The sequence below is a fragment of the Neodiprion lecontei genome, chromosome 1 (assembly GCF_021901455.1).
Source record: "Neodiprion lecontei isolate iyNeoLeco1 chromosome 1, iyNeoLeco1.1, whole genome shotgun sequence".
Taxonomy (NCBI): domain Eukaryota; kingdom Metazoa; phylum Arthropoda; class Insecta; order Hymenoptera; family Diprionidae; genus Neodiprion; species Neodiprion lecontei.
Window position 1 is genome coordinate 20,839,561 of NC_060260.1, and position 144,179 is coordinate 20,983,739.

General features: G+C 39.0%; 3 protein-coding genes across 8 annotated transcripts; 2 read left to right on the forward strand and 1 right to left on the reverse strand.

Moving 5' to 3' along the window:
* Nucleotides 1-42,028: 42,028 nt before the first annotated feature.
* LOC107228059 (nuclear envelope phosphatase-regulatory subunit 1) lies at nucleotides 42,029-66,315 on the reverse strand. The gene is made up of 4 exons (XM_015669408.2): nucleotides 65,856-66,315; nucleotides 65,443-65,514; nucleotides 49,768-49,902; nucleotides 42,029-46,094 (listed from the first exon to the last, which is right to left on the reverse strand). The coding sequence occupies exons 1-4, from the start codon at nucleotides 65,881-65,883 to the stop codon at nucleotides 45,937-45,939; spliced, it is 393 nt and encodes a 130-aa protein (XP_015524894.1). The 5' UTR covers nucleotides 65,884-66,315; the 3' UTR covers nucleotides 42,029-45,936.
* Nucleotides 66,316-72,358: 6,043 nt separating this feature from the next.
* LOC107227351 (heterogeneous nuclear ribonucleoprotein A1) lies at nucleotides 72,359-111,923 on the forward strand. 6 transcript variants are annotated; one of them, XM_046731682.1, is made up of 9 exons: nucleotides 72,359-72,557; nucleotides 72,700-72,864; nucleotides 75,138-75,399; nucleotides 77,119-77,324; nucleotides 77,424-78,019; nucleotides 96,257-96,343; nucleotides 96,449-96,648; nucleotides 108,358-108,768; nucleotides 110,643-111,923. In XM_046731682.1, exons 3-9 carry the CDS (start codon nucleotides 75,165-75,167, stop codon nucleotides 110,834-110,836), a joined length of 1,929 nt encoding a protein of 642 aa, XP_046587638.1. In that variant the 5' UTR covers nucleotides 72,359-72,557; nucleotides 72,700-72,864; nucleotides 75,138-75,164; the 3' UTR covers nucleotides 110,837-111,923. The 6 variants fall into 6 exon arrangements, with proteins under 6 accessions (XP_046587638.1, XP_046587621.1, XP_046587631.1 ...); XM_046731665.1 differs by having other exon boundaries at nucleotides 77,119-78,019; XM_046731675.1 differs by having other exon boundaries at nucleotides 77,119-78,019; nucleotides 110,646-111,923.
* LOC124292940 lies at nucleotides 100,550-105,441 on the forward strand. Its single transcript, XM_046731737.1, has 2 exons — nucleotides 100,550-102,422; nucleotides 102,780-105,441. Exon 1 carries the CDS (start codon nucleotides 100,583-100,585, stop codon nucleotides 102,419-102,421), a length of 1,839 nt encoding a protein of 612 aa, XP_046587693.1. The 5' UTR covers nucleotides 100,550-100,582; the 3' UTR covers nucleotide 102,422; nucleotides 102,780-105,441.
* Nucleotides 111,924-144,179: the final 32,256 nt, after the last annotated feature.

Here is a 144,179-nt window from a genome sequence, read left to right on the forward strand (position 1 = left end):
AGCTTCGTATGAAAGATGTTTCTAGTCTTAAAAAGAAACGGAGGAGTGAGACCGGTTTTCGACCTTCGAGGGCTCGACAGGTATATCCGGGTAAGACTTTTCCACCTAATTTCCCATTCTCGATTTCCGGCTTCTTACAGAACGGAGACTGGCTGGTGCGAATCGACCTTTCACAAGCATATTTTCACGTTCCAGGGGCGAAAGTCCACAAATGCCTCCTACGCCTTTTGTACGGTGGAGAACTTTTTCAGATGACATGCTTGCCCCTTGGCCTTTCATCTGCCCCTCAGACCTTCGCGGCGCTAACGAATTGGGTTGCGCAGCTCCTTCGGTTACGAGGAATGAGGGGAGTCGTCCACCCGGACGACTTTATGCTGGCCTCTCAAAACAGAGCCAGGCTATCGACTCAGGTTCTCGAAGCAGTTCAGTTCCTGGAATCCCTCGGTTGGCTGGTGAACCGAGAAAAGAGCATTTTGCAGCCATGCCAGGAAGTGGAATTTCTTGGGGTGCTGTGGAATACCTGAAAAACCGAGTGAGTCTGCCGCGAGAAAAAACCCTGGAACTTCAGAAGGCGATAAGAAAGATGTCGTCAGAAAAAAGCTGCACCCTGAGTCAACTTCAACGGCTTCTGGGCCTTCTTAATTTTGCAAACTTCGTCGTACACAGAGGTCGGCTATATTGCTAACGTTTACAAATCTTCCTGAGAAGCTTCAGGCAGGGCAGAGCGAGAGAGAGAAGGGAAATTCCCCTCTAGTCAAGAGGGACTTGCTCCAGTGGCTCGATGCCGCATCGTCAACGTTCTGTCGACACAAGAGCCAGGTAACAAACTTTTTAACAACGGATGGGGCGGAATCAGGTTGGGAAGTCCAACTGGACGGAGAATTCATGTCGGGAAAGTGGACAGAATCACAGAAACCTTGGCACTCGAACAAGAAAGAAATGTAAGATGTATTGGAGAGAGTGTTCAGAGCACACGGTTGTGCGTAGTCGTATGTGTGTGGTTGCGCATGCGTGATTGCAACTCTTGCTCTGTCCTTGTTGAGCACGAGGCTCCAATGATTAGTTCTAGAACACGGTCGCTCCCAAGCACATGTCTCTAAATATACGATATTTCAATAAACCTTTTTTTCTTATTGCAAACGCAAGCCGACGTTATTTCTTACCAAATATTCCTGATCCATAATAATTACGTCAATAGGTTATGGGCCCAGGTACCGTAACTGTGCGAAAGTAATTGGGGAATATTTTTTTGAGTAAGAAGTAAAAGTGGCAAAAGTCATGTATACACGTGAGCGGTGCGGTCAGCCATTTTGTGATAACGAAAATTGCAAACGCGAGTAGTAAGAAAATTTTGTTGTTGGTCGCGGAAAAATGCCGGACGAAATATCGGCAAGAAGTGTGATTAAATTCAACGGGAAAAATTTCCAGACATGGAAGTTTCAGATAGACGCGTTGTTAGTGTCATACGGAATAAAAGACGTGGTCGCCGGTAGGAGACAAATGCCGGTTGGCGATGGGCAGACAGCTGTAATAAATGTACTCTTGTGGTGTTTAATGTACTTCATTTACGGTGAATACTTCATAAATGTGGAGGACGCTTTGTCGTGCGTTAGGCCTACAGCCATCTTTCTTCGTGATTGGTCCCAGGCGTGACCGCTAGGTGGCGTATAAGCTCGATCGTGACATCTTCTCTTTTTTTTTTAAAGCAATATAAAATAATTTGAAGTATAAGAATACGGATACAATGTTTAAGTAATATAATCTTTAAGATAACCGGGTCGGGTAATTGCACGTCCACTACGAGTAGTTGCTCGAGGCGGTGGGGCGTGTTTTTTCGGTGCTTCGGGATTTGCTGCAATCTCAGTAGGAAGCTGTTGTTCTACTCCACGAGTTTCGCCGAAGGTGTTCTCGTTTTCGCGATTCGTCTCCTCATTGTGAGGGAGTTCGTCGAAATAGTCTGGAGCGTGTTTGACTCTAAAGTTTCCGTTTTGGTCTCGATTGAGTTACTTTCTGTTTCGCGTTAGGATTGTTCCAGACTCTTTCATAACTTCGTACGCGCGCGGTTTGTCGCTTTTATGAATGACTAATCGGGGTTCCCAAGTCTTGTCTTTGTTCTGTAGTCTTACAGTTTCGCCTGCCGATAGTTCTGAGAGATTTCGTGATTGTTTATCGTGTAAGTATTTTTGTGATGTTTGTTTTTCGACTAGCTTGGCTCTGATCGGTTCGTTTTCGGGACGTCGATGCTCTAAGAAATCAGGTAGCACTCCGCGTACATTTCTGTTAAACATTAATCTATTGGGAGACTCGATACAATTAGAGATCGGTGTGTTACGGAGCTCCAGCAACGCTAAATACGGATCCTTCCTATCCTCTATCGCTTTTTTCAGCATTTTTTTCACCGTTTGTACAAAACGTTCCGTGTTCCGTGTCTCGCGAACAGAGATTTTATCATTACTGTCGTCGTTTCACTCGATTCATTTGTCAGTAATCCTATCTCTACATACTTAGAATAATAATCGACCATTATTAGATACGGTTGTCCTTGCAAATAGAATAAGTCGATGGCTATTTTCTCCCAGACATTACTCGGTACTTCGCTCGAAATTAATGTTTCGTGCTGGTGACTTTTTTGGAATTTTTGTGTGTTGAATTTGTTTGTTCATTCCCGGCCAGAAAACGATATCGTGAGCTCTGCTCTTTGTCTTTTCGATGCCCATATGATTGTAGTGTAGCTTGCTGAGGACTTTTTTACGCATTCGACCAGGGACTACTACACAGTTATTCTTGAATATTAACTCATCTGACTCGAAAAGTTCTGGATGGTAAGTGTGGTACGGCTTGGCAATCTCAGGTACATCTTTGATTTCTTTCGGCCAAGTCGTTCGGATCAGTTTAATTACTGTTTGTAACTCGTTATCACTTTTAGTTTCAGCTACGAACTCTAGCTTTTTCTTGTCGCTCATGCTTTCGGACAACACGATATTCAAGATGTGCGTGTTTATATCATCGTCGTCGTTCGTCTTTGTCAAATGCACGCGCGAAAGGCTGTCTGCGATTAACAAATCTTTGCCGGGTTTGTAAGTGATCTCGGCATCGTACGGTTGTAACCGCAAACGCATTTTTTGGAGCCTCACAGGAATGTCTGCTGTCGGTTTTTTCGAGATGGGTACCAGAGGCTTATGATCGCTCGCTACAAATATAGGCTTTCCTATTATATATTGGCGAAATCGCTCACACCCATACACAATCGCGTACATTTCTTTTTCGATTTGTGCCCAGGCTTTTTGGCACGTCGTGAACGCTTTTGAAGCATAAGCTATCGGTAGGTTATTTTGCAAGAGGACTGCTCCTACTCCTGTTCCACTCGCGTCTACGCTCAGCTTGCAATCGGCATTTGTGTCATAATACTGAAACACGGGATTGCTTGTTAGTCTCTCTTTGATCTTTTTAAACGCGACTTTGTGTTCTTCTACCCAATGAAATTTCACTCTTTTTTTTTATCAGTTCTCTGAGTGGGGCTGTTACGTCGGATAAATTCGGGATGAATTTGGCTACGTATGTTATCATGCCTAACAATCTTTCGACCCCTTTTGTGTCAGTCGGTTTCTTCATTTCCGTGACGGCTTGAATTCTATTAGTACCTATTCTGATAACTTCGTTTGTGAAAGCGTGACCCAAAAACTTTACGCCACTTTTACCGATTTTACATTTCCCGAGATTGAACTTGACACCGTTTTCACGAGCTTTTGTGACAACTTGCTGCAAGATTTTGTTATGCTCTTGTTTGTTTTGTGCCCAGATTATAATGTCATCGATATAAACTTCGACATTCGGAACGTCACTAAAGATCTGTTTGTAAAGTCTGTGGAAGATCTCGGGAGCCGTTTTAATACCGTAAGGCATACGTAGGAAGCAATATCTGCCAAAAGGTGTTTGGAAAGTGATAAGTTTTGAACTCGCTTTCGATAACTCAACCTGCCAAAAAGCCTTGGACGCGTCTAGAACTGTAAAAATCTTCGCGTTTGTCATCTTTGAAGCTATTTCTTCGAAAGTCGGTAATTTGTAATGTTCTCTAAGCAGGCACGAGTTCAGGTACTGAGGGTCTAAGCAAACTCGAAGCGAATTATCCGGTTTTTTTACAGTACAACCGGATTCTCGAACTCTATTGGCTCGTCTATTCGCCTGATAATTTTGTTCCGTTCCATGCTCTCAAGTTCAGATCGATAAGCCTCTAATACTTTGAAAGGCACCTTCCTGCAAGGTTCGATGTTCCCTACATATCCTGGCTTCATTTTGAAATCGTAAACGTACCAGAGTTTGCCGATGCCTTCGAACAGGTCTTTATTTTCCTGAATTAAACGCTTTGTTCCCTGAGCCTTATTTAAGCTTATATTCGCTACTCGAGTTAACAGTTTCAACTTTACAATGCTCGGTACCTCCATGAGTGGTGTCGTTTTTTCGCAACAGCTACGTAGATTACAAGATTTTCTGTTTTACCTTTAACTTCGCACTCCAATTCTACTTTACCTACGACCGCGAGTTTAGATCCGTCGAAGTTTGACAATTTTTGGCCGGTAGCTTGGAACTGTTTTTTCGGACCAACTTTCCGAAACTCGTTTAATCCGATCACATTTGCTTCGGCACCCGTGTCTAATTTGAACGATATTGCTTTCCCGGTTTCAGCGAATACTATTTTCTCGTACCAATCCGAAGTTGCACGATCATTACCTGCTACATTTCCTAAGAAAATTGTATCTGAATCTTCGGTTACCGCATCTATCTTTTGACGGCTTCGACATACCTGCGCGAAGTGATTGTACCCATTGCACGCTTTGCATTGCTTATTGAAGGCTGGACATCTATTCGCTTGATGTCGATACCCGCATCGTTTACAGGACGATTGATTCTGCTGCTGCTGATTTGGCTGTCCGTTGTTCTGCTGCTGCGTATAGTTTTGTTGTCGTCTGGGTGGCTGGCCTTCGCTGTTACTCTGCTGTTGGTATTGCTGCTGTTGTCTCTACTGCCCTCTGCCTCTGTTGTCACGCGGCTGGTTGCGTCCTCTACAGGACGGTTGCTGTTTTTCTTTTTGTTTTGTTTGGACGACATCTATTTTCTCGGTCGTTTTTAATGTTTTAATTCGCTGATTGGCTAGCTCGGCTGCTCTACACAACTGCGTACACCTGTCGAAACTCAGGTTTTCTTCTCGGAGGAGTCGATCCTTTAGCTGTGTGTTTCTTATGCCACTGATGATGCGATCGTTGATCAGGCTATCTTTCAAGGCCCCAAACGAACAATCTTGACTCAACTTTCTCAGGTCCGTCAAGAAATCCTCGAACGATTCATCCCATTTTTGGTTTCGCTAGAAAAACACATGTCGGCACACACTTTCATTCTTCTTTGGCACACAAAAGTTTTCGAATGCTTCCACGACTTTGTCGTAGTTCTTCGCGTCCGCTACACTGAGATCGAACGTGTCGTATTTTTCCTGTGCCTCTTCTCCGATGGCGTGAAGCAAGATGGCTATTTTCACTTCAGCAGCTTTGTTATTCGATTCCGTGGCTAGCAGGTATATACCGAACTTTTTGAACCACTTCTTCCAGTTTTCTGCAATATTCCCACTAAATGAGAGAGGTTTTGGCGGCTTCAGGTTGAGCGAGTGCTGCGCCATATTTCCTTCGTCACTTTCTCTTCCAGCAAGTGCTTCGTCGACTGAGCGATTCTCGTCGTTCGTCGATTCTTCTAGGGTTACCGTGACGTCTGAGGTGTCTTCGAAATCACTAGTAGTGTCGAGTCCAGACTGCGCCATGTAGTAAATGTACTCTTGCGATGTTCAATGTACTTTATTTATGGTAAATGCTTTATAAATGTGGAGGACCCTTTGTCGTGCGTTAGGCCTGCAGCCATATTTTTTTGTCTGCTGCCAGGCGTGACCGCTAGGTGGCGTATAAGCTCGATCGTGACAACAGCGGCAAAGGAAGCATGGATCAAGGACGATGCACGAGCAAGATTTCTCTTGGCGTCCTCGATCGAAAGTGATCAAATAGATCCGGTGCTAGTGTGTAAAACTGCAAAGGACATGTGGGACAAACTGTCGCGCGTGCACGAGCAGAAAACGGCGGCAAACAATATGGTGCTCTGGCAACGGTTTCATGAGCATCGCATGTCACCGGGGGACTCTATAGTAAACAGCATCTCCAAAGTACAGAACATGGCGGCACAGCTCCAAGATATAGGCGAAAAGGTCTCGGACGTCATGATCATGTCAAAAGTGCTAGGTAGTCTGTCAACGAAATACTCAGCGTTTCAAACGGCTTGGGACAGTGTCGATCCAGCTTGTCAAACTATGGAAAATCTCCCAGAAAGACTGATAAGTGAAGAGATGCGTTTAACATCAAAAGACGAAACAACAAATGCATTCTCGGCAATCAAGAAAAGTGAAAAAAGTGGGGAGAAAAGTAACAAAAAGTTTGACAGAAAGTTCTCGCAGTGCTATAGGTGTCGAGAAAAAGGACATTTCGCACGTGACTGCAAAAAGAAGAAGCGCGAAAATAGGCTGGAATCACGTGATTCGGACGATGTCGCGTTCGTGGTCGAAGTGAAGCCGGAAAGAGCTAGTTGAGTCGGTGATGTAGGAGAGAAGCGTGCGACAGAACCACCTGTCAAACTCAGAAACTGGTTGCTCGCGGCAGATCAAAAAGAGATTTGGGTAACCGATAGCGGAGCCTCTCAACAGATGACGCCGCGTCGTGAGTGGTTCGCGGACTATCAAAGTTGTGAAAACGCGGGTAAAGTACTGCTCGATAATAATAAAGACTGTAAAGTACATGTCGAAGGAACAATACTGGGTCAAAGGACGATTAGAAAATGTACTTCACGTGCCCGAACTAAAAAAAAATTTATTCTCGGTTAGCACCTGCACGTCAAAAGGGCAAGGTGTACTTTTCGTAAAAGAAAAAGTAGTGATATCGATCGGAAGCAAGAATGTCGCGATGGGAATCAAAATGAAAAACGAAATATATCAAATGTATTTTCGTATGTGCGACGGTCAGTCACAAGAAGAAGCAAATGTGTCGGTAAGCGAAATTCAAAAATTGCACGAACGTCTCGGTCACGTGAATACTCGTGCACTTCGGAAACTAGTGGACGAAGGACTCGTGGATGGAATTAAACTGTCGAAAGACTCTAATTTCTCGTGCGACTCATGCAAAATGGGCAAGTCTCATCGGAAAACGTTCAAAAAAGAAAGGAAACGCGAGGAAACACTGCCAGGAGAAGTTTTCCACATCGATGTATGCGGTCCGATGCGAATTGACAGTCGAGGATGGGCAAGGACATTTGATAAAATGATCGAGAATAAGTTCGGAAAAAGCATGCGAGTGCTACGGTCCGATAACGGGCTGGAATTCAAGAACAAAAATATGAATTCGTATATGGAATCGCGTGGAATTATCAGAGAATTTACAGCTCCCTGTACACCCGAACAGAACGGGCGTGTAGAAACAGAAAATCGTACAATTGTGGAAAGTGCGAGAACGTTGCACGCCAAAGATTTACCTAAAAAACTGTGGGCCGAAGCTGCGAAAACTGCAGTGTATCTGCTGAATAGAGGAACAGTGTCAACGGCGCAAGGTAATAAATCTCCATATCAATTGTGGGTCGGACGGAAGCCAAATCTTGAGCATCTGAGGATCTTCGGATCAGAGAGCTTCGCAAACGTTCCAAAACAGCTAATTACGAAATTTGAACCCCGAGCAAAACAGGTGATTTTGGTGGGTTATGAAGGTGAGTCCTCTAATTATCAAGTCTACGATCCGAGTTCTAGAAAAACCACCGTGTCAAAAGATGTGAAGTTTAACGAAAAAATCGGAAAATCGCTTTGGACAGAAAAAGATGAAGATGGCAGTGTGCTGATACCGATGGAAAAATCTGAAATTCGGGAGATCAGCAACGACGAAGTCTTTCTGTCGGGTGAGGAGAGCGACGTAGAGGATGAAATCATCGAAAGCGAAAATTCCGACGGCGAACAACAGCGAGCAGAGACTTATGCGCTGCGAGATCGCACAGGTATTCGTCGACCAAGCAGGCATGAGTCGAATATTGTCGAATTTGGTGTGCCGTCATCGTACCAGGAGGCTGTGAAGAACAGTGATAAAAAGAATTGGAAAAAGGCCATAAAAAGTGAGCTTGAGGCTCACAATAAAAACGAAACTTGGACTCTAGTGAAAAGAAAGCCAGGAACAAAAACCATAGACTCCAAAGGGGTTTTTCATGTGGTGCGAGACACTGATGGAAATATACCACGATATAAAGCCCGCCTCTGCGCTAGGGGCTTTAAGCAACAGCAAGGAATCGACTACGAGGAAACCTTCTCGCCTGTAGTCAGGTACGATTCCTTGCGAGTCTTGTTGGCAGTAGCAGCAGTCGAAGATCTAGAGATATCTCAATTTGACGTGTAAAATGCGTTCCTACACGGTGAGCTGGACAAAAAAATCTACATTGAAGTACCCGACGGCATGAAGATTGAAGAAACCGGTGAAAGTTCGCGGAAAAGTGTTGTGTGCGCGCTAAAGAAGTCACTGTACGGGTTGAAGAAATCGCCACGTTGCTGCAACCGCAAATTTGTAGCGTTCTTGAAAAAATTTAGTTTTAAAGAAACAGAGAGCGATAAGTGCATTTTTGTGGGTGAAATTGACGGAAGTAAAGTGTATCTCGCACTATTCGTAGATGATGGACTTATCGCGACTCACTCAAAAAAATGCTTGCGTCAGTGATTAAACATCTCCAAAGTATGTTTGAAATAACTATTGGAGAGTTGAGCATGTACGTGGGTATGCAAATCGAGAGAATAAGGAGTGCGAGATCTATTTTTATACACCAGAGCGCGTATCTATCAAAAATCTTGGAAAGATTTGGTATGAGTGAGTCGAAAGCGGTGAGTGTGCCATTCGATCCTCATGTTATACTGCACCCAGTGAGTGAAGGAGAGAAAAACGTGGAGAATGTCCCATACCGCGAAGCGGTTGGTTCTCTAATGTTCTTGGCGATAGTGTCGCGTCTCGACATATCGTTTGCAGTAAATGCGTTAAGCAAATATTTGAACAAACACAGTGTCGAGTACTGGAATGCAGTCAAGCGTATATTTGCATACATTAAGGGAACCAGGAGCTTCGGAATCGCGTACAGTGGAGGTGGAAGCAAGTTCAATTTAATCGGATATTCGGATTCTGACTATGCGAGCGATATCGGAACAAGGCGTTCGACGTCCGGGTATGTGTTCGAGTTAGCGCATGGACCTGTCACGTGAGCCTCACAGAGGCAACGATTGGTAACTCTAAGTACAACCAAAGCTGAATACGTAGCAGCTTCAATGGCTGTAAAAGGAGCCATAAGGCTCAGAAAATTGTTACGTGACATCGGATGTCCATGTGCGGGTGCAACAAATCTTTTGATTGACAATCAAAGTGTTATAAAATTAGTCAAGAATGCAGAGTTTCATAAGCGCACTAAACACATCAACATCTGATATCACTTTATTCGGGAGAAATATGAAGCGGGTGAGATCAAAGTAGAATATATGTTTCGGCAAAGTATCGAATAGTTAAATGTGTGTCTCGCGACACTCAAAATCGTCCTCGCACATGTACGCACACTCGCGTGCAATGTTTACTTGCCGTCTCTGCGTCAAATCTCACCGCTTGCCCGTGTCGCGACTCAAAACCTATCAGCTGTATCTCATGTATTGTCTACTGTCTCGAAATCACGTATGTGTGTAATCTATGTGTTCTCTCGCTCTGTAGAATCATCACTCTCTGTAACGTTCTCTTGCGATACGGTCTGTATCGCCACATCGAAACCAAGAAAAGTCTCGTTTATCGGTAATCATTATCTCTCTCCACCTCAAAATCATTTTCGTTTCATTTACACTCGTCCTCATCACTAATTCGCGGATCCCACGTCGATGATCCTATATCCTTTTGCCATCTCTGTAAACAATATGTAAGTTCGGAAAATCAAAAGGCTGACATATTCACAAAAGCTCTTCCAAAAGAGCACTTCACCGTTTTGCGTGCAAGTATGGCTGTGTGTGAAAACCCGTATGTCGAAACGGTGGAAGTATTGGAGAGAGTGTTCAGAGCACACGGTTGTGCGTAGTCGTATGTGTGTGGTTGCGCATGCGTGATTGCAACTCTTGCTCTGTCCTTGTCGAGCACGAGGCTCCAATGGTTAGTTCTAGAATACGGTCGCTCCCAAGCACATGTCTCTAAATATATGATAATTCAATAAACCTTTTCTTCTTATTGCAAACGCAAGTGTTGCGTATCAAGCAGCATCTATACTAACAAACTATAGTTATCGTAATATCGTTTGTAATATCTTTCGATGATTTTTTCTTATATTTAAATTTTCACCCGATGGACGGTCAGATGCGAAAAAAGCTTTCGTACCTGACCGCCATAAACGAAGGCCATAAACGAAGGCTATAAACCCTTCATCTGACAAGCTGGCAAACTCTATCTCTCAACTTCTGCTTTTTTATTCTGCGTCCATACGGCAACCTTATGTTTTGCGTCTCTAATGCGAGACACTGCCAAATGGACAATTTTTGAATATTTTTAATTGTCCACGCTAACCGTCACGTTCGGATTTTATTCCTTAAACTCGGGAAGTTTCTAAGTCAACAAATTTCTCGAGTCTGCGTGCTAGCTGTCAGTAATATAATTTTATTATAGAGTGCATCTTCGTTTTAAGCCTACGCACATTTTTTATTTACTCAGTATTTTCGCCAGATTTTCCATCCGTCAATTTAAACTACAACTCTTCCGTGATTGGCGTCCTCTGGACCTCCTTCTTGGGTTTTCCGATCTGCTTGACCAATCATCTGTTTCTTAATATTCGAATAACGAAGTAAACGTCAACGCCTTTTTTTTGTAAGGAACTCGAAATTGTCAATCACGGAAGTCAGTCTAGCGACAACCATCAAACTATTAACGTCACATCCACTGTTTGACTGTTAGCTTCACGTCCACTTACTAACTTCTTAATTCCATACCTATAACTTGAAATCTTCCTTGTAACAAACGTATACTTGAATAAAGTGTTAAGTTTTCTTAAAATAAAAGCACGGCGCAAGATTAAGTTGGCGCGCGGGTTCCCGTATTTGCGTGACGTCCTTTTTACTCCACCAAAAGGGTGGTGAGATTTACAACCTCACCAGGTATCGTACCATCGACGCGAGGAGACGGGACAGCAAGCTGACGTTATTTCTTACCAAATATTCCTGATCCATAACAATTACGTCATTAAGATGTCTATGCCGCGCTACAGAAACAAGCTCACCGGCTTCAGAACACGCATATTCTGCTACAGACCGACAATCGATCTTTGGTAGCGTACCTTTGAAACGAGGGTGGCACGAGATCCTTGGATCTGAACAAGCTCGCATTTCAGATACTCCAGGTCGCAAACGAGCTCAATCTCACGCTCTCAGCGTTTTACATGCCGGGTAGATACAACGGCATAGCAGACAGCCGGTCCCAAAGAAAGTGCCTGCCAGAATGTTACCTCTTATCCAGTGTCACCGACGAGACATTCAGAGAATGGGACGTTTCAGAAATCGACCTGTTCGCTTTGCGAGAGTCGACAGTGCTCGGAAAATATGCGTCAAGGGATTGCAATCATCCTTACGCCTATTTTGTGGAAGCCTTCAGTCAGCTATGGAGTTATGGACTCGCCTGGATATTTCCTCTTCCCAATTTAATTAAGAGGGTGCTCACGCACCTGAATCGTTGCAGCGGAACGTTCTTGATAGTAGCACCCAGGTAGGAACGGACAATTTGGGCAGCAGACCTGGCCAACAGAACAAGAGACCCTCCTTTCGAGATCAAGAATCTGAAAGAGGGGCTGATCGAAACCTCGGTCGGAATCCCACTCCCGGAGATAGAGTGCCTGAATCTGCAGGTGTGGCGGGTTGGGGGTGGAACGACCTAACTAGAGTTTGGTCTCACCAGGAAAAAAATTTCTTGAAGGGGAGCTGGCGAGACTTAACACGGTTGACATATCAAGCGCCGATTAGGCGATGGGTTACCTGGTGTCACGGACACGGAGTCGATGCAAAATCACCCCGAGGCCAGGACGTAGCCAGATTTTTAGCTACTTTATTCCTCACACAGAAGCTGGCTTACAACACGGTCCTGCTACACAGAGCAGCGGTATCGACTTTTTGCGCAGGGGTTCCCAAGAACCAGTTGACGTCGAATTTCCTGGTGAAGCAGGTTTTGAAGGCAGTGGCTAACGCGAAACCGAAGAAAGTGAGACCATAGATTTGGGACGCACAGATCCTTCTCGACTGGCTGATAGCGGGCCCAAAGGACTTGTCGTTCTTTGAAGTATCGAGAAGAACAGCAGTTTTGCTTTTATAGGCCTCGGGACGTCGAGTACACAATCTTACTCTGTTAAAGATCTCACGGGATTTTCTAATCAATCTTGGTGACGAGATCATTTTGTGGCCGGCGTTCGGCTCTAAAACAGAACGAGCTCAATTCAGACAGTCGGGCTGGAGGCTGTTGAGGCACGAGAACATTCGCATGTGCCCTGTCACATGGATACGAGCTCTGATCAAGAGATCAGAGGAAAGAAGAAAAAAGGAGATCGAGATCAGCTGTTTATTACGGTTACGGGCCCTGTCAAAGCGGCTAATAAGACAATAATCGCAGGTTGGATCCGATCTGCCTTGAAAGATGCCGGCGTAGAGGCAATTCCGGGTAGCATCCGATCAGCAATTGCATCCCGTTACTGGATAGACGTGGTCTCGATAAAGGACATTCTGGTTAGAGGGAACTGGTGGTGCGCAGAAACCTTCAGTAAGCACCACTGCAGACAGATAGAAAGTGCAGGCTAAAGTTTGGGAGCTCTACTTTATAAAAATTTTCAACCGATATAAAAAGAAAAAAAAATAGATATTTAAGCCGGATGTTACAGCCTGTCATAAGTTTATATTGAGTAATATAATTATTCAAAATTGTGTTATGTTAACTAGTTTATATTTATGTTCTGAGACGCTCTATAAATGTTCCAAAGATAATTAAAGATTTATCTGTGTACATCACATTGCGTTTGTCTTAACGAATCTCACGAGTAGATAACAAACACGTCTCTCACCAGATGCCGTGTATCGGCCAAAGTAGCACAATGCTAGTGCTTCGCATGACAACAAAACACGGATTGTGTTCCGAAGCCGGTACACGGCATCCCAATAAGCTTTGACTGCGGATATATACTGTTACGGTTTCCCCCTTCGAATATGCATGTATTTATTTGATTAATCAAAATGAAGATCTGATGTTCTCAAACAACGATCGTCTCTTGAAATCAACGAGGATCTTTCTGGATTATTCCTTGAACGGACTTTAAACGCCACACTTCTCCTTGTACTTTCGTCCTAAATAAACCGCCCCAGTCTTTTGGAATTCTCCTGATTATTTATTTCGCCCCCTTACGTAACGTTGGTGTCAGAAGTAAAAAGGAAGAATAAGTGCTCAAAATTAAGGATTAAAAGTTATCAAAAAGTGACGTTTTGTGACGAATAATAGTGACGTTCGTGAATGTTTAAAAAATAATGTCACGAAGGATGCATAGTTGCAAAGATTTTTCAAAAAAGAATCCTAATCTTCAACCTGGACCTTTCGCCTCCGATTTTCGTCCTCATTCAACTGCAACAAGAGTTAATGGAACGAATCAACTCCATCAAGAAATATCGATGGAATTAGTCGAGATGAGGGTCAATCTTCGTAATGAAATTACAAACGACATCAGAGAGGCTTTTCGTGAGGATTTGGAGGGTCACCGTCGTACTGCCAGGGAGGAGCTTCATGCACTGCTGAGACCTTCACTTCACCCGGAAGTTTTACCTGAGTTTCCCACTCCCTCTTTAATACCTAATAACAATTTCAATTCTATTGTAACTAACGCTTCTGCTGACGCTTCGCAGAATCCTTCGAACATTGCTTTTACCAATACAGTTGAAGTGAAAAATTGTTACATTAAACCCGACACGTTTGACGGTTCTCAATCTTGGTCGCGCTATAAAAAAGATTTTGAAATTGCTTCGGAAGGCAACGGTTGGTCAAACGAAATAAAAGCAGCTCAACTTTTAACTCGTCTTCGCGGTGAAGCTAAAATAATTTTCGAAAAGCTTTCAGGAAATGATTTAAAAAATTATCAAAAAATCACGGACGCTTTAAATGAAAGATTCGATGATAAACATTTATCCCGAATGTATTTCAACGAATTACAAGCGAGAAAACAAACGAAAGATGAAGATTTCATTAAATTCGCTGAAGATATTGAACGTCTTGTCAGACTCGCGTATCTCGATCTTCCCGGAAAACATAAAGATCGAATCGCATGCCTTTCTTTTACTAATGGAATCGAGAACCCAAAAATCGAGTTTACTCTTCGTTCTGAACGTCTCGAATCTTTACAAGAAGCGATCGGAAGAGCTACTGAATTAAAATCGATCTCTTCTCTCTTAAATACTAAACGTTGTCAGTAGTCAGAACTCACAGTCTTTCAATAACCGTTTTCTCAACAATGGACGACAAAATTCACACAACATTCATCCCAAACCTCATCACTTCCATTCCAATCCTTACAATAGTCACACCACTTCAAACAACCGTTTCAACAAACAAAACAAATTTTCTAAAAGTGATGTACTATGCTTTAAATGCGAAACGATTGGACATTACGCTAATAAATGCAATGAATTTCATAGCAACAAACAACAAGCCCCTCACATGAATTCCTCGCAGAATTCTGGTCAACACGCAAGCACTTCTTTCCATTCCTATCGCAATTTTAATGGAAATCAACGTCCTAATTCTTTCAACAATGGGTTTTCAAAGAATAAAAATGGAAATTTCAACAAGAATCAACAAACTTCTAACAAGAATTCGGAAAACTAGATCGAGTCAATTCATTGGGGGATGAGTTGACTCGATCAGATTTCGATCAAATTCATTGTTGCCAAGTTTGTAAAAATGATCAACCTTTGCACTTAAAATTGAAAATTCGAGGCAGAATTAATGAACATTCTTATCTTATGAATATCGACATTGCTTCGGATATGACTCTCGTGTATCCTAGACTTTTTAACAATGATCTCAAAGGATTGAAAGATATCTTCAGATGATTCACAATTTTTACTGTTTCTGGTGAAAAATTTTCTTACGAAGCAATAAAAGAAATTTCAATTACAATCGGTAATATTTCTTTGACTTTAATCGCAGTTTTCGCCGACATTACAGATGACTGCATCCTGAGCTTAGATTTCCTTACCAAATCTGGTCTCTTGGAAGATTTTAAGTCAATAATTAACCGAAAATTCGACGTTAATGACCAAAATAAAATTATCTCCGAAACCAGATTTCTTTCAAAGAAATCTCCAAACTTCCTCTCGATATTCCAGAATTTTTGGTTGAACTTTTCAAAAAATCTGGCAAACTTTTAGATCCATCTCAACAACAAAAACTGAAACAATTCTTTGTAAAATTTCAAAATAATTTTGCAAAGAATTCACACGATTTAGGCAGATATCGAGGAAGTGAACATAGAATTATTCTAGAAACGTCTCACTCTGTTAAACAAAATCCTCGAAGAATCCCTTTTCATTGTCGAGATAAAGTTGCCACTTTATTAGAAGAAATGAAAACGTTAGGGGTTATTGAAACCAGTTGTAGCCCTTGGACTTTTCAAATCGTTTTGGCTAAGAAAAAGGATGATTGTCTTCGCTTTTGTGTTGATTATCGTCCCTTGAATAACATTACCAAGAAAGATTCGATGCCTCTTCCTCGCGATGACGAAATTTTTGACGCAAGTATCAACTCCATTTGGTTTTCGACCATCGATCTTAAAAGTGGATATTGGCAGATAGAATTGGAACCTGAGGATAAACAGAAAACAGCCTTTTAATTGGTGATGAGCTATGGAAATTTACTATTCTCCCTTTCGGTCTTCGCAATGCTCCAGCAACATTCGTTCGAATCATGAATGAAGTTCTCAAGGGATTAATAGGAAGGATTTGTCGTGTTTTCCTGGATGACATTATTGTCTTTGGTAAAAACTTCGACGAACATTCTCGTAATTTGGATCTGGTTTTCTCTCGTTTGACAAATGCAAACTTCAAAGTTAATACCAAAAAATGTGTTTTCTTTAAACACGAGGTTCGATTTTTGGGACTTATAATTTCCAGAGAAGGAATCAAATGCGATCCAGAAAAAATTTCTTCCATTCTAACTTGGCCTATTCCCAAAACTATACGGCAAATCAGAAGTTTTCTTGGTCTATGTGGATACTACAGGAAATATGTATTAGGTTTTGCCAACGTCTCGAAACCTTTATACACTCTAACTGAGGATCAAACTCCTTTCCGATGGTCTAAGGAAGCTCAATCTAGTTTCGATCAATTGAAACTTGCTCTCACTTCTCCACCTATCCTGACTGTCCCAATTCCCGATGGAAATTTCATTCTCGATACTGATGCTTCTTTAACTGCTATCGGTGCTACCCTTTCGCAGATTCAAAATGGCGAAGAAAAAGTAATAGCTTATTTCATTAAATGTTTAAATAAAGCTGAAATAAATTATTGTACAACGCGTAGAGAACTTTTGGCAGTTATCGAATTGGTACGAAATTTCAGTCACTATCTTTTGGGCAGGAAATTTTTGATTAGAACCGACCACGGAGCTCTGAAATGGCTTTTATCTTTCAAGAATATCGAGGGTCAAGTGGCTCGCTGGCTTGAATTTCTTTTTAGATTCGATTTCGACATTTCTCATAGGCCTGGTCATCTTCGCAACAACGCAGACGCCTTGTCTCGTCGCCCTTGTACTTGCAGGAAATGTAACAAAATTAATTCATTCGATGAAGAAAATGAAAGACAAGTCTATCGAACCATTTGCATAGTTGATGATAGTTTTGATTGGCGTGATCTTCAATCCAAAGATCTCACTCTCAATTCCCTGATCCAATTTAAACAACAAAATAGACGCCCTAAGTAGCAAGAAATTTGTCATTTAGGTCGCGATATTAAGACTCATTTGTTATATTGGAATTCTCTTGAATTGAAAAACGGAATCTTGTATCGTCGTAGGGAGTCTCCTAATCAATCGAAAACAATATTTCAAATAGTAGTTCCTACTTCAACTACTATGGAAATTCTAAATATCTCTCACTCTTCTCCAATTAGCGGTCATTTCAAAGTCAATAAAATGTTGGACAACATCCGTAAAAAATTTTATTGGGCTTCTTGCAAAGTAGATGTTGAAAAATGGTGCCAGAGACGTTCTATTTGTTTTAGTAGAGACGGTCCTAGCAAATTAACGAAAGGAAAATTGAGAATTTACAACGTAGGTTGTCCTTTTGAGAGAATCGCTATCGACATTTTAGGTCCATTACCCAAATTTTCCAACAACAATCGATTCATTCTTGTTGTTACTGATTATTTTTCGCGATGGCCTGAGGCTATACCACTTCCTAATCATCAAGCTCATACCATTGCTGAAGCTCTGATAATTAATGTTATCTCTCGTTTTGGAATTCCTCTTGAAATTCATTCTGATCAAGGTAGAGAATTTGGATCTCGAATTTTAAAAGAACTAATGAAAATTCCTGGAATTCATAAAACGAGAACTACATCTTTACATCCTCAATCCAATGGTTTAGTAGAGCGGTTAAATAGATCTATCTTCAGTTATGTCGCTAAATTCATTAATGATAACCAGAAGGATTGGGACAGATGGCTTCCCCTTGTCCTTCTTGCTTATCGTTCGTCTAGGCATGAAACTACAGAATTCACTCCGGCTATGATTATGTTTGGTAGAGAATTACGTCTTGCTTTGGACATCCGTCGTGGTTCTCCGCCAGTTGACAGGGTTTCCGATGACATTTGCCCGCTTAATTATGTTGATTCATTGCAAAAAAAGTTAATCGGTGTTCATGAACAAGTTCGGGAAACTTTAAATCTCAAAAGTGACAAAATGAAATCTCGATTCGACTTAAAGACCCATACGATCAACTTTGTACCTGGACAAAAGATTTGGCTCCTCTCTCCCACAAGAGTCGTAGGAAAATGCCCGAAAGTACAAAGTAAATGGTTAAAAGGATATGTTGTAAAATCAAAATTAAACCATGTAACATATCGAGTTCAGAAACTTCCTCGTGGAAAATTTAGAGTGGTGCACGTTGATCGTATGGCACCCTCTGAGGAGGAAAACCCTGAACCTTAATTCTTTGACTTATTTGAAATTGCGATATAGAAGCTAATTTTCTGTGATTCGTAATAAAATCTTTTTCGTAATTGTTTATTTCTTTTAGCCACCAATCACAAACTCGTATTAACAAATCGTTCTGCGGATTTAACAAAACTGCTTTTGATTGCGTTCGTGGATTTAACGAACTATTCTGTGGATTTAACGAAATCTAGCCAAAAAAAAATAATTATTCGTGGATTTAACGAATTGTTGTGTGGATTTAACAGAACTGGCTAGCAAAAAAAAAAATTATTCGTGGATTTAACGAATTGTTCTATGGATTTAACAGAACTGACTAAAAAAAATTATTTATTGTTCGCGGGTTCAACAAACTGTTCCGTGGATTTAACGGAATATAGCCTTTCTTTATCCGTGGATTTAACGGAGTCTAGCCATTTAAAAAGTATTCGTGGATATAACGAATCATTCTGTGGATTTAACAAAATGTACTTGGGTATAAAGGGAGCTGAGTTTATAAACATTTGTTTGAAACACAGTAGTTATCTTTGAAGTATTGTTTTGTTGTTGTTAACGCTTGATTTTGTTTAAACCAGAATAATAGTAAGTTTTGGAAATGCAATTGCCTTGTCGGAATTGTTGAATGTTTTCTGTTTCCTTTCTCTATTTCGAGGAATTTTTGTGTTTTATTGTTGCAGATTTTGTTCCCTAGCCAGAGGAAAATGTCCAATCAACATTTGTCTTTCATTGGAGTCACATCTCACAAACTCTATTGTTGATTTGTATGAATGGAGATTAACACTTGACTCAGTTTTTGTTTATTGAAACATTTTAAATCCCTGTATTACACGTTCCTTCTGAAATTGCTTATTTATATAGAATCAAACACGTGTGAATGTTCCGGGATTGTTCTTCAACGGTGATTTCTGGGAGGTTTTAGTTGAAGAACAAACTAGGGTCCTCCCTATGTGAGATCTTCCAATTTTCAAATTTCTCTTCTCTTTTAATAATTGTTATTTCATTTGCCATTATTGAGAATTTGAACGTTGCAATACCTCAAATAGTCCCTAGTCTGATTGCCGGGGCGGCAATCTTTTCACGGAGGGGAGTAGTGTTACGGTTTCTCACTTCGAATATGCATGTATTTATTTAATTAATGAAAATGAAGATCTGATATTCCTGGACAACGATCGTCTCTTGAAATCAACGAGGATCTTTCTGGATTATTCCTTGAACGGACTTTAAACGACACACGTCTCCTTGTACTTTCGTCCTAAATAAAGCGCCCCAGTCTTTTTCAATTCTCCTGATTATTTATTTCGCCCTTTTACGTAACAATACAATAAGGTATGGTTACTCGACGAGAATACCTATGAAGTGAGACACGTGCGACGATGCTTTAGAGCATACTGTACACTTGGGGACAATGAATCTGAGACGGATAATTTTTTACACTAGACAGTTATGTTGGCAACGCAGAAAAACCTACAGCGCCACAGGTTAGATTCGACGGTCGTGGGTTATGTTACGTTTATTGAGATTGAGTTTGTTTTGCGCTCGGCCGACTATAGCGCTGTACGTTTGCTATGCTGCCAACTTAATTATATAGTGTGAAAAATTAGCAGTCTCAGATTCATTGTCCACAAGTGTACATGCTCTAAGGACGATGCCTTCTCGCGAGATTCGAACGGAAAAGTTTGCCAACATATTGTCGGTAATTTTGGGATTCTAAGGGCGAAATCACAACAGCTTCTCTCACCAAATGCCGTGTATCGGCTTCGGAACACAATTCGTGTTTTGTTGGAGTCGTGGCTGTAATGCAAAACACTAGCAATAATAATAATCGACAAAACATACGAACGTTCCGGTCGGACGTACAGTATCAGCGTTGTGAATACAGGAATTGTGACATCCGACTTGTAACAAAATATTTTTTCTGTAACTTTACATTAATTATTTTCCGACAAAATCTAACCTAACCTAACAATTCGCTGCTGACACAATCTTGGCAAGGACAATTAATTTGTAATATATTTTTCATTGGAAGATGAAAATCGATTATAATAATTTTATTGATTAATTAATTAAATAAACAAAAATTGTACCAATGAATAATCAAATCACAAAGCATACTTGTATTTGCAATGATCATTTCAACGACACCTCGTTTAGGTACCGAGGTGGTAAACGGTATCTAACATAGACTGCTGAACCCACAATTTTTGCAGATAGCATCTAGAAGCACTATCTATTCTCACAACTATACTTCCACTTTTTTATTTTCATACATTTTCGTAACAGCTAAGGAAAGATTAGGCCACACAAGTATCACCTCGGCGAATTCGATCCTCGGAGGTGGAAGTAGCTCAGTGGAAGAAAATTGCAATATGACAGAGTTGATTATACCATAGAGAGGCAAAAATTACGAATATAACCACACTGGTCACACGGTTACGGAATACAGGTAATTTAACTGAACAGTTGGAATTAATTCTGATAGAATAATTTTCTGGCTTAAATATGGATTTATTTTAAAATGAAATCTATAACAGCAGTGCATGCAAATACCACAGCAGATATACTGATAAAATAACGGAGTTTGCTTTGACTTTATATTTTTATTCGACAAAGGCATATAATTATGTACAGTCAGTATTGCATTTACCGCATGAAGGTACTTTACATAATTGGATAAAAAACACATCTTGCGAAGCAGGCTATCTATCAAGTGTTTTTGAGTTTCTGCATAACAAAACTGAGAGAACAGAGTATTTAAGGGGGGAGCCTGCTTTAGAGGCTTCAAAAAATCTATTTTTTTTTTTTTGCATAAATGTCTTCCCAAACTATCCAAGAATGTGTCCCTAAAATTTCAGACGCAAATTCGAAATATTTTCGGAGTTACAGAAGAAATAGTGAGCAAGCGTCGAGCAGGTATACGAGCGGTTTTTTGAAGTTTTAAACCAGTTTTTTGAAGAGTCTGAAGGGTAACTCTATGGACCAGGAATCGCTGATTAGCATATTAATGCGGTAAATTCAAGAAAATTACGATTTCTTATATACGAAAACTTTGACGCACGATTTCTCGGTTTTTCATTTTTACGATTTTTCCTAATTGGCGGGAAAGATAGGGAAAAAACTAAACGTCCTATCGAAACGAGACAAATTGCATTGTACTCGGGATTAAATTCTCTTCTAGTTGAACCTAAAAAACCTTAACAAAGTTAAGATTAACCCACTTTTTAAACAATCTAAAGTGAATTTTTTAATCAAAAAAAATTGACACAGGCGGCCTTGTACTAAAATTCGAAAAACCGAGTACTTGCGAGATTTTTCCCCGACATTTTGGGACATCATTTTTGAGGTCCTAGGGGACCATTGAAAAAAAAATACTGATTTTTCGAAAACTCTACAGTGGCCCAACCCGTTAAGCACCTGGCTTTTTCATAGAAGGTTGGAGGTCAGCTCTAAGCAGTCACAGTGTTTTTTCCAGGAGATCTTCAGGTAACTTCCCAATACACATTCAGCTGAACGGCATCGAGATCCAGAACATGCACTAGATCAGTTTCTTCGGTATACACCTAGATAGGAACTTGTTATGGAAGACACACATTGATTTCAACAGGTTTAAGGGGGTATTCTAGTGTAGAGGCATGAATTTGAGGTGTTTTTTGAAGTGCTATAAACAAAAAACAAAAAATATTTTTACCATCCATTTTTTTATCAGGCGTTTATTATCATTTCACGATTACAAAAAAAAAAAAAACAAGTCAAAAAATACAAAATTGAAAGTGCTATGAGTTGTTGAAGTGGGGGGTACGAAAAAAATTGCGCGCCAATGTTGTCACGATTGCAAGCATTTTCAAAATCAGAAAAAAAAAAAAAAAAGATTATTAATCTACATAAATGCAGCTATCGTACTAACCAAAAAAAAGTCGAAAAAAAATTTTTTTTTGCCAAATTACGGCTGTCCGAAAAAATAATACGTTTTTTTTGACTTTTTTGGACGTTTCTGAATTTTTTAAAAATAGTAAAAATTATTATTTCGTTATAATAATAGTTCGTGCGATAGAGACATGTATTGAGAAGATTCTCACCAAATTTCAAGTAAATCGGTTCAATAGAACTTGAGAAATCATGTCAACCGTTTTGAAAAATGTAGTTTTGAGAAAAACGCGTTTAAAGTATTCGTTCCAGCCGAGCCAGTATTGAAGACGTGTCACTAAAATAGCTATATCTCTGAAAATAATTGAAATTTTGACTTGTCCTTTCAAGGACACATTCTTAAAAGGTTAAGCTTTGAAAATATAAAAAAAAAAAAAAATCGATTTTTTCAAATTTCTACACTAGAATACCCCCTTAAGGTATTACAGACGGTCTCTGTCCTCAAAGCCGTCTCGAGTCTGACATGGGGAGGATACACACTCAAAATGATACAGATTTATAACGGATACATCAGAGCAATCCTAGATTCGGGTTTTCAATTTTTCGGGGACGGTGCCAAGTCCCACCTATCAAGGTTAGATTCGGTTCAGGCCGTAGCAATCAAAATCTGCCTGGGGTTTCTGAAAACAACCTTAAACAACGTAGCACTGCAGAACTACGTTCTCACAGAAAGAACTACATTCTCAAAGTCTGCTTACACCAAGGAAATATGCTAATCTCCAAGCTCCAGCTCATGGAAATTCTGATAGACAGAAGAAGGCGAAACGATCACTCCCAAGGTTCTTTCATTTGCAAGGTATGGACCTCGATCCGCAGCCTAGCATCTTGGGTACCAGCCTCGAAGGTGCCCCCTGGTATAATTTAGAATATCCGGCAATATTCCACAAGCCCGATGTAAGCATTTCCTTTGGACAAAAAGTGAAAAGTTACCCTTCCGCCCCACTGTAATTCAAGACCCTTTGCGAAGCCAAATTCCCGAACTTCAGTCCCATTAATTTATATAAATTTATATGGATGGCTCTAAGGTTCCTTACCCACCAAGGGTTACAGGAGTGATTATCCCGCCAAATGAGAAGCAACCGGTTACTTATAGAGTGGACGACAACTTGACAATCTTGCCTGCGGAGGCATTAGGCATTTCCGAAGCCTTAGAGTTAGCTATAAACATGGGATATGTTTAGAGAGATGACAAAGAGATATGGATCATTGACATGGGATTCGCCAATTAGTGATGAATGACTATAGCGAGGAAGCGGGATGATTGGTGACGATAGATTATATTTGATACTAATTAGAGATTACTTTATTTCGAGGAAGGTACAGAGGTGATGCGATCTGTATCGCAAGAGAAGAGAACGATAACTGACGATTTACAGGCGAGAATGCACATTGATGATACACATACACGATTTTGAGACAGTAGACAATACATGAGATACAGCTGATTTGTTTCGAGTCGCGACACGGGCAAGCGGCGAGATTTGACGCAGAGACGGCAAGTAAACATTGCACGCGAGTGTGCGTCCATGCGTGAGGACAATTTTGAGGGTCGCGAGACACACATTTAACTAAACCGATACTTTGCCGAAACAGAGAGAAAACTAACCTTATCAGATTCATTGAGTGTTCTCACAGCACTAGAGTTCCCGCGAACAAACCACAAGATCAATCCTATTCTCATCAACATAAAACAAAAATTACTCAATCTGTATAATTACGGTGGACGGTGTTCCTTGGCCTGGTGTTGCCGACGTCGTCAGGGACTCTAATCAGGGAAAGGGGTATCTGAGGTTTAAATTTCGTGACTGTGTTTCTTGTATGATTAAATTCTCGTTGGTATTAACAGTCAATGATGACAAGATGCAATTCATGAAATGATGCTTTTATTTACGACGTTTCGGCAGGACCCCGCCTGCCATCATCAGGTTTCTTAAAGAATATTGTACAAAAAATTACAAAATTAGATAATTTAAATTAAACACATTTTACGATTGAACTTTCGATAAAAATTTTATACATAAATGCCATTATTTGTTATAGTTGTTATATTGTCATAAAATAATAAAATATTATACACTCACATTTTTTGACATTCCTTAGCTTAACAGTTGTTTCTTACATGGAGTTATAAAAGGAAGTGAACTATCTGTCTGTCAAATTGACCTGCTTAATGTTAGTTATCATAACAATGATATAATGTCATATGTTTATCTATGTAATTGTTATTATACTGGACACTTTGTTTACATGACCTCTTACACATATGTTTTTTCCGATATTATAAAATGTCTACGTAAAGGTGACTTAGATTTTCGATGTGTATTCTTTTGTTTACAGTATCATTTGTTGATATGTGTATCATTTCTTTTACAATTCTTTTGTGCCAGTTTTTCTCTTTATCTAATATTATTACATTTTCGAAGTTGAACTTGTGTCCTTCAACTAGTGCGTGATACGCTAATGCCGATTTTTCTGGATCATGTGTTTTTATGTCATATTTGTGATTTGCGATCCTTTTTTTTATAAATGTTGTAAAGATTGGCCTATGTAACATTTTTGGTAATCTGTGCAATTAATCTTATAGATGATATTAGTTTGTTCGAGCTTTGGTGTTTTAGATTTTAAACATGTGAATAAATTATTTAAAGAGTTGGTGATTTTATACAACACATTAATGTTTTCTTTACGCAGTGTAGTTTTTGTGTAAAATGTGAGTGTATAATATTTTATTATTTTATGACAACATAACAAATATAACAAATAATGGCATTTATGTATAAAATTTTGATCGAAAGTTCAAATCGTAAAATGTGTTTAATTTAAATTATCTAATTTTGTATTTTTCTGTATAATATTTTTTAAGAAACCTGATGATGGCAGGCGGGGTCCTGCCGAAACGTCGTAAATAAAAGCATCATTCCATGAATTGCATCTTGTCATCATTGACTGTTAATACCAACGAGAATTTAATCATGAAAGGGGTATCCTGGATATTGAAATGATTAAATCGAAAACATTGATTTCTGGCCAGAGGAATTTATTGATCTCATTTCCTTAATTACCCTAGTTCTTTGACAATCTCGATAATATATACGTGAATGTATCAATCGACCATTTCGTCAATCCGCGTCGCTTTATTTCGAGACCGACACACCATCAGTTTCCCTGAAACAAACCGTTTTCAGCACGTTCGACCTCAGGGAAGCTACCGACGATAATCTCCACTGACCGACCGAGGCGTGGGCTGAAGCGTGGTGTGACCTTGTATCGACCTCCACGCTTAGCCGCTATCTCGCGAGGACTGACATCCACCCTGGCCGCGGCTCCTTGTAAGCCTTCCCAGGGGGAAACCATCTCTTTGAGATGGCCAGCCTCGGAGACCCCTCGGCTCGGTTGACCGCCCACCGATCACGCGACGACGGACAAACTGCGATAATGCTTCTATTCTCGATTGCTGTTCGCCCAAACGTCCCAAACAGAGGTTCTCACCGAAAGGCACTCGCCTAATGCCCGTGCCCGCACGCCTTCGCTCTTTCTCCCTCGCATTTGCGTGCCCGTATACTCGTTAGTTTATGATCCCCGTGCAACGCGACAGACGACAGCCCTCCTCAATGCCTACCCTGTTGTTATTGTCGCTCGAAAACTCTGCCACTGTTCCGCCCAACTCTGACGACGCTCCGACTAGTGTTGCCAGTCCAAAATTTTATTTCGTATTGGACGGTGGCGAGAAAACGTACTAAAACGTAACGAACGAGAAGAGAGGGAAAGATGCACGAAATGTTTACGTATATATAGTTGTGAGTCGATAAGTTATCGGTAAACTTCATTTTTATCCACTCCCCCGAAGTATTAAATTGTTTTTGTAGCGATTGGTCTTATTTTCTGATGTTTATTTCTCTGACGGTGTTGCCAGACGGACACGGTCATCAGCCCCTAAACCCTAAACGTCTCTCGGTCACCCCTGAAAATCTTTCAAATACCACCCATTCTGCAAATCAAATAAAAAATACTTAAATACAGTTTTTCACAACGCAGTGTCGATATATCAAACAGCCCTGATAAGTCAGTACCATTTTCTACCATTGATCTTCCCAATGCGCTCGTGGCCGAATGGCGCAAGGCCTCGCTCACAACACGAAGGTTCAGTGTTCGAACCTCTCAATTAACTTTTTTTTTTTTATCCATGGATGAATATCAGTTGGTAATATGAGAAATGAGAACGGTTACAACTCTTTAATTGCTAAAAAAATAATAATTCATTTATATTCAGCATTGTATTTAAAAAAAAGGGGAAAACTCGGAAGCGACCACTGATTACTGAACTTTCGTTTTTGGAACCAGAAAAAAGTATATCACGTACATATTTATGATCATGCGGTTTGGCGATCAATTTTTTGACAGATAAATAACGAATATTAACAAAACGTGGTTTTTATTACTTTATTTTTTCACATACTTTATTGTCGATCAGTGTCTGTAATGGAAACGTAATGATTGATGAGACAGAACAGAGCTGGAAAGTTGAAAAACAAGTATTAATATGGAAGAGCTAAAAATGTTTCACCCCAAGTCATAGAAATAGAAACGGTGTTCAGTGCCTGAGCGTCGTTTTGTGCCCGTGTCATTGCGATCTCGAGTGCGAGCCGCGCTCGAACGATTCGTCTCCGCAGGGATGCCAAATCTCGCGTAGATGAGGAGGCGAGCGCGCATCACGCATTTTTTAAAACAGTCGAGTTACGTCGTCCGTCTAGTGACGATCGTGAGTGACGCCGTGCGTTCTCTCGTACCACGACCAAAAGACGAGAGGCCCAAATATACTCTCGTATACGTTCGCTCTACGGAGTAAGGTAGATGAGTACGGCCCGAGTGTCTCTCATTCTACGTAGATGAGTACGGCCCGAGTGTCTCTCATTCTACACGGGACCGAGTGCCCATACACGCATACCAAGGGTCTTGCACCCTTTCATCATACAACGAGCCCGAGCGCTCTTGGTGTACTACCAACACCAATCATACTCTCATACACGTTCGCTCCTCGGAGTAAGGCAAACGCAAACCATACGAAATTCGATCGAATCGAATAAAACAAAAATCGCAATACGAAACGCACTCGAGATCGCGGTGGCATGAGCCAAACGGGCTGTAACCGGCATATACCCATTCATATACACAATCGACACATGCTTTTATACGTTTACAAATACACGTTCATACTTCGTGGGTTTTTATGCCGCAAGGCTTTTCCCACATGAGCCAATAAACATTCATAATTCGATGGCTCAAACGCGAGAGTTTTTTATTCAAGAAAACCTCAACCTCTATCCTTCACACTAATAAAAAAGGTTCAATTCAAAACTACGAGGCAACTTCGCCTATGAAGAAGCTTCGACTATACAAACGGGAATAATTATTTTAATTTTGATATCAGTGAGGATTGAGGCTCCCACGTGTAACACAAATTATTGCTCAACGCCTCTTTAGCATCGAGAATGCTTTCGCACGTGCCGACATGAAGGCGATTTCGTATTTTACTCTTTATCAAGTTAAGTTGGGAAAAAACTCTTTCAGCTGCCGCCGAAGAATGTGGCAAACAGAGTATCCCCTTAACTAATGTTGTCAAGTTCGGGAACATTGGAATGTCCAATCGAGAGTTCAACTTGAAAATATCTGTCCAAAAATCTTCGATGGGAAGATTTTTTTGGGCTTCCATTTCTTCGAAGTCCGACAAAAGTCGCCACTCACTATTCAATTTTTCTATGTCATCCACGAGGTGTGGGAAAAACTTGAGTGCTTGTGTGGCAATACTGCTAATCTCTCCAGATAACACTATGCGCGGATTGAAATAGCTTAAAAAAGATAAAACCGGGTCATCCAAATTGAACCTTCGTTTGATCTGTTCCGCGAGCATCACATAAAACCCCAAAGCATGCACTCTGAAGTTGTGCAACTCGTTTCGATCGATATTTTCGTTTGACATTAATATTTCAGCTTTTGCTCCGAAATACATTTTTTCCAATGCAATGAAATTTCGTGGATCAGTGACTTCAATGTTTTTAATCGGAACACGATCCAGATATTCCTTTTTCGCGTAATTCCTCAAAATGTTTGGGAACAAATCGGAAACTATTTTCAAAAGAAGATGTAGTTGCGGTTTCTCCGCTTGAAACTCTCGATTCAATCGATTTACACTTTCGAGAATGTAAGAGAGAAAAGTATAATATACTTTGAAAATGGGATTTTTTAATTGATTCAAAATCGCTTGCGTTGCAGGCAAGTCATCTTCGAAGCACTCGTGCGTGAAAAAAACGATCAAAGCTTCCCAATTCTGTAACACCCGATCAACAGCAGCCTGGGTTGAAGAAAAAAATGCCAAGTTTGAGGTTGAGAAAGTACAGAAGTAAACAAATAAGCAGTCGAGACAATGCAAAATTACATGCACACTCCTGAACACAACCGATGTAACGCACTTACTTGAAGAGACAACCACCGCGTTGCACTCGGGTGCAACAGTTTGCGAGGTTTCAGTTCTACGAATATCTGAAACTCTTGTAATCTTCCAGATCGATTGCTGCTGTGCGAGAAGTAAGAATAGACTGCTCGTATCAAATCTTCTAAACTTCTTGGCAACTTTTTAGCTGCAGCTGAAGAGCACAGATGAAATGAATGACAAACGCATCCAAGGACGAACAGATGTGGTATTATTGCTTTGAAGCGGGCTTGTACTCCGTTGATATTTCCCATCATTACAGATGCGTTGTCAGCCGCCAAACCGATCATATTTGTCACCGAAATGTTCTTCTCTTTGGAAAAATTGCAGATTGCGGTAAAGATATCATTCGCAGTGCAGGATTGTACTTTTATCAGCCCCAAAAATCTATCCTTGCATTCGTCATTATCGTAAAATCTCACTACGATAGCAAGTGATTTTTCTGTGTTGATATCGGTAGTTTCGTCGATTATTATCGAAAAAACACAACTTTTTAACTTTTCCGAAATGACTGATATCTGTTCCTTGGCGATCACGTCTTTTGTTAAGTTCGTAGCTTTTGTTCGGCAGCATTTTATCGCATACAGACGCAACCAGCTTCGGCAAATGATCCATTAAGAGGAACGGCAAATTGTGTTCGTGCAAAAACATCGTGAGCTTCAATTCAGCCGATTTAACGAGTTTCTCCTTTTGTTTTTTTTCGTCGTTAAAATGCTCACTAATCTTGACCGTTCTCTTAGCTTTTCTCATATTTTCTATATGAAAATCAGTAACCTCATGTCGTTTTAAGTGAGTAAACCCACCATTAATCGTTTTGAGACACGCCGTGCAGAACGATTTATCCGACTTTTTTTCCAACCATGGAAAACCGTGTTGCCAGTTGTCCTTGAATCTTTGTTGGTACGATTTACGTCTTTTCTTGGAGGGTTCTTCGACATAATGATCTGATGCATAGGAATCTTCAGCTAGACCAGTTGTAGTATCAATATCAGTTGTCGTACTTTCTGAACAATCAGAATTCTTTTCGGCATCGGCATACCTGCTAAAATCATCATCGATAAGTTTTGGATCGAAACAGCAGTATTTTTGTAGGGCGAATAGGACACATTTTTGTAAGCGAATAGGACACACAAAACGGTCGTAATGGATTGAGCAAAATTTTCATGATACTTTTTATTTTATGATGACAATATATTTCTATAGAAAAAAAATCAAGTCATACATACTTATTTACTGGCACAACAGACAGCTGATTAATTGACGATATCGGAGGATTCGAAGAACCAGCCTTCTCAATATCCGATGAATCAACATCGTCTATCTTTCGTCGAGGAACGAGGAATCTGGGAAAAATTTTGACGGGTATTTTTTTTATAAAAACGAGCAGAAAATCAAGTCAAATATTCTATATACTAATGAAAAATGTTACTTACCGTCTCATCTTTGGACATTCGTTTAATACCGACTCGGATGAGAGTTTGTTTCCGCACTCGCTACCCTCACAGTCACAGTCCTCACACTTTGACCAAAGTCATATCGAAGATCTCGATATTAGTTCTAGCATTCGCAAAAACACAACAAAGAATAAAAGTCAATTGTCACTTTGTCGTTCGTTTGTCGTTTGTCGTCGGCGGCTCGGCGGTAAAGCCCTGAGTTCACTCCTCACACTTTGACCAAAGTCATATCGAAGATCTCGATATTGGTTCTAGCATTCGCAAAAACACAACAAAGAATAAAAGTCAATTGTCACTTTGTCGTTCGTTTGTCGTTTGTCGTCGGCGGCTCGGCGGTAAAGCCCCGAGTTCACTCCTCACACTTTGACCATCTCGAATAATCTCAATGCGCCGATCGCGAAAATCTCGACATTAGTTGATTAGTTTTAATTTTGAATTGGTTTTAATATTCAGGAAAACACACCAAAGAATAAGTCACTTGTGTCAATTCGTCGTTCGTTTGTCGTTTGTCGTCCGCGCCGTCGGCGGCTCGGCTCGGCGCACTCACTGTTTACGAGCGAGGATTGGTCAATCGTTGCTAAAGAAGCGCTCATGTGCCTGCACGGCAGAAAAAGTAAGCTCAAGATGAATTTTGCCATCAGCGCCAACTACTGGCGCGATCTACTTTTTCAAATGTAATAGATCGACTATCGGCGTACTAGCGTACTAAATCCTATACAAAGGTAATAGATCTGTTACAATTGTAATAGAGTGGCAACACTGGCTCCGACAACAACTGAAACTCTGATGGACTCACGCGATGGGTACTCACAGAGGACCCGCCCTCTGGTGGTCAATTGGTACAATCGCGGTGGGACAAATTCACACCATCGCAACCATAATATCACTACCATTCAGTCTCGGCAACTGCTCCCGCCCCCGATCCAACCAGCACGCTTGCCAACACCTGGATTCCTGCCCAAGTAGGTATTCCTGAGAAACAGTTACACCGACCTCGCAGCACACACGGTGGGCGAGCAGCTTAGAGTGAACAATAACCGCGTCTACTGGGCAGACTAAAGGCAGCTCACAAGAAGCCCCACTGCGTTGGCATGCCAGACTAGTATTATCGAGGCCGGTAGATTCAGGGGAACTAGGTACTGCTCACTAGCCAAAGCCTTCATAAATTGTCCGTGATTTATTGGCCTAGGAGTCAGAAGGAGGAAAATAACTTGAATCAACCTGATAAAAACCAACTACACCAGATCCAATGAGCACCTGGCTAGAATGTGCCTGGCAGCTCAGCTTAGAATACACTGTTGATCTAATGTTGTACGAGATTCACGCGGGATAAAGGTAGTGAGAAGAAATTGTGGAAGTTAGAATAAGTTGGTCTTCTCTTCGCGTTGGTCGAAACGAATCTGATCTTAGAAGTAGTTCTTAAAAATTAACTGAGTTCCGATAACCAAAAAACCACTGGAAGGGGTAGGAGTGTCCCTTGAGAGAAGGGATGAATTTTGCTTGGGAGTGGGAGAGATGGTCACTCATGGGAAAATTTTGCACCGAAAAAAAGATTGTAGTGGGTAGGTACGAAGGAATGAGAGGGAGTGAGCAAGTGAGCGAGAAGCAGAAACGTACATTCCCAATGTGAGAAGCACGTGCGGGCGTTTTATGATACACGTCATAAAAAACAAGGAACGAAAAGTAAGGATTAGAGGATTGGTTGGTAGGCAAAGGTATTTACGAATAGAAAGTAGAAAAATTGTCGAGATTGCAAGACCGGCTGCCAGATGTGGCAGACAGGCGTAAGGATTATCCTTTTTTTCAAATCAGTCGAAGAAATTCGTCAATAAGGAATGGGAACTTCCAGCAGTTGAGTATTTTATGAACCTTAAAACGTGACTAAAATGTCCACGCAGAGATTTAGGATTAAAGAATGTTGAACGTGAAAAAGAATGCCGCTAATTTACAGAGCGGATTCAACAATGTGTTTGAGAAATATCCAGTATACGTTTTACGTCTCTGTTCCAGTTGTGACGTTGCACCTAGAGTGCAAGTCATAACAAACCCCAAACCCGCGGGGAAGAGCCGAACGGGTGAGTCCTGTCCCGTCGGGAAAGGCCCGAACGCAACCGAAGCCCCCCGACGCTCGGCAGAGCCGAGCGCCAGGAGCAGTACGACCCCGACCTGCGAGGCAGTACCACGTCGCCGAAGCAAAGTCCAGGAGAAACGAAGAGGGAGAGAAAGAGAGAGAGAGAGAGAGAGAGAGAGAAAGAAACCCCGACACACACACACACCGTCACACGCACACCAGTCTACACCCACGCCGACGACGCCAGGTTAGCCTGCATTCTACCGCCGATCTGCTCCTCCCCTCGCAATACCAACCCTTTCTACCTCACGCTCCCCGTCACACTACACCACCCTCCCCTCGCAATACCAACCCTTTCTACCTCACGCTCCCCGTCACACTACACCACCCTCCCCTCGCAATACCAACCCTTCCGACCTGGTATTCCCCGTCACCTCCCACACCCCACCCCCCCCGCGCGCGTACCTGGAAGTTAGTATTAAGTAACGCTAAGGGCTGAGGCGTGATCAGCCCCCGCTCAAGTCTACAACCCTTCTGTACCTCCTAGTTTAAGTCGACCCCCTTTTGCAAGAATACACACACCAAGTTTTACCTTTCACATCCGCCCCGTCTCTAATTGTCTCTTCCCCCCCCCCCCACATTATTCGTGCGGACTCAAAACCCGTCACACAGTGTTCTTCGTGTTCAATTTTTTTCCATGTCTGTGACGTCGCTTCATCCCCTACCATAGCCAGCTAGAAAGAGAACGCATGAATTGCAGGTTCTCACCTCCAAGACTCGTCCTGAACGAAGCACAACTGCCGAAGACCATTTCTTCAACAATCAATACATACAACACCTAAGTTTAAGGAACCCCTGGGATAATCTAGGGATAGAATAAAAAGACATTAGCATTTCCTCTGCAGGGTCACAGCCATAAGGAAAGAAGAAGAAGAAGAACAGATGCAGCATATAACAGATAGGTCACCCCGACGGACAACCCAAACACCGTGACTAATCTTTTCGTCGTTCGAACGTCATCCCTGCCGCAGGAAATCAGTATAAATACGAGTGCCTGGAACACACTGGTCAGGAGCCCCGTAGTATAGTGTCCGATTGACTCACGTCAATTTTGGAGTAGAGCATGTCATAACGTCTCTGCGACTCAATTTAGCTTTATTTATTCTTCGTTTAATCGATGAAAGATTATAGACCAAGCAGCTTTTGAATAGACGATAGATCAAGTTGTATGTAATATACGAACACTTCATTACTGTATAATATGCTTTGTTTGTTATTATAACGGAGGAGTACACTTGACGTGTGGCTAATGTCTGTAGCCATCTTGGTATTCTCTCGTCGTTTCGCGTTGCCGCTAGGTGGCTACAAGTTTGGTCGTGATTACGATCTTACATACAGGTCTTGCAACTCTAGTGGTGGGGGTGACTCACTTCTTAAGTCCACTTTCAATAATTCTTACATTGGCCGCAATGGTCGGGTAACCTAGTAGGGTCACCCGTGTCACCCGTGAGCGACAGAGATAAAAAAAATTTATCTCTGTTGGCGTAAGCGCGCTACAGCTTAACCTGGCCAAAAATAACGAAATTTGAGGTTCTGTAACTCAGCCATACTAGATAGTAGCGACGCAGTGCCGAAACCGTAAATTACAAATTGATTCAATATCTGAGTCACTCCTAGCAGAGATGAGTAGGGAGATCTCCAACGCTCGGCTTTTCGTGATACCAGCTAAGTTGGAGCGTCGACGTGACACCTAGGCGGCGACGCACCGAAGGTGGCCCATTTCCGACCTGACACCTAGGCGGCCATGCACCGAAGGTGGCCCACAATCGTGTATATATAGATACACTCGGTTGCTCGAGCAAGTGGTTGCCAATCGCATCCTTGTCCCCGCTCGCACAGATGTTTCCAGGAATGCAAGAATTGGGATTTTTTTTGTTTCAGTTATGAATGTCAGCGAATAAAAGTATCTCCAGATTTGATAAATCTTGGATTCAATTAGCGGACGCTGAACCAAATTAATTAACTACTCCCAGTCCGAATACTTTTTTTTTTTAATATATATTATTTTTTTATTGATATGAAAATAGGTGACGCCTGGTGTTCTCGAATATTTGTACACGCAGTCTATGGAAAAATATACGAAGCCAGCTCGATAACATTTATGCAAAATGTGCAATGGGCAAGTGGTTGGGGGGAATTTTTTTTTTCTCGAACTGAATCTTCCAGAGAAGCATCAGCGAATTCCAAGCAAGCTCCATAAACATACCGAGCAAACGCGCGCTCACGGACGTAGCTGTAGTGTGGCTGAGTGGATACCACATGAGGATGAGTTTTCAATCACAGGTTTTTGCGCGAAGTTTTCCTGTATTTAAGTTAATTACTGCTGCCTTTGCTATGATACTGCATTCAAGTCTTAAACAAAACACTAAAAAATAAGTTAACCACTTAATGTAAAACAAAATGTTAGATGGAGCTTAAAATTTCAGCCGGAGTTACATAAACTAAGATAATTACAAGCGCAACATTGTAAATATTGTACATTTATTGTTCATCTAAATAAATATGGTTTCCTCCTCAAAAAAAACAAACAACATGAGGATGGAGTGATGCGGGACACGGGTTCGATCGCAGTTCACTCTTTATTTATTTATTTTTTTTAAATTCAATCCCGGCTTTTGATTTTGTATTTTCGAAGAAAAAAAACAAATGAAAGAAAGAAAATTTCCAGAGCCGGTCGATTTTTTCCTTCTTTCCTTTTGCTTTTTTTTTACTGAACCCACCCTTTTTGTAGTGGGGGTAACCCAGAAGAGAACAAATAATTGAAACAATAAAATTCCGAGAGTGAATCGATTTGTTCCCCGTTTTTGGCGCCTCTTTTTTTAATAAGGAAAAGTTTTGACAGTAATGAAAAATAGAGATTACTAAAAACAAATGTATTGTTTTTTTAATAACACCGGCCCACTAAAAAAAAAAAAAGTGGTCTGTACTTTTGACCGGACCTACCTATCTTTATGTATTTTGACGCACTGAATCCGAATCTGAAGTTAGTTTTGCCCGTACATCCTCAAAATTTTGAGTAAATTGCAAAAAACCATAAAAATAGCCAAAAATTAGTTATCGTCTCGTGCTTAAGAATCATATTTTTAATTATAAAATCAGTGTGAATTTTTTCAGTATTTTAAAAGAAGCGTTTTCGGAATTGGTTTTTCAATTTTTTTCTATTTCAGTGGTGGCTAAAGAAATCTGCAAAAAATTCCGACGCTGTTTTAAGTCGATTAAAACCGTGGCTGCAACATCATACCAAACAATTATCAAAAGCGAAGAGGGTGAGGTACATGGGTTGCAAATTTGACGTGGAATGCCCAATATACAATGTATATCTATTAGGATGATCGTTAAACGGATTTTTTACGTTAATGGCTTCGAATATAAAAAACCATCTCTAATTTTTTCAGATTTTCATTTCGAGCTCTTAGTGGCCTTATGTGATTTTCTTTTTAATTTTTTTTTTTTAATAAGGAAAAGTTTTGACAGTAATGGAAAATAGAGATTACTAAAAACAAATGTATTGTTTTTTAATAACACCGGCTCAATTAAATTTTAAAAGGCTTATGGTTGAATAAACTTCAGATTTGGGTTTAGCGGACCAAAATGCATAAAAATCATACTTGGTCTATAGTTCCACAAATTTTTTTCTTACCAAAACTGCTAATTTTTGGCTATTTTTATGGTTTTTTGCAATTTACTCAAAATTTTGAGGATGTACGGGCAAAACTAACTTCAGATTCGGATTCAGTGCGTCAAAATACATAAAGATAGGTAGGTCCGGTCAAAAGTACAGACCACTTTTTTTTTTTTTAGTGGGCCGGTGTTATTAAAAAAACAATACATTTGTTTTTAGTAATCTCTATTTTTCATTACTGTCAAAACTTTTCCTTATTAAAAAAAGAGGCGCCAAAAACGGGGAACAAATCGATTCACTCTCGGAATTTTATTGTTTCAATTATTTGTTCTCTTCTGGGTTACCCCCACTACAAAAAGGGTGGGTTCAGTAAAAAAAAAGCAAAAGGAAAGAAGGAAAAAATCGACCGGCTCTGGAAATTTTCTTTCTTTCATTTGTTTTTTTTCTTCGAAAATACAAAATCAAAAGCCGGGATTGAATTTAAAAAAAATAAATAAATAAAGAGTGAACTGCGATCGAACCCGTGTCCCGCATCACTCCATCCTCATGTTGTTTGTTTTTTTTGAGGAGGAAACCATATTTATTTAGATGAACAATAAATGTACAATATTTACAATGTTGCGCTTGTAATTATCTTAGTTTATGTAACTCCGGCTGAAATTTTAAGCTCCATCTAACATTTTGTTTTACATTAAGTGGTTAACTTATTTTTTAGTGTTTTGTTTAAGACTTGAATGCAGTATCATAGCAAAGGCAGCAGTAATTAACTTAAATACAGGAAAACTTCGCGCAAAAACCTGTGATTGAAAACTCATCCTCATGTGGTATCCACTCAGCCACACTACAGCTACGTCCGTGAGCGCGCGTTTGCTCGGTATGTTTATGGAGCTTGCTTGGAATTCGCTGATGCTTCTCTGGAAGATTCAGTTCGAGAAAAAAAAAATTCCCCCCAACCACTTGCCCATTGCACATTTTGCATAAATGTTATCGAGCTGGCTTCGTATATTTTTCCATAGACTGCGTGTACAAATATTCGAGAACACCAGGCGTCACCTATTTTCATATCAATAAAAAAATAATATATATTAAAAAAAAAAAGTATTCGGACTGGGAGTAGTTAATTAATTTGGTTCAGCGTCCGCTAATTGAATCCAAGATTTATCAAATCTGGAGATACTTTTATTCGCTGACATTCATAACTGAAACAAAAAAAATCCCAATTCTTGCATTCCTGGAAACATCTGTGCGAGCGGGGACAAGGATGCGATTGGCAACCACTTGCTCGAGCAACCGAGTGTATCTATATATACACGATTGTGGGCCACCTTCGGTGCATGGCCGCCTAGGTGTCAGGTCGGAAATGGGCCACCTTCGGTGCGTCGCCGCCTAGGTGTCACGTCGACGCTCCAACTTAGCTGGTATCACGAAAAGCCGAGCGTTGGAGATCTCCCTACTCATCTCTGCTCCTAGCCTACCCCCACCACCAGAGTTGCAGGATCTGTATGTAAGACCGTGGTCTTGACATTGTACGGAAATAAAGCATAGCGGCTTACTTGCCTACAGAAAGAAATAGACATTTGCAAAGAATCATAACAATTGAATAATAGAATCGAAAACTCAACTTGTACCAAATTCAGGAGCATGACTAAAGAATTACATAATATTTAATTTACCTTATTATTAGATTATTAATTTATATGATTTATGTTTTTGCATGTGCATGGGCACCCTTGTTGCCAATTCTTTTGTGAAATATCTGAGTAACTTTCCTTTCATTGAAGGCCGTAGCAAGATAAGCATGATTTTCGACAATCAATCGATGCTTGTAAGAATCTGGACGTCACATGCATCTGTTCACACATATACGTGTGGTGTCGATTTTCGTATGGCTGCGAGGATAGTCAGTCGGTCAGTACCCGTAGAGTCATTCACATCAATCATCAGTGTAACACCTCGAATTAACATATAAGCATAGAGACAGAATTTTAATTATTTATTTATTTGTTTTGTGTAAGCCTTTCGAGTTGGGAAAGTTTAAGAAAATTCTGACACCAATTACCAGATTGATCGAAATATATATTATATAAGGACTGACGACTCAACATGAAGGATAAACATTTATTTTTAACGTACGACGCCTCAGAAAGATAAGAGTTATTTTTAAGTATTTATTTTTGTCTTGCTTTATTTCATTTCACATCAATATTTCTGGCCAATGTTATTTGTATAACAATTTATATAATTATAAAATTTACATCACCATTATGCGTTTATAGCACCTGACCTACCAATATAAGAAATTCTTTACATGCTTCATTCTGACTAGAATTTCTTTTGAAAATGTGGCATCCAATTGCAACGCTTTTCCGAATTGGTTATGTAGAAATGTTGCGATTTTGAAGTATAATCGAATCTTTGGAATCAAATTGTTATCCATCACTTTGTCTAATAATCGATCCCTGAACAGTACTGCATTTTTTTTCAAATTATGCTTACTTGATTAAGTCGTAAGTAAAAAATTGAGTTAGCCCCCAGTTCTCGTGAAATCGCATACATGTTATGGGCCAAAAAAATGTTTTTTTTAACTATGGGGTACCCTTTTGAAAATTCAAAAAAAAACATATGTTGTAACTTAGAATGAAAGAATATTACTGATAAAAAATGGCGGTGGTACAAAGAATAATTCACTGAAAAAAAATTATTACAAAATTTCGATAATTTTTTTTATCCCCTTCTCATTAACGGAATTAATTCACAATTTTTTTTCAAAACTGCCTTGATACTTTCTATAACATATATTTCATTTATCAAGATCGGTTGTGCCAATTTGGAGAAAATTTATTTTATTTGATTTTTCAATATTTGTTTATAACTCCAGTAAAAATTTTTTTTTAAATTGGTAAATCGATTCTATAATGATAACAATTTACTAGCCTAATATGGACCAAATCCGAGCAAGGGCAGCCAACCCATGCATATCCTCCTACGGCCTTTAGTTGAAAACACATTTGCTTCTTTACTAGCTAACAAGTTGTATGCATAATTTGCAGTTTAATTAATCAACAGCCCAGGAACAGCAATGGACGAAAATCCTGCATTTGTTACGCAGCTATGGAATCATTTCTCACGTTTGCAAAACTAAGGTTATTCAGGGAACAGTGACGGAGTAACATCCGAGTCTGTGGTGCAGCAACGAAGTGCATCCCACTTCTGTAAGACAGGAGATAAAATCAACACTAGGCATGCTATGGTTTAAAAAATCAAAATTAGTGGAGGGATTCTGGTAACAGTATCACAACCCGTATCCGTGAAAAAAGTGTTAGTGCAGCTAAGGTACAGCAAGTCAGAGTTTGTTTCCACATAATAATGGCATCACTCCCTGCATTTGTGTGGAAGCATGTACAAAAAACCAAACAGCCTAATCTGCAATAGATTGAAAATCTTTTGTTAACTAGAAATAGACAGACAGAAAAGGACTTTGAAAAGCACATCACCATCAACGGTTCCTTTCCTTAATACGGAGCTCCTTTTTCATTTTCAGAGAATAAATAAAAATGTCTAATTTGGTACCGGAGAAAGAAATTCATTGGCACGTTATTTTCTCGAGCAAGGTGCTCTCAATCCATCAACGTATACATACAATACACAACGTATATATACAATACACATTACACCCTAATGTATAATCTATAATTATCGTTCAGGACGATCTCTTTCAGATATTGTGAATGCAGATTGATCCCCACAATTTTCGGGGTGAAATTTTTCTCTGTCGTTACTGTGTAACTGCCTTACAATTAATCTATACAGCTGCAATCACTCAAATGCCCTTCATCAATACGCAGTTTAGATACGCATTATAGGCAATCTACGCTACACCATATGACTGTGGAAACAGATAGGACTGTAATACTATAGATATATCTGGATACAATATAGATCTGAACGCATTGATGCAATAATCCATAAAACCAGTGACTACCGAACCTCCGGAATCGTGAATACAAATCGTCTAGCATGAATGTTGGAATTCTTTCCAAAACGCTGTATTTTGGGCAACGCGCATGTACGTTTGGGAGGGAGTGTAGATCTTTAATGTTGAACTATACAGAACGCCACCTGGAGAGTACATCAGAGACACAGCAACGAAATCACTAAAGGTGAACCTCGGTGTAAAAATAGGAGATGGTCCGACTGGCCCTCGGTTACTGTAATTACTTTCGCTTAGTACGGTGGGAATCCGCCAAGGGCCTCGTGCGTCGGTGATGATGAGGTGAATAATGGCGGCGATCTAGCAGATAGTATTCACGAAAGTTTGACGTTTGCATGTGGAAAATCAAATCTGCTGCTGAAGATTACATGGGTGATTACATGGGTACATTAATATTTGACAAAAGAAAATAATTGTATGATGAATGTATGTGACTATAGCGATAATATATTAGTGAAAATGAAATGCATAATGAATCGAAAGACCAAAGATTAAATAAAATTTCATCGGTACACTTTCTTGATAAAAAGAAAACGGTAATCACACTGAATCAATCATGCAAAGGATGCTCAATAATAAATGTGTGGGGGTAATATTAACGAAAGTTGACAGGCAAACTGGGATCGACGTTTGGGTTTCTATCGTTTACTCAAAAGACAAGAAAATGGTGAATTGTTGTTTGCCCGATTGTCGAAGCGGATGTCTAGGAACTGACGAAGCAGTCTGCTATATTTCAAAAGTGGTAGAGTGCTGTAAAACAATTTGGCGTCGATCTTAAATTCAATAATTTTATTTGCGAAAAGCACTTCAATTATGGCGTACCTAATTTATATCAGGTGACAGTTGATGATGCTCTAATAAACTGTAAGTTCTCGTTTCCATGTGATTTGCATAAGGAAGAAGTCATTGCATACTGTCTACATTACTATACAGTTATGAGAATACGTCAATCAACTAAAACAAAAAGTTGGGAAATGATAAAGACTAGTAGGGTAAAAAAGAAATAAACCAAACTATACTCTACGTAAAAAAAAGTCTTGTTAAATTTTTTAAATAATTTAATATAAGAATAATAATATTATATATAATAGGTAAATACTTTATTATTATCCCCATACATTTATTATTCTGCATCCTTTGCATGATTAATTGAGTGTGATTACCGTTTTCTTTTTATTAAGAAAGCGTACCGATGGAATTTTATTTAATCTTTGGTCTTTCGATTCATCATGCATTTCATTTTCACTAATATATTATCGCTATAGTAACATATATTCATCATACAATTATTTTCTTTTGTCAAATATTAATGTACCCGTGTAATCTTCAGCAGCAGATTTGATTTTCCGTATGTAAACGTCAAACTTTCGTGAATACTGTCTGCTAGATCGCCGCCATTATTGTTTACCTGATCCTCACCGACGCATGAGGCCCCTGGCGGATTTCCGCCGTAGTAAGACATAATAATCATAGAGCTCAACACGGGGAGTGTAGCGAGGTCGGACCACCTCTTATTTTTACACCGTGAGGTGAACCAACTCACCGGATGACTCTGTAGAGCGAAGCAGTTAAATATTAATCTAAGAGGTGTAATGATGAATACATCATTATAATGACATTAAGCCCTTTAGGTCAATAATTCTAACGAGAAATACTGATTCTAAAAGGAAACCATTCCAAATGCGCATCCACACACGAATAAATTTTAGGACAATGACCATTCAATATTTAACACCTAATTGTTTGAGTCAGGTAGCAATGCAAAATCCGATGAGGATTATAAATAAACTACCTTTGTAAAAATTCCAATAATGCAATTTTAGAATTGAGATCAATACTAACTAAGCAACGATTAGATTTCATAGGTAAGTCATTGCATTTCTAGTTAGTTGATAAAATATACAAATATTCAATTACACCTAAGTAAACTAGTAAGGATATTCTAAACTTAGAACATACTAAAGCCAGTGACCTCGAGAAAGCCTACACTAAAAATATAAGACTAACACAACACAATAGAAATCATGGAAACTCATACGCATCCCGACGGCTAGACCACAACAACCCTATAGATCTCTAGCCTTACATGCTCTAGCTTTAGTTATTGGAGTCGACGGAAGAAGCGTTAGTGTATCACAAGAAACTAGAGGAAGGGATTAGAAGAAAATGGCTACCGATCCCTACAAGATACTGAGCTCTATACCAACTGGATACTGGACTGGGGCTGCTGAGTGAAACCAATTGAGCAACGCCATTTCCAATTTCTTTGGGACAAATGAGACAAATTTTCCGCGAGCAATTGAAATTTATTTGCGACAGCCCGGTGTCAGTGATATACATTGTTTTGTAGGGACTCTATCTCATCACATAGGGATACCATATACCAATTAAAATGGGGAAATCGTGACGCTCGACTTGTGGTAGGTGTTATTTGCACGACCTGCCCGCGAGTAAGATTGAGTACATGGGTGGGGGAGGAGCGAGTCAGCGAGACGAAAATGTTGAGTTGGTAGTGTATCGTGTCTTTATTTGGGAACGGCTCCCTGGTGCACAGTACAAAGTGTGAACCAAAATTCAGCTGAAATTGCCGCTGCTGCTGTTGGCCTCAGGCTTCTTCCCCCTCTTCTTTCTCCCGGTCGCTTGCTCATTGTCGACGCATGCGCTTAGTCGTCTGTTCCCGCTACCATCCAATGTTTGCCAAGCGAGCCCACCTTTACAATCGACCTCATGCCACGGGGCTATGCCACTGCCTCTGTAACAGTCTATTATCTTCCTCATCTGCTTACGTGGTGGACGACCCTTAAGTCACCCAACGTGACAGGTCAGTCGCTTGCCACCACTCTACACGGTGGATGCTCTCCTCAAGGGACCTTTATATAAACAAAACTAGTTTTCTGACCATTAAGTAATAATTAAAACAAGGCGTCTCTATATGGACGTAAGCAACGACTAAAATCGTCCTCGAGCTGGTTTTGCCCGTAACAGTAGGTATACATAACAGCTTTTCGAATTTACAAATGCTCTTTTTTTTTAGAAGTTGCATTGATCATAATTTCTTTTTAATAATGGAATTTTTTAATTATAGATTTATATATTATTAATTCAAGACATTTACATTTGTGATTTTGCAAGAATTAAATTTTTTACATGTTACTACAGAGTCAATTTTACTTACAATCGAAACATTTTTTGACGATAAATTCTTTGTTTAAATATTTCTGCTCGTTTCAATGCTGCAATTAATTAAGTCGCGATGGTATTAATGAAATAAAGTGAAATCAATATAATCAGCACAAAATAACATGTGCTTTCTTGTATATAATTTGACCAATTTACATTCTTTGATTCAGAATTCTTATGAATTACCTATTTTTCAGACCCGAGATATACACTGTTTCTCAAAAACGTCTGTTTTGAATTTTAGAGTAGAAACATTCCACAAAGGACGAAATGAAGATAAAATAGACATGTTGATGGCATACATTATATTCAATTTATCAATAACCTAAGTCCCAAAACGTGCACCCATTTAAATTTCCTGCGGAGCATTTGTCTCAAGTTTGCTGTAAATTTTTTGCAGCGCTCCGAATCAGCCTATTTACCACCCAGGAAACTAACGTAGTACTGTATGCGCATACTCGAACATCGGTGAATTTCAATATGTATTTATGCGTTTCAGTCAACAATTTCGGCAGCATAGATGTAATAAAAATATGAATAAAAATGTACTTTAATTTTGATAGCTTGATTCATCGGCATCAAACAGAGTTATTACACGTCCTTTAAGCAGGCAAATCCGAAAACCTCGTTAATTAAAGCAGACGTTAGTGAAATCATTGGATCACAATAAACTGCATGTTTCAGGTAACCAGTTGTGTAAGTTCATAATTTCAACCTGCAGTGCCGATTGTTGTTGACATTTGGGAAACCTGAGTGACCGAGAAATTAAGCATAATTTTTTTTTGTGACAACTCTATCATTAACTCTATTGCCGCTATTACTTGTGAAACGATAGATCTGTTCACTTCTTTGGCCTTTTTCGGCAAAACGCACACGGGCTCATAATATATATTTATTTTATACGCCTACAATTTTACAGTGTTCACTTTAACAGATCTTAAATATAGGGTAGTTTCTTACAAAGGTTAAAATGTTTGTTTTCTCATACGGTCGGACATGTGCATATGGTACTACGTTAGTTTCCTGAGTGGTCACTAGGCTGACACAAGACGCTTTAAAAATTATAATACGTTTCAACAAAGGTTATGCATTCTACCTATGTATTCGGTACATACTACATAAGCTTGTGCTGTTGAAGACAGGGGTGAATGTCGTTCCGTCCCAGTTCGCGTTTTTCTAGCTCTTATGTAGCATATCCACGGACCGGAATAACGGGAAATTGATGTCCATTTGCTTTTCCTTAAAATTCTAAAGTGGATTTTGGTTTGATTTGTATGTATTTCAATTAATCGTGCCTTTGTACTTAAGATATGATGCAAATAAAAGTACATTTCCGAAAGTGAAAGGAAATTAAAAGTATATTTACACGGTCCGATCCATTATTTGAGCTACATGGAACAGGTAGGAAAACGAGCTACGGAACGAAATTGATAAGCAGAAAAGTTACCATTCTCAAGGGAAATTTACCGTTTCGTGTTTCCGTGATACGTGTTCTCTGTGCATATGGGACGTCACACTTACTATTCCTCTTCACACGTTATACGAAAGGTTTGGACCAAAGCGATACCACAACAATGGGACACAAAGTGTACAGCATAAAATTTTATTTCGTTGCATTCTTGATGTCAAGTGGCACCTTCTGGCCTTCTTTTGAGAGAAAATTATTCATGGATTGAATAATACGAATAAAAAAATTTGTACGTATAACCCATAGCGTTATTGTTATATCAGCATTTGAGAATGACAATGAGTACGTTTACACGGTGCTGTTATTCGGGTTTTACTATGGCTGACATAGTAATGCCGCATTTAAAAATGGTTGTAAATCCGTTATATCCAGTGTAATGCGCCATTTTTAAATGTCACACATTTTTAAATTCGGTATTACTATGCCAGCCACAGTTTAACCGGAATAAGGACGCCGTGTAAACGTACTCAATATCAAAGTAATTCATAAATTGTTAAGAGGGGCTTGGGTAAAACTGTTCATTCATCGGCAGAGATCGCCACAAATACTGAATTTGTAGGAAAGATGCTCGAGGATGCAGGCTGACTGAATAACTGAGTCACAAATGTTGAATTTACTTATAACAAACAGGAAGTTAATTTATTAAAAATATATAACTTCAGGCTTGTTAGTCACCTGGCTCATGGAGGACTGGTGACCAAAATTAACTACCGCGTTGATGTTGCGAACGTCGCAAATTACCAACCACTTCAGCAATAATATAAAATATTGTATAATATCCTGAGTGGAAATCATTATTATGTGGCTACAGTTTGGTCCAAGCCCGATGAATAATTCATCCGTGACATGATAGAGCGTCCACACCTCGTCCACTGCCAAGAAGAGGCCCTACATGTTCATTAGAGCTCAATTAAAATAAATTTACCCGTTTAATCATTATTTATTCACGAGATTTCAATACACGCGCAGAAGGCCATGGGAAAATTTCAATATTTTATAATTCCATAATACTTAAAGATACTTGATATTAAAATCGTCTGTAGCAATGTTTTGACAATTATGTAAATAAATTGTAACAAGGTAATAACAGATTACCCATTGTACATTTTCTTACTGAACAAGTCATCTCAAAATGATTATTCAACTCACTGGCAGATAGTCATCACAAGAGATGAATAATACATATAGTACCACACAATGTAATTTTGGTTCACGAGTACGAACTTGGCTCAAGCAGCATGAGGAACTGATTTTGTGGTAGAACAGGGGTCTTATATTGCTGTGAACGAATTGGTTATGACTTTTCAATAATACACCCCTTCAAAATTGGGGCAAATATATGATTCATTCGTATTCCACTCATATATTACGGTATGATCCTAAGCATCATATATATTAACTTTCATGTGGATGAGGTGGTCGTGTAGGTTTCAAAATAAGTTTTCCTGTGTCATCACAGCTCATGTTGAAATCGCCCAATACACTCCTAGCTCGCTGCGTTATGATGCTTGGTGCGATCACACGTCTGTGTACACCCATCATGAACAATATGACTGAAATTCAGAAGAAACAAAAATCTTGGTTACATATAACTCGTAGTAATACCATGAGTATTTCGCTGTGCAAACTACCCAATGGGCACAGTGCACTTGAAATGTTAATTATTTCGATCCACAGTGGTTTCTTTAGGTGTAGCGAAAAAATATTTAAATAAATATAAACAAATTTTTTTCAGGTCAACAAAATAGGATTTTGGGTTTACAAATATTTGGCTTTTTCAAGTGAAATATTTTTTTCGCCACCCGGAAAGAAGCCGTTATAAATCCAAGCAATTTTTTTCTGCATGTGGGAGTCATCTCACAGCAGTTATACTTATTGTTAGAACAAGTCGCGAAGTCAACTCGTGTAGCATGTAGGGGTCCGCTGCACCACATACTCTCAATCTAATAACTTCGGTTTGTGATTCTTATTCTAAAATTGACATATAAAAAGGGCATAGCCGGGTAAGCATGCCAAAAGTGCCTCCGCTCGGAATGGATTCTGCAAGTGACCTTCTGTTTTTTATCGATGAATGATTGATCCATACCAAATTTTAACTTTTACCTTGTAACATCATTTTGCTCGAAGTTATTGCAAAAAACGCGATTTTCAGTCTTTTCGCGTTAAATCCGTCATTTTAGCTCCAAAAATTATTTAAAAAATCACAAATCTAGCAGACATCTGTACACACGTCAAGGATTCCGGCGATCCGACCTTACATGAGACTGCATCATGAGGCTTCGGTATTTATTTGGAAAATAACAGACCGAAGATTGGAAATATTATCTAGTCGATGTAAAACGGCGTTAGAACTTGCAATCGAAAGTAGCTGCTGGTGACAATCGATACACAAGTTGACTTGTGAAGAATATATTATATTTCAGAACAATATAGTCAACGACTTCGAAACTAACGTTAAATCGGAAACGTTCTTCCAAACTGATTACAAATTACAGTTTCCAGCGTTATTTCTGTACGTGGAAAAAATCATCTTGAGATCGTGCCTGTAAAAGAATGAAAAATATCGGTTTTTAATTTTTTTAACAATGACGCACCTTTAGGGAAAATGTGAAAAAATCACAGAAAATTAGACAAAATCAGAGGTTCAAGCTGTCGAAAAGAGAAGGTGATCGGTCACTTGCTAGAATCCACCGATAATCAGCAATCTAAATGTTCAAGAATTTTTAGACGTTCAAGTTTGCTACCGAAAAATCTGAAAAAAAAATTCTTGACGTGTGTACAGGTGTCTGCTAGATTTGTGATTTTTTTCATAATTTTCGTAGTAATAATGGCGGATTTAACGCGAAAAGAGTGTAAATCGCGTTTTTTTGCGATAACTTCGAGCAAAATGGAGTGGGCAGGCTAAAATTTGGTATGGGTCAATCATTCATCAATAGAAAACAGAAGGTCACTTGCAGAATCCATTCCGAGCGGGGGCACTTTTGGCATGCCTATCCGGCTATGCCGTTAAGCATTTTAATTCTGACCATTTTGAAATGTTGAAGTTGATACAATTTCACTCGCAGATTTGTCCCGTCGATACTGTGGCATTATCAAACCTTTGCACTGAAGAATATTTAACCAAGTGTTATAAATCTCAAAAAAGGAAATTCACTCAAGGTGATTTACATTTTGTTGTGAAGGGCTGCAAAATATTTAATCACTGGAATACAATAACACAATTTTTTAACATATTCCTTGACGTGTACGTGAATTGATATAAAAAAATTATTACTATTGCATCATTATTTTATCCGGAATTAATTTCTAAAAAGTAGCCTGTTACACTGTTCGTAACAGTCTGTTAACCCCTTATTGTTAGTCAAATTATACGAAATAACATATTTGATAACACAGGTCCACAGAATAAAAAAGTCTGAACTCGGCATGCGAAACATGTTTTCTTATGTTTTTTTTATCGCTGAATCCGAATATTAAGGCAGAATGGGGGGTCTTCCGGGCCGATTTTCAGTAAATGGCTGTTGAAAGTAAGAAAATAGTGATACATAGCCGTATGAGTTTTCGAAATTATAATCATTATAATTATACGTTTTTGGGGTCGCTGAATCCGAACCTGGGGTCGGTTTGACTATGTCTGGTCAAAATCAAGGTCACTTCAAGGTTAAAACGAGAAACAACTGTTAAAGCAGTGAAAATCACCATAACTATACGTTTTTGGGGTCACTGAATCCGAATCTGGGGAATTTAAATTTAAATTATAGATTAGATGTTTACATCTGATTTTCGAAATTGTCTCACCTTCAACAGCCATTTACTGAAAATCGACCCTGAGGATACCCCATTCTGACCGCAGATTTGGATTCACCCACTCCAAAAACGTATAGTTATGGTGATTGGCTCTGCTTTAACAGTTATTTATCGTTTTGACCTTGAGATGACCTTGATTTTGACCTGATAGGGTCAAACCGACCCCAGATTCGGATTCAGCGACCCCAAAAACGTATAGTTATAATGATTGTAACTTCGAAAACTCATACGACTGTGTATCACTATTTTTTGACTGTCAATCGCCATTTACTGAAAATCGGCCCGGAAGGCCCCACATTCTGATTTCAGATTCGGATTCAGCGATAAAAAGTACGTAAGAAAACATGTTTCGCATGCCGAGTTCAGACACTTTTTTTGTGGGCCTGTGTAAAGTATGAAAAATGTACCGCAGCGTTTATGTACAAAGATGTGGAAATATGGTACATCTCTTTTAATTCCATCGTGGTTTTCAATCATATACCCAGGATAATTGTCTTTTCAAGTATAATACACCATCATTTTCAAAATTCAGAAGTAATCTGCATTTCTAGTGAATAAGTTCAATTCCTTGAGTTCTTTGTATACTGTTCAAATAAATGAAATATGCAACATAGACGAGTGAGTGCATTTCGAGACACAATTAGTAATTTAAAGCAATATGGTTCATATCTAAAATTCGGGCGTCATGTATCCGTTCTATTTACTCAGTGTGGAAAAATCCACATATGTTATAAAATGTACAAAAATTTGATCTAACAAGGGGAGTGTCAAACTTGGGAATCACAGATTTCCGTCACTTTTATATATATTGTAGGGCAGGGTCCCCTCAATAAATATATAAAGCGGCAAGACGCCATTCGTTTTTATTATTGAGAAATTTCAACTCAAAGTTCTATATGTAACTTAAGTAGAAGGAACCTTTTTACCGGTTGCAGCAATAGTTCCGTGGCGTAGCGGTAACGCTCTTGCTTACTGAGGGACCGAACGGCTGTTCAAGTTCCGTTAGAGTTACTTTTTTTTTTTTTTTTTATAAATTATTTAATACAAAAATAAATAATTAATAATTAATATTTCTATAAATTATTTTTTTATTTTTAAGTTAGGAAAAAATACAAAAAATGGTAAAAATAGGATTTGTAATAATTATAATAACAAAGTAATCAATATTATCAAAAATAAAGTCGCTCAGTAAGCAAGAGCGTTACCGCTACGCCACGGAACTATTGCTGCAACCGGTAAAAAGGTTCCTTCTACTTAAGTTACATACAGAACTTTGAGTTGAAATTTCTCAATAATAAAAACGAATGGCGTCTTGCCGCTTTATATATTTATTGAGGGGACCCTGCCCTACAATATATATAAAAGTGATGGAAATCTGTGATTCCCAAGTTTGACACTCCCCTTGTAAGATGTACTTACCTAGTACAATGCTAGCCAAGGTGAAAAATGGATGATTGCAAAGACTCTGTGTGAAGGAAACTGCTGACGTATTAGGATCTGTGAGCCAATGCCAGGCGCCGACTGCTGTGCATACGGATATGACACCTAGCAATGCTGCAAAAAGAAAAAAAAAACACTATACCTATGTATACATAGTTTTCTTAACAATGTTTAGGACCAAATTTTTGGAAATTTTTCACTTAAGTAACTAGCAACATTCTCATAGACATATTCAAAATATTTCTTGAAGCATATAAACATGATGTTTTTCATGTTATCTGAACAATGTTTCCTTTTACTATTTTACACAATACAGCAACTGATAAAAGTTGCAAGCATCTTCCAGAATTATCCAGAGTGCATAAATATCGTGTTACATTTTTTATTAAATATAGTTACCTTTAATGGTGCAGTTTGATATTATTCGGAAATGTGACAGATGGGAGAATTGATAAATACACAGGCTTGGTATATTGGCTACGTAATCGGTAATAGTGGATGAGTAATACTCATAGACATATAAGACCAGTTTTTGTCGTAGTGTTCGCTCAAAATAGATTCTGCAAGTGACTTATTGTTTTGTGTCGGTAAATAACTGACTCATACCAAATTTGAGTCTTCTAACTCTATTTTTCTTGGAGTTATGGCAAAAAAATATGATATTCAGTTTTTTCGCGATAACTGCGCCATTTCAACTTAGAAAATTATAAAAGCATTATAGATCCAGCAGATCTCTCTGTACACGACAAGGGTTTTATTCAGATTTTTGGTAGCCAGCTGCATCTGCTAAAAATACTTGAACATTCAGATTGCCGAGTTCCAGGGAGTTTTAGAAAGTGAGAAATTGAAGAGAAATTTTTCGATGAGAAAAATTAACGGACGACCGCATGAATCGAACCCTCGATTGAACCCGGGACCATCAGAAGCCCATCTGTGGATGTTTCTTTTTTTCAAAGAGTGAATTCGGATGACCTTCTATTTTTACAGTTGAAAATGTGGGTAATTTTCTGTAATTTTGTAACATTTTTTCAAAAAAGACGTCATTCTAAAGAAAAAAATCAAAATCCGATATTAGCTAACATTTTCTCGGTATTTCGCAGGTCTTTTTTTGACCCATTGGAATAGCTTTAAAAAGGCATGATATCGATGCTTGTATACGCGAATTTGGATCGACACGTCAACAAGTCATTATCCTCGCGGTATTCTAAGGTTAGATTCGACGGTCATGAATTATGTTATGTTTATTGAGATGATTGAGATTGAGTTTGGTTCATGCTCGGCCGACTATGGCGCTGTAGGTTTCTCTGTGTTGCCAACATAACTGTCTAGTGTAAAAAATTAGCCGTCTCAGATTCATTGTCCCCAAGTGTATGTCATATAATTATTATTGCCACTTTTATTGATATAGATACAGGTAACTGTTGATCTAGATAATGATATTGCCACTTATATTACTACATTACTGTTCTCATTGCCACATTGGAAATGTTTGTAACCACTACTTCCAGTACACTGTTCCGTACGTTTTTGTTGAAATTAAATATTGTTTCCCGCTGGTCTATTGTGATACTGTTCGTTATCCTCGCCGCAACGTATTTATAGGAGTGCTGGCCGATACTTTTTTTGCACTGGTTCACCGTTATATTTCTATTTGCCGTAGTCGTTGTACTTCTACTGCGGATTACCGGGATCATTTGGTTATTGCTAACACTGAGCTCGATCCCACTAAGGCAAAATTTCTGCCTCATGTCCAGTATAGTTGTTTGGCTATACAGTACATCTAAGGGGTACATCCTTCCGTAACATAACTTTTATAACGCAATTTTGAATGGACTGCAGCTTGTTTAGGACGTTATCCCTGGCACTTCCCCTCCCGATAATCCCATACGAAAGTATCCATTCAGTGAGGGTGTAGTATATTTGATATAATTGTTTTGCGTTTAGTTCCTGTCGTAATTTATAAAAAATACAGGGCATGAATCTTATTTTTTTGTTGCTACGTACTCAAGATGGGAATCCCATCAAAAGTGTTGGTCGATTACAATTCCAAAATATATCATCGAAATAGTGTTTGCCAGGGCAGGGTAGTTGTATTTGCCCTGTCTTTCACAATTTCTCTCATGTATTTGAATCCCATCAAATTGCGGAACACTATCACGGTGACATTCGAAGATAATTTATTATGTTTTTTTCATGTCAATTGTTAAATAATGTGCACGAAGCCAGTGCCTAATAACTGGGAACTCACGTTGGACCTTGGCCTTGGCTTCGGCCCAAGATCATTGTTGAAATATAAGCGCAGTGTCGTCGACGTATCTGATAATCTTTCTGTCGATTTGGCTTTCGAATATATCGTTTGTATAAAAAAAAAAACATTGGCCTCAACACCGACCCCTGCGAAAGCCCATAATTTATTGCCTCCGGTGTACTACACTGATGTTTGATTTTAACGACTTGTGATCTATCAATCAAATAGTTCCTGACTAGTGTGCGAACGATACCGCTAAATCCATATCGTTCCAGCTTATCCAGCAGCACCTCATGGTGAAGTGTGTCGAACACTTTGGCAAAGTCGATAAGTACAACAATTGCTTCCTTTCCCGAATCGAGCAAAAATCTTTTGAATTCCAAAAAAAGTTTAGATGCAAGGAGACAGCCACGACCAGCCACAGCTTAAAATGTTTGATATTTCTCGAAGGATTTTTGAGAATTTTTTGAAAATTACGAGTCATGTCATACTTTGCGAAAAATTGATTTTACGAAGATGTTTAAACGAAGAATTCACTATGAAGGGGGAAACACAATTATTTCAACATACTTTTTTTGAAAAGTACACTTCTTTCCGATTAATTTCATATAGTCATATTTTGTAATCCGACTAATAGATCCAGAAATATAGGCGTTTAAACATTTAACGGTCCTCAAAAAATGGAAAATTTTCAAAAATATGTAAATCCAAAATCAATTGAGATAAAAATTGAAAAAAAATTACGACCACTTCTTTCAGTAACCGAATATCACGAAAAAAAAAAATATGAAAAGAATCGAGAGGTGTTTTTTATTTATTTTTATTAATTATACATGCTATTGGAGAGGATATGAAAGCACTGCAGATCTTTAGAATTTTTACCGTGATTCCATCAATTCTCGGTGCTTTGTTAGTTTTTAATGAATCGATACATTTACTAATCTCTATAGTGTCCAGCTCTCTGAGAAACATCGAGTTTACTACCCGCTGCATATTCATAGTTCCATCAGTATTCCTCCTAATTTTCGTCATGAGGTCAACACCAATATTCGCGAAAAAATTATTGAATGCCGTTGCTATTTCAGACCAGTTGATTATAACTACTGTTTTTAACGACCTGCTTCACTGTCATCCTGTCACTGTCCGGGTTTATAATTTAACTAACCACTTTCCACGTCTCTTACGGATTATCATTTGAGTTTCTTATATTAGCTCTATGGTATGCAATTTGCGACTTTTTTAGCACAGACACTACCACATTACGGTACGATATAAGTCACTCCCTTAACTGCAGGTTTGAAAGACAACGAGTCTAGCGCCTTTATCATTTTTATTATCCCGACAGAGACCCACGGTTTTTTCACTGCGGGAATCCTAATCTTTCTTCCTGTCATTGATTCTTCAATGTGCCGCTTTAGCTTGTGTATGAACTCTTCCGTTGCTGTATCAGCGTCTGCCGCTTTGTATACTTCCCTCCACTCTTCAACTGATAATCGACCAAGTAACTTTCCTTTATTTACGGATGTTTTGACCACACGTAGGCTGACCTTTTGCGTTGGTATTCTGCACGAAAGCTGAATAAAGATTGGGTAGTGATCGGTCATATTAGATTCCACAACTCCCGCATTAATACTTTGAATCGATGCCGCAGTTTTGATGAACGCACGATCAATGCAGGTACGGGTATCATTTTGCGTACGGGTGTGCGAGTTTATTGCCGATAGGAGACCGTGCTCTGCTAGGCTAATCAGACATTCTTCCGCGACGTTGTTTGGATTTAGTATATTTATTTCGATGTCACCAATCAGCAGTAGTTCCTCTGGTCTGATGCTGTTAAGGTTTTGGTCAAATTCTATCGGCTCGACCGTATGAGGCCGATAAACCACTACTATCTTTGTGCTACTATGGACAAGTTCCGTAAACTTGATGCACGGTACTTTAACTTTCCCGATTTGGTCTATCTGTGCGTAAACTGTATAGTGTTACGGATAAACACAATAACCCCGTCGTTCTGGTTCACTCTTCCATGATTGTAAACCAGAGAGTATCCTCTCGACTGGTACAACCTTACGTCATCGATATCCCAGATTTCAGAGCAAACCACTACGTCAAAGCATCTACTATACATTTTAAGGATGACTTCAAGTTCCTCCGAATGCTTTTTTAAGCTTCTTATATTAAGGTGAATTACCATAGGACTCATTCGACAAAATTAGGTTATTACAATTTACGTGTCGCTTGAAACGCAGAGTGTCAATGTTATATCTCTCAAAGTCTGTTATAAAGTTCAATAAAGCTTATCCTGATATTAGGTCTCCAGATGGGTAATACGTTTTAGAAATTAGATAGTCTCGGCGCGAATTATAGGTTGCGCAGACCGCCTCTGCATTTGCTGCATGACTTATATCTCTGTTACGCTGAAATATTTTGTTCACATTGACGCAGTTTGCTTGTGGTACTCGTTCTTGTCCGTTTCTCACGTTCTTTCGAATCATGTCTACCTGCACAGAACGAGTATACGGTGTCTCCATGGTACATTTATTTGCACCGCGACCGTAACCACAGCACGTATGGTACTTTTCAACATTCAGTGCGTCGTACACTGTACAATTTTGCCAGCCAATAAATACTCTTTTAGTAATCCTTAATTTCGTGTAAACACTGGCATTAACGTCTACATAAGTCGTGAACGTTCCCTTGCCTACAATTTTTATCAAGCTGCTAACTTTCACTGTTGGGTCCTCAATCTCCTTGAAATGTGCCCGAATCAACATTTCCTCCAGTTCTTTCGGCTCATACTCTTCCTTGATACAAACGATTGAACGATATTTATGCATGCATTCGACAGTTTTTCAAATTTCACCTTATATCGTGTCTCCGTATTCTTTTCGATTTTTTTATCATGCGCTAGACATCGTCCTGGCTATCACAGCTGATTTCTAGTTCACCGTTTAGCAATTCCTTCACTTTGCCGACGTTAAGGTTAACACTATTCGTATAAAGTTTTTCTTTGATCTCACGCAGGGTTTTTTTCTGGTTTTTGTAGCATTTGGCTTTATGATGATGTACGGTATTCGAGGTTTCTCGAAATGAGATACACCCGCCGGTCCGCCTCAATGTTTGGTTATGTCTGTGTAGCTTGCGAGTAGTGCGCCAGTTTTTTCCTCTATCAATCTTAGGTTATTTTCTTCAAGTAGCAAGTTTTTCTCCTTGATTTCTATGACACGATCTCTTAGCAGCTTATTCTCGATTTTTAGTCCGAAGCACTCCCTGCACTCTTCATCCAGACTGCGGCAGTTAATGAAACAGCTCAGCAACGCGCTTGGTATGGTTAGGTTGCCGGTTTTCCTCGACTCCTTTTCCACCGTCTCACCTGTTGCATTTATTCCGCTTCTAAGATTTTCTATCTCCAACTTGAAGGTTGCGATAATATTTGCAAGCATTACTACATCCTCGCTGGTCTCCTGGTCATTGTTATTTGAGGTTAGGTTCGGTTTGCAGCATACGACGAAAAGATTGTTAACAACACACAGCGATTTGACGCGTTCCAAGCAGTTGGTGTGATACAGCGAACTACAAATTAGGCACACGGCCACGCGAGTCGGTTTTATTTTAGAGCAACATTCATAGCGCTTTTCTACTATAACTCTCTCTCTCTCTAAATTCTCGTTATCCACGTCTTCGGCCATCTTGTATGAGGAATCTTTGAGGTATATCTTTAAGAGATACTTATTTATTAGTAACTGTAAAAAGACATGTGAGAAGTACGACTCTGAGCAGTGGTGCGTGCTGTCAATAAACGAGTGTCAGCAGTTAGGTTCGAGACACAACTTTATACGCGCGTGTCTGATAATTCACCTTATGTAATATTGCATGGCGCAATCGGTAGTGAAAGACGTTTCGATGCGAGAAATTAAATTAAGGTAAATCTCATACCTTAATACAAATTCACTCGCATCAAAGTAAAGTCTTTGGGTGAAATCTCAAATCTAACTTACAACTAGAGACCGATCAAAGTGGCAAAGTCTAAGGGCGAACAGATACAGAGGAATACAACGGATGTCAATGACAGACAATGGGGCAGAGAATTGGCGGACATGGCGAGCCAAATACAAAAATTGTTTGATTGCATCTGAGGCGCACAAAAACCGAGGCTATCCAATGTACCCAGCTCCTCCAGTACATGGGAGAGGACGGTTTTTAAAACATATACGACATTCCTCTTTACGGGAGGGGAAAAGGACGAACTGCAAATCTTAATTACATAATTCGAAGAGCACTTCTTGCCGAAACAAAACCTGGCATACGGAGTGTAGAGGAGCAAGGAGACTTCGGGATACAAATTCTGGATCTGGGCATAAAGCCCAGACACAAACCTTTTTCTAGAATGTTGAAAGGTGGAGTTTATACCCACTGAGGCTGACTTTATTGATCATCAGATGGTAATTACCCACGTTGCACTCTACGTTACCATCGTTTTGCAGTTATCCGATAAAAATATCCAGATTCATGTTATTTTTCACCTTTATCATTAAAAACTCCCATGCTCTACCTTTACCGCAACAGCATATGTTACTATCGTTTTTCCTATCATCGGATAAAATTCGGGTTGCTTTCGATCTTCATCGGAAAAAAATCCCGGGCTCTACTTTTACCACAGCATTAACATGTATCAAGCAAGATGGAGTCACAGGGGCGAACCCTTGGGAACTTTGGTAAGAGTCAGCTTTTAGAAGGTCTCTCACAGTAAATTAACGTCGAGAAAGTGCCTCAGTTCCTCCGATGACCAGCGAGGGAAGGGAGACATTGGAAGACTTGCAACGACGAATCCTCAAAAGTTAGGAAGACAAACAGTTCTCGAAATGGCTAGACAAACTGCGACACAACGTCGAGAGACCCGCATTGATTGGCAAACGGTAAATTCTATAAGGTTCTCGATCCACGCTTGTTACCATGACAAATTCGCGGAATTTAGGAAGATAAACAGCTTTCGGGATTGAGTGACAAGTATTAACGTGACGTCGAGCGGCCCGCGTGGATCAGAAAAACGTGAAGTTCTGGAAGGTTCTGGATACGCACTTGCTTCGATGAAAAATTCTCGGAAATTAGGAAGACAACCAATTCTGGAATTCGTCTGAAGTTTCGATTTTAATGCTGAGTTTCAATAACTTATGAAGCTTCTAGAAATTTCTAGGAGACAAAAGACTGCACGGTCAGAGAAAATTGGCTATCAAAATTGAAAATTCAAGTAAGAACATCAGTCTTACATCTATTCTCCTCTGCTGAAGAGAACTCCACAACTAGTAGAACTAAAAGAGTGAATTTACGTATTCTTAAAAAACATCTAAGGATTGAAGAAAAAAGTATTTATGAAACATCTCAGCTCAACGAAACGATGTAGAAGTTGGAACGTTTGAATTTTGAATAAAGAAGAAAGTAAAGAAGTTGAAAACAGTTCAAAAATGGATCTGACTAAACTGAACAAAATTGGCAACCTGGAGGAATTTTTACTTACGGGCAAGCTGTCAGACTAGAAGATTTTCAAAAATTATTAAGTAACGTATCAGGAGAGTGCAGACACGATTTGGCCAACAGGTAGTCGTAGATGTTGATGAGGCGTTCAGCGTGTTTCTACCGTCGAGGATGGCAAAAGTATTGTGCGAGGATGACGTTCTGTTCCGAAACGTGATGATTGCAACTCAAGACGATCGGTTGGTTATGAAGTATCTGGGTGCCACAACCAACTCGAATTTGACGATACATCGACTTCAGAATAAATTTCACTGGTATGAAATAACTTAATCGTAATCTATGTTTTGATAAGAATCAGTTGTGATAATAATAATCGACAACTGAAAGTATTTATAAGGAAAACGAAAATAATTGCTAGAATCTGTTGGTCATTTTTTTTCTTTGTCTTTTCTTATACAATATTTGAAAGAATTCTTTAAAATAGTAATCGCTATCTCAACCTCACTATTATGATGTTAATACCACACATTTTTACGCGCTCTTAATTGCTGTTTACTACACCAACCAAAGCATCTGCCATTGTTAACGTTAAACATAAAACGTCATTCTTTACTATTAAACCAAAAGTTAATCTCACTTATGTCAAATTTTCTAACTGATTTTCTTTTCAAGTTTATGTGCCTTTACCGTGGCCCTGGGTAGACTTCCAATTTGAATTTTAGTGATATTAAGACTATAATAATATCTAATAAGAATGTGATTTTCTTGACCTCGATAATGATGAACAAGTATTTTTCTTTTATACGCAGGTCAATAAAAAAGTCAAATTGTTGACGTTTCGGCCCGAGTGGAGGGCCTCCTCAGAACGAAATTTTTTTTAATAATCTATCACAAGAATAAGCCAAGGATAGATACACAAAAAATAAAAATAAATAAAAATATTCAACTTGAAAATATCTTACATAAGAAGCAATTCACCAAATGAATGCGACTTAACTTATCAGAAAACGAATTATATTCACCTGGTATGCGAGATTTTTTTTGTATAACGAAACTTGATGTGGACCTGACGATGAAAACAGATTTACAGAATAAAATTTAATAATCAATGCTACATTACGGTTATATCGCGCAATATGAAGCTCCCAAGCTCTCATCTTAGATCAGTTTTAGGCAAAAAAGGACGGACGTGGAAATTGGATGACGGTTAGAGACGGTGAGACAACAAATATGTAATAAGATCCAAAGTTTTCATAGTTAAATGACGTAACTTTTTTTGCTAGCTCTAAAATTTTACCCTGCACAATCAAGATTTTCGACAACGGTGTGAGTATTCCATTGTAAACTCAGACTCGGTCCAAGGCGTTCAATAAGATGCAGCTACTCCAAAAGCTTGAGATTGCATTATCCAATTTTTTGCAGTATTTTCCAATGTCACCCTAGTAATCGAGTCTGTTATATTTCAAAAACTTACGACAAATTTACAAAGAATCTGTGCAACTACATATTGTTCAGCCCTTCATTTTCATTAAGGTATTCAGCTCTCTTTCAACATCATGATACCAGTTATGTGGGACGAAGACACAAGGTGGAGGAGGTACACTCGAGCCCCTCTGGTCGCAAAGGGGTGAACGAAGGACGCTCCTGTGAAAAGATATAGACACACGTGTATACATACAGAAGTGAAGATATGTGATGGACATGTTAAAATGGAAATAGTAAACTGTAACGTAAATGGGATCCAGTCCAAGTACTGGGAAATTCCAGACATTCTTATCAAATGCGACATTCTCTGCCTCTCGGAAATGAAAACAAAGACATCAAAAATCATTCCAACATTCAACAATTTCAATTGTGTAAGAAAAGATAGACCTGAGGGATCGGGTGAAAGGCTCATTACCCTCATACGTAAGAGTATAAGCTGTAAATCTATTAGCCTGCAGAACGTACCTGATGGGATAGAGGTTTTGGACAGCAGTACTATTCGAAGACAAATGGATTGATCTCTTTAATGTATATATCCCCCTGCAGGCAAGGGTGAGTAAGTAAAAACTGACCCTTTTACTACAGGAGATCGAAGGGAGAGCAAATGATGTCCTGGTAGCTTCACCAGCCGAATCAGCCCACCAAAAAAAACCGAACGGGAGATTTTCTTACTTTTTCTTACTAATTTATTACCACAATACTAAATTTATTAGCCCTACTCGTTCAGCGCAATCGTCTTGTGGCGTAGCATTGGTCGAAGCTGCACCAGCCATATCGTAACTTACCTATATTTCACACCATCAAGGTGTACCCAAGGTTAAAATTTTTTACTGTTTTATTACTTTCTGAGGATATCAACCTAACATAAGGAATACTAACCCATAAGGGGGTAAACAACCCTTATTCCCTAATTCCATGTATAAATCATCTTTCAGGCTAAATACTGACCGGAATTTATCGCATTCGACGTTTCTTCGCACCTGCAGGTATAGTTATGTACCCTGAAGTATTTACAGACATTGGGGGTGCAGTAAGATGCGGTAATAAAACAACGTGCCCCGACAATGTCCGTTATCACTGCATTCCATCGACATCTCGCGCGACTGACATTTTTTACCCACCTCCTAGGATCTTTTAAGTTGCAAAAACCAAAGCACCTCCTTCGTGGCAGGATTGGGGACGGACTATTGATTTGGGGGTTCAAAATATAATTCTTGAAGAAGAAGGGGACCGCGAAAATACTCATCTTTTACCGCAGTTAGCTGAGCGGTTAGTCAGAGATTTAAAATGGTTACCTCTGTAGTCCTGCGTATAAGGGTGACTTTCGGATACAGCCGGATGCCGGCACCGAGCGCGGCCGTAGAATCAGAATTTAATAATTTAAAAAATCGGATTATACGCAATAATACCTTACTGACACGGGCAGACAATTTTATAACAAAGCATGTCAAATATATAAGTGGGAATGCCAAATTAATCGACGTAGCTTTCGCTAATGTAACCAATCCAATAAACGAAACGATTTGCGTTCCATCCGATCTCATTCTTCCATCGAAAGTCACAAATGTGCTAGATGGAGTAGAGTGCATTAGCGGCGGAAGACGTGACGCTACAGCAACGGGATATTCCGAAGAATTACCATCTTTATTACCGCAATGTCCGGTATGCGCAAATGGTGATACACCTTCTGGAGCACATACGTGTATTCTCTGTAAGAAAGCTGCGCATGTTTTCGAACAATGTTCGACACCTGTAAATGGCGAACAAGAAGGTTACGGTGAGAAGCATATATATATGTAAGTCGTGTAAAATTCATCACGCGGAAAGTATATTAAACGTTGCCGCATCGAATCAAATAGAAAATTGGGGGGGGGGGGGGGGGGGTGAGCAGCAAAAGATAAAAAAATGAGTCGGAAAATTCGCGAAATCTGCACACGGACTATGTATCCAATGAGTTTTTGTTAGATGAAAAACTATTTAAAGTACCATTAATGAAGAACTGACTCTAATGTCGGTGAGATTGGATGGAAACAATCACATCCTTAGTAATACCTACGCGTTAGATGTCGTTTTTCAAATCTCTTTGGACGCGTGAATTTTAAGCATATCGTTGCGAATATTGGGGATACTAACCCATTTTTTGAATTAATTTCATAAGTGTCGTCGTTCGGTCTACACGCCACTTGCTATCGTCGAAGAGCGCAAATTTTAAAAACATTATATCCATCCACGCGCAGTTAGGGTAATTGCGAATCTATCGACTGCCAGGTAACGCCAGGGGAATTGTGCTTAGGATTATTTTCAGATATGCCGAGTTTTGAAGAGGTGTCACAGTGTGACAAGGGTTGTCCTTCTCGACACACAAAACTTCCACGAGTTCAGATTGAGAGAAACGATGTTGATAATTCAGAATTCAGCTCTGCCATCGACAGAATTGTTATACTTTCTAACCAACGTCCTTGTCGCAAAAACGATTGTAATGGATATGTGACAACTATTTTTGAAACAGGTTAACAATTATTGTTTAAATAATTATTTAATACTTCACAGGGTAATATATTCAAACTGTCACGTTCCGAATTGGGAATGGTAATAGTTTTGTATTTTCTCGAGGGAATTACATTATTGTCGAAACCTACGACATAAGCGCCACAACAGATACTACGATTTGCCTGAAAGACGTCCCAACAGAGTTGCCGTTACCATTTATGGATAACCCTTACCACCTAGCTGGCGTTGTAAATTTTACACCACCTATAATTTCTGAAATTCTGATTTCAACGATATTGGCCATTATACGGCAATAGCGTATAGACGAGATCAAAGTTGGATCTTATACGATGATATTCGAGGTAATAAAAAGCGTTTATCGGGAAAACATAAGGCGCGGTCAGAGATTATCATTTACGTACTTTGAAACAATTGCTGGCAGGAGACAGTACGTCAAGTTTACAAGCTCATGAGCTTCAATTGTGACAAAATATTTAAAATATCTGTTATTTGTGGATTGCTCGAAAGTTGAAATTGTTGCTGAGATTTGAGTGAATCCACTATCAGTATATTAATGTTCAATTCCCAAACTAAACTTCGTCTATTAGGAAAACATGGGGCTTTTATTACCGCCATGATAGGTTGCTCATTCAGTCGATTGATACATAATACGCTATCCTGGAGCTAACGCCCAAAAATTCAAACGCCTAATGATCCGTAAACGGTTCGTACTCATCCCGTGAATCCAACAAAATGCGTTATGTATCTGGTAGGTACATGTATAGTCGGTTCTGGCAGAAAAAATCAGTCATATTTCAGTTTTTCCTCTTGGTATTTGCAGATTAACGGTATTTGAAAAGCAAAACTATTTTTGGAAATTTTAGTTAATTGTTAGGGTTTTGTGATGTCATTATCGATGCAGATTACGTAAAATTTTGTTTTATTTATCATGGCTCCGATATTACTGATGCTACGTGAATCATTAAAAAATCTTAATACACAAGAATAGCCCGAGTTTATGGTAGAAATCATGGAATTTCACAACGGTAATGTTTCGATTGATTAATTGAGAAAGACGTAGAATTTGATTTTAAACGTTCGATTCTAACGATCTACGAATGTAGACTGAATTGCAAATAAGCTTTAAGCAATCGGAAAGCCTGAACAGCAATAGCTCAATTTTTGTGGTGCGACTATATCGTGTAATGCACAATTATGGTACACACGTATAAACGTACTTGCTGCGAATGCTATTTCATTAGCAAGTTCGGAATTACCCAGTGGCGAATGTTATGAGCAACTAACAATGACGGTAAAATAAGCCCAAGCGCGGGTCTCTCTTGCAGCAACCTCCACGTGGTGAGTCCTGGGTAACATGCAAAACATAAAAAAAAATTTCTAGAATGTATAAATGGAGTGAAAAACGTTTATGATTTGAGAAAGTGGGAAAAAATTATTTTATGTTTTGTTTGTTAGCCGATAGCTACGGTAACTACTATGATAGATAGATTGTAGGTCACGGTCTCGACGTTGTGAGTAATGCAAGATAAATTGTTTTCACAAAACGATGGAAATTCGGATTAAATGAACAATATTTATGGATCAATAAGACGATAAATTGCACCCTTATCATTGCAATCAATTTTAAGGATAGGTTTGTACTCGGAGGTAACTAATTAAACCAGGGTGGGGAGTATAAAAAGGTGGAACAAAAATCCTGTCAGCTCTTAAATCGCTGAACATTGTGCCACAAGAAATAATTCGCTGCGATGAATATTAAGGGTAGTTCTCTGATGATGGAAAACAAATCGGAGCGAGGGGTGGTCAGGGGGGAGTAGCTCAAAAATCAAATTATGCATATTCTGTCAGCTCTTAAATCGCTGAACATTTTGCCACAAGAAAGAATTCGCTGCGATAAATTTTAAGGGTAGTTCTGTGATGATGGAAAACTAATCGGAGCGGGGGGTGGCCAGGGGGGAGTAGCTCATAAAACAAATTATGCATATTCTGTCAGCTCTTAGATCGCTGAACATTTTGCCGTAAGAAAGAATTCGCTGCGATGAATTTTAAGGGTGATTTTTTTTGTGTTTTACTAAGGGTTGAATATAAAAAATTGTCATCGTTGGTATTTAAAAGCTCCGAATTCACATAACATGCCAGTATTTATTATTTGGTATTTTTTTTCTTCCGCTCATAGAGATTGGGCGTGCATATAGCCATAGGAGTTGTTTTTACGACATTATTTTCAACGTATATTAGGAGCTCCTAATTAGCTCTTAATTCTCATGTGGTCAAAATAAATCATGCTTTGCGGCATTGTAGAGCTCATAAATAGCTCCTTAATCTATGACTTTTTCAAATTTTTCTGAGCAAGTGGGGGGCCAGCTTTACGGAGGTCTTTTTTATGTGTGAAATCTTGTGAAATAAATGTTTATTTTATACTATTCATCCACTGGATCTCGATGATCATTTGCTAAATAAGCCTGTGCAATTACTGGGGAAGAGTCTGTTCATTGATTGAGCTAAAGCGTTCAATGACTGGTAAAATTGCTATTTTTACTTTAAATATATTTTCTTTATATATATATTTTGTTCGAATACTTTGTTTCAACTAGGTAATCCAAATATTGAGGGCATATTGTGTCGAATAGTATCGGTATTATCAGGCCATAATCGCCCAGTGAAAAGAAATCCTTTCGTAAAACTGATAATGCACTGAAACGTTTATTCAATGGTGCACCCACCCTAGTCAGTCGGTACGTGTCTGCTCTACTAAGTGCAGGATATGTGACACAAACAGAAAACGATTTATTCCATGACCATATTTAACGTAAATATGTTATTTTGCAAGTAAGCTGCACAAAGCTAGAAGGGCGTAAGTTGCCCCCACCACGCCTGCCGCACGGCTCCTCAGATATCCTTGCGCTTGCTTCAGTTGGATACTTAATTTCAATGAAAATAGGGGTACAAGAACGATTTAGGAATTTAGAGACATTCCTACAGGTACAGGTAACGCACGTGAATTTTATGAAATCATAATATTGATTACAACAATGATAAATCATAACAAGTTAAAACAACTTCATCTTTAGTTCTAATAAATATAAGCAATTTTTTTTTGAAATTACTCGTTTCAATAAGACGCACAACTGCCTGAACGAAAAATTTCTAGAAGTTGCTAAGTATCACCGTTACATCTATGTGTTCATTCTCAAAAAGTGTATTTCGGCAAAAACGACCCTTTGTTGATGGAAAAGCAATGTTTCGACACATTCTGACAGTAGAAAATAAGAAAGACAGCCGTAATTTTTTGACACTATGTGAAATGAGGTAGAAATTTGTAACGTTATTGTCACGAAAAAATGGGAAAAATTCACTATTTGGAGTTGTTTGTAATTCAGTAAAATGTAGTAAAACTAGACATACTTATATTTTGAAACCTTAGTTCCTTCAAAATCACTGTAAAACGAAGCCAATAGACCATTTCTTTCCAATGTTTCGTTACAATAACGTTACAAACTTTATCCTTGTGTAAAATGAAGATTTTCCCTCAGCATAAATCCTTACAATAATATCATTAACTTCAACATGATAAATCCATCACTTTATTCAATACAAAACCTAGGGTATATGCATTGGGATCAAGTCTACCTTGGAAAAAATTGCTCAACTTATAAGTAGATTGAACAGAACTTGGTCAATTTTCTGGCCAATGTGACTATTGGAGTATTAGGGATGAATGAGTCGTAGAGTCTGGATCGGACGTTGGAAAAAGAGAAAAAAATATTGGAAAAATCTCCAGCAAAGTTAGGGTGTATTGAGTTATGCTGAACACAAATAAAAAATAATTATCAATGGTAAAATAATACTAATATAAATGAAAATGTCATCATTTACCATGTAAATGAAAAAGAAAAATGAAAGAATATGGAATAAACGTTAGTATTATTGCAACGTACTTCTCCAACGGAGTGTTGAGGGCTGTAGACTAGCAATAACTTCTGTAAGACGTCTTTCGAATGCCTTCAGGTCTGGAACATTACCAGTAAACTTTGAATGTATAATCATTGATTGAAGATTGCTCAAGAGACTGCAGCCAGCTAATGAGTTTGTATTAAGGTAAGCAAGCATATATGTAAAAATTTGCATTTAACGTGTATAAGATATGCTATACCATATTAATCGATTTTTAATTATAGAATACGATGAATCTGATGCCATGGAATAGATGGGTTTCGATCATTTCAAAACAATGATGAATTTAAACATAACCTCAAATGCGTTCACCTGCATAATAATTGCCAATTCTAGGAATAGCTGTACTTCAATTTTTTCGGATACCGTAATAAGCATGTTTTTAAACATTTTTTACCTTCGCACACCGTCTGATCCAACGACATAATTTTTTGTTATTTATTTTTTTCAGCACAGATGGGACACACTGACAGCGTTTTTCACCGCAAAGAGCACAACTAGTATACTCACACCATGATTCACACCACACCGTGGAGATATTAAGATAGAGCAGGGCACAGGGTATGGACACTATTATTTCACGAACAAATTATTTTTCAGAGGTGTTATTCGTCGGCTTACATCAAACTGTAGCCAACACAGAACAATGATTTCCACTAAAGATATCATCACTGAAGTAGTTGACTATATGTAGGGAATATGCTTGAGGATGCACGCTGATCATAGGCTTTCTTATAGGTATGTCTAAATAACTGAGCTGAGCTGAGTCGCGTGAGTTAAATTTACTATACAAGGTGTCCCACCTCTAAGTAACCGAGCACACTAAGCGCCGGCATGTTTGGCGAAAATTCAATGTCAAGAGTGTCTCCGTTTGAAATTCGTGAATTTGAAAGCGTTATGTTTCACATCAGTAGTCAAGTGCGCATTAACAAGACCGCTAACTGCTGCCTGCTGTATACTCAGTTGCCTACATGTCAGCGCTTAGCGAGACTTTTTTAATCGGTGTATCTCACGAACGCGACTTCGGAGACCATATGTTATTCGGGTTAATTTACTCCGTTCGACTCCCCTGTAACCCCTATCAGTTTGGTCACTTGGAACTGGGACACCCTGTATAACAAAAATGAAGTCAATTTATTAAAACTGTATAGTTTCAGTCTTGTTAGTCATCCTGGTTCATACCTCCGTGAACTTGGCCCCCCGAAGTTATTATTTTTAAATCTAATTAATGCAATTCGTTTGAGAATCGTTTGAGAGGGTTTGAGAGTAAAGAAAAATCGTTTGAGAGTTAGTAGTTTTTCCGGAAAATTGATTTTAATTTTGGGTGTGAAGTTGGCCTCCATATTTTCTATCTCCTCAAAAAATGGACTTAGACGTTTAATTTTTTTTTTAATCTTTTGAGAATCGTTTGAGAGGATTTGAGAGTAGAAAAAAACTGTTAGAGAGTTAATATTTTAATTGATATTCCATAATTATTGAGTGATTGATTTCCCCATGATTTCCCCTAGTTTCCGAGTGCTTCCGGCCTGCGCAATGGATATGCGCGGTGTACGTGCGCAGTGTATCTAAAATCAGCTGGAGGCTGGTCGTGAGTGTTCTGCGCCGAAGAAACTGGCGTTTCTGTTTCATCGTGTGTTCTCCAGTAACAAAATCAATTAATCCTTCAAAAAATTGAGCGACATTCCAACGAGAGCAATAATGTTCAAAGAGCGAAAGAACTTTTGGAAAAAAGCCGTATAATAAATTTATCCGACGTTTTTTCAATGATCTTGCCAAACATCGTCGAGTTGTGAACAAATATTGAAGCTTGTGGGAATTCAGGGATTATAAACACAGGGAAACGATACGTGATATAGTGAGAACTAAAAAAAATGACGTTTATTTTATAGCTTTGTTGTGAAATTTTTAGTCATGGTATTTGTCCCACAATTTTTTTCGCTGCGCAAAAGCTACACAGTTACAGCTAAACAGTTTATTTACCTTGTAAATGCGACAAGGGATGGTACGCCTAGCCGAGTAACATGAATCGTTCGCAAGATCGTTGCAAGCACGGTCCAAGATTTACAAGATCTGAGAACACAGAAATCTTGGGATAGACGAACAGGAACATCGCTGATATATATTATAAGCCCATCGACATTCTACGTTTCTTCCAATTATGAGTGCATTATTCCTTATTTGCAAGTAAATATCAATTTTGGCGTTCTATAAAAGATTTCACTTTCTGTTGCACTGCGTTAAAAAGATTTCGTCAAGTTTCCCGTTTTAGACGCTCGTGTCTTTTTCCAACACTTTCATCCAATTCTTCTCTTACCATTGGTGTCATTGAGAGAAAATTGCTCAGCTTCGTCTCTATGTCCATCTCGTACCTGTTCGATTTACGATAATCCGCATCCTCGAAACTCGTATTTCTTCGTCAATCTCGGTCGCTACAGCTGATTTCAGACGTACTGCGCAGACATCTTGCGCATATACAATGCGCACACACAATGCACACACCGGAAGTGCTCTAATCCTAGGGAAAATCGCACATTGAATAATTATTTAATATCAATTAAAATATTAACTCTCTAACAGTTTTTTTCTACTCTCAAATCCTCTCAAACGATTCTCAAACGATTAAAAAAAAAATTAAACGTCTAAGTCCATTTTTTGAGGAGATAGAAAATATGGGGGCCAACTTCACACCCAAAATTAAAATCAATTTTCCGGAAAAACTACTAACTCTCAAACGATTTTTCTTTACTCTCAAACCCTCTCAAACGATTCTCAAACGAATTGCATTAATTACATTTAAAAATAACAACTTCGGGGGGCCAACTTCACGGAGGTCTGGTTCATCGAGGATTGGTGTCCAAAACTCTTATATCTTAGAATAACGGGAGTTAACATAGATCCTCTTAGTTCGTGCATAGATCCCACAACTGGCGTAGCGAGAAGCTATCAACATGGACTATGCAATTCCAACATGAAGGCCTTCGAAAAGTGTCCGCTAGATTTAGACAGAGGGAACGAGGTGGAGGGCAATTGCTTTCTCTCTTTATCATGTTGCTACACTCCAGAATAGAAAGATATATACGGGGAGCTTTCCAGCAAGGAGACACAGTGTGACACTGATCGAACACTGTGCCTTGGTGCTTGTTGGAACGTTTTGAGGTTCTTAATTCAGTCACTAGAGTCCGCTCATGCATTATTGGAAAAATCTAGGATCATTGAGCGCTCCAGGAAAAAAAACATTTGTGAAACGCGTGTAGATTATCATTGCATTTAATAAATAAATATAAACAATACCATGCGTCGAAAATAAAATCTCTAACTAAAAAATTGGCAGCAATGAATCCGACACAGTGTCCAACCATGCTCCGCAGCTGTGTCCGACTGTGTCGTTCTGTGTCGTTGTTGGAAAGCACCATGTTCGACACAGTGTCGCTCTGTGTCGCTCTGTGTCGTTGCTGGAAAGCTCCCACGGAGATTGACCTCAACCAGTGGCTATCTCCTTCTACCATGTGGCCGTATTCTATTGGCCTAAGCGTAGTCCATACAATATGTATATATGTCGATGCGAGAAGCGCTATACAGCTAACTATATTTTGTCCAAACTTAGCCCACTTCAAACTAATTACCGTATTGTTACTACGAGCGCCATAAATACAGCATGTAAGACTGTGGACCACGCAGAATGGACTGGGCATTGAAGGCATAAAATCCTTTCACTCTTTGCATTTAAACTTTTTATACTTTTAAGTCATTCTGTCGAATCTTCAGTGAGCTTCTCCATTCCATTTTGGTCTATTAACTTGAAATCTAAAACCAATAACCCCGTTGTTTGTGACTTGTAATCTGAACTACAAAATAAATCCAATTTAATCAAATTTCCAAAAATATCCAAATCAGTTATTCCATTAAACCCTCTAATAAATCTACGCTGCACTCATCAGATCCCGGTCACTTTCCAAAGGTAAGCCAATTTAAACAGTGCCGAATTCACAGGTGTGGAGGCCCTAGAGCAACAAAGAAGTGGGAGGCCCCTAATTATTTTTCAAACAAGATAGGAAACTTTCATCTTTATAGTGAAGCAATAATTTATTGTGAGATATATACAATCCTGTCAACTAACACATGTTGGTATCGTAAAATACAAGAAATGAGTCACATTAAATTATATCGTTAGGCTAATAGCATATTGCGAGCTTCTTTCGACGCAAAGTCATTAATGATGTTGGTAAAACTCAGCTCCCTGAGTAAATCATTTTCAATGCTGATTATGAGTACGGATAACTTTGACAAACGGTTTTGTCTCATAATAGTTCGTAGTCTATTTTTTATACAAACAACAGGAATTAACAGGAACTTGGACTATTGATAAACGCAAATCATTGATTCCGCAACGTTTCGACCATTTTATTTGGCCTTCTTCAGGCGTCTATAAACATACATATAAATACAAAATATTTTAAACACAACGCATAATACATATAACAAGATTATACAATTAATAGCAAATAAATTTACCTCAATTTATAAGCGTAAACAATATAAATCTTCTTATACCACTTCATTAGCTCCTCATAAATAATTAACAAAATTCAAAAATTTATTAATTAAAAAGAACGCAGCTAACAGAACCGACTTGTACATGTAAATAAACTGTCGACCGCAGTCAACCTCAAAATATACATAAATAAGGAAACAGTAAGCGAATGAAGCGCCCTTGTTTCCCACATTCACCGCCGCGGGAATTCAAAACAATACTCTAAAACATTTCTACAATATCTGAGTCAAAACAAAAATTAAATACATTAAAATAGTCTAAACATTCAAAAATAAAGTAAAACTAACGTGCGTCACCAAGATAATCGTTATAAACCGATAAAATCTCGTTGTACATTGCACTCAGATTCTGGGTGTCAGTACGCTTGTTTACCGTGTCATTAAGTTTAATCCAAACCATTTCACTAACCGATCTTTTTAACCAGTTATTCTCTAAATCTAAGATCTTCGCTTTGTCAAAATCAAACCCATGACCCGAGTCGAAGTAATGTGCGGCCAGCGCTGTTTTGTTCTCATCCAAGATTTTAACATTCTTACAACTATTCCTATGTTGGTAAATCCTATTTTTTAAATACTGTTTGGTTTGACCCACATAACAAAGTCCACAAGAGCACGGGATCTTGTACACTACACCTGCTCTTTGATCCTGCTGCACTGGATCCTTTAACTTAGTGTATAATGATTTTATTTTATACACGTTATAATAAGCCAGCTTTACATTAGTACCTGTAAAACAACTATTAATTTTATGTGACAAGCCCGGAACAAAAGGAAACCGGCAGTACTTGATGAAATTCGTAGGACGAACTCCACCAACCCCACCATTTGCTTTATTCTCTTTAAACTTAATGATAGCTGCACGAACAAACGATCTTGGATAACTGTTATTAGTTAACAATATCTCAATTTTTTGATAATTGTCCTCATGATACTCCTCGCTGCTAAGTCTAAACATTCTATCCAGTAAACCATGAATCATTCCCACTTTCTGTGACATTGGGTGGTTGGAACAGAAATTCAAAATTCTTCCTGAACTAGTTGGTTTGGTGTACCAATTAGTCTTCAAATGGTTGTTGGATCTTTCAACCATGATATCTAGGAATGGAATACAACCATTCTGTTCCACTTCCATGGTGAACTGGATATTCTCTTCAAAGCTATTAAACAACTCCAAGACTCTGTTTAATTCCGTCTCAGGGACTGCAGCGATAGTATCATCTACGTACAATTTAATAAACGCAATGTTAAACGGGAGGACCGTAATTATCTGTTGTAACACATAATTCATAACAATATTGGCCAACACCGGACTAGCTGGATTGCCCATACTACAACCTTCAACCTGTCTGTACAACACCCCATTATACGTAAAATAACTGGTTTCAAAACAAAACTCTATAAGTTTAATAAGCAAATATTTAGGAACTTTAACTAAATGTTTGATGTTGTCCCAAGATTCATTAATGACCTTCAATACTAAATCCTTACGGATATTTGTAAACAACGAGACTACGTCAAGTGATATCAATTATATCTATTTTTTATAATTTTCATTTTGGAAAATGAGCGCTCTCCAGTGCAGTTCGACACCATCGACAATAAATACATTCTCAATGTAATTTCAATGTTTGGGAATGTAATTATAAAATTTTTTTTTCTCAGAAGAGTGATTTCACATACCATTTGCTAGCAAATTTTACCAAAAATTGTGGGGGCCTCGGGGCTTCAGCCCGGTTACCCTCCCCCCACCCTTTAATCCGGCACTGAATTTAAATATTTTATCTAATAGATACTCCTTCCTCGATATGTCTGATCAGGGCGATAGAATAACCGTTGTTCGGTATGTTACAATCACTATATAGATAGAGATCAGTGATTACAATACTTTATTGGTAATTGGTGGCCCGAACGACTGATATGAGTCTAACTGTACTTACGCGATCGATTCCAGTGTCTAGCATCTGGAAATTTTCGCGAAGTACCGTATCGACGTCACATTTAACTCAATATTTTTCTCAAAAGAATTTCGATGAGTCAGATCAACTCTACATTGCTGAGATTCGGTCATTCATTAATAGGTAAAAAAACCTTACTTTAATACCTTATAACAGAATGCCCGATTTTCCGGTTCTATCTGGTTAGCGCGAATGCACCATCGTTGTCCAATACAAGTATTTCAATACTATCGGTAATTGCTGAGGTGTGTCTAACTGTAGTCGCGCGCTTATTTCTATTGTCTAGCATGTGAGAATTTTTGTTGGAGTGCCGTTCGACGTCACATGACGTCACACTATCAACGGATTCGGAATTTAGTAACTTTTGTTTATTTCATTCCGTTGTTCCGCCAGAGAGAAACCTCGTCAATCCGTGTTGCAATGGAACTGCATCCCTACACACGCAACCGTGTAGGAAACCAAGTTCACGAAACTCTGCGTACCCTCTGCCATGTACCTACGCGTTGGCGTTGACTATTGTTATTGCAAGGCAGAAAATAGAACGTGAAATAAAATTACCATTTGTGTACTTCCAGCATACTCAAAGGGACTATGTATGTATAACGCGATGTAATATTATCCATATAATCACGTCTACGTAATGGACTGTAATTTAATTTAATCTTGCGTTCTACATCACGACGTTTAGTTTCGACAAACATAGTACAACTTGCATATATTACCTGTACCTTCTAGGAGGAAATAGCCGCTAATTAAGACGAGAAAGCAGCAAATAAATTTTACTCAAGTACTTGGGATAGTGATGTCAACGTAGTTGATCACTGACGCTCAGTTTGACTGGGGCAAACATAACCTCGATAGTAATTGAACATAAACGTTCTTTGGAGTATATTACACTTCGTAAGTATAGAATCACCATTTACTTTCTGTAACTTTGACTATTCAAAGGACAACTCGTCATGTTTTATTGTTATTAAAACAAATCATGATAGTCGTGGGTATTCCATGTTTATTACGCTGTTTATTTGCATGGACAGTGATTGAAGTGCAATACGACCAGTCATATAAGAGTTCTGCAATCATTCCGAAGATATATGGCACATTACATAGTGTGATTAAACCCTCTGTCAGATTGATGAACATTGGCAAAGTTGCCAATAGGTTTTCATGGCTGTGATATTCGAGTAATAAAAAAACATGACAATTTCTAGAGGCCTGTGCGATGAATTAACATAGGTTAAAAAAAAATTCCTATCTTTCTTGTATGACTAACGTCATTCCATACAGGGCACTTTATTGTGCAAATACACATTGCATATTTATCAGTGATGGAAATAAAAAACGTACAAGAATGTTCAAACTCATTTCCATGTGATATAAGTTTTGAGGTTATTAATGTGTGATGTGCATAAATAGTACTGATAATTTGTCTTTTAGCTGTTTGATCTCTGTGAATGTTGACTTATGATTAAACCCATAGAGACAAATTGACCTAGAAAATATACATGAAGTTCTGAATATTGATGTACAGTATGACCTAGGACTGTCACCCAACAGGCTACTGATGTGTTCCTTGTGAAAGTTTGCTACTATACAATTTTTTTTCTTTCAATAGGAAATTTGTCATTTGCGATTAACAGCTGTAAACAAAGATAGTTCTTCATAAATAAAATCTCTGCAAAGTGACCAATCAGTGAATCGTATGAAGTCAAATATACAAATTCTCACTGTCAAATTTGGTTAAGATAGTAAATCGTGTTTATAGTGTGGAAAGTGAATAATTTCTGATGAGTAGTTAGTTTGCAGCTTGAGCCAAAGGCGAGTACTGTATTCACACAAATACTGATCTGAATTCGTTAGTACAAGCCTAAGGTGAGTGCTGCAATTGCACGAGTACTTGTGTGAACGCAGCGTAAGCCAAAGCAAGTGCTGTAATCACACAAGTCAGACATCGCCTATTAGCATATGTAGCATACATTATTTCTTGCAGCAAGTGTGATGGAAAGTGTGATTTGACAAACACCGAAGGTGCTACTGAGCACATATATATCAAGGGTCGGAGTCGAGTCAGATTTGGGTTAGGGTTGTGTTTGAATCGGGTTAGAGTTGTGTTAGCATTGTGAAACACATGTGCAACAAAAGAGGTTTAAATGATGAGTCCAGAAGCAATAGCACTGATAATTTACTATCAAACAAATTTGCATTAACCTAACTAACCTAACTCAGTCCCAAATTCCACTCGACTCTAATCAGAATCTGACTCAACCTGAATTCGATCCCAACTCAATTTCAACTGAACTCCAACTAGACTCTGTTTCGACTCCAACTCAACTCTGGCTTGACTCTAACCCTTGGTGTCAACATGCTTAATCATAGCACGTGCAATTGGGGCTATGTAGCTTACGCTTACACCAATATTGTCTTCCAAATTGTTTGGAAATAGAACACCTTATGCTTACTTCATAGGCTTCAAAAATCAAAATTTTCAAGCACGTGTAGCAAAAAGTTATTTATCTCCTTACTTTTTGTTCATTCATTGATCAGTCTTAATTTATTAATTTATTCATCCCATGTGTTAATTTGAGAATTAATTTGTATGGCTCCCAGTTGCAGAATGGATACATTATGTTTTATTCAGGTCTTTATGCTTGAGTGTGTACTACATTTCTAACAATTTATAAGTTGCGGAATACACATTTCATTCCATGTTTCGTTATGTTCGTTTTACGAACTTTGATCTGGTCGTTATAAAAGACTGTCATCTGCATATATAACACATTTTCAAGGGGCATAAGTATATTGAGAGATATTCCTACTAAGTCCTGGATTAAGACACCTGGAACTGAATTATCATACACATCTTAAACAAGTAAATGCTGCAAGTAAAAATCTTATTGTTAAAAAATACATGTTGATGCTTATAACTAAACTAGATAAATTGTCTAATAAAAAATCCATTTCTTTGGAATGTATTCAACTCATTTCATAACAATTTCCTAATTTCAAGCCACCGCAAAAAACGATCTATTATTTACAATTCTCTCGCAGGTAACACATGCCTTTTGAGAGTTAAATACTTGCTTGGCCAATTTCTCATAATCAGTTTATAGATCAATCCTCTTTGCAGAAAAGTTGTTCTTATTTTTAAAAAATTTCTACAATTTTCTTTACAGATATAAGACACAGAAATCTGCTACACGATGGCTGCCCGATTATTGAAAGATCCGGCAACCATCAACAGCCGAATATTTGTAGGTCATCTTCAGACAGAAGACATGAATAAACATGAATTGGAGGAGCATTTTCAGAAGTATGGCACTGTTGTTGGTTCCTTAATTAACCGAGGGTTTGGCTTCGTGCAGTTTGAAGATGAACAGTCAGCACTCAAAGCAATACAGAATGAAAATGGAAACATGTTTAAAGGCAGACGAATAGGTAATATACCCTTCAAATCTGACACATTATCTGTATCTTGCATTATCATCCACAGGCATCTTCAATTATCTGTTGTATCATTGAACTTTTCATTTCCACTATACATATACTGGGAAAGTCTTCACAAGTGTCGAATGTAGGAGTGAATAAATCGCCACAAACTAATCTTAGGACTCTTGAACCATTAGCAGCCTACAAATGGCAAACCACAATGTCTGTGTAATGGGTAGTAGTTACCTTAATTTTTTCAATATTTTCAACTTGACGTTTAGGTTATTATCGGTTAAGGCTAATCTCTTAGGCATGAGGTTGCAGGGGTTTACTTTTTTTCATGTTTTTTTTTTTTACATGTAACACAGTCGTAAAAATTACCATTCTAATGGGGATTTCAATCAAATTTTAATAATACCGCATTTTTCGTTTTTGGAATAACTAAAAAATATGTAGTTAAATATCCCTTTCTGCAAGATTGAGATTATCGCAGTGTGTGTCCTGAAAGAAAATTCAGGGTGTCTATTTCTCCTTGAGTATCCTCAAGAAAACAAAAATCGCTCCTTAAGTCCTCGAAAGCCCTGCAATATTTTGATTTGTCCTGGAATAGTTAATATACAAAATTTTTTACAGAATACTGCGACATTTCATTTGTAATACACTGCATTGAATATGTTAAATTTTAGCAAACGGACCATTCACTTTAGCAGCAATTCACTTTATATATACACTGCTGTATAAATTTTCTAATTTCTTACCTGAACAATTTATAGTATCCTGAAAAGTTCATGAGCAAACGAAATTAATGTCCTTGAATTTTTCAATTATTTTTCTCGGCGATTCCTGGAACAGTGCTGGGATTGAAATTCTCGATTGCAGTCGACACCCTGAAAATTTTAATCTTCTGTGATGAAATTGTAATGTGCAAAGAACTTTTCACAGCAGTACGCTGGAAATCTGCCAATAATTTATTACACATACACTCTCATTGCAGAAGATTAAAATATTTTTCCGTGACACGTAGTACAATAATATGCACCCCGTAGGAAAGAATATTTGATTATGTCTTCTTTAGTCTTTTCAAAAACTAAATTATTTATTTTTTATTTAATTTTCACCATAGTCTCCGCTTAAATCACAATAAAATTTAAAGAAATCAACTTGAAGTTTCTTAACAGAAATTTTGAATATGCCTGAATGAAGATCACCTTCATATATATTTCATCGTTACTACTAAAATTATCAGGTATACAAAGAAATGTACTTAATTGTATGCAGTTCCCAAAAAAGAAATGTATGAGAAAAGAATTTTGATCCTAAATCCTTGGTTTGAAGTAACCATGTCAAGCATTTATTGTACATAGTAATAACTAAGAAAATGTAAATTAGTAGTCCGTTTTATGCTGTAGAATGTTATCAACGGTAAATGTAATGAATTGAATCAAAATCTGTTCATCAAGATTCTGTAATTTGAATTCACATATATTACTAAATCTTAAAAATCATATGAAAAATATATCACAATCTTACCAAGATAATAAGAAACCCTGAGATATTCTGAAATGAGTAATAGCAAAGGTACAAGAGTTTATTCCCAAATATTGCTGGTTTCATCCACAGTCTAGCAATCACGTAATTGAAAATTACAAAATCATTTTTATGAATGAAGATATTATTAATTTTTCCTCTTTTTGTTTTTGTGATAATTATAGTTTCTTTTACATCCAGATGTCCGACCTGCTAAAAAGGATGGCCAGACCGTGAGTAGTGGTATTACCGCAGGAGGGGGAGGACCTGGCAATGTAGGGGTAATTAGTGTTGGAACATCCAGTGGCGGAGGGGGATCTGATATCCAGGGTAACTTTCCACCACTGCAACCAGGAGGCAACAATTCTTTTGGAAATAACCAATTCGGAAGCCCCAACGATTCGTTTGTAAGTGGAAATCAAGGCTTCAATAGTGGGCAGAATCAGAATTTTGCTAATGATCAATTTGGAGGGGGTAATCTAAGCCGAAACAACACCAATGAACAGTTTCCAGGATCTAATCAAAATTCCTTTGGTGTAAACCCCTCTCGGGGGCCTGGAAACGACCAGTTTGGGGGGAACCAAACAGGAAACCAAGTTCGAGGGGCCGTAAATGATCAATTTGGCAACATGAATCAAAATCGTGGGCCAGTCAACCAAAATCGTGCAGGTAGTGGTGACCAATTTGCGGCTGAGAACCAAAATCGGAGCAGCGGAGAACAATTTGCTACTGGTCATCAGAATCGAGGTTCGGGAAATCAGAATCGGGGTGCGGGAAGTGACCAATTCGGAGGTGGTAGTGCTGGGAACCAAAACCAGAATCGAGGAGTAGGCAACATGTTCGGTGGTAATAACCAAAGTAATCAGGCAGAAAATCAAGGCCAAGGTAGAAGACCGAGAGGGAATAGAGGTGGTAAAAACAGAAATAAAAACAGAGACAGTGGTGGTGGTGGAATCGGAGGTGGGGGAGGTGGCCTCGGAGTTGGTGTTACAACCAGTGGTGGTGGAGGTGTGAATTTCAGAGATCGGAGTCCATTAAGTAGAGGAAGCCACAATGAAGACAAAACAGGGCGTGATTGGGATCGAGGCAAACAGGGAGACAGGTATGTTATTGCACAGAATTTGATTTCTCACATTGCATAAGTGGTACGCTAGTAAAACAATATTTATTACTCGTCCTTGGTAATGAAGGTAGGTACAATACGGGTCTAAATACTAAGTTTACTAATGCATAATTAGGAAAATATGCAGGTATTTTTCAGTCAAAAGTACAGGTACTACACTCTTGGAGTGATTTTCTTAAACTGTTATATGAAATGGCGAGCCTTTCGATTCACATCGTATAAGTTTGAGGCGGTCTTATATGAATTCATTTCTTTATCCTTTCACGCCAGAGTCGGGGATTTTATTTTTGTGTGCATCTGACGTATTGTTTTACAGTTTAAATGCTTTCACAGCAAATTGTAGTCTATGCTTAATACAATTATTATTCAATTAAATATTCCTTGATCTTTTGTGAATTAGAAATCAATTGGGAGATTTTTACAACATTTCCAGTCCTGTTTCTGCTATAAAGTTGCGATGACTGAAATATTTCGTTCATGCAAATTGAATTAAAACAGATATTGCCTTCTTTTAGAGTTCTGATGGCTGAATCCATCTCAAATCATGCAGGCTAGTGGAGATCATATTACATAATAACTGAAGTATGTTCTTCCTCGCTCAAAATAAGCGGACACGTATATTTTATTATTATCTATATCAATTTTTCACGTCCGATAACGATTTGTTATGATTATATGGTAAATATCGGTTTTTCCTGATTTTTAATATATAATTTCCGAAAAATAACCGTCAATTTCGCAATTTTTGAGATTTTCTAAAAAGTCTTATTTTGAAATACGCAAAACTTCATACTCCATCGAATCAGATATGAAAATCCGAAATATTGGTAAAATTGCAAAAAATATAGTGATTTGAAAAAACAAAAACAAAAAGTATTTCATCTGAAAAAGTCCAGTTTCGATTTTTTTGAAAATTTAGTATGTTTTGGTAGAGAGTATACACTATATATCCTATAAACGGCAATATCGATTTAATATTATTTGTCGAGATATTGATTTTTTTACTTATTTTGATTTGGCAGTCATATTTACATGGTTAGATACGCTCCGGAATAGTGTAAAGAATAAGAAGGCCTCCATTGAATATAATTCAATTCTTCATTTCCCTGCAGATGCGAATTCCTGCAAAAATAATGTAATATCAGTTTTTGTATTTCCTAGAAGCATTTTTCAATCGATTTACTACTTGGGATTGTATGTTAAATATATTTTTCATGCCGACTATTTTTGAGCAACACAAGAGGCTTACAATTGATTTATACAATTATTTTATTTTTTCATTCTTTCCGATTCTGAAAAATGAAGCATCGGTTTTTATTTTTTTCATATTCATAATTGATATGATTATCAAAACACAAATACATGTCCGCTTATTTTGGGCGAGGAAGAACATACTTCAGTTCCGAGCAATTATGGAAGATGACTTCTGCTGGCCTGTATGATTTGAGATGGATTCAGCCTGATATATAACACGCATTTTTACTGAAAATCAGTAATTAAACTTCTAATTTCCCTGACGCACACTTTAAATTTTAAGTTTACTTTTGTAATAGTCAACTGTTACTGTATTTGTATGTCAAATCCTGCAAAATACTGTACATTTCTTTTCACTGATATTCGCGTAAGAGGCGGGAAGAGAGTCAAATGGGAAGCAGAATGACAAAAAATATTTTTTGCAAATTACTCGTCAATACTCTTAGAACTCAACTTATTGAACATAAATATTGTACTCCTCTGCATGTAACCTCTCTGCCAATCACGTAATAATAGTAGTAAGACTCAACGATCAAGCATATAGTGATAATGTTACCGATTGATGAATCCACCTTTTGATTTACTGACATCTATTACATCATAAAAACATGTTTGAAAATATCACAGCATAAATTGAATCTTTCACATTACTACTGTTACCATTAAAGTAGGTTTGTCATTAAAATCGTATCAATTCATTGCAGAAAAAATTCAAGAAGTCATTTTCAAGATAATTTGACAACTGATGTAATTTAAAATTTGCATATCAATTGGATTTGTTCAAACTGGAATGGTTTCCAGTTTGACCAACCATTGGCACTCCATATATACAACAGTCACAATTGTACCGTCAACTAGACTTGTTGAGTAAATGATTCGTGGCTAGCGTTCGTCATCTCAAGTATTTTGGCAATGCTTCGCTATCGCTATCTCGCACCTTGATAACTAATTTTCAAACTATAAAACGGTCATTACTTGCATGGAGTATAATTGCATGTAAGTTTATATTAGCAATATGATTATAAAAATTTTCCATTATTTTTGCAAAACACTATTGGCGTGTCCAATGGCGTAAAGTCTGAAGCACCATTATACTCGTATACTTTTTTGCGATTACAAACAGCAAAAAAGTATGCTCAAAATGTTCAAACTAAATATAGGTAGACTGTGAGCTTTTATTTATTTTCACTGGTCATTTCCAATAACCTCCATTTCATCCGTAGGGAGTAGGTGAAAAACCAATCAAAATGTTCTAACACATTAGTCTTATTGGGGGGTGATGAGTTGTGCTTGACATACTGATATGCGTTTATAGGTATTTTCTATGTTAAGCGTTAGTAAAAACCAAATTGATATTGCATCGAGCCTTTAAAATGCCGAGAAATCGGCGGAGACATGTTTCGTCCATTCTCATCCTCTTAGAAATCAAATTTCCAAAAATGCTCGAAAACATTTTTAGATATTCAAATAAGTTGCCGCTATAAGCAACAACTAAATCGATCTCGCTGACTGAACTGAAGAGATATCGAGAAATACATGAAAAACACGCTTTACCCGTTTTCATCTCCGGGGAAGTGGAATATGAAAAAAAAAAATAAAACATAATTTTTGTGGCTGCTCACGTGATGAAAGAAGGATGCTCGATAAATTTCATGTTCCTAAGTTCAAACGTTTGGCCTGAACGTTAATAAGTCACTCAGAATTTCTTATTTTATATATTTAGAAATCACGTTTAAACCGTAATTTAAAAAAAAATCATAAAGGCTAATCGCATAAAGTCGTATCGGCAATGGATTTTTTTTATCCTTTGGTTCGAGTGTAAAAAATAATGAATAGCAGATTTTTCATCCTGAAACAAACGTAGTAGAAAGTGGTAGCTACAACTTGTCTATTTGAGTTAGACATAGCTTACGTCACAGAACATATATACATACGAGTATATATTGTAACGTGTGCGGTTTTCTTGAGGCATGTACCTGTGAGAAAGCTCCGTTATTGTGTAATTCTTTTGCCTTAACCCCTAGAATTAAAGTAAATATTGATAATATAAAGGAACTCTTCTGATGGGCAAAAAGAAGGATCGGTCTTTCCGACCCAAAAACACCCTGAATCAATTGGTTATACGGACTTGAGTGTTTCCAAAGCCTCCTTGGTTTATGAACAAGCACCTCCCTCCTGTGCTCCCTCACGTAAGACAAGAGCTGTGTCGCTTTTGCTACCGATCGGAGACAAGAGAGTGATGTGTATGTCATCTGTTCGGAGATACGGGTTTCCCGGTGCTCCCTTCTGACCGCGAACTCGGAGTAAACAGTCGCCTTCCTACTTCTAGCCTTGGTGTTACAAGCAATATGATGCTTTGTATAATGTATGCATGTATGTGTGTGAGTGTATAAGGTGAATAGAGGTGTAAGAATGAGCTGAGGAATGAGGAGGTCAGTCGTGATATGAGTGTCGTCATAGTAGTTACTCTTGTATCACACAACTCTGTATATAGTTCGATTTCAATGGCACCTTGAATACACCCAAATCAAGTTCAGTTTGTGTATTCATTTTCTACTCCTCCACTCTTGGTCGTAGCTACATTAGTTGCAACACTTGGGTTGATGACCCAAACACAACACCGATTCTGCAGACCAGGGACAACCTTGGCTGCCTGTCGGTTTTTTTTACGGAAGGTGAAATTCTGAATAAAAAAACCGTGTAGGACAAAGAAACAAACGCGTTGTACAAACTTTTGATAGAAGATGAAATTAGTCGAAAATTCCGGTCAGGAGAAGAAGTTTAATTATTTGGAAAACGTAAACATAATAATTGACGTTTCGGCCGGGCCCTGCCGACCATCCTCAGGAAAATTTCTATAATAATTAACAAAAAAGAATGCTTCAAAACACAATTCTGAATTGAAAGCAAGGAGATACGTTCATAAGAATAGTTGTTGTTGTAAAAGTAAGTGATAAATTAAACAATTGTACACATGTTTGAGTGACAGTTTGAGGTTAAGCGTAAAAAATTTTTACGGATGGCGAAAGAAATTTAACTCTTATAAACGTATTTTTCCTTTCTTTCGCCATCCGTAAAAATTTTTTACGCTTAACCTCAAACTGTCACTCAAACATGTGTACAATTGTTTAATTTATCACTTACTTTTACAACAACAACTATTCTTATGAACGTATCTCCTTGCTTTCAATTCAGAATTGTGTTTTGAAGCATTCTTTTTTGTTAATTATTATAGAAATTTTCCTGAGGATGGTCGGCAGGGCCCGGCCGAAACGTCGATTATTATGTTTACGTTTTCCAAATAATTAAACTTCTTCTCCTGACCGGAATTTTCGACTAATTTCATCTTCAATCAACCTCCTGGTCACGAACTTCTCTCACAAACTTTTGATAATCAACCAAAGTAAGTTTTAATTAAAATAAATCATTCAAAACAACAAAAGAAATGATATAGTGTTGCGCTATGCGGTCAAACTAACTGAATCCTTAAAATCAACAATGAAAAATACCAAAAACAAAATATTATTGCAAGAATTTATAGATTTCGTTTCTAATCGTTTTCATGGTTCAAATTTTTTTACTTTGCTCTATGCTCAAATTCCTATTTCCCTAGACATCCCGTGCTTTCGTGGATTCTATACTTTATCAAAATTTTCTAAGTTGAAATAAACGTTTTGCTTAAATCTCTATCGTATAAATTACTGAAGCTAAATTCGATAGTGCCCTCCAAACGAGAAACACTTCATTACAAGACTTAGGTGAGTCAGTTCGGCTCTTTGCCAGTCAACTGCTCCTTAACAGAGTTGATAACGAGTGAGTCAGTTCGGCGTTATGCCGGTCAACTGCTCTTTTACAAAATCTACTCCTGAATTGTGAGTTGGTTCGGCGCTGTGCTGGTCAATTGCTGAAGATGCTCTCGGCGGTTCTTCTATTTATACTCGTCGTGATCGCTCATCACGCTACATCGTCGTCGTCTCTTCCTTATCCATGACCTTGCCGGTGGATCATCGAGTTAGTATGTGTCAGCGAGGCGTCGGTCACCGTCTGTTATTGTTGTGATCTGTCGTATGTACGGCCATAGCTGATGTCGGAGGTGACCTCGACCAGCTGTCAGTTACAATACGAGTATAGCATATGTATTGTAATGCGTTCGACCGTCCAGTCAGCGGATCGTGCGATTAACAACGCAGCTGACCATTCCGACGCACTAACATCAATTCAAAAAACTCTTTTTGGCCCTTTTTGGTTCGATTGCAACTCCAGCTGCAGTGATAATTCAGGTAAATAGAGGAAAACAAAAAGAAGATCAGTGTTTGTCAGCCTATATCAGCAGACTGGTGACCACGTTGATGTCTCGTTGGAAATCGATGACTTGAGCGGATAGCTGTAGTTACAGTGCTAGCATATTGTGTTCAACGTGAGCCGCGATTACAGCAACTTGTGTTCACTACCGACATAAATTCACGAAGTGTATTGCTGGAAGAACTAACGGCTAGTGCATATCGAAAACGATTTGCTACTTCTATCGTCAACGACGAGGGTGACAAATTTACTGCTAATAAGAGACCGAGAACGACTTCTTTCGTTTGTAATAAAATGGCTGACAAATCTCATGATTGTCGGCATCGTAAGAAAAAAAAAAGACGACAGCAGGAGCAAAAATAAAACTAGTAATTCCTCAGGGAAGAAGAAGACTGTCACCTGTTTCAAGTAAGAGCGGTCATATTACTTCTCGATTTCAAATCAAAGACAAAAGCAATGCGGCCGGCGGACCATCGAAGCAGGCTGTAGAGTATGAAGTTGACATCTATCTGCACGATTGAATCTGTCACTGCACAATGAATGCAATGTGGTGAGAAGTATCTATTTTGTTTTAATGCTCGTGCCGAATGCTCTCCGATAAAAGAATCGATAGCCAATAAATTTTCTGACAAATGTATTCAATGCTGGTGACTCTTCTTGGTGTTGGAAGGTCTCTTATCGTAAGTGACTTACAGATTTTGTCCTAAGTGACTATTGACGAGTACGCCATAAGGATGCTTTCGCATGTCGTACCAGATGACTGCCTTAGTCATGATATCTTGAATGCTCGCGATTTGATTGCGCAGAGTTTCACAGCTGAAGTGTCGCAAGATAATTTTTGTTTAAGAAGAACAAAATATGTCAACATATGTCAAGTTGGCGATAGGGTTGACAATTTTGATGAAATTGATACTGATGTAGCTGGTACGGACAGATTGAACTTCGTCAAGTTATTAAACGAATTCGTTTCATCGTTTGTTACGAGATCACCTACAGGACGTATTAGTACAGGCGAATTGGAGATAAGACTGATACAACCCAATCGCACTGCCCAACGAAGTGTCGAAGACCGTGCCGTCTTCGCCCAGATGAAAGGTTGTGCGCAATAAAATTGAAGAACTTTTATCAGCCGGTACAATAAAACCTTTTACTTTTACTTTTGGTTAAAAAGACAAATGGCTCTGATCGGTTATGCGTGAATTATCGCGAGCTCAATAGTGATACCGTAGCCGATAGGTATCCATTATCGCTCATAAATGACCAGATACAATGGTCGAGTGGAGTAAAATATTTTACAACTTTTTGGACATGGCATCTGCTTGGCATCAGTTACCTGTTCACGAGAATTCGATTGAACCCCGTATAGTAAATTTGAGTATCTGACGATGCCTTTTGGATTCTTGTAATACTCGTAGTGGTAATGAACAGTCACAAGGCGCCGATGTTAGCAGTGATAACAGTGAGTGACAAGTTTGGTTTACCAGTGAGTATACATGAGCCATGCATCTGCTTATTAATCGCAAATCACAAAGATCCTACCTCACTTATGTAGTCAGAGATGATGCGATGTAATAGCGACGATAGCTCTACTTGGCCCAGAGAGCTAAGGGCCATATGGTTAATCAAAAAGTCAATGTGGGTTGACTTGTGCATTGGTTATAGTACCAATAGGACCACTTGGATGCTTAATTATTGTAGTCATATGGTTGACTACTGAGTTATCTGGTCGACTATTGTGTGTTTTGGTTAAGATACCAACTGTGATGCACAGAGGTACATAAATACTGCTCAATCACTGGTTATCTGGATAAATCTGACAATTCTGTAATTTATTTGATCACAATCGTATTGTTGTAGTTTTGGGAGCAGCAGTAGAGTGCTGAGGTATGACACATATGGAAACCCGGCACTTAGAAGTTACGTTGTTCAGTTAGAACGAGGGAGCACAGAATGAACCAAAGTTTCCTTCGCAGATAAAATATGAACACGAGGACACATGACAGTCAAGGGGGCGTGTCGGCGTGCGGCGTTTAGTGTGGTGACTAGAAATAATCCGCATTATGCCCCGTAATATAAACTTGAATAAACGACAACGACAACGACAACAACGTAATTTCGAACAGAAGTTAACGTAGATATCTGGAGTACTCGTGCAACATTTCTTTAGGACCCGATACTCTCCTGTAAAATCGAGCTTCCCAATGGCATCCTATTGTTGCATATAATTTAATAAAAATTTCAGTATGTTCCGGCGAACATAATCTCAGTGAAGGACCACTGTTAAATATCCCATAAAGGATTTGCGCGACGTTTTTAACAAGCATGTGATCTAAATTGAAAATGTTGAATGCTTATTCCCAAACTCGTATCGATTCCAAAACAACTTTTTGGCAATGATGCAATTGACAATTTTTGTAAGTTTTCAACAATGTAAAAATTTGGTGTTCGTCAAGTGTACTCATTTGAGAATCCGGATTGATAAGCAGTGCCCTACAGTCAGAGTTGTTGTGTTTGAGAAATCTTTTGCATAGGTAGCTACCTAAATAGTAAATAGCACAGTCTTTGCCAAATTTATCAACATCATCTTTCTCGCAGACTTTACTACACTAAGACCTCGATTATTGCAACCGCGTGGAACCGGAAACGCGTCACACTTGCAGAAATCGAAGGTGCGCAAGCCCCGCCCATGCTTACAATGCGCACATAGTCGCTAACAGTGCCGTACTAAGTTCGGGTGTCACGATTAGCGCCTTCTTGCATATATATTGTTACGAAGCGGAAAATTAAGAGAGGAAAAGGATTTATTTTGTGACGAAGCTCTCCTTTTAAAGTCTCGAGATAGACTGTTTTTACAATAATGTAGGTTGACGCAGCAACCTTATTCTTTTGAAAGACATAAGAGGTTTATAAACGACTTTTATCTATGATGACTACTAGATCATTAAAAAGGGGACAAAGCGGGTGATTTCACCCTTTGTAACATTACTCCCCCCCGAGGAAAAGAGTCGACCCGACTCGGAAAAGATAAACAATTAAAAAAAAAGTGATCTAGCAGTCAGTGCTCGAAGGTGAGTTGGTGAGTTCTTCATGAGATTCCTTGGCCGAAGACACGAGACAGACCGAAGGGCAGGAGATAGAAGGGATCCCAGAGGAAGAGATTTTCTTTCAAAGTTCTTGCGGGGGTCAAGACAAGGACAGGTGAACCGACCCGGGGTTTCCTCCGGACACAGCACACCCTAGAGTTGGGAGGACAAAAGTGAGAGGAAGCGGATGATTTCCAATTCGCTAAGCAAATTTGGGGGAAAAATACGCGATTGATTGGATTTATAACTCATTCAATAAAAGAAAAGGAACGATCTTATCTGAATATCCGGAGAACCCAGGCTATAACCGGACAAATAGCACAGCTGGATGTATCATCGGGAACAGCCAAAGGCGGCAGATTCGTCGGGGAAAATCTATAAAAACTCAAAGAAACTGACATATTGGTTAGAAAAATAAGAGAGGATACGACGCAGGCCTCTAACGACGAACTGTGAAGCAATAGGGCTAAGGAACTTGGAAGAAACCGAAGATATCCGCCCTTTCGAAACATCGGTAACTAGTTTCCCGAATTCTGAGGAACAGAAGGTTGCGCTGCCCAAACCGGATTAGAGGGTGCTCTCTTGGAGGCATTATTGCGCCACGAATCTTCCGCAGTCTTCAACTGACGGTCGAGTTTGAAACAATTCTTCGCGATATGTCCTCTTACGCCGCAAAACTGGCACTCTGAGACAGGCCGATTGGAGTTTGATCTATTGTAACGAGAGAAACCACTATTTTTCCTTCCTGGAAGAGAATCTGAGCTAGGCTGATTGTCTGAAGGACGGGACGAAGAATTTTCTGAAGGTTCAGCTTGGTTTAATCGATGAAGTTGACGCGAATCTAAATCCGCCTCGTTTATGGCTTCTAATTCTAAGCCCTTAATAATTGCTTCATGTAGAGAAGTTGGAGCTGCGAGCCTCAGATGATACCGAAGCTCCAGATTCCGAATCGCATTAATGAATTTCGCCCGAGCTATCTGATCTCTAGCTTTTTCTGCACAATCAGTAAGGGAATGTCGATCGAGACGTTCGATGTCATTTCCGAGAGAGGCTAAATCTTCCTTGGGCCCTTGACGTCTATTTTCAAACTGAGTGAAATAAAGTTTGGAAAGATGTTCTTCGCCAAACCGAAGCTTAAGAACCGCACAAATGCTGTCGAATTTTTCAGAATCCGAATCTGAAAGCAATCCAAGAACTACCAAGGCCGGACCAGACAAAGACGCTGTCAAATTAGCTACTTTCTGGAACGGACTCCAACCATTAACCTTACTTATCATGTTGAACTGACGTTCGTATAGACTCCAAGCAGACGAATCGTCATACGAACCGGGCTTCAAATTCGATTGTTTCAAGGGCAACTCTACAATATTCGCGGCAGGTACAGAGACCTGATTGAGTCCGAACGAGCTCCGAGTCTGCGGAAGGAGAACATTGACAGTTCCTTGCGATTTTAAAAAGGCCAAGAACTCTGACTGAAAATCCACGCTAGGATGAGACGACGCGACAGGAGGCTCAACTACTTCTGAAATATCACGTGACGGAACATCGTGGCATTGCGGAAAAGAGCTAACCTGAGCTTGTCGCGAGACATGAACAGGTGCAAAATTTTTAGCAACAGGGGGAATTTCGCCTCCCCCATAAATGGCGTCAGACCTTAATTGATCCGGAATTGAATGAATGGAGGTCCTCCTTGCTGGGATCGGGACTGAAGGAAGAGAAGTCCTTCTACCTGGGGACGGAACTGGGCGTATTGGGAATTCCTGCGGCCGCTCCTGAAGCTTCTGCACACTTTGCAGGATCCCGATCAGCGCCTGGGACACGATTTCCTGTTGTTGACGCTGTTGCGAGAGGAGTTCGTGCAGAAGATTCTGCTGTTCTTGTTGCTGCAGTTGTAGCTGTTGTTGGTGTTGTTGTTGCTGTTGTTGATATTGTTGTTGCTGCTGTATCTGTCGCATCAGTAAATCTTGATTTCCTTGGATGAGCTCTGCCAAGAGAGCTAGTTGGGGCTGGGGCTGAAACTCAGCTTCCAAACGAGGAGAAACGGGAGGAAACGCCGGTTCAAGGAACGAAACGCGCCCGGCAGCTCGTCGCTCCGCGCGTGATGTTCTCGACGGAGGAGATCGTTGCATTATTTTGTATATACTTCTTATCACCCTAAATCCACTCAAAACTCTGTCGAGATTCAGAAGTATCCCACTTCTGACACCAATGTTACAAAGCGGAAAATTAAGAGAGGAAAAGGATTTATTTTGTGACGAAGCTCTCCTTTTAAAGTCTCGAGATAGACTGTTTTTACAATAATGTAGGTTGACGCAGCAACCTTATTCTTTTGAAAGACATAAGAGGTTTATAAACGACTTTTATCTATGATGACTACTAGATCATTAAAAAGGGGACAAAACGGGTGTTTTCACCCTTTGTAACAATATATACAAATATATATATATGGAGAGTTCCATACGAAATGTGTAATTGATTGTCCACACTCCTTCCGATTTGTCTCAAACTTGGTCTAGTCAATTAATGGGTCGTAAAAAAAATTCCCCTAAATAATAAAAATTCTACCTTTTACAAGTTGCGAGTTACACCAAATCCAAAATTTGTAATTATTTTTTTCACATCGCTGTAGCTCTCAAACTGTACGTCCAGGCCAAAAAGTCAAGTAGGACAAAAGTTGTGTAATTTTATGTACGTTTCGATGGTTTTGCGGGATAAAGTCTATTTCGATGTCCAGGTAAAAAAAATCTGAAAAACGTGATTTTAAGCTCGTTCCCCAACTTTTTTTCGGCTCAAAGTTTCATCATAAAATGCGGTTATTTTTTCCGGAAATTTTCGTAAAAAAAAAGTCACGGAACTCAATTGGTTAAAAAGATATGTAAGATTTTACAGTAAAATAATTGATTCATCTAATAAAAACGAATGACTTTCCAATGCTGTAACTCCAGTTACTTGAGATACATTTAATTTCAAACTTTAATCACAATGAGTATATAAAATTTAGGTACGGTAGGATGTAGGATAAGGGCTGAGGTAGACTGACTATTTACGGGGTTGCAATGCGCACTAACAGGGCTGGCATGTTGTTCGGTCGCATTTGGTGTACCTAAATTACAAAATATGTTTTACATATGAAGAAACATGATCTCCATTTCAAAAAATCAGTTAATTTTTGAATTTAAATTGCATCATATATACCATGTCCTTGGAGATATGGATATATTGTATAATATGTATAATACATTTATTTGTACAAGTGAACATGATTGATCGTAGTATGCTATACAATAAAATGTCAAATTCACTATTAAACGATTACGACCGTAATAATTGGAATGGAAATTGTATATAATTATGTACAATTTATTTGACACATTTGAACCCAGCGGGATTGATTGTGCTATCTCCAACCCGTTATGAAATAGAATGTCAGAATCAACCGCACTGGATATTTGATTCAACTAATTAGATATTTGTAAATTATGGAGAATGGAAGTATGTATAAGTTGTGGCTTGCAGTATCGCCAAAAATTTGTGATTTTTCAACAACATTATTTACATTACTATGTTAAAATCTCACCATTGCGGGCATTCTGCGGCTGGCATAATGATACTACCACTTCGTTGTGTTGTGCTGCATCTGTAAATTTACTAAACGTTAATATTGAAAATATTTCATAAAATTGTGACACCCGTTTGTATTTCGGCACGATTCGGGTAGGATTCTGGCGAGATTTGATGGTGAATTTTCGGCTCTACAAGTGTCATAATATTACAAATGATTCACATATTCAGTAAAATAGATTGCAAACTGTAACAATCCCATTGCATATAAGTATTAAAACAATTATATTGTAATTGTACCTTCTGCGATGTTGTGCGACTTCGCATCTAGCTCATCACAAAACGGATGCTCATCGTTTGCACCATACAATAATGGTACGGTACCGATTATTAAAAGGGGACGAGGATAACGCTTTCAAATGTCTGTTGGCTGAAAATGTAGGTTGCAAATGCGGAAACCCTGTCTACGGTTTGTTCGTGTCCCGAAAATCGAAGCCATTTTACCGCGCTGATGACATTATAGATTTCTTGGTTATTCCAACACATGATATCGTGTGATTCAATTGCGTAAACGAGAAAGTATAATTTGTACTTAAAATCTTTTATCTTTCGGTAGGGCAGAGAAATGTATATTTTGATGAAAACGATTGCGATTACGGCAATTTGCTACAGCACACACATGCGGCATGATAATCTTTCCGCCACACTTAACCTTTCTGAAGCGACAACAGCACGCCGGATGACACCAAAAAAGACGCTATCGGCATATCGATTAGTTGCAGTTACATCGATTATTATCGATTAGTTCTCCTCAGATTCACCAGATGGCGTTGCGAAAGTCTGTACGCGCGCTGATCTTCTATCCCGTACTCTTTGCTCCAATACTAGTTCAAAACTCATGCGTGGATGCGTGACGTATCTCCTTCGCATTCATGGCTTCTCACCCACCTAACCAAAACTTCTTGGCCAATTTTGCAACATGTATACATCGTAATAAATTCTATTTTCTAGATATAAGTATATAATTATAATGAATTCTATTAGTATTTTTCTCGACGCTTTGTCTAAATTTTTTAGGTGGACGGTCTTCAACTAGGGGACTTAGTCCATTCAATATATCACCATCACATCTAGGCGAATTGCAATATAATGCAGGTAGTATCTGCGGTAACTGGCGATGTCATACATTTTCGTATTCTCAGGCAGTTTATTTCACACCTCATTGCTAGAGTTTGAAGCGAACGTGAATTCTTTTAGTGAAAATGCAATGTCTTCCGACCTCATTACTCTTAAATCATGTAATTTATTGTACAGGTGGAGTGATTTCTCTAGACAACCGATGCGAGACGTTTTCGAAGACGCAGTTGTATGCTAGGATGTATTCAGGGCTGTCGTCATACCAATACGCCACTCCTTATTATTTTTTTTTTTTGATTTTTTCCAATGGAATGCATCCGTGGTTTAAGTTGCGGCAGTGCGCTACTTCTATATGTTTCAATTTCCCCAATGCAGGGGGCAGGATGTGCAAATCTTCCACATTAATGACCAGTTTTGTATCATTGAGGATCTCTGTCAGCCATGCTTTCTTTTCCACCCATTAGACGTATGCATAAGACGCATTTCTCACGATTTTTCGTTTAATCTGTACATTCCGGTGAGATTTGTTGCCAGCATTACATGGTATTCCGTGGTAATTACGTGTCAACCAAGCGTTATTAACTCTACATCTAATCTGTAAGCAAGCCAAAATTAAATCCCAAATATTCAAACTTTTCCATTTCAAATTTACATTCACTGATACTCACAGTTAGTCCGGCTTGTTTCAATAGTTGCAAAATAGTTTCTAACCTATTCATTAACGCGTTCCAAGAAGATGCAAATAAAAACATGTCATTAAAGTAACTGATGGCTATTTTATTGTCATGTGATCCAAAAACTTGTTTCATTAGTTTGGCAAAGTAAAATGAGCCGTTGATTAGTCCGAACATGACTCGTTGAAATTCACCCGTTTCATCAGGGGTGATGAAAGCTGTTTTCTGTTTGGCATCTTCCTTTAATGGGATGTGTGAGTATCCGTGTGCTAAATCTAAAATAGTAAATACAGTTGCTCTATGTAATACTTCAAGACGCTCATCCAGGTTTATTAAGGGATAATGAATACGTAGGCTATTGGCATTTGATCGTCGGTAATCGATAGCTAGTCGGTAATTTCCGATCTTCTTTTTGACAAGTAAGCGTGCACTCGCATATGGTGAAGTGGTATCCCTAATAATTCCTGCCATTTTCCACTCGCCAATTATCTTTTTTACAATTTCACGGTCTGTCATACCGGTTTTATATGGTCTGGAATAAACAGGGGTATTTTTTGGTTTTAACTGAATATCCATTTCTACCAACGATGTACATCCTAACTCGGTAAGATCTTTAGCAAATTTTACAAATTCGATATTTGTGTAACAGCTAAACTAATTCGTTTCGTTCAGACATAGCTATTCTTGGGTCTATTGTTAATTCGTTTAAACGGACTGATTCAACTGGTGGGACTGCCGCAGGCATACTCTCAATTTTCACAATAGAATCGCCTATCTTACTGTCCATTTTTACAGCAATTCTTTCTTCCCCCAAAGTTATAATCGGTAATGTAATTTCAGTACTTTTAATTTTCGCTTCAATAAATTGAATTGCTCCAGGCCCGAGGATTACATTCTTTTCTATGTTACACTGGTCGTTATTTTGACTCGATACCGCGATTGGATAATTTGCTGGTTCGTCCTTGCGTTCTTGGAAATAAAGTTGATCTCTCAGTTTGAAATAAATTATGTGCGGTAGCTCGGTAAAATTGCGCCCTAGTATTACATCGTAATGTTGAAAATCGTCCAGTACGATTCTAAACGTTACTCCGTGAGCTGATGCATCAGCAACCACAACCTTTACTATGATTACTCTGCAAGATTTGACGACATTTCCAATTTTCCCAAATCCTCTTAACTCACTTGGCTATCTAATCACATTAAACCCTGCATTTATAACTGCTGATGCTTTTATACTGCAATCCGAACTGCCTGTATCTATCAAAGTTTTGAGACTACACTCATTTACATAAACATATTTAACATATTTATTAATACTACTTTCATTCGACTCACATTCAACATTCTTAACCTCATCTGTCAACATAGGTTTCGGTTTCGTGCAATTTTTTGCAATATGCCCATTCTTTCCACACGCATAACACTTAACAGATGATTTATTACAATTTTTGGCAAATGCTCTATACCGTCACAGTTATAACACAATCGTTGATTTTCGCTAGCAGTTTGCCTTGGACCCTTCCTTGCGGCACGCTGTTTCTGGTGACTTGACGTAGACACTTGTATTCGGTTTACTTTCCTTCACTACTCCTCCTATCCCGGCTGATCCTGGCGTAGCTGCTACTCAGGCGGCCTTCGTTAATGCTGCTCTGCGTTTTCTGTCTAAAGTGACTCGTTCATATTCCACGATGCTTTGTAACAGTGCATCTTTATCGCATGTTTCCGTCGTGAGAATAAAATCGCTGAAGTCTCTTGACCACAAGCTACTGCAACTTAATTTTTAATTTCTGCAAACGATAGCTCCAGTGCTCAACATCGTCGTAGCTTATCAAGAAAATTCAGACGTGTGTCTTCTTTAGAATTTTGTACTCGTTCAGTCATTTCCTGCCATTCCTTAATCATTGATTTCCCGTGCAAAAACTTTTCAGTAAATGCAGCTTAAAAATTCGTCCAGTCGATAATGGTATCTACGCGGCTGAGGTACCAATTCTTCGCGGCTTTCGTTAAATGATTTTTGCGGTTTCAAGAACTATAGCGCATGTCCATCTAAGTAGTATCGCTGTCGCTTCTAACTGTTTCATCCATGCTTGTGCCTCAATTGGGGTTTCGGTCCCTTGGAAATGTCTGTGCTTGACAAATTAGGCATTATATTATAGTGCATAGTTTCTTGTGTTCCTCTTCGTTCATTACGAACTTCTTCGAGAATCTTCGTATTTTGTAACATGGTAGCCATTGCCGCCAGCACTTGACTCAACTCGCTGTTGCTCACAGGGGTTTGACTTTCCGCGAGTGTTTGCGCTCTTGTCGGTATTGATGAAGCCTATTGCATGATTGTGCCTGCTGGCACTGTCGGTAAGGACGTTAGGTGATTATTATCCTTTTGCGCTCACGGTTGCCGTGGTGCTGCGCACTGTCTCTACCCAGCGCTCTCTGCGTGAACTGGTCGAAATCTGATTCGTCAGGCATCTTCTTTTCGAAATTCTAAATTAACGGTCAACGCGCTTATTCGGACGCCATCTTTATCATGTTTTCTAGCCACTTCTATGTATTTTGTTTCACGTACTTTCTTGATTTTTCTTTTTACTTCTCTGTCTGTAAAATCTGATATACTACTTTTCTCCCTTCTTAATCTTTCGTGATCCCACTTCTAATTGTTAGAAAAACGGTGCGTACAGAGAATGGTCTAGCTAGCGGAAGATTATGTCTTTGAGGAAATATTCAATTCAGCCCATGAGTCGGGAGCAAAAACAAATTATATATTTCTGTATAATAGTACATTAACAATATGCCGATAAATTAGGGCCGCAAGATTAAATAAATCCATGTGAGATCTACTCGTTCTTCTACTTCTATCACTTGACACACACACATGCCTAGCTCTCTTACGCTTTTCTTACTCTTTTCTTAAGGTCAAAGCACATCAAATTCTAGAAGCCATAACTAGAATGCAGAAGCTATAGCGCATGCGCTGTTACAAACGTGCAGTGAACAGTGCGCATGCGCTATAGTCTCTGCATTATGCTTATGGCGTCTGAATTTTGAACCCACGCAAAAATCCATAGGCATATCACGTGGCATAACACCAGACCAATGTTGAGCCGATAGATATTAAGCAACACGTAATGATAGCAATTTCGCCGGGAATTGGATTACTATTAACACAAAAGTACATACTTTGGCTGCGTGTGAACAAATGTATTATAGATACAAACTATTCGCTAATATACGATTCGATTCAATTGTAAGCATTTATTTGATTACTTCACTTTTACACAAAATCAGTTTAAGCTCAAAATAATGTATAATTACAAAAGTGAAATAATCAAATACGTGCTCATAATTGCGTCGAATCGTACATTAGCAAATAGTTTTTATGTACAATACCCTGATTCATACCTAGCAAAATTACGTACTTTTGTGTTGATATTAGTCCATTTCTGGCGAAATTATTATAATCACTTGTTGCTTAATTGCTGCCGGTTCAGCGCTGGTCTGGTGTTATACCATGTGATATGTCTATGAATTTTTGTGTGGGTTGAAAATTCAGAAGCCATAAGCAGAATGCAGAGACCATAGCGCAAGTGCACTGTTCACTAGACTTTTGCAACAGCATATGCGCTATGGTTTCTAGATTATGCTGATGGCTTTTGGAGTTTTATGTGATTCGTCCTTTACTATCTTCACTGTCAACTCTTTACTACTCACTTACTTTCTCGCTGTACACTCCGCCTACCTTTCACTCACACTCCTATTACCTATTTCTCCACAATTTGCTGCCATCTGTCTTTCACTGTATCTAACATTGGTAAACGACTGACTATCTTCCTGCTTCTAGCTTCCTGCCCATCCGATTTTATTACTTTGCAGTAGAAAATCATAGACGCATTCAGCAATTCAAGAATCAATTTTTAAGAGTTACGGCACAAGACTGCATGAAAATTCGAATTTGTTGAATTCTCCGTCATCACATTTCAGCTGTAGGCGATTTTCCCTGCCATATTATACATTTCACATTAAATAAGGACGAAATTTCGAACTAATTAAACCTATTAATTTTTTACGGGTGAAGGATAGAACAAGCCATAACTTATCAGGATGTTGAGTGTTTTCTCATTAAAGAGATCATTACAGTCCACTATATCTAAATTATCAATTGCATTTTAGTACCATAAATTACTTGTTCTTGTTTCAATCTTATATTTCAGGTCACTGTCTGGCTCAATTGATTACCAATCCTCAGTGGCAGCCGAAAAGAACGATTGTGAGATCATCGTGGTGAGCAAGGTTTTGACGTAAGTACTGTATAAAAAATACAATGGCCATGCTTGACATTCGGCAAACTTATTCTTCAACAATTAATTAAAAACCATTTATATTAATTTTTATGAAATTTATAGTGAGTATGCGGAGGCGATAGAAATGAGGTTGAAGAATCTTGGCCTTACAGTGGATTTATTATTTCCTAACGAAGATGTCCCATTGAGTCGTGTTCTTGGAAATATTGCTAGTCGTGGATGTTTGTATGCTGTTGTGGTCACACATATAAATCAAGAACACAGATCTCTCACTCTCAATATCTTACACGGGCTACCTCAAGGTATTGTGAATCACTTTCTCCTCGTTTATGATTATATTCTCAATTCTCAATTTCAGGAGAGATAACCCACCAAATTTTTTTTCATATTTCAAAAGCGTTGTGGTTGATTGTCTAGAGAGACATTATTTTAACATGTGCCTATTCCACTTTTCGTCAAAATTTGCTATGAGTATGTTACATTAGTATACATATACTTTCAATAATGCGTCAAATTGATCATCGGTGAAAAGAAGGGGCTACTTCAGAAAATGTGTGAAGAACCGGCTATATCGCAAAATACTGAAGATCGTTCTTGAAATTCGTGAAGAACGGGCTAGTTTGCCTGAGATTACTATAATTAAATTCATTGATACTATAGTCAATGTAGATGAAATAGTCCAATTTTTACGTATCTTGCAAAATATATCAGTCTACATTATTTTGCGAGATAGTCCATTCTTCTCACATTTTCTCAATAACCCCATCTTCTGACCAGTAGTCAATATAGGCAAATATTTGACCTCCCAGTAAAGCGACCAATTTTGTCAAATCTTGTCATAGATACCTTAGAAATTGATTATATTAAACTACTAACTTCCCGAGCGGTATCATACTATAGATATGTCTATGGAGGAGACACCAGGAGATTGCCCAGGAGTTTTGGGATGTAACTTGGTAGGGTGGTAGTGTGGGGACTCATACTAAGTAAACTTTAAAGGCTTTAGCTCAGATACGCAGCCGTTCCCGAGATATTGCGGGTGGAAACTTTCGCAACCGCTTATATGTCCTGAAGTTCAGTCATGAAATATCGAAGCGCGTAGCCGTGCGGCGCGCGTTCCGGCGTACTATCCGTGCGCCCCGTGTACAAGTCTCGCTCTGTGTTAACTATTTTTTTTTTTTTTTCCCAACTTATTTTAAACGAACATACAATCGACATTTCTCCCACGAATGCTGCTTTTTTCAATTAAATACTCGCTAGAAATTATAGAAGTATAATATAATAATGGAATAACATTTATCATGTATAATGTAATAATGCTTCATTATTTACATATCTACTTAAAAAATCACAATTGTTTTTACAATAAGTGTAACATGAAGTATGTCGGTTGTACGCATCAGATCAACCGAAAATATCGATTACTAAAAAAAGTATGCTTACTTTATTATAATTTCGTATGCTGGAGCCCGTAGTTGGTCGTGTATCAGAGAATGAATTTTGATCATGTGTTCTCTCGATGTGATTTCCTTATCATGGAGCAGCAGGTACGGCGCGTTTTGGAAGTGTCGTATATAATTTTTCTGTTGCCGGTAAAAATATACGTTACACGGCTGGCAAAATGGTGTGCACATCGAAGGTATTACGGACAAAGTACACGTTGGGGTCCATCTTTGTCTGTGAATTTCATTTGATGCAAGTCTGCAGATGTTTGGCCACTCCACGAATCGACGATGTACAAAAATGGATTCGTTCCACATACGACGCCATTATCTCGTCTAAAAATTCTTCGTATATGTGCTACTGAAGCTTCCTTGATTTCGTAGATGTTACATAAATATTTTTGTACCGCAACATGAATTCGTCCACTTCTTTTTTAATCGCGGACCAAATTTACCGGTAACATCTTGTAAACAAATGAATACCTTCGGCAGCAATTTTCCGGATAAAGTGAGCGCGTGTTGTACCGTATAGGAATGCGTAAGTTTATTTATCTGTCCCACAGCTATCTCGGTGGCTTCTTCGCCTTGGTGTGACAATGTGCGTTTCCTGCTAATCCGATACTCACACCCCGTTTGATCGGTATTTATAACATAATCTGGATCGAAATTGCTAATCATATTAGACGTTTGTTCTTGATGTTTGGAGGAAGTCTCCAGCAGTTCTTCGAGTGTGTTATCTTTTTGACTAATGTATTTCGTCCCATGCCGTTGGGATATGTTGTGTTTCTTTTTTAAGTCAATCGCCCGACTGTCTGAAGCTTTGAATTCAAAATTCCCATCAAGAAATTGAAAAGCAGCCGCCATTGCCCACTGTTTGAGCATGCGAGTCGTCAACAGGCCTGCTTTTTGTTCCCTTGCCTCGATAAACCGATCATAAACACAACGATCAATTACTTCCAGTTTGTCAAAGCGTGTACCGCCTCTTTTGATGTCAGCTTTCCATTTCGCTAGTTGTGATTTGTCCTTCAAGAGCATCGTAGATTTCGACCACAATGATTTGATGGATCACTTCGGGTGCAATTCTGCAAGCTGTACTGCCTTCATTTTTGTAGCAAACAGAATTTTGTCATAGGTCTGTACCTCTTTTTCTTCGTTAGAGTCCGAGGAAGTAGTGTCCTTGCCAACCTTTCTTTTCTTCGTTGGTACGGGTTTTTATAGCACTTCGATGGTTTTTTCGTCGCATCTTTTAAAACCAACGCTGTCGTCGTTTTCTATGGAGAATAATACTTCCTGTTCGGTGAAACTCATACTCCCGTACATATTGAAAAATCGCTTCAATAATTCTCTGCCGATTAATACCGAGCGTGTACTGATTTTCGAACTCTGTGTCACGGATATGAAATTATGTTCAATCAACAACTTTCTCAGGTACCATATTGTTATTGGTAATGGTAATGATGGTCTGTATATAATTTGTTAGAACAATCCTTTATTTATAGTCTTTAATCTTACACACAAATACTTGATATTCAAGGTACAACGAATCGGCGAAAAGAACGGGAAGCTCTAGCTTCTTGTTTTTTTTTTTTTTTTAGTCACTACCATAGAGTTAAAATAAACATCTGAGGTTAGACTCGTAAAAAAGTTACAGTAAGGTAGTTTCGCTATCTGCCACCAGAGTTCCCGAACAAAGATAGTCGTTGTATCTAACACATATTCCGTCAGCCAATTCTTGATTTTCTTTGTTGGTGGTTGGAGAGCATAACAAATCAATTTTGTCATCATTCAGCAAGTTTTGGATTTCCTCGCGTGTTAATGCACTGTCCACAAACGAACTACTCTCACCAATCTCCATTGCAAAACGTCAATACTCTTCAGAATGTCGTGCTCAACTGATGAGCAACGGTCCTTCTTGCTGGTTCGAACTCTCCTCGAAAGTACACAAACAAAAGACCTCGCCGTCTAGGACAGGTGGTCACAATGAAATATCAAAGGTCGCAGGCCGTGGACGAATTTCTCCGAAAACAACCCGGATGCCACAGGTAGAAAATTTTCAATTTTTCTGTGAAATTGCACTTCTATGAAAAATTAACATAGCAATTTCCCGTATAATAATGTTGAATATGCAGCAAGTACCCGGATTTGTAAATAATATAGCAGGGTATTATATTATACTTCTATAATTTCTAGCGAGTATATAATTCAAAAAAGCAGCATTCGTGGGAGAAATGTCGATTGTATGTTCGTTTAAAATAAGTTGCGAAAAAAGAAAAAAAAAAAAAATAGTTAACACAGAGCGAGACTTGTACACGGGGCGAACGGATAGTACGCCGGAATGCGCGCCGCACGGCTACGTGCTTCGATGTTTCATGACTGAACTTTCAGGACATATAAGGTAGTAGCCCGGTGTGACGGGTTCAAAAAATCGATTTTTTTTTTTTTACATTTTTCGGAAGAAAAACATCTTAAAAATATGCTATAAAAATTTCAGACATAAATTTTAATTATTCTTAAAGTTATAGCTAAAATAAGAGAGCGCGCCGTAGTGTCTATGAAAGCGTGTGACACGCCAGCAGCAGCTGCTCTGACCGTCCCCTCTTTTATTGTCCGGTATACAATACGTATACCCAGGTATACCCCCGGTATAACCCAGGTATACCCAGGTATACGTATAATGCCAAAAATTTCGACTTACATGGACAAAATATAAGAATTTGGTACAATATACCGATCTGTACTATTGAGCAGTTCATCAGTAAACGTTTTGCACTCGACGAATATACACTGCTCTAAAATGGGAAACAAGCGCTTTAGTGGAAGTTGGCACCAGAATAAAGGTGAAAGAAAGAGATCATTTAAGGGGAATCAATTTACTGCAGAAGCTGATACTGATTTTGTGAGTACAAGCGCAGAAAAACTGAAAGATAACAGTGACTTTGAAGTAAACCATGACTCTAGTTTCAAGTACGTTTTAATCAGTTTCGCTTTGGTGTTTGGTGCGTTAGAATCGCAGTTAAAATGTAAACTTCGCAACAGTGATATTAAATTTTTGAAAAATTCACCTAGAGGATTAGGATTTAAATTATGTGTGAAGTGTTCGTGCCGAGAATATCTGATTGATTCGTGTCCAATGATAAAAAATGCGTATGAAATTAACCGACGATTTACTTATGTAATGAGATTGCTTGGCATCGGTCACGCTGGAATTAATCTTTTTTGCTCGATGATGGATTTAAATATTTTTCATAAGTCTTTTTATTATCAAGTGATACAGCAAATAAGCGTCGCTGTCAAATCTGTTGCTGATATTGTGCTTAAAAAAGCAATAAAGGAAGAAAACGCAAAGAACGTGACAGAAGGTTTCCCAGAAAATCACTTGACTGTTTCAGGAGATGGTTCGTGGGCTAAGAGAGGTTTTTCCTCTCTCTTGGGCATTGTGTCATTGATAGGAAAATTTTCTAATAAAATTGTTGACGTCACAGTTAAGTCAAGCATATGTAAAGGATGCCAGTATTTAGCAACGAAAGATCCTATCGAAGCCGAGAGTTTATACGATGATCACAAAGATGAATGCACAGCAAACCACGAGGGCAGTAGTGGTAAAATGGAGGTCAACGTGATTTCGGAAATGTTCAAGCGTTCTCTGCAGCGTTATGATGTTAAGTATGTGAGGTACATTGGAGATGGAGACAGTAAAACCCATAAAAATTTGATAGACGATAAACCTTACGGTGGCGACCCAGAAGTTGAGAAGCAAGAATGCGTATTGCATGTGAAGAAAAAAATGTACCGAGCACTTCAAGGTGTAAAAAAAACTCTTACCGAGTACGCAAAAGTGAAAAAACAATTGGATGCAGCTAAGAACACGAAGATGGCCGTAAAAGTGAAGAGTACCGAGGAAAGTGCTCCGAAAAAGCGTAGGATAAAGAGAGACTCGTCGACCAGCGCTGAGCCACCAAAACCTAAACCGTTGAAATTAACTAACAAGGTTATGTTAAAAATGTCTATGTACTACGGTTTGGCAATCACCAGAAACTGTCATTCTCCCGAAGAAATGAAGAAAGCCGTGTGGGCTACATTCTACCACATGACATCAACAGACGAAAACCCTCAGCACTCTTACTGCTCAGATTCTTGGTGCAAGTATCAACAGCTCAAAGCGGAAAATCAAGAGAGCACTTATGAACACCCAGTAACGTTTGACGAACAAGTTACAAATCTCATAAAACCTGTGTACGAGACTTTGGCGTCCGACGATTTATTGAAAAGATGCTTGGGCGGGAACACGCAAAATAACAACGAAAGTTTTAATCACTGTGTATGGAATTTTGCTCCGAAGCATACTTTTACTGGGAAAAACGTTCTGGAAATTGCTACCTATACCGCCGCTTGCATCTTTAATGAGGGTTTTCTACTTGTACTCAAAATTATGGAGACAATGGGCGTTACATTAGGACAAACAGCCAGAGACTACGCTGACGATGTTGACAATGCACGGATTTTGAGGGCAGAGGAAACTGCAGAAGCCAACTCCAAAGAAGCCAGAACTTTACGTAGAGCTCTAAAAGCTGCTGAAAATGACAACTTTGAGGAAACGGAAGGACTGCTCTATGCACCAGGCATAGCTGATTAATGTAAGTATAATTTTATTGAAAAAAATCTGTTGTCAAAACTTTAAAAGCGTTTTTCTCAAAACCATGTTTTCGAAAGTTCGGGGAATCACTGACTCAAAACTATTCAACCGATTTAGCTAAAAATTTAACCCGTTATTCTAGACACACATATCTAGATGCCGAAGCCTTAAAACATTTAATTTTTTAATTATAAACTATTTTATTTAAACAATTTATGAAGAAAAAAAATTAGATTTTGAGAACTTTTTTCACAAGTCCGCCACTTTGTTTTTGTTTTTTTATTTTTATGTATATTTAAGGTTCGGGACCTAAAATGAAGTCTACAGAATAATAATCTCTTTGAATTTTTTATTTCAGATGACTTTGGAAGGCTGTGTGTTTCCCCGAACCAACTCATCTTTTCTTTGAGGACTCCATATTGACGTCAAAAATTTTAAACAAATTAATGTAAAATTAACTTTAAAAAAATTTTTTTATATACTTCAAAACACCAATAAAAACATGTAAAAACTTTAAAACGATAGCATTTTATTTACTTTTAAAAAAAAAATCATGAAAAAACGTCTAAATTTCGGTCGTCACACCGGACTACTACCATAAGCGGTTGCGAAACTTTCTACTACGATACAATCACCATCCGTACATGTGATTGACTCATGAAAAGTTAGTAAATAATGTTAGTTTTCTGTGAGGGGTATTCTAGTCTAGAAATGCAAGAAAATCGTTTTTTCGGATTATAGCTACATCGTCTAAGTATACTTTGGCCCAAAGCCCATGTCGAATTTTCAAAAGTTGATAAAGTTATGAGCACTCGTGTGAAAAAATGCACGGTGTGCACTTTAAAAGAGTCGAGTTGAAGGCCAAAAAGATCAGCCTATGAGGCAGCTGCGATTGCCGCAAAAAGCCTTCTATATATCCCACGAACCGCCGATCAAGAGTAAGAAAAATTTCCATTTCATCTGACACAAAAGTCATCGTCAAAACCGAGGTTAAAACTTTAAACACGTTTAACTCGAAACTAAATTTCTAAATTTGGTTGACATAAAATCTTGAGTTCTACTCAACTGATTGACTTCAAACTTGGTATGGATCTTAGTATACATCCCTCTTTAACCCGGACATCGGGAATTGCGAACTGATTATTATTTATGTTTTTTTAAATTACAATATCGGAAAATAAAATGTAATAAATTAACTTTTTCTTTAGGCAGTCGACATTTCTAAATTTTTTATTTTTTTCTCTTCGGTGCTGGTCATAATGACATGCTTAGTAATCAAGAAAATTAGTTTTATTTCTGTTGTGAATGAATGGGAGCACTGGAATCATGTCAACCACCTAAACCCGTAGTTTTTTTGGCTGCATATTTGGAGGCTTATCACTTTCTGAATTCTTATTTTTTTCAAATGAAAATTTCGTTGTAATTTCTTGAACATCAAGAAAAAAGACTAAATAAAAATAGATGGTGACAATACATTTTTCTTTTTACCAAATCCGCTAAAAATGCCCGAAATTTAGGCCTCTAAACGAGAATACCTCCTTGTAGGCCAAGCAGCAGGTAATGTAGACTGTAACAAAATGTTGGCAAATATTTTATTGTCTCAAGTGGTTTATTAGGGTGCGATTAGCACGAATCTAGGTTTTTCTCACCCCCGAGGTCTGCGCCTGGCTCCGTGAGACATTACCCTACATTAACCTTGTAGAAACCTTATAGAATAGTGACTTAATTTTTTTCAGATTTTTTGGACGAAAAAAAAGTTCCAAATTTGGAACAACGGCTCATAAGGATTAGAAAATTAAAAAAAAATAATCTTATTTTTTATCAGTTAACGCAACGTTTATTTTCGCTTATTTCAACTTTATTCCACACGTGGAACCATAATAAATACTTATACATTATACTATATCGATAAATAACAAGTTTTTAGAAAATTAGATCTCAACGATTACAGATTACCTGGTCAAGGCAAGAAAAACCAATAGTTTTTATACTAACTGATAATTATTAGTTGTCAATTATAATTGATTAAAGTCGGATTGATGTATGAAATTCCACGAAGCAGTTACTGCTTTGATTTAGGCATAAGTATACTTTACATTTCTGGCAGTAAACTTGTGCTTTATTGGCACAAAACTTACACCTGTGCCTTTTATTCTTAATTTCTGGCCAATGACCTAGTGCTTCAAGACGCACAGAAATCTCTGGAGCTGGAGTTGTAGGATGTCTTCTCTTATTACTTTCGGCTTCACTTGCTTAAAGCCTCCCCCTTTTTTTCGAAAAATTTTTTTTTTTTGCAAGCATAACGCTTGTGCCACTGCTATTCGAAATTTAATGGTAGTCAGCTGATCTTTTATATTGATTTGTTTCGTGACACAAAAATTTCAGTACAAAAGCCAAGCGTTCACGACAGCCATGTCAATGAAGTGAAAAAAAACCGCAAGTAATATTTACTCGTCTTGATGCAGATTCGATAATATACGTCCGGTCCTGTCCAAGAGATCTACGCATCCCATATACTGATTATAAGCTCTGACTATTCTGGGCCAAGCAATACTTATCGTTGCTTTTTTTCCGCGATCGAATCGCCTAACGTTTTCGACCGGCTGTGCACTTTGAAATGCTGACGTGAGTGAAACACCTCTATTGTCGAACCATTTCACTGCTCTGACTGTCACAACGTTCACTATACATTCTTTCTCTTCGTGAGAACCTGTACCTCGTTTTTTCAATTCTTTATCAGCAGAGAATGTCAGGCCTGGAAAACCATCTATCCTGATAGTTCCAAGAGCACCGATACCTAACTCTTTCAGTTTTACAAACAATCCTATCGAGCCAAATCAGTTATAATATTATAATAAACGATTATCGTCTCGCTGTATAACTTTGCCTTATCGAATTACAACACTGGAACTTGCTCCTAGACCAGGAATGTCTACAGCTGTTGTGGATTTCCCACAGTATATTTCGAAATTGTATGTAATCCCATTTGCATCGCACAAGACGAATATTTTGAATCCCCATTTATGAGGCTTTTGTGGGTTGTATTGTTTCAGCATTGACCTTGCTTTAGTTGGAACGATGTGTTCGTCAACGCATAATATTTGTGGCTTTGAGAGATTTTGAAATTTGATTAGAAGTGTATCGATGAACGGGCGTATTTTGAATAAATGATCGCGTTTTGGGTGAAGGTTTCTTTTCAGTTCTCTCCATCGGTTATCAGAAAATACATTGACTACTTGATCAACGCGCGTCTCATTATTCTAAAACATATCAGTTTCGGGGCAAGCGATATATCGACATGAACATACAAGTACCAATGAATTGTTCAATTTCATTCCGGTTGGTATTCAATGAATGTATCGGATTTTTTTGAGTCGCGTGTAGATTAGATTGATCGACAATATTCAGGCGCAACTCTTTGTTAAAAAAGTGTCTAAAGTAGTCGACTGGTTCCTCGACATCGACCAGTAAAGCTCTGTCTGGTATCGGAGCGAGCACCTCTGTTTCACCTTCTTCTGGAGGTACTACTCTCCACTTGGGTATGGCTGCTTTAGACCTCTTACTCGATTCACAATCGTCATCTGCAGGTTCGGCCTCTTGACTATCGTCATCAGAATCTTCCTCGCCTAAAAAAATATTTGAAAATTCTTTTGTGATATATAGCGCATTTGTTGTGGGAAGAAGATCTGTAACTATTTTGACGATGAGCCAATACTTCATCAAAAATTCCGATAAGACCGCATAGATGGGAGAAACTGAGGCAAAGTGGGTCTTCAGCTCAGAATTGAAAAACAATTATTTCTCCTCAAAAGTATTTTTTTTTTTTCTATATTGTCTTTTTTTTTGGAAAATTTAATTTTTTCGAAAAAAATCTTTTGTAACATTTTTTGGAAGATGTTTAGAACAATAAAATTTCTTGGAATTATTTATGGAGAAACTTAATTTTTGACCAAACATAAAATTCTCAGGCCAATTTCAAAAAAAAACTTTACTCCGAGCGTTGCTCCCTCTTCTCTACTTCGTGCATTGGAATGATTATAAAATACAGCGCTTACGCGCTGCGAGTTATTTGTCGTACCCGAGGTGGAACAATCATTTTACCTCCGAGTCTCATCTGAGTAATCATCGTCACTGTCTTCAGCGTCACTGTTTTCCGAATCTTCAGGTGGGATTTGAACAGCCCTCGTACTTGCTCGAATAACCCTTCGAGTTGATTGCATGAGCTGAATAAATTCGATAAAAAAACTAAAGTATAATTCATGTGGGATTTTTTATTCAGATGTATCATCATAATTGCGTGCAAACATATTTTATGTTATTATTATTGAACATTTGCCAAGCTAAAACTATCATAATTGAAATTTGTATTATACCAACCTTGATCTGCCGTTGTTCCGAATTTGGAACAATTCTTCTTTTACCTATTTATTCCTACTTGTACGGGTAAAATATACACACAAATTATTTGATAGTGGAGAAATTCAAATTGGAGAAGTTCAGGGTGCTCAAACAGTGTTTAGATAACCAAATCATCGCTTCCCGTGAAATCGTGATGAGTATCAACAGAACGCGGTAGTATACTTTCTACTATATATTCGCGCGGTAGAATTTTTTTAAATTCTTGTTCCAAATATCGACCCGTGGTCAGGAAGCGGTTAAAAAAAATAATCACGGATTCCGATATGTTATTGTGAAATCTACCATTACAAAAATCGGTATGACGTAGCGAAATGGTCATATTCGGGCTATAATTCCTGGATTATACTGCGCTGCGTTCGTTGATTTGAAAGCTTGCAACGGTTACGGATATACATTATATAAAGGACGCGCCAAACTTCGCAATCAATTTTCTCGAAATTCAGGGAGCGTTGATGGGAATATCGGTAGCCTGGTTGGGTCACTCTACAACGTACTTGAAAAGAATCGAAACCCGTTTGTCAGCGATTTGAGCATCCCAAGGAGTTTTCACAGGGGTAAACATTGACACGATGATTACGGATTTCGTGATTCCTTACATTTCATAGAGCGATTACAAGAGATCACGAAGGATTACGAAAAATGACGACAGATTACTTGAAAAATAAACATCCACTTTGATTAAGTGATTTCCAGGAGTTCGCATGATTTCATGTGATTTTTCAAGACCACAATTTATTAAAATATCTACAAGAATTCTCAGCTTTTTGTTTACAAAACTCCGATATAATCAAAAGAAAAACTATAATTAATTTAGTCATGCATAAATGTTTGAGCGAGCCAGTTATCGGCAAAAAAGAAAAAACAATAATATCAAGTAAATAATCCTAAATGATTGCTCATGACTACCAATGATTACTTTGATGATTATTAATACATATTTTTATTTAAGTATTATAGATTTCAGTGTGATTTCAGAGATTACTAATAGATTCTGGAGATCGCTAAGTGATTCCGGAAATTACGAAACAATTTCGAGTGTACTGACACCTTATTAGCTCCCTTGAGACACCCCTTGGAGAGTCTTCTTGTCACCTAACATGGAAGTGATGTATTCAATTCTAATGACTGCGTAATAGAACATTTTCCGCGTTGGCTTTCTACCACAAGTTGATAAAGTGCACTCTGTTGACATACCGGCGAAAAAGTTAGCACCTCATAGTGAAGGAATGAAGAGTCATTATTTACTATCAATTTTCGGAATAATTTAATATTTATGTATCTACGTTTTTCTCTCGGATAATTTCTATGACAAGATTTGATACCAAATATTGCTTCTGCATCCACTAGCGATATTTCAATCGCCACAATGCTGATAGAAGCAATTTTAGTATTTTATCAAAGCTGCAAGATATCGATTAGCGAATCGTGCTTATTGACATTTATATTGAGATTTAAAAATATTACAAAAAATTTATGCGTTCTGGTATTTTTAGCATCATTAAAAATTTTTTTTTCAGAACATAGAAATATGCCCGTCGAAGATGCGATTGCTTTGATAAATCATGATTTCACGAACTACAGAGCAGGCAGTTCACGCTCTGTACCAATAAACGTACCGCGTGCAACAGATCGCCATCCTGATGCTGTACAAGTTTTACTGAACATGTTAGCAGATAACCGGCAGCTAACTGTTCTACAGTATGATAGAGTTTTAAAGTACTTGGAAATGAAACGTGAAGAGCAGGTCCAAATTGAACTTGGAGATGCAAAAGATCTTACGTCTGCCTCACCTGTTGCAAGCGACCCAAAGCAGGCCGAACTTCAATCTAGAATTCTGAACATCTTGAACAGTAACAAACCGAATCTAATTCCGGGAGCCGTTCCCAGCCCTGTTCCAGCTCCAGCACCAGTCACACCAGCAAACTGGGGTACAAGTAATTTCTTCTGCAGATCTACTTTTGTTATAAACTGTTTTTTGACAGGTAATATTGAAACAGTGTACTGACAGGATGTCTAAATGATCAAATTTACAACTGTGTTCTAGTCCTTTAACAGAAATTCTCAAGTGATTTTGATTTCACATTTTGATGTACATTCTAAATGATTTGAACAGGAGTTCATTTTATTTCACTAATGGAATGCACACTGCGTACAGCTTACATGCATTGATAGAAATCAACTGATTAATGACTACTACTTCTGTGCTTACGTATAGTTGCATTCTATTACAGTTATCGTATATGCTAATACAGCCCTTGTTATCAGTAATCAAAAGCTATTGGTAAAAAAAACCTTATTACCAGTGTAATAAGACTCAGATTTACTAAGCTTACGCCATGATGTTTGGATCACAACTGCTGTATTCATTGTTCTCTACATGGCTTGTGGTGCCAGTATATACGTTCAGAGGTAAGGTTCTTAATTAGGATCCGTTCTTGACTTCAAGCATGCCTTTTCGTTTAGGCGACGTCATATGCATTTTTACCTTTTTATTGCTTTGACAGTGAGGTTGCCCAACGCAAAGCAATATGTATGTTTCCTCGTGGATGATAAAATAAATAACATTTGATACGACACACTAGTCATTAATATTTCGTACCATAGACCGCGGATGCATGCCTTCAACATTCTTTGCGTTGGCCAACTTAACCTTCCAAGCAAGAAAAAGGCCGAAAGTGCATATGATGCTGCCTAAATGAAAGAGTGTACTTGAAGTCAATAACAGATCCCTCTACTATCACAGTACAATAATAATACTGAACTCAAAAGATGAGGAAGGTGGACGCAACAGCGGTAAGAATGCCTAATGGTCTAGTGGGTATAAGTCCACGAATAGGCTTCCACGGATGTCAGATTCGATTCCCGTGGTCGTCCGTTGATTTGTCTTGTCGAACAAGTTCTTGAGATTTATTCAATTTTAATACTAGATTTTGGAAACTAATCAATTTTTATTGTTAGTATTGGTTAGGTATAGTTTTCGTAAATCCAAAATCAGTACCTGAATCGGAAATCGGATGTTATTTTACTCACATTAAAACTATGTTTTGCAGTGTTCAAACGACAATCAGTCAGATTGACTCACTTGTTCGCGAGACTCGACTGATTCTTAGATCTAGTATATCATTGAACATTTTAGTATAACTTCTTGCTGAACTATACTAAAACTCTCTTGGTTATACTATGATCGGATGAATTCGGGTATCAATATTTAGAATTTGAGCAAGTACCCAGACAGCTGATCCTATTCATCCCTGATGATCACAGTTTGCCCTTCAAATTTTGATAAACATTATTTCATTGAAGTAAACATGTCATTGCATCGAATGAGTTGTATGTATCAGAACAAATTGGAAAATATAAGAATTTAGTGGTCGTTTTTGATCCAGGGAACATAGCCGGCTCAGCATATGAAAAGTGCCCCCACTGGAAAACAATCTTTCAATGAACTCGAGCTTCCTATTAGCAAAAGACTGCTTTATAACAAATGTTGGACTTCTGTCGATGTATTTTCTGATTTTCGTATTGAATTATTTTGATTTGTTCATCTTGGCTTGTACAATACTCTGATTGAACACACTAATATCAGTACAGTAGGTTTCGTTATCTTTTCTCTGTTCAATCAACTGCCTATGGTATTTTTATTGCAGCTTCTATAGTATATTTTTATCCGTATACAATTGCAAGTGAATTATTGTTTTCTCTTCTCTTAACATATATTATAGATAGAACTAAGATATCTAGTAGTCAACATTTGTTCTTAACGATGAATTATAAAACTTGTAAATGCATTGTATTATGCCAGCAGCTCCAACACCCGCACCAACTACGGCAGCCCCAAATTCTGGAGTAACTCCGTCGCCGCTGCTTAATGATCCAACTGTACAAAAAGCACTGGACAGTCTACTACAAGGAAACTTACTCAAAAGTATTGGAGATCATCAACCAGCTGCCACGACACCACTGTTCGCAGCATTTCCCAACATCGGCCGTTTTTGAAAAAAATTCCATAATACATACTAGTGAGAGCAAAGGAAGGCACATTTGAAAAAGTAAAGGGAAATATGACTTGGTGCTGTTATTGAACCAGTCAGCTTGAAGTTTTCACATTTCCCCACAATTTTCCTTCATTTCCCTCTAACCTACAAAAATCATTGCATTTCTAACCAGAAGACTTGAGCTTAGCTAATAGTTATGTTCATACTTGGATATTAATACTTATAATATTATAATACAATATTACTTGGATTCGTGATGAATTGTTAACCAAGCTTATGAATGTTAGAATACACGATTCTGTGTAACCTATGATATGCTTCTTCTCTTCTCATTGTTAAATTAAGTTCTTTGCAGAAAGCATATAATAAACTATGAATGTGCTGACCAATAAATCGGAGAGTATTCAAAAATATCGAATTTGAAGTCAAAATTTTCTTAAAGTACTACCATAAAAAGTATTTGTCATAGGCATGACAGTTTTTCACATAATAAAATCTTTTGGCGCTACTGACGAGATAAGTTATGCATCATAGTGAAAGGTCAAACATATCAGACACAATAACTTCGACGATGCTACATGGAACCTGATGCTATATAGTTTACCAATTGCTTGGATAAGTTGATGTACGGTTTACTGCTTATCTCAGTCGTGTGTTCTCAACATTCGTAGATAGGTTCCATTCCGTACTCTACATGGCGATGTGTCATCATACATAGTATGTGTGTGCTCCAGTTTTCAATTAATACATTCCCAATATCTTAAAAATAATTCACTCAAAAGTTTAGTATTGTGTAATGAATAACGAACAGATAATCAATTGGACTAATAATAAAAATAGCCACACCAAATGTTCCGTCACGTTCAATTATGTATAGTTGTGTCACCGATACGCCACCATTTTAATTTTGAATAGGAATTCATAACGCTTGCGGAAAGTACAATTATTTTAATAAACTTAGGTTCATTGTGACTTAAGTTTCTCAGGACGCTGATTATCTCAACCCTTATATGATATTCAATTTATAAATAATAAATCTACATCATTTACATGAAAACGTACAAATAAAAACTTTTATTTGAACCATATACCTTACAAGAGCCTTAATACGTTTTTATTTAGATTCCAACAACTGTAAAGTGATTCATTAATCTGTTCAACAATTCCAAACTGTGTTATGAGTATATCTCATGCTGATTTCATGTATGACATCTTATGACTGTGACACGCACTAGAGTGTACCTAGGTACAGTCGATGAGTCCTACCGTCAGATCTCCATACAAAGTGTGGCTTGAAATCTCCACAGTGTTGTTACAGACAGGCTTGCCTATTCATATATTACCCGGGTCCTAGTCTATTGTTCAGTTTCAAAACAATCAAATCTAACTACAAAAATTAATGTGTCTTTGCTGGAGCACACTATCCATTGTTAAGCAAGTATGGTACGTATGTGAGTACACGCGTTGTGATGCACTACTTATGCCAATCAGGACGTAGACGGCCATTTATTTCAATTGATATATGTATTTTTATCAATTTTTTTCTCAAATTTTTGTTTGGTTAAAAGGGCCCACCAGGTTCTTTACCTGGTAAGTTTTTACTTTTAGGACTAACGCTCCGTACTTCCAGCTCTCCGAATCTTTTAGCTGGTGAGTCTCGACTTTCAGGACTAGTGCTTCGTAGTTCTAACCCGCCAGATCCATTATCTGGTAATTCTTGATCTTCTATAGTTTGAGCAGCAATAGTTTTCATGCTGACAGCGGTAGGATTTATGATTTTTTTGATTACTTTAATTCCGTCGAAATTCTCTCATGTATAAAGATCTTCAAATCAGTAATATTGAAAGCAAAAAAGATAGTTACATCTAAGAACCCATTCTTGAAAACAATGCCAAAAATCATTCAATTGTTTTATCCTCGAATTTCGTATAATTTTTTTTCTACGATCAGTTTATTCGGAGATTCAGTATCACTCACATGCAATTTCTCACCCATTTCATGCTGATGGCTATGTGTACTGGGAAAAAATTCTGTCACACGATCATACTTGAGAATACAGAATAATAAAAGTTCCGGCAAACAAATTGTGTGTAATTATGTATCGGTGGATACATGGAGCAACACAAATGGTACATCTAGGCTTGTGAACTCATGTCAAAGGACGTATGTGATCAAGTATACGTCTATAATGATACATACAAAATCACGAGTATGAATAGGTATATGGATTCACAGAATTGTATAAAATGGTATGGTGCAATCCATGCAAATTTTAGCAGTGACGATTCTGGAGTAGATCGTACCGAATCATTATTTTTATTTTTTTTTTCCAAATTTATATTATTTCGTCAACGGTACCGAACTATTTCCGTTTTAATTTTTTGTTAAATTGATATTATTCTGCGAAATGTATCGAGCTATTTCCTATTTTATTTTTTGTTAAATTCATATTTATATATTTTGATTATTTTATTTTGTCTAGATGGATTTTTTTTTTGTTTTGGTTTCGACGTGATTCGTTCCACGCGATCAGTTTATTTTAATACTTATAAAGGTAGAATTTTTTTAAAAATATTCCTTGAACTCCGCTTAAATGTTCCTCGTGTGAAAACATGTCTAAATTAACAATAACGAGTGTGAAAGACACATCTCGGTAAGATTTTTATCACAGGATCAGATAAATTCATGTTAAATTATATTAAGAATTTGATCTCATAAAATTACATAAAGTTATATGAGTTGAAATGAATTTGAATAATTACAGCTAACCTTATAAATTTTGAAGAAGAAGAATCATATAAAACTTGCAAAAAATGTATGATTGACATAATTTTACATGATTTCATAAGTTTGCGTGAAATATTAAAAAATTATATAAGAGTATATGAAATTGTACAAAATTGTACAGCGCTCCGTACTTAAGGGCCTCAAGATCTTTTACCTGGTGAGTCTTGATCTTCTATAGTTTCAGCAGCAGTATTTTTATGCTAATAGCGGTAGGATTTATGATTCCGATTCATTCAATTCCGCCCGTAATTCAATTCATCAGCACGTAATTTTCTCTTTGTTTTTCTGGAAACAGTTGTCTTGTCCTCTTGAACCTCTGAGATTTTCAAAGCATTCTTTTCGTAGATTTCAAATTCATTTCGTGAATCAGTCACAAGTTTAATAAGGCTACGATAGTCATCAATCACATTAGCTATACTACTATCAACTTTTTGCAATCTTTGGTTGATAACATTGAATCTTGAGAGCAAAAAATGCCAAAGTATTTGCATAAATGCTGTTTCGAGTCGTTCCAGTTGAATTCGAATACCTTTAGCTTCTTATCTCGTGATTGCATTTTGTTTGGTGTCTTCTTCAAGAATAATCAAAGTCTCGATTAATTCACCAAAGTGTCGATTAACTATCTGAACTGCTTCATGACGAGCTGACCATGTAGTTGCAGATAGAGATTTCAATGCAATTTTTTTTCCAGTATGTGACTGCAGAATATCCCAGCGATGTGTCGATGCAGTAAAAAAATTATACAAAGTTTGCACTGTGTGGAAGAAACAAGCCGCTTCAGACGTGGACTCCAACCCAATTCATGGAATGAGCAGCACAAGGAGCTTGTTCTGCTAGATTATTAATTTCATTAAATCTCGCCTGTAAACCTGTATAAATTCCTGATACATTGTTCGCATTATCGTACGACTGACTTCGATAATCTGCGATATCAAGATCAAAAAACTCGAGAGCTGATATCACAACAACTAACAAATCTTTAGCTTTGTATCCAGAATTTTCAATGAACATCAGAAAACGTTCGACGGGTGTTCCATCTTATTTTACATATCTAAGGACAAAAGAAAGTTGGTGACGTGCGATATATCAGGTGTAGAATCCACTATAATGGCGTAATAGTTTGCTAATTTGTCTTCTTGAATTATAGTGGAAGAAACTTCTTCCGCTAGAAGATTTATAAATTCTTCGTAAATAGTTTTTGGTAAGTAGCTCGTACCACCAGATCCTTTATTTCGAAATTTCCTGATATGCTCTTTCAAAAATGGATCGAACGATGTGAGAAATTCAATAAGCATCAGAAAATTACCGTTATTTGACGAGCCAAATTTCTCATCACTTCCTCTGAATGAAAGCCCTCGTGAACCTAAGGCTTTAGTAGCAGCGACTGCTCTTTTCAAAATATTTCTCCAATACCCGATTTCTGTGTCTAATTGAACGAGTAATTCATTATCTATTCTATTATAAGTATCTGATCTTTGTTTGAGGCATACTTTTCTTGTGATTTTTGGAATTCTCCTGCTCAGTAACACGATCTTCTGCATGTTTCCAATCGTTAAATCCTGCCTTTCCATTAAAATAACAGTCTACGTTAAAAAGATGGCAAGCTGCACAGTATACAGACCCTTTAGTAACTGAGTAAACGAGCCCCGGACCTGGAACCATTTCACCATTAACAAGCTTTCTGTCAAATAATGATTCTGATAACCATCGTGCTTTTCCATCGCTGTAGTCTCGTTTTGTACCGGAAAAATCTGTGACTCGTGTGTTGCTACATAATCTCTCGTACACTCGTTTATAATCCATTCTCCCCGATCATCGCTTATGTACATTTTGTTTAGACGCAACCTCTTTCTCATTTTTTATTGGAATTGTACGTTGAAGCTCATCTTTCTGATCGAAATTCAGCTGCAGCAAAGCAGTCATAATGATAATCTCAGTACTGTTACTCGTGGATGGAGTCAGAGTTTTTTCATTACCTTGAGATAGTGACATTAGTGACAGTTGATTCGAATGTAAAAGACATTGCTCACGAAGCTTCAACTTGAAAATTTTCTTATCTGGTACAACTTAACCTAAACTACTATTTAAGCCTACACAGAATTTGTACTTAACTGAATCTAAAAACAATTTCACTCAATTGAACCTTAAGTTTAAGTTATGTGGACTGAGATTAAGTAATTTTAAGGTGAAAGCTTAGTTAAGTTAATTTGTTCCCTAAATTTATTTGAAGTGTGATTAAAAAACTAAAAATTTTAGAAATATATTTGGTGCTGTCCAGCTTTAGTGGATAAAAAAAATGTGTGCAGTCGGGGGACCTCCGTCAGGAATGAGTTTTCTTACGCTTTTAGTGTTTTACTTACTGTTTAGTGTTTTTTAATGTTGGGACCAGAGAGAAATTTCTGTAGTTGGAACAGCTGAAAATAGGGTGGAATATATGCAGAGTACAAGACTATGTAGAGATTCTAAGATGTTTCAAGTGCTGCGGGGATTATCATTTTTCCAAAGATAGTAAAAGACAGGAAACGTGCGGAAATAGCACAGAACCACATGCAACGAAGGAATGTAAAGCTGGGACAAAAAAGTGTATTAATTGCGCGCAAAAAATCAGGAATTTTAGAATAAAAAACCTGAAACTAGATCATTCAGCATATGACAGAGATTGTCCATGTTGGAAAAATGAATATAAAAGGAAAATATACCATCAGAGGGATAGAATTGAATATTAAATGGTAGAGAGAAAAAAATCTCTCTCTTTCTCTCTCTCTCTCTCTCTCTCTCTCTCTCTCTATATATATATATATATATATATATATATATATATATATATATATATATTGTGACGTGGATTTTTCTGCACCTCGGTCACTCGGAGAAAATGACCGAGAACTTACCGCGTGCACAATAATTTGGCGTCCACGATGTACCCTGGATCTAAAACAATATCGCAAAGTTTTTGTTGGGCGCCTGGCGTGATTAACACGCCTCGAAATCATTAATACGCTATTCCTCGGGCATATGCCCGATAGCTCAGTACCGCGGAGAGGGGAGGGGTAATTTTTGGAGAGAGAGAGAGATACTCGAAATACACACGCTATTTAACAAAAGTAAAATAAAATCTTATATTTCATAATAGCGGTGATACAAAACAAAAAAAAATGTAATTCAAAAATCGCTCATCGCGAGTCTAAAACTAAACAGAAAATTACACGTAACCTACTCTATTTCTTACTCTAATGAGCTCGCGGCTCCCTAACTAAAACGTCACTCGACGATCGCAACATCCTCATACGCAATTCTCAAAACGTCACTCGACGATCGCAACATCCTCATACGCAATTCTCAATTCGCAAATTCGCCATTTGTTCTCCATGGCGATGATTGCTCGAAACGAAACTAAAACTAATTATTCGACGGTGCGCCGTCAGGTCTCGCAACTTAAAACACCATGCTCAAACTTCTCGTCTCAACTGCTGCGCAACGCAACGGCAATTTCGACTATACATCGCCTAACCTCGACTAAACACTATCTTAACTAAACCTAAACTTAACTAAGCGCAAGCACCACTACATTTAACTTCAACTATACACAAGCTCAAAGTAACTCAACTCAACCTACATTATCTTAACTAACGGGTACGGAACTCAATGCAGGCGCAACTAAACGTAACCTAAACTATACGCAATCGCAACGCATCCGAACTTAATTCTTTTCAAAATTCCCCAAAACGTTACCCGCTAAACCGAGCACTCCAATTCGGTGCTTCCCGACCTACTCGAGAGGTGACACAAAAAGAAAACGATAACGCGGCTCGACCCGGTACGGTGAAATTCGGCTATACTTGGTTTCACTAACGAGAAAGATTCAACTAAAACCCGTGACTCTACTCAACTTTTTCAGAAACTCAAAATTTACTTTACTCTAACCCGCGTACTCAGGCTACGGTCATCAAGCAAGAGAATCGGCAAAAGAATTTCGAGTACTTTTCTACAACGCAAATCCAAAACGGCTATCCGTTACTCGGCAAGCCTTTTCGCAATTATGCTCGAAATTCAATCGCGGGGATAGAAGCAGCGCTTACCTTCTACATCCTTGCAACCCCCTTTCCATTCCCTTCGCGATTTTTGGGCGACTCCATTGCTTCGCGAAACTCCCCCAACACGCGACTACTAATCACGACCGCCAGAACTAGAGTGGTTTCAAAAACCTACCACCTGCCGCAACACGGATCTCGATACGCCATCCCACACGTGACGTCATACCCCCAAGAATACGCAATAATCGATCCGTCATCGATTTCGTCGATCGCGCAACTCGACGCGCACCTTTGATAGCATCGCTGCGCAGAACTTAAAGCTAGCTCGCAATCTCGTCCTCCGCGCAGCTCCATGACGTCTTGGCGGTGAGCGTGGTGCTCCCTCGTCGCTAGTCGGTCCGTCGCAAGTTCGCTGGTCAATTGTTGGCGGGGTGAAGGGGAAGAGGCTGCGGCGCGCCGGCCGCCAGCGGGAATCGCGTCCACCTTGGATTCCCGCGATGCGGGGATCTGCGTCGGCTCCCCCTCCGCAGCCTCGACATCCTTCCTTCGCAATTGTCGCTAGTCCGCCACTTCGCACTTTCCTCGAATTCGGTGTCGACTTCTTGCCTGATGCCGTTGTAGCTCGAAAAAAACAAAAAAAACTGAAATGTCTTACGCTGGTCGCTAAAATGTCCCCTCTCGTAGTTTCGGATGCGTGACTCTAGTCCTGGCGCTCTTTTCCAAAAACTTCGCGACTCAATTTCGGAAATTCCTAAATTTTTGGTTCCGCCCAGGGTTCAGGGAGCCCCTTGTAACGGGCATCAAAAATGCCACGTTACAATATATATATATATATATATATTAGGGTGGTCCTTATTTCGGGTGTTGACGAATTCCGACAAGTGCGCCCCCTAGACACGTTTGAAATAAATTTAAAAAAATGTGTGCGAAAACGGAGCGCTGTAGTCCAATTAGAAGACGTGCCTATAAGCTCGTTTTGTTTTTCATTTGAATAACATGGGATTTTCAGACTACTTCAGTCATTATGTTTTTGAGTTATCCCCATGAACGCGAAAAATTCTTTTTTCACATAAATCTGTTGTTCATGGATCTCGGAATATCGTAAAATCTTTCCCGATCCAAAAAAACAGACGGCGATAAAAACATTTTAATTTTAATTATTACTTTTTAAGAAAGTATAAAGTATAAACGATGTGATTTGAAATACACTAATTGAAATACATATTTTTTCCCACATGTACAATTATTTTTTTTTACAAACTTATGACGTAGATAAGACTGCCTTTTAATTGGTGAAATACTGCCAAGCACCAAGCGGCTAAAAAGAGGTATTCTCACGTGGATCAATTTGCCGTCGTGTATAATATCAGGGGGATGGGGGGGCGTAAAGGTTGTGATAACGACTTGTGGAAAAATACACGCGTAGTTGTACCCATGAACAACAGATTTATGTGAAAAAAGAATTTTTTAAAACATAATGATTGAAGTAGTCTAAAAATTCCATGTTATTCAAATGAAAAACAAAACGAGCTTAGAGGCACGTCTTCTAATTGGACTACAGCGCTCCGTTTTCGCACACATTTTTTTTTCATTTATTTCGAACGTGTCTAGGGGGCGCACTTGTCGAAATTCATCAGCACCCCAAATAAGGACCACCCTAATATATATGTAAAGAGAATATATTCTCTTTATATTTAGCGCGCTTAATGATCTCCACGCACGTTGATATGACACCTGCTAGATGCCTCGTCGAGTACGAAATGGATTGACAGGTAAACAGAGTCGAGATAGAGAGAGGAAGAGATAGAAAGGGACAGATAGAGAGAAGAGACAAAAGAGAGAGTACGTGCCAGGACAAAGAGCATAAACAGTATACAGAGCAGTGAAAGAGAGACGAATAAGTGGCCTCAATTGTCGTTTCTCTTATTTACAGGTAACTGGCCACGTGTGTAAATATTGTAAATAGTAACATCGGTTATAACATAAAAAAAACTCTTATTTACAGAGAAACAAATTTGGTTTACTTATCCGACAACCCCAACCCTCCTGTACAACAAACATTACATATATATATATTGTTACAAAGGGTGAAATCACTCGTTTTGCCCCCTCTTTAATGATCTAGTAGTCAGCATCGATAAAAGACGTTTATAAACCTCTTATGTCTTTCAAAAGAATAAGGTTGCTGCGCCAACCAACATTATTGCAAAAACAGTCTTGTTTCAGACTTTAAACGAGAAACACATATCTTGCATTAAAGCAATTTTCACAATATTTTATTCACGCTCTTGATTTCTTTTGACTTGATAATTAAACTCGCGGATCCATATTTATTTTCCGTAACGTCAAAGTACGTTACAATATATATATATATATATTGGGACGTGGATTTCTCCCGCTCCTCGGTCACTCGGAGAAAATGACCGAGAACTAACCGCGTGCACAATAAATCGGCGTCCGCGAGGTATCCTGGACTTAAAACAATATCGCGAAATTTGTTGGGCGCCTGGCGTGATCAACACGCCTCGAAATCGGTAATGCGATACACCGCGACCATATACTCGATAGCTCAGTACCGAGGAGAGGGGAGGGGTAATTTTTGGGTAGAGAGAGATACGACAGACGTACGCCAACACGTTATCTTACAAAGCAATAATAAAATCCATCACTATATTTTCCACCAATCCTTATACAAAAAAAAATAATAACAAAAATAAATAATTCTTCCAACGTCGCGTCTCTCACCGCGACTCAAAATACAAGACGGGAAATAATCAAGCGTAATTCGCTATTCGCGATTCTTACTCGATTACTTAGAATTCACAAACAAAAAAAAAATTAAAAATAATATACCAGAAAAGAAGGAAGAAAACGTGACTAACTCTAAACGACCACTTATTCTTACTTGCGCTTGTCGCTACCTTACTAATAAACAAAATCTCCAAAACTAAAACTAAAATCTTACTCGGCGCGCTAGCCGCGACCGTCCTCTAATAACTACGGCGCTAATTGCCAACTTAACAACAAACTCGTCGACGAAACTAAACCGAAATCCCGACCAACGCGCTAACCGCGATCGGTAATAGATCTAGAAAATTACTTATGCCTACGGGCGTTAATCACCATTTTATTGCTAATTAATAACTCAGAAGCCCATACGAAAAAGGGGGCTCCTCGCGTTACCCGCGACTATCCTCTACAAAAGAAGACTTTCCTATCACGCGCCCGAGCTCAACTTTCTCTGTGACGCCGGGACGCGGTTCGCGAGTTCGAACACTCCCCTTTTGACGACTCGCGACCTACACGAGAAATTACACTTTATCGTACTGATTCAACCGGACCCCGTGTAACGGAATTTGGTTACACTCAAATTACAGCAAGCTGGCCGCGACTCCAACCCGGAACTCTACTCGACCTTCTCGGCCGCTTAACCGTGGCTCTACGTTAACACGCGCGACTCAGGCTACGGTCACCAAACGAAAGATTCGGCAAACGAATTTCGAGGATTGTTCGATACGCAAATTACGCACGGCTATCCTCTCTCGGATCAGCCCTCACTTGATTACTCTCGAAATTCGATCGCAAGAATATCAGCAACGCTTACCGCTCCACATCCATGATACAAAAGCTCCGACTCCCTCGTGGCGGTGGTCGGCCATCGTCCCTCGTAACGCCAGTCAAATTTTCCCCACGCAACAGAAGGAGACTAGAACGAAACTCAATATAATTTCCCGCTACGACACCCAAAATTTCTTCCAGTAGCAAAAACAAAGCAAAACCGAAACTCAATTTCAACGTCAACAGATAACACCGCTGTGCTTGATCGCCAGAACGAGAGTGATCTCTCATGGTCGATCGGCCGCAACGCCGGTCTCGTCCTTCGTGACGTCATTACCCTAAGAATGCGCAACAATCGATCTGTCATTGATTTTGAAGATTGCGCAACTTCACGCGCACCTGTCGTCGCTACGCGGCGCAGAACTTAACGCTAGATCGCGATGTCGTCTTCCGCGCAGCTCTACGGTGTTCTTCGGGGGTTGGGCGGGGTGGTGCTCCCTCGTCGCTAGCTGGTCACTCGCGGTTGCCTTTGTCAGGTGTAGGCGGGGTGAGCGGGGAGGCTGCGGCGCGCCGGCCGCCAGCGGGAATCGCGTCCGCCTTGGATTCCCGCGCTGCAGGGATCTGCGTTGACTCCCCCTCCGCAGCCTCGGTATCCTTCCCGCATGATCTCCGCGATGTCGCCTTGCCTCGAAGTATCCTCGGCGGCGGAGGTGGTTGCTGACTCGTGGCCGGTGTATTCCAAAAAAAAATAAACAAAAACCTGCAATATCTTATTCATAATCCTCTATTACGTTCCTGTCGAAGCTCGGATGCGTGACTCCCGTTCTGGCGCCCCTTACTATTATCGCGACTCGATCCGCGAAACCCTTATCCCGGGATTCCGCCCAAGGTTCAGGGAGCACCTTGTAACGGGTATGTCTGTCCGAAATGCCACGTTACAATATATATACATATAGTCGTGTGGTAACGTTTTCCACTATTCGTGCTTAAAGGGTTCTTGGCAGTGGAATTTAGCATTATATTATTGGATATGATGGGACACCTGGTACCTCTACTCTTGTAAGTTCGATTAGTGGGAGTGATGTGCAATTTGAACGCATAATCGACTCACTTATCTCGACTCCTTTGTCATCGACTGTTAATACAACGGGATCTCGTAAAAGATTAACTGGCGATCGGTCCCCTCCATCTCCAACGCATTTACAAAGAAGCAAAGTTACCTGTTCACTAGCCTCATACTCAGATCCTTTTGTAGACATGAGTAATAAAATGCCACCGTGGTTTGAGGCATGATCTACCCCGAAATTTGATCCATTTGTAACAGGCGTAAATAAAAAACTTGAATATCAATCTACGCGAATTGCAAATCTTGAGGCTGAAAGCTGGGAAAATCGGAACGATTTGAACGAAGTTAAATCTGCCCTTAAGATTGTAATGGATTGGGAGTTACTCACTGATTCGTGTGAAATACGCATTACTGGAATAGCGAAAGGCGGAACCAATAATTATTCAGATGCCGTTCAAAAAGTATTTAATGCAACAAACAACATGCAAAATTTTAACTTTGTATTCACTGTTCGAGTTTGGCCGTCTGCACGGTCGGTCCCAGCTGATGCTGAAATTGATGCTAGACAGGCAGGGCCTGATACTGAACAGAAAGAACTGATGACTTCATCACTGTGGTAGTAAAACTTGTTTCACCGACTGTACGCAATAATGTCATATCTCAGTCACACTTACTTAAAGATAAGATCTCGCAAACTATTTTTTGCTCTGGTGGTAATCATCGGGTCTTTATGAATCCCTTCTGGCCTAAGTCAACGTATGATTTACTTCGTAAGGCCATCCTGAAAGCAAAAGCACTTAACTACCTGAATCCCGTTGTTCGAAACTTATCTGTTTGCATGCGCGCTAGCAGTAGAACTCCCCTTATTCCTATATATTCAGTTGAAGATCTCAACAAAATCCAGGCACGCGTTAACACGCAATGACTTTGTACCGCTCAGCCGAAAAATCAACACTTCAGTTCAAGAGGATGTTTTCTAATCTGTTATAAATATTATAATATTATAAATCGCATCTCAGCAAACTTTAACGATTTAGACGTTTTTATTTCAACAAATTCTATTTATGATGCTGTGGCTCTCACGGAAACTTTTCTTACTCCCGAAAACCCTGATACACCTTTTAGACTTAATGGCTACAATCTTCATCGTCAAGATCGTATTGAAAAGGAGGGTGGGGGAGTTGCTCTGTATATTCGTGATTGTTATAAAACCAAATTACTGGCTAGTTTTAATTACCAATTTGATAATAAACCAGAATACTTAATTATGGAGGTTAAGCATAAGTCAACTAGTATCTTATTAGCAGTTGTTTATCGTCGTCCTCATGCAACCTATCCGACTGCATTATTTGATCTACTCTTGGAGTTATCTATGAGTTACACTGATCTTATTATCACAGGTGACTTTAATTTTACCATGCATAAAGATCATGTGGACTCAAATTATTTTAGTAATCTCCTTCTTGAACATAATTTGGAGCTAGTTCCATCTGTACCTACTCATCATATCTTTCGGGAGGATGGTACTCAGAGTCATACTTGGCTTGATCTATTTATTATACCTACCCTAAATTTGGTTCGTTCTTACACGAAGACTGATACTCCTTTTGCAGCTAGTCATGATCTCATCTCATTTGAGTACAATTTTCCATCACTGGCTAGGAAAGCAAATGTTATTACTCTTCATAATCTTAAAAGCGTGAACCTCAACTCCTTTTGTGATGAACTTCATTCCAGACTGGCACTGAATTTATCGGCTGAGCCTATCCTCTATCTCTGACACTAACGTCGACTTATCGTTGAGTTCTCCACCACCATCTTCTACTTTGGCTTTATTAACTAAAACTCTTACCGATAGTGTACTGAATGTTTTTGATGTTCATGCACCTAAGCGGACTATTACGATTCGTGCAGGGAATAAGCCCTGGATATCGGCTGACATTCGGGCATTAATGAAAGCAAGGGATCCTGCATATCGTAGAGCGCATCTTTATGGTCGTCCCTCTGACAAACTATTATTTATCAACTTGCGAGCTCGTGTTAGGAGCGGTATAGATGTAGCTACACATCGTTACTACAAGCCATATCAAGCTGGAACCACCACATTCGAAAATCTAAAAATTTCCTGTGGAATAATTAAGGGCTAATTAGAGGCTAATTAAATGCTCTATTTTCGAATTAAATGCTCCGCGTTTTTTAAAAGAAACCTGTGGCGGTGCCAGCTTGACATAATCCTGGAACCGCCACACCGAAAAAAAACAGAAAACAGGTGAAATTTCGGAAAAGTGTTAAGGTCATAATTAAAGGCTAATTAAAGGCTCTTAGAATTCCTCATCTTTAAATTAATTGCTGGGCGTTTTTTAAAAAAAACCTGTGGCGGTGCCAGCTCGAGATAAACCAGACTTAAAAAAAAACGGAAACGATGTCAAATTTCGAAAAAGTGTGAGGGTCATAATTAAAGGCTAATTGAAGGCTCCCGGAAAACCACCCGCTCGAATTAACTGCTCCACCCCCGAGGGTGGAAACCACCAAAAAACTCGAAAAATCAGTGTAACTCTCGGACGCAACAACTTACAGAGTTCGTACGCACGTCAAAATTACTCCAGAATTAAAGGCTCCCGGGAAACCACCCGCTCGAATTAACTGCTCCACCCCCGGGGGTGGAAACCACCAAAAAACTCGAAAAATCAATGTAACTCTCGGACGCAACAACTTACAGAGTTCGTACGCACGTCAAAATTACTGCAGAATTAAAGGCTCTTGGAATTGCTCATCTTTAAATTAATTGCTCGGCGTTTTTTATAAAAAAAACCTGTGGCGGTGCCAGCTCGAGATAAACCAGACTTAAAAAAAAACGGAAACGATGTCAAATTTCGAAAAAGTGTGAGGGTCATAATTAAAGGCTAATTAAAGGCTCCCGGAAAACCACCCGCTCGAATTAACTGCTCCACCCCCGAGGGGTGGAAACCACTAAAAAACTCGAAAAATCGGTATTACTTTCGGACGGATTAAGTTATATGGTCTTCGGAGGCGTTACATTAATCTCTCAATCATAGGCTCTCCGCTGCACAGTTCAAAAGTTTGTGTTTCAGAAAATCCATACAAGTTGACGTAATCCGTTCTAATTTCCAGATTTCGGTCACTTCAAAACAATGCATTATTGAATTGTCTCTGATAACAGAAGAATTTTCAACAACACAAGCCCTACAAAAATCAGCAGAGAAATTTGAGTGAATTTCAGGGTACACAAAATTCTTAAGTGTTCAGTTGATCTCACGTTTCGTCAACGATCAAACCGATTATTCTGTTCTGTTAGGAGTACAATAGAATTCAAGTTTCACGGGACCGTTTTGCAGTAAAGTTCACTACTTCGTCGCTATCAGGAATCATGATACCCCGTTTCAATCCATGATTCCCGAGACTATTTTAAATAGAGTAATTTCTGGTTTTGCCCGTAACTTCGTGCTGGTGTATAAATGTGGAGTGCTATTGGATCGGGTGTCAACATTGTTGAAAATTGTTCTTCGCTCACAACTTTGCTGCGATAATGTGTTCTGCCCGTATAAGCCGGTCACCGTTATCCAAACCATATTTCACTCTACGTTGACTTGGTTCATTTCCGACGTTATCGCCCCTGATACATTGAATTGAATCCACCCATAAATCAGAATCGTAAATCAGTAATAATTAATAATAAAAATATTAATAATAAAATATGAATTAATCATGATCACAAAAATGCAGGCGAACAGAGGGTATTTCGACAATTAGCAAAAAAAGCTTGTCAATGCCTAAGCGCTTTGAGTAAATTCATTTAAATGACCTGTGTTAAATTCCATTATGTATCAAAAACTCATCAATTTTATTCGCCGGTAATTGGTTATAAGTACCTACACATTGTTAATATTAAATCTCATCGGTAGGCAAAAATCATTTTTACTCAACAAAATAGCTATTGGTACTCACAGCATGTATGATTTCAGTAGAATGTGGATTGTGTGTAGGCGACCGTGATATTAGCCATCATGGCATCGCACATCTCGGGAAATATTTCAATTGGAAGAGTTTTTGAAATAATCAAAACTGCCATTTTTAACTTTTCTTCTGTGTTGGGAACATCAATCGACAATATATCGACATATTTGCATTCACATCATGTGCTGTAAAGCTATGTAAGCCCTCACCCTGAAACCATACTCCGTTTTTTCGTACCTCACCAAAGGTAAACATGAGCCGTTTGCATTCGCGGCACATTAAACCACTTAAAACTTTATAATACCCAAAATACTGGAAAAATATCTTCTTGTTTCTTAAGGTCTTAACTATAAGTCAAATTCATAATAATATCGAATAATCAATTTTACAACTATTTTGAATGTACAGCTAGATAGTTTAAAAATAGTAATTTTTTTTACTTCCAAACAAGTTAAGAACTTCCATTTCAGCACGAAAATACGTCTTTCAAAATTTGAGCTCTCAATTTTAACATTAAGAGGTTGCGCATCGCACTTTTCCATTTTTCATAAGGATTACATGAGAGAAAATTGTTTTTGGCTCATTCTGATTTTCATCACTAGCTAACGATGCGCCGTACAGAAAATTCATAGACATATTTTTGTAGAGAATTGAACGCTGTTCTGTTCAGAAATGAAAGAAAAGACATCTTATCATTTTCTGATAAAGCTACTCTTTCATAAGTGTTTGACGTTCTTACATGACTTTTGACCTCTAATAACTTTTCAACGAGTGAATTTATCAAAAAATAATAGGAGACCTTTTTTGTAGAGTGTTCAATTCTCTACGAAAATTTGTCTGTGAATTTTCTGTACGACGCATCGTAAGCTAGTTATAAAAATAGAAAGGGGCAAGAAGTATTTAGCCCATGTTTTTCTGATGGAAAAAAGAAAAGTACGGTGCGCACCCTCATAATGTTAATAATAAGAGTTCAAATTTTAACAGGCGTATTTTTATACACAAATGGAACATTTGAACCTGTTTGGAGGTAAATATACATATATATATTTTTATCCCTGAATAAATGCCTTATGCACACCTCGAGATCCGCGTAAGGGCTCTATCCTAATAGCAATATGAACAACCTCCAACGCACCCTCACGACTGGAAGTTACGGGAAGGTTACAATTACAGCAAAAAAATTGACAAACAATATTTATAGCCATATACGCGAAACTTATTGTACGCATTAATTGGAACATAAGAAACTTAGAAATATATCATCTTTCGCCTGGATTCCACGACACGCTTGTCTTCCACCCATATAAGTGGTGGAATTTTGCGAATTTTACCAGTATATTTGAGTCTCGATTCTTACAGTAAAAGATCTATTACAACTATCCGCCAGAGTTTGAATTTGTTCACTGAGTAAACGTATAACATGGAAAAAACAGCTCCACGATGGTCTTCCAATCATTCAGAACACCAACGATCGTCTTTAAGGCAGGTAAAGATGCAGCGTTCTAACCTCGTCGCTCATGTGCCGCATGCCCAACGCAGTTTCACAGTCCTGGACGACCGTCGGTGTAACTTATAGGTGAAACACTATTCTTTTCGTGTTTGTTATTATAAAAAAAAGCATTGCAATTAATTTCATCCTTGATAATACAAATTTTTTTAGATTTTTTTACGCCTGCTTATATCGGTGAAAGACGAGTTCAGTCGTGAAATTCAGGCGGAAAACGATATTTTGTGAAATTCTTATGTTCCAATCAATGTGTAAGAACACTTTCGCTTATGTGTCTCTGAATTTTTATGTTGATTTTTAATCGTAAATAAAGCTGTCCCGTAAGCCCTCGTCACGGTGGTGCGTTGAAGAATGTTCATATTACTATTATACGTGACACGGATGATTCATTAAATAAATTGATGTTGCCAAAACGACCCGGCTATCGTTGACTCCCAGGCCATAAAAAGATTGGCAGCTTCTGAAGATTTGAAATTTGGAGTAGGAGTTTTCTTTATATAACGCACTCACTTTCTCAAGCCTGTAGCACAATTTAGACCATTGTGTCTATCTTTCTAGATAGCGTCTGAAAAGAGAAGAAAGGGCTAAGTTCCTGTGATGGTGACGTCGGTGGCGGTGACGAATAATGTTTATAGTGTGGAGAAAGGTACATAGAAAATAATCTCCGTCACTCACCTGCAATCCAGACAAGTGAAATCAATAACTGTAAAAACAATGCTTCATTTGCGCTGGGATGACGTTCGTTGGTGACGATTCTGAAATCAAAGTACAAGACACAAAAATTGTAACGAATTCACGCGGCACGAGCATTTCTTCGCATTGAAAATCCTGGTTCCTGTTTCATCCACCTGCTACGTTACTTCGTAAAGTTCGTGTCTCAATCACACTCTTGTGGGTGGACTGTGAAGCATTTGATTTGTAGGGGGAGTGTATCGAGAGCCGTTGACTGAAGAGTGATTTTGACGCCTCTAGAAACCCTGTAACTTGTTCCGTCGAAGAGTTACACCGATTTTTCTAGTTTTTTGGTGGTTTCTACCCCCGGGGGTGGAGCAGTTAATTCAAGCGGGTGGTTTTCCGGGAGCCTTCAATTCTGGAGTAATTTTGACACTAGTACGAACTCTGTAAGTTGTTGCGTCCGAGAGTTACACCGATTTTTCGAGTTTTTTGGTGGTTTCCACCCCCGGGGGTGGAGCAGTTAATTCGAGCGGGTGGTTTTCCGGGAGCCTTTAATTCTGGAGTAATTTTGACACTAGTACGAACTCTGTAAGTTGTTGCGTCCGAGAGTTACACTGATTTTTCGAGTTTTTTGGTGGTTTCCACCCTCGGGGGTGGAGCAGTTAATTCGAGCGAGTGGTTTTCCGGGAGCCTTTAATTTTGGAGTAATTTTGACGTGCGTACGAACTCTGTAAGTTGTTGCGTCCGAGAGTTACACTGATTTTTCGAGTTTTTGGTGGTTTCCACCCCCGGGAGTGGAGCAGTTAATTCGAGCGGGTGGTTTTCCGGGAGCCTTCAATTAGCCTTTGATTATGACCCTCACACTTTTTCGAAATTTGACATCGTTTCCGTTTTTTTTTAAGTCTGGTTTATCTCGAGCTGGCACCGCCACAGGTTTTTTTTAAAAAACGCCGAGCAATTAATTTAAAGATGAGGAATTCCAAGAGCCTTTGATTAGCCTTCAATTATGACCCTAATACTTTTCCGAAATTTCACCTGTTTTCTGTTTTTTTTCGGTGTGGCGGTTCCACGTTTATGTCAAGCTGGCACCGCCACAGGTTTCTTTTAAAAAACGCGGAGCATTTAATTCGAAAATAGAGCATTCAATTAGCCTCTAATTAGCCCTTAATTATTCCATAGGAAATTTTTCGATTTTCGAATGTGGCGGTTCCAGCTTGATATGGCTGTTACTACACGTCCTTACTTGACACATCCTTAGACTCCAAATCTACCTGGAATATATTTAGAAGCATGAACTTGACTGCACCAAAAACTCCCTCACTGCTCAAGTATTTCTCTCCTCATGTATTGAACCAGCACTTTGCTGCTGTTTCTCGTGCGTCGCAACCTTTTCAATCAAGTGAAATTCTTGATACGGTCAGTCGTCCATTTCGCAGTGACCTTCCGGGTCTTTTCCAATTCACACCCATAACTGGTGAGGATATTGATCGGGCAGTATCAAAGGCTCAAAAGAATTGCACTGGTTCTGATTTAGTGTCGAAAAAAATGCTCAAAATGGCTTACCCAGTTCTCCGATCGTACTTAATTGAGATTTTTAACAGATCCATAGAACAAGGTGATTTTCCTGGTTGTTGGAAACTGGCCTCAATTATACCTCTCTCCAATGTGAATTCGCCTGTTTCACCGTCTGATACACGCCCCATTGCTATTCTCTCGCAATTCTCCCAACTTTTTGAACGCGTGATACACGGGCAATTGCTTGGATATCTCAATACCTACAATCTTCTAGATTCATGACAGTCAGGTTTCAGACCGCGTCACTCAACTCAAATTTCTCTTTTAGGTTTCATGGAGGAGTAAGATTGGCTGTTGATCAGCGTCGGGTTATACCATTAATCTTATTTGACTTCTCGATAGCATTTGACACTGTTTCCCACAGGCTACTCTTACAAAACTTGCGTGCGCTAAACTGTTCTGATAGAGTTGTCAAGTGGTTCGCGAGCTACTTAATGGGCCGAATCTAGGTGATTCGTGGTGAAGCTGACTTCCACTCTGATCCTATTGAAACTTTTGCAGGTGTTCCGCAAGGTAGTGTACTTGGGCCATTACTGTTTGTCGTTTTCAATAATGACCTCCCACATGTCCTTATCCATACTAGACACGGAATATATGCAGATGATACGCGTATCTATCTTCACTGCCTCCTAGTGAACTACTTGAACACATACTTGAATTTTCTGAATATGCAAGGCGTGTCTTCGAGTGGGCACAGCGAAATATGATTAAGCTAAACCGTGGCAAAACGAAGCTGATTATCATGGGTAGTCAACCCTACATCTCAAGTATTGATTTGTCCACACTTCCGAGTGTAATAAATGATGGTGTCAAAGTTGATTATTCTAGTCATGTATCTGATCTTGGAGTTCAACTCTCCTCAAATTTAAGCTGGGATAGGCATGTTAGGCAGATCTCTAGTCGTGTTCCTGGGGCACTTTATTCTCTACGATTTCATAGGCATGCACTTTCGCGATCTTTTAGACAACGTCTTGTTGAGTCTCTTATCTTCCCTCATTTTGATCATGCGGCAACAGTCTATAATGATCTAACGAAATAGCAAAATTTAAAACTTCACTGTCTTTTGAACACTTGTGGTCATTTTGTCTACGGTTACATTTCTTGGCAAGCACCCGTAACGCCATATCGGTTATCTCTTGGCTGGTTGACTGCTGAAAATAGACGCTTATTCTTCATTGTCACACTAGCCTATGCTGTTATTGCCTCTGGTAAACCTGCTTATTTATTTGATCTATCTACCCAAAGCAATAATACTGCACAGAGGCGTATTACTCCGCGTTATCCTCTTGCGCCATTATTGACTAGTGTGCCACGAACAAAGGTACTGGAAAACTCGTTTCACCTGACCGCGTCAAGGTTTATCAACTCTTTGGTAGACCGAGATATCTTGAATGACCCTAATCTCAATCCCTAATCAAATAGAAGTGGTTAGTAGTATAGGAAGGCCGGTTCTACACGCAGATTCCTGTTAACGACACTTACCGACCAAGCCGACCAGTCCGCCTATACATTCTCCCCAGACTCAAACCCTTTTCCGCGATGACGTCACAGTCTGCCGTACCGAAGGTCAAAACCGTGCAACCTTACCGACAGTTGTATCGATCGAGGGTCAAAATCGTGCTGTTTTACCGACAATCTTACCGACCGAAGGACTGTAGTGCTCGCCTGCCAACGGTAGAGGGCCCAGCGGGGGCGAGAACTTTTTTACCGTCCCGCATTCTTCTCCCACGATAGGACTGCTGATGTGTAACATGAACCACTCCGAATTCCTTTCCCGGGGTAGGACTGCTGATGTGTGACGTCAACCACCTCACATTTCTTCCCACGTTATCAACCACGTGACATTTCAAAATTAATGGTTCCGAGAATCGTGTTTCACTTATTCGGATGTCGGTTTGATATCAACCACGTGACATTTTTTGGCTTGTAACTGCCGTGTAAACTCTACGATGAGGATTTGAACGGGTTCAGACAAGACCGGAGTGCAAGGTCGGCCGATAGCTGCGGTACATTCAGAGCCAAGGATCTGCGGTGTTGGGTTACTATCGCCCTGGGAATGCCAAAAGGTGCGCGCGCATCCCTACAGCTGCCCTATAAAAAGGACGCTCATCACTGCAAACGATCATTACGTCACAACCTGTCAAGTATACGTGAGGAAAGAGCTCAAGATGGAATCAGCGAAGTGTTTGAGATTGATCGATATTATGGAATCGGCGTTCAAGATTTTATCGGAAAAATCGTCGCCGGCAGAAATTGCAAAATGGATTCGATTCGGAACCCAAAATATCAGGCTTTTGAATAGAATCTTACGCAACAACGCCTTAACGATCGGGGAGAAGACAAGAATTTTGACTACAATTGGAATTCTGAAATCGTTGACAGTCAAATTTGAACGATTTCAAAAAGTGGGTGACGGATTACGAAGCCGGCGAAGAAGCGATCGAGTACGGTGGAAAGATTTGGAATCAGCTTTCGAGCGGAGAATTCGAACTGGATCCATCGTCAATTTGAAGCATAAAGATGTGGAGAGATTTCTAGAAGACGCAAAGGTACTAGCTGTGACGAGACTGAAAAACGCTCTGAAGAAAGACAGGAGCTTGAAAGCCAACGTTATCCTGGCTTGTAAATTTGAACTTAGAAAAGTTGATCGCACGGTGGAAGAGATCAAATTTTTTAATACGAGAAATGAAATCATCCTCCAGACAACGGATATCAACGAATGGTTCATCGAAAACGCGACGGAGCGTTTGTTGAAAAAGGTGGAAGATTTCCAGGAAAAGGATTCGGGCTGGTCGCTAACCGAAATAATCAATTTGACTGTGAATATCAACAAGTACGTGCCACTACGAGGCGGTGTCTTCACATACACCCCGTTACCTAAGCATATCAGTGATAAGAAGGCTGTAGTAAACATCAGAAACAACGACTCTTACTGCTTTCTTTGGTCGGTCACCGCAGCTCTGTTCCCAGCCGACAACAACCATCCTAACGCGACCAGCTCGTACCCACATTTCAGCTCAGTGCTACGGTATGATGGTATAAAGTTTCCTATGTCTCTAGACAAAAACACCATTTCAAAATTTGAAAAGCTTAACGGCCTTTCAATTAACGTTTACGGTGTAGACCAAGGTGATCAGAAAAAAAGTGAAATAGTACCGATTCACCTGAGTCAGAATGAGTCTGATAAACCTACAATTCATCTTTTGGCGATCGAAACCGAAATCCCTGACGATGATGATGTCGATATGGAAAATTATTAAAAAAATAGAATCTTTCATTTTACTTGTATTCGAAATTTATCGCGGTTGACAAGTTCCCAAATTTCCAAACGCGCACATCGGACGTGGTTGTGCGATAGGTGTCTGTCTCATTTTAATTTCGAAAGATGTTTGTTGAAGCACCGAGCTGATTGCATGAATTTAAACAAAACCAAAGTTATTCTACCTACAGATGTGGAAAAAATACTGAAATTGAAAAATTTCAAGCACAAAGAAACCGTTCCATTCTGCATTTACGCGGATCTCGAATGTTTACTGCAACCCACACATGAAAGTTTTGGGGAAAATAGAACAATTTATCAGAAGCATCTTCCGTATAGTATAGCTTACTATCTACATTGCACGTTTGACGATTCGCTTTCAAAATTCAAAATAAATCGTGGAGATACTTGCGTTCAATGGTTTGTGAATGAGTTAGCGGAATTGGCACATTCGTTGGAAGTTTATTTCAAGACTGTTGTACCGATGGAACCACTAAATTTCAATCAAATCAACGAATTTCACTCAACAACAGTGTGTCACATTTGTGAAAAACCGTTTACACTCGCAGACGTGAAACATCGTGATCACTGCCATTTCACGGGAAAGTACCGTGGTGCTGCTCACCGAGGTTGCAATCTAAATTACCAAAATTCGCACATTATCCCAGTGATATTCCACAATCTGTCGGGTTACGGTTCACATTTTCTGATCAAAGCACTGGCTACATCATTCGAGGGCAGAATTGAGCTTCTACCCGTAAACAAAGAAAAGTACATTTCTTTTACAAAATATGTCGAGGGGACAGATATAAAGTTTAGATTCGTAGATTCGTACCGTTTCATGCCCAGTAGTCTTGAGAAATTAGCAACGTATCTCGGTGATGATCAGAAATCAATCACACGAAAATTTTATCATAGCTCAGATAAATTTCAGTTATTGACCAGAAAAGGAGTGTTCCCGTACGAATACATAGACAGTTGGAAGAAGCTCGAGGACAGACGGTTACCATCCAAACAACAATTTTACTCAAAATTAAATGATCAGGATATATCAGACGACGACTATGCACATGCATGTAAAGTTTGGCAAACCTTTAACGTTCAAACTTTGGGCGAGTATTCGGACTTGTATTTACAGACGGATGTGTTTTTACTGGCCGACGTTTTTCAAAAATTTCGACAGAGCTGTTGGACGACGTACAAACTGGACCCGTTACATTACTACACAGCGCCCGGTCTGTCGTTTGATGCAATGTTAAAATGTACAGGCATCGAACTCGAGCTTATCACCGACATAGACACGGTTATGTTTATCGAAAAGGGTATTCGTGGTGGTGTATCACAGTGTTCGAACAGATAGGCAAAGGCCAACAATAGATATATGGGAGAGGAATTCGATCCTGAGGTCGAAGAATCTTATCCCATGTACTTTGACGTTAATAATTTGTACGGTGCTGCTATGAGCTTTGCTCTGCCATACAGTTCCTTCGAATGGTTATCAGACTTCGGACAATGCGACGTTCTTACCATCTCGGACGATGCGGAGTTTGGTTACATACTGGAGGTTGATTTGGAATATCCTGAGGAACTGCATGAAATTCATAAGGATTTACCACTGTGTCCGGAGCACTATATACCTCCGATCTCGAATAGTAAGCAACCGAAATTGACGCCCACGCTATTTTCCAAGAAAAACTACGTTGTTCACTATAGTGTTTTGAAACAATGCTTACAATTAGGCTTAAAATTACTCAAAATACACAGAGTACTCAAATTCAGGCAAACCCCGTGGCTCAAAAAATACATAGATTTGAATACCGATTTGCGCAAAAAATCTCAGAACGAATTCGAGAAAAATTTTTACAAACTGATAAACAACGCAGTTTTTGGCAAAACAATGGAAAATGTTAGGAAGTATAGAGATGTCAGGCTGATCACGAAATGGGATGGAAGATACGGTGCTAGAGCTACCATAGCCAAACCCAATTTCCACAGCTGCACCGTTTTCGACAAAGATATAATTATCGTTGAAATGAGTAAGACGAAAGTCAAGTTAAATAAACCATTGTATGCAGGTTTCTCCATCCTGGATCTATCTAAAACATGCATCTACGATTTTCATTACAATTACATTAAGCAGAAATTTGGCAACCGAGCAAAATTAATGTACACGGATACCGACAGTTTGATTTACAATTTTACCGTCCCAGACATATACGAACATATAAAGGAGGACTTGCACAAATTCGACACGTCGGATTATCCTCTTGACAACGTTTACGGAATACCTCGAGCAAACAAAAAAGTTCTCGGCTTGATGAAAGACGAGAATAATGGAAAAATCATGTCAGAATTTGTAGGGTTACGAGCTAAATTGTACGCATTCCGAGTCTTGGGAGATGAAAAAGACAACAAACGTGCCAAAGGTGTTAGAGGATCAGCGTTAAGAAAAATAACCTTCAACGATTATTTGGACTGTGCGTTGAAACGTGAAAATCTATCCTCAAATCAGCATTTGATATTGAGTCGAAAGCACGAGGTATACACCGTAGAACAGCAGAAAGTAGCACTGAGCTGGAATGACGACAAGCGGATCGTGTTTCAAAATACAACCGACACGCTTCCGTGGGGCTACAAGCCTACACCTTAGCTTTGTAATTTATAACTGTACCATGTCTGTCGATTGTCTAAAAAATAAAGACGCATACTTGTTGTGTGTCGGATATAAAATGAAGAGGGACATACGTTTCTAGAAAAAAAATTCATTTATTAAAATGTTACATATCCGATTCGTTTATTCAACTGTTGTGTGTATTGTCAAAACCTAACCATTTAACGTATATTTTTCTTCCGCACTTCTTGAGCACCTTCTCCACCAGATAGATATCCGGATGCTTAACCTTGAGGAGCTCTTGTTCGTAGAAACCACCAGCGATGGGTTGATCTCGGTAGTCTTTGAGCTTGTACGTCACAGGATGAGTATTTTCCACTCGACTTATCGTGAATATTTCAGTCGTTCAATTGGGAGTGTAACCTTTCTCGAAGACATTTTTGAATTTGCTGATTCGAACTTTGTCGCCGGATTTGAACTTTGCCGATACGGTAGGTATCGCTCGAAGCCCTCCGTACGCCTGACGTAACAACAGCCTCTCGTTTGCAACGGTGACATCCGACGGTTTCATTCTTATGGTTCGGTGTTTGACGTTGTTGTAAGCCGAAACCAAATCGGATAAGATATCGAGCCACTTGTAGCTTCCTTGCATGCTGAACCGTGTCCACATTTTACCTTTCAGCGTGCGATTGAAACGTTCACAGATCGAAGCCTTCAAATTACTGTACGTCGAGTAAAGTTTGATTCCGTAGCGTGTCATAAGCGATTCGAATTTCGAGTTGTAAAATTCCGTTCCTCTGTCGACGTGTAAATTTTTCGGTACCCGTCCTTGGACAAGCACAGATTCCATTGCCTTCGTAACATCATCTCCAGACTTGCTCTTTATCGGTACAGCCCACGCATACTTTGAAAAGACATCAATGACTGTGAGCATGTACTTGTAGCCTTTGTTTTGCCCAGCGTACGACGTCATATCAACAAGATCGCGCACGTGTACACGTCGACGCGGGTAATTCCGGCGTGCAGGCTTATGCAGTTCCGTCACCAGTGCTTGCTTTTCCTCGTTCATATTCCAACGCTATTAGTCTGGTGTCCAATTTGGGAATGATTTCCGCGTTTCGAATCGACAAGTCTCTGCCTGTTTTAAAGTCTGTGTAGAAGGTATCCAAGGCTTTCTCCGTGGTGATCTCCAAAGCTTTGATCATTTGATCGAGGTTGTCGATTCGTTTTTGCAGCACGCTGAATTTTCGTCTCAAGGTTTTTAAAGTTACAGCATTGTTCGGCTCTGCGGGATCCGCGACGTTGCACAGTCTCTTGTTCCGTATATCGTAATGCCCGTCCGCTGTTATTTGAAACCCGACACCCGGAGGACCGCGAGTGCTCGCGGTCGTGTTTTTATTCAGCTGACGTCCAAACACGTCGACGCTCATCTCGGTAATGAATGCAAAAATGACGGGAGCTGCTTAATAAATGATTCCTGCTTCGCGTAGCTCTTCGATAATGGAGATTATTTCATTATTGTGACTCGGATTTCCCGCTGCCTGAGATGCCAGGAGTAAACGAAGACGCTCCACCAACTCGTTTGGATCATCCCAGAAGACGTATTCCGTTTCAACACCTTGTCGAGTGATCATAGCTTGCGGAAGTAGACCTTTACCCTTTCGACGAGGTGACGGAGAATAATCCATTAATTCGGCAATGACATTTCTAAATTTGTAACTGTTATCGTTTCGAACAGCCCCGTCGGATGAGTAATACTTCTTATGCGCGTTCGTTGCGAGGATTATGTTTTTAAAATTTTCCCGATCTCCGGCGCTCACAGAAAAACCGTCGGGCTTCTTTTTGAACAAAAGTTCCAGCAAACCCTTCGTTTTCGGGTAACGCGTGTCGCCAATACGAACGTAGTCACTCTCAAAAGATATCAACGAATCACCGATCATCAGTCCGTTTGAGAGGTTGCGTACACCGTACACGTTGTCCAATTCGCCTTTTGTCTTCGCATCTCTCATCAGTGCAAAATACTCGTCCTCGACCGGTGTTTCTACGACTGTTTCATCCCCCGCCGAAGCAAAGGAATCGTCCATTTCCGAGACAGTCTCATTTTTCGTTTCATTTTTCATCTCCTTTATTTCTTCTTTAATTTCTTCCACCTCTTGTTTGACAGGTTTGGTGTCTTTTGTAACATTCACCAGTTCTTGCAACGGAGTCACTACTGGTTTGAAAACGTCACTCAATTTCTGAGTCGTAGATTCCCTGCCCGACTTGAGCAATCTGTGTTTTCGACGGATCGCAGCACTTGCTTGAGCGATCTGATGTAGGACATCTTTTTGCTTGGAAATTTCAGAGCTCTGCATGTTGACGCAACTGAGTCTGCAGCGCTACTGCGTCTCTCGCTCGAAAACGCTAGATTTTATTCCTTTTCCAGGCTAACAAAAGAATCGAATCCCCTCCTGTATCGTCCTTCGTTGAGCTCACTGTCTTTGTCGATCACCAGAAACCCGTACTTCTCACCGTTCCAGCATGCAGAGCACACACTTTTAAACTCTGTGTAAGACATATCGGTGTTCACATGATCGTTGTATACGTGTCTCAGGTTCATATCGTCTTGTTTGAATAACACGAGTAAGTTTACGTTGTCGCGCACGAGATGTTTGGGAATACGCGCGTACGTCTGACAGAGATAGAAACAGTCAACGTCGTGATGTCTACCCATGCAAAAGTAGGCTCTAATATTGTCCTGCTTCTCGCACGCTACATCGTCAAATATGATTATTGAGTTGGGCCGTGCTTCTTCCGGTGGAATCACTTGCTCACGCTCGGTAAACGCAAAATACTCCGTACTCTCAACATGGTCCAGCAATTGCTTCAACAATCGGTATTTAGGTTGGTTGAGAGATTTCGAGTAGATGTAGATATTTTCAAATCTGAGTCCGTTGGGATGGGTTATAAGTGTGAGCAACGCATTAGTTTTACCACAATTCGACGGTCCACAGAATATCGCACGTACACTGTTCGGGAGTAATTCACCGTGCCGTTTGTGCTTTTCGACATTTTGCTCCGAAAGTTTGTCAAAATTCATCACGGGAAGCTTGGTAGGTTGTTTCTCAAACCGCATCTCGGACATGACTGATCGGATTTGCTATAAATACCCCGTTTTATAGCACTTTTCTTCAGTCAACGCACGAACATGATCGCGTACAGAGGTAAACGAAGCAGCAGCAGGCGGCAACATCGTGGCAAGGGTCTGGTGAATAGAATCATCAACAAACTTCCGATCGAGTTGCATGTTCCCGGTTACCAATACTGCGGTCCCGGTACGAAGTTGACGAAAAGACTCGCGAGAGGCGATTCCGGTATCAACCCTCTCGATGCAGCGTGTAAGGAACACGATATAGCGTATTCGAAAAATCGTGAGAACCTTGAGGTTAGAAACGAGGCTGATAGGGTGTTGGCTGAGAAAGCTTGGAAACGGGTTCTCGCAAAGGACGCAAATTTGGGTGAGAAGGCAGCCGCTTGGGCAGTAGCTAATACAATGAAAGTAAAATCAAAACTCGGAATGGGAATGCGAAAGTCAAAAAATGTGACCTTGAGAAAAATTGTAAATGCTGCAAAACGTTCCATGGTTCCAAGCAACGATGCAAAAGTAGCTATCGAATCTGCGCTGAAGGGAGCTGAGAACGCCGTTAAAAAAGCGGGTGGTAAATGTAAAGTGCGAACACCTCGCGTCCTACCGGTACCTTCGAAAGTCGGTGGTTTTCTACCGTTTCTGATTCCTATTTTTGCCGGTCTCAGCGCTACGGGTGCGTTAGCCGGTGGTGCGGCAGGTATAGCAAAAGCTGTGAACGATGCGAGCGCGGCTAAACGAGAATTGGAGGAAAGCAAACGACACAACAAAACTATGGAAGCTATCGCGTTGGGCAAAGGGCTTCACATGAAACCGTACAAAACAGGTCTTGGTCTCCATCTTTCAAAAAACTAGATGCGACGCTACCACGTCGAGCGTTGACTGATTGGGACTTGTTGAAATATGCAAAAATCTTGAGGGTTCCGCATTTCCGCGGTGTTTTCATGCGAAACGAAATGCCCGAAAACGGTCCACGAAAAAACGAGTCAGCTATAATCAACCTTGACGACAAAGACGGTCCGGGAACACACTGGGTTGCGTACAAGAAACGCGACAACAATATCGATTACTTTGACAGTTTCGGCAACCTTCAACCACCCTCGGACCTCATAAAATACCTCGGCGTTGGTAGCGTCAAATACAATCATGAGAGGTACCAGGATTACGATACATTTGAATGTGGACACTTGTGTCTGAAATTTCTAAGTGGTGAGCTATATAAACATGGTGCGTGATTCGTCAAAGTCAGTCTACCACTCGCAGTCATGGATGATTCGTTAACGTTAACGATTTCGGGAACCTCTTCGATACTCGAGGCACAATATTTCCCACCGATCGAACTTGCTCGTGATAAAAGTTATGCTCTTGGCTTGGTAGAATTGTTAACCTTTAATTCGATTCCCAACGTTGATGTCGGTCACAATAAAATTTACGTAGCTGACAAAGTGATCACCATACCTACCGGCAGCTACGAGATCGAGGACATAGAAAAGTATCTTCAAAACGTGCTAAGAAATACAGATATCAGGCTCGCCATCAAACCCAACAATAATACATTACGCAGCGAAATCACATGCAACCACACGATTAACTTTGAGCCGAATGATTCCATTGCTCAACTTTTGGGATTTACACCACGTGTATTGGAGGTTGATAAAACTCACGAATCAGACGTGCCTGTAACTATACTCAAGGTCAACGCGTTGCGAGTCGAGTGTAGCATTACAACGGGCGCCTACGTCAATGGACACAAAGTACACACTATTCACGAGTTTTTCCCGACCGTCCCACCAGGATATAAGATCGTGGAAGTACCGTCGCAGGTCATTTACCTTCCGATCACCGTCAAAACCATAGATCACGTTCAGCTCCGGTTAGTGGATCAAGACGGAGACCTGGTTAATTTTTGTGGAGAAGTTATTACTATGAGACTACACATCAAATCGCAATAAACGATGGGAATTGTATATAACAGACTGTCAAAGAGTAGGTATATCAGTAAGTCGACATGCCCCGATCAAGTCAGTCGTCGATCCATTCCCGAACCGCTAACACCTCGAAACGTGGAGTTCCTGATAGCTCTGGGTCTGAAACTGACACCTTTTGGAAGAGGAATTTCCGACAAATAAAAATCCGATTTTGCTTTTTTATCATCTGCTACGTACCATGGAGGAGGAAATCTTGCGCATTCAAACACCAGTCGTCTTTGACGAATCCGTTGCACATTACGAGATTCACGCTCACAAACCTTACGCCTCGTCAACTTTCAACAACAGCGATGAAATTCGAATCACCGTTCAGCATCAGGATTTATGCATATTACCCAGCAAAAGTTCGGTACATATCCACGGACGACTCTTCAAACCTGATGGTACAGCTACTGTGAACACACAGCTCGTAAACAACGCCATCTGTCATCTGTTTGAAGAAATTCGCTACGAAATTAACGCAGTTGAGGTTGATAGAAGCAAGAACGTTGGCTTGACAAGTCTCATGAAGGGTTACGCTTCCCTGCACCCTGGTCAGACTTGGCTGATGGAGAACGCTGGATGGCTCGATGTAGAAGAGAAGAAAAAATTAACCGATGCCGATGGTAACTTTGACGTACTGATACCGCTCAGCATGATATTGGGTTTCGCCGAAGACTACCGCAAGATCGTTGTCAACGCTAAACATGAGTTAATTTTGACGAGATCAAAAACTGACGTCAACGCAATTATGCAGACTCAGGAGGAGGAATTCAAAATCACGGTCAATGCAGTGGAATGGCTAATACCGTATTTGAAACTCGCGGATCAGAAAAAAGTAGACCTACTAAATTTCATTCAGAGAGATTCGCCTATTTCGATGAGCTTCCGCAGTTGGGAATTGTACGAATATCCCTTACTTCCCACAACATCGAAACACGTTTGGACTGTGAAAACTTCCACTCAGCTTGAAAAACCTCGGTACGTCATTTTGAGTTTCCAAACAAGTAGAAAGTACAAGACCGGCAAGAACGCAAGTCATTTCGATCATTGCAATATCACGGACGTCAAGCTATTTTTAAACTCTCAATCTTATCCGTACGGTAACCTGAACCTCAACATGAGTCGTAATCTGTACGCGCTCCTGTACGAGATGTACGCAAACTTCCAAGCTACCTACTACGACAAGAACCCCGAGCCGTTGCTGACAAAGAGTGAATTCCTTCGAGACGTCCCCTTATTCGTTATCGACTGTTCGAAATAAAACGAATCTTTGAAGTACGGACCTGTCGACATTCGTCTTGAATTTGAAGCTAAAGCCAACTTTCCCGCTGAAACATTGGCGTACTGCTTGATCGTTCACGATCGTATTGTTGAATACAACCCGCTCAGTGGTGGGGTGAAAAAGTTGGTGTAAAAGCTGACCCGTTCCCACCATCTCGCACAGTTCACAGATGGAGCTTATCGTTGACATACAAGGCTTTCGTAGACCTTCCAACAATACCTTCACATTGAAAGAATTGGCTATAATTTCAATCTACTCGGAAGCATCTCCATCAGTGTTTTTCTTCAAGCCACCTTACAAATGCAATTTACTGGACGTCAAATACAAAAGCCAAAATTCTTGGTTAGAACGCGATTTTCACGGTTTACCTTGGAGCTGTGGAACCATACCTTTTGAGGAAGTTGAGCGGACCATTGAAGACAGGCTGTGCAAAGCTCAAACCGTGTACGTAAAAGGAGAAGAAAAACGAGATTGGTTGCTCAAAATCGTTCCGAAAGTTCAAATCATCGATATGCTGGACTTTGACTGCCCGTCGCTTGAAACCCTGCAAAAAACTTCAGCTGTGTCTCTGAGATGCGACCTTCACACAATTCCCAACGCAATCTGTGCAGCACGAAACGTTTGCATACTTCAGAATTGGCTACAAAATCATCGTACTGTCCGGATGGCGAGACTGTACGATTTGTGTTACTGCGCAGAAGCGTCTACAAGAACGGTCCCGCATTCCTGGCGAATATATCACCCTGGTCATGATACTGTTGAATAGAATTATTGTACTATTTTTGTGAAGTAATTGTCAACCGTACTCTAAAAATTACAATCAATAAAACTGTTTTTTTCAAAGAATATTCATGAAATAATTTTATACCTTCACCTTAGCTCTTAAGAGAGAATTTTCTTCAATACGAAGCTTATGTAAGATTCGACCTTGCTCTCCATCCTTGACCGAGCTGTACTCAAACCGAGTTATGTTTTGCATTCCTAGAGCGATAGTAACCCAACACCGCAGATCCTTGGCTCTGAATGTACCGCAGCTATCGGCCGACCTTGCACTCCGGTCTGAACCCGTCCAAATACTCATCGTAGAGTTCACATTACATGACGCAGCTCGAAAACCTCCATCGTTGCCTAGTGGTGTTCGGAGTAGCATTTTCTTAGATTTTAAGACTTAATTCTAGATACAATTACAAGGTACAAAACGTACGTAGGATTAAAGGTATACAAGATGGATAAATGAAAAAATATTCGTAATTTCGATCTTTTTTTCTTGTTTATTGAACGTAAGACTTACACAGAACATTGGATATTCGAATGCGATACTCAGATTATACGTATACGAATTCAAGTTGACCGTACGGTCCGCCAAGATAGCGTAGATGCAATTGTATCTCCTTACTGGCTGTCGTCACCTTCTGGAACAAATCTTCATTTTCGTGGAGGGCCTTGGTCAGTCGGTTGGGCAGAAAAATCGTGAAAGAGTCATCCAAGTCCAGAACGATTTTGTCTCCAAATTTCGTTTTAACCCGACGAACGCCACTGACCCGGTATTCGAAGTAGACTTCGAGGTCCGAAAGCTTTTTCAACGGCAGAAATGTCTCCAGGCGAGCGACTTCGTTCAATTTTGAAAAGTCCATGGTCGTTACTGTCCAGTTGTAGGCGCTCGAAATCTCTTTTGAGTTGATTGAGGTCAGATCTGATTTTCAGCAGATGTTTTACTTCTCCAATATTCTTGAGGAGCAGTTCTAGTCGTTTCTTCAATTCACGTTGTTGTTCCAGAGCACTTCTCATTTGCAAGAAGAACAGCTTCAGACTGGCGATGAAGTTTTCACTTTTCGCTTATATAACGTTCCCCCACCACATAATTTGAAATTTGGTGGAGGGTAAGGAATGTCACGGGACTGATATCAAATACGTATGTTTG

Bases quoted from the DNA above. Each gene is read 5' to 3' on its own strand.
- LOC107228059 (XM_015669408.2), bottom strand. From the start codon at position 65,883: ATGTCGTTGGATCAGACGGTGTGCGAAG. The intron at 49,903-65,442 runs GTACGTTGCAAT...TTCTTTTTGCAG, and splicing joins CTCAACACTCCGTTGGAGAA to CATTGCTAGGTGTCATATCC. The intron at 46,095-49,767 runs GTAAGTACATCT...TCTGAATTTCAG, and splicing joins CTTGGCTAGCATTGTACTAG to TCATATTGTTCATGATGGGT.
- LOC107227351 (XM_046731665.1), top strand. From the start codon at position 75,165: ATGGCTGCCCGATTATTGAAAGATCCGGCAACCATCAACAGCCGAATA. The intron at 78,020-96,256 runs GTATGTTATTGC...CTTATATTTCAG, and splicing joins CGAGGCAAACAGGGAGACAG to GTCACTGTCTGGCTCAATTG. The intron at 108,769-110,642 runs GTACAAGTAATT...GTATTATGCCAG, and splicing joins AGTCACACCAGCAAACTGGG to CAGCTCCAACACCCGCACCA.
- LOC124292940 (XM_046731737.1), top strand. From the start codon at position 100,583: ATGGGAAACAAGCGCTTTAGTGGAAGTTGGCACCAGAATAAAGGTGAA.